Consider the following 104,010-nt stretch of genomic DNA (forward strand, 5'->3'; position numbering starts at 1 on the left):
GCAATACTGGGGAAGGTCTCCCAGCATCCTGCAGCTACCACCGCATATTTGTTTTTGAAGTCCGAGCTCCCAGTCTGACAACCAGCACAGCATACCAACCAGCCAGGGTCATGGCTGAGGAAGGGATGTGGCAGCTGATGGGGAGACAGGCAGCCTGCAGCGGATCAAAGACATCCAGCGCCAGGCAGCCCTTGGTTCTCAGCTCTGCTGCCTGCAGGGCTGCTCTCATGCCATGGGCAGAGGTTGGCTGTACTGCCTGTCAGGATCGATTGCCCCCAGCAGGCAATGTCCTGATTTTGGAAGGGGAAACTAAGCTTATCCTTTTTGGAATTAATTCAGTCCTCTTAATCAGAGCCCCAAAGAGTGTTTCTCACTACTAAAATGTGATAGTAGGAGTTTTGTAGATTAAGGTTCTTTTTCAGATTAAGTTGCATTCAGTGGCCTGTTTTAAAATAATATTACCAATAAATTGAATATTTGTTTTATAACTAAGCATACATCTTCCCCACCCAACACACTATCATGCCATTTCCAAAAAAAAAAAAAAAGGAGTCAAAATCACCATTTTATAAAAACACCTGTGTACACATGCATACCCAGGGGTCTGATCCTATTCAGCTCCCCTTGGACTTAGTTAGATTTCCTGCTCTCCAGTCCCATCCCCAGCATTAACAAAAGCCATTTGACAGGTGGTTTCTCTGTTTGGGAACTCCTGGAAATGAACATTTGCTCACACTGCAATCTTCTTTTTCTTGTTTCTTCTACTTAATGGAAGTATAAGTAATGACAGGGGCAAACAAATTAGAAAACATAACTGGTTTACTTATTTCCTTCTGAAAAGATGCGTTCTTCTTTGGCTTGTGGCTCATTAGCTGACTTTAAAACTGCCAGAAAAGTAATCTATTTCATTCAAGCCAATTGTTGTTTTATAGTTCTTTCATTTCTGACTCAGTTATTCCTGACTAATTATGAGTACAGTCTAATAAACTAATCTTTTTCTACCAGGAAAATAAGGAAACACTGTCATAGAGAGTTCTTACTTGTTTTGACAGAAGAACAAACCAAACTGAAATCTTCCATTTGAAAAGGATCATGTTTGAACATTCTTTCCCATTTCTATTCTGGGAAACTATCAGATATGTTTTCTAATTTTCCATACAGTTAACCACTTGTTTTCTACTTCACTAATATCAAAGATACATTTTCTCCAACCTCATAGAGAAATTCACTTCATTTTATTCCATTCCTCCCCCTTTTTCTCTTTAATGGTCAAGAGAAATTGTCAGCACCTGTAGTTTTAAAAAATACACCTATTTCGTATGAAAAGGTCTGAGAGCATACATGATCCAGTCTAGCCTCTTTCTCTAGAAATGTGCCTGATTCCTCACGTGCTTTTTTTTTGTCTTAATTAAGCTAAAATCTATTATGACTTGGGTCATCCATATTTTCCCTCCCCTGCACCATCATAATGTACAAAATAATCCATTAACTGAACAGTCCTAGGAAAATGTGGGTGATTCACACACCATCCACAGAAAGAACATGTGGCAAAGAAAGAAAACCGCTTAATACAGTAATAATAAACTCTAGAGCAACAGAAAATCAAGAATAATCTATGCAACCTGCCTTTATGCTTCCTATTCTAGTTCAGCAAAATATTTAGATGCTTTTGCACTTAATTTCTTTGAGGAATCATCATTCTACTGTGTTTCACAGACTGTATTATCAACAATACATTGTACAGGCAGAAATATATTTTGCATATATTTTAATATAATGGTATAATGCTCATTTTTCTGTTTGTATTGTTATTTTATTATTGCAGTGTTTAAAGCATGTAAACTAATTCATTTCAATATCTACAATCACAACATTTTAATTTGCTGAGTTTTGCCTTTTTAAACACTGAAATAAATGAAATATCTGAAATGATGAAGTTTTCTTCACTGAAGTTGGCTCAGCTTTTATTTGGAGAATAATCTAGCCCTGCATCTGTACCATTCTGTGATTTCACACATATTACCTTTTTAATATAAATATTTTACCACAGTAAAAGAGTAATTATGAACAGATAGCAACCTCTTCATTCCATACCTTTTATTAAAACAAATAAAACTTGTAAAAACAAACTGCTGAAGGTGGGATGTCTGCCAACACAGCCTTAGTACACACTTTTAGGTTTCTATCGTATCTGTCTTGTGTTGAATGCAACTTGGTCTAAGAAAGAAGAAAGCACTTGAAACAAACTTTGAAAACATTCATAAACATGTTCTATTTTGGGTTTGTTTGGGTTGAGGTTTTTTTTCCATCAGGAAAAAACTATGTTCAATGCTGCATGAAACAAACCTTAAAAAAAGATTGCAAGTCAGTGGGTCAAAAATCACTTGAGAGTTGTTCATGTCAAATTACTTCTTTATATTTTTGTTTATTTATTTGCTTTGGTTAAATGGACAAAGGTATCAGTACTCTTTCAAAAGTAAAGCAGATTCAGAGAACATTAATAGTGAGCCAGGAAGTCATATTCCTCAAAGAACATCATTAGAAACCCCTTATTCTACTCCCTGTTGTCTCTGTTGGCTTAACATGCAAAACAATAATTAAGCTTTGCTAGCTACCAACTTCATGTGAAAACCTGCTTCCTCTGAAATAATTTGGACAGCTTTGCCGGTGGCTTCTGCTGTGGAACTGGAACTTCACTGTTGGTGCAATGGCTGGTCATGGGCAGCAGGATACGGACTGACGAGCGCAGAAGATTTTAACTGTCCTCACAGACATTAAGAAATCACCTCACAATCACAAAATACAGCCAAATATGCAAACTTATTTTATGACTGGCACCTTCAGAGATTATTTCTTAAAGTTATGAATGTACTGTCTGGGTTTAGTGGACCTAATTTTGTAATGCAAGATATTTAACTTGCAAAATAAGGTAAAATATGCTTTTTATAGTATTTATTAATTTAGACCAACAAAATAGGTTTTCTTATTTAGTAATAACTCAAGCAGGAAAAAAGTGCCCATAGAGCCAGCAAAACACAAACTGAAACTACTTGTACTCTCATAAAGGATTAGAAAATTATTACATCCTTTTCTACCCTCTAAATTCCCAACCAACATACCATGCCTAAAAATATTTACATTTCAATCTTAACTTTGAAATTATGGTTCTTTCCTAAGTTTAAGTCTATATAATTTAATATTAGCTTTTTCCCTAAATTCCATTTATTAAATTTTATCCCAAAAGAACAACATTTCATTATAAAACAGGTAAGGAAATCTGTTTTAATCCAAGTGTCCACAGGAGCATAAGGATATACGATTTGCTATATCTCCTCAAATAACTTATTTTGCAAAAGCTTAGGTGTTTTTTGATTTTTCACTACCAAGTCACTGGGAAATGATTCTTCAGAAGTAAGTGAAATAAAAGCAACCTGTAATGCTTTGAATCCCTAGCCAAACACCAAAGTTATCACACTTACTTGAAAGTCTCATTTTTCTTAAAATAGTGTGCTCAGGTTTTGTGAGCTTGCTATCATTTGCTGAGATACTGTAGAAAGTCCACAAATGGTCAGACATAAATAGGCACATCTTTTTTACACATCCATACAAAATATATAATTGGAAGAGACAACTAAAACCACAGAGCCATGTTTGTGTGTGCTGTTAAAACAGATTTATTGTTCAAGTTTCTTTTTAAAAAAATCATTTATTTTAACAACACTCAGAAAGGGTGATAGACAAGAAGCTTTTATGATTAAGATTAGTTCTGGACACCTCATCATTGCTTTTCTGAAAATAAAGACTTTAGTAATTCTGCTATTTTCTGTAGCAGGTAAGCATTCTAAAATAACTTTTCATTAGCTCAGAAGAACTGCCACTCATTTGGAGTATGGATTAATGCCCAAGGAACACAGCAGCCAGAAAAAAACTTTTCAAGGCATCATGGGCAGGGACAACATGCTATTTTACCAAATGTATCTACACCAGGTGCATGACTGGGCTCTGTGAAAGACCCTTTGCTGAAAACACAGTTTTTTGTTTTGGCATGAGAGCAGACTAAGGAAACAACAGAATAAAAAGTTAAAAACAAAATACTCTTGCTCCAAAATGGTGATAGTCCCCTGTCTAGCTTCCAGCTAACTGTCTTGAAGCTGAAGTCCCTTATGAGTAAAAATGCAGAGACATCCCAGTTTGCAAAAGGAAAAGCAGCAGGACAACCCCCACTTCATTTCATTCCTGTGACTCAAAGATAAAGCACAAGGAATGTCACTGAAGCTGCCATTTATTAGCAAGCACTTCCCAAAACTAACCTCAAGTGTCCCATGCCTTCAATACCTACAATGAAACTGCAGGGCTATACTTGTTCACGTACTACCTATCATTTTTATAACTTCAGTATTATGCTGCCCAGGGATTTTCTGTTTGCTGTCTCTAGGCTGCTGGGTTTACTTGATCCATTCAACTAAGTCTCCCTATTGAAACACTAAAAATCAGCCCAAATTAGCGTCTGTAGCATAGGGAACAGAAGTAAATATCTGCTTTCTACAAATATCTAGCAGGTAGGGAGGCACAGAAGAAAAGTTTACTTTGTTCTGTCTCCTTACAAAATGTGTGTGTCAGTGAAGAAGCTGTATGTTTCTTTGGGAGTGTTCCTCTGGTGCCCTTGCCATTTCTTTGAGGCAGACACAGGGGAAGTAGTGGTGCTGATGAGAGTGAATCAACCCTTCGAGACGTGTAATGATTTCATAGTCAGGAAGAGCCAGGCTGGCAATGTTGAGGCCCAGCATCCGCGAGACCACCTCTCGAAAATCTGTCAGCTGCAAGATCAAACAGAAAGGAATTACTAAAACATTAAATACCAAGCAAAGGGGATGCCTAGAAGAACATATACATATATGCATAAATACAAACACAAGCATTTGTATTAGCAGGAACAGCAGGAATTATCAGGAATTACAGGAATTTCTGCTGTTGCTCAATACAGAGAGCTGAAGAGGGTGGAAACAGTCTTTTGGGACGTATATCAAGTAACAAAACACGTAAACAACTGAGGTGCTAACAGACAACTGGAAACTCCAGTGGGCACATCCCACAGCACAGGCTGAAGTGCTGCTTCTGACCTCAGGCTCCTGACCACAGCCCCTCACCATTCTCCTCCACTCTGCACTTTTTTGTGAAAACCACAACAGAAAGGAGGAAGTTAGAAGAAAGGTGGAGGTTTGGCACATCCTTTGGTCTGACTCTGACTTGGAATAAGGATGCAGCCAAATTCAAGATGCAGCCTGGGAAATGTTCATTTTTCTGCTGCTGAAAACATGTCATATGAAGGGTATTTGGCAAAGTAATTCAAGAAACCAGCTTTTTCTCCAGTTCCAAACGGACAGATACCCACAAGTAATAGTCATCGGACTCATTCAGCAACTAAATTAAAAGCTTAAGGTCAGATGAACATGAATGCTGATTTATTCTTTTCAATTCACAATATGGATCATAATAAATCAAACTTCAATGCCTCTTCAATGGACAATGACTTAATACCTCATATCATCAATACACAATTGGAAGAGGAAAATGTTCCTATTTGAGGAAATATGCTTGTCTTGCTGTCTATTTGAGTGTCAAGTTCCCCATTCCCCAACAACAAGAGAGGCTCAAAATGTCACAGAAGCATCAAAACCACCAAGAAGCCAGGCTAGAGCTCTGGTATGGCAGCACCCTCACTCCACCAATCATGCTGACAGTTAATGGCAAGGAGGAGATACATACACTCCTGAAAGGGAGATAAAAGTACTCCTAAAATATATGCTCAACCTCAAGAATACCATGCAGAACTCTAAGGCAGTTGCAACATCTGTGAGGCAATCCCCTGAAAACAAGGTCTCAGTTTCAAGATATTGACAAAGACTTTTTCAATCACAGTACAAACCCTGAGTAGCTATCATCAGTTCAGAAAAACATACTGAAACCCAGACAGGACAGAAGGATTTGAGAATTCAGGCCCAGCTATCTGGCTTACCAAAGCAGTGCGATGTCTTGGATGAACTGTTGGAACAATGTAACATCAGAAACCCCCAAGCTCCCATATATTCTCTTCAAAACGCAGTCAGGAGATCACTGATAAGGTAAGTACAATTTGGCAGAAGCTAAAGATTTTTTTAAACATCTGGATCACAGGCAGAATGAGCAGGCAGCAAAGCTGGATTTTTTTTCCATAGAGACTTATTGTTAAAAGATCAAGGCAGCCCTCTGCAAAGAACCAGTCTTTGGATGAATTAGAAGCCCACAAGACCTTTATACAGCAAATCTAACTGATCCCATGGGAGCACATTAGGGCCTGTGCTTTGCACCAAATTTCTTGCTCTAGTATCTGTTCAACTTAATTAGCAACTGTGAGCAAACCCAACTGCACTACAACCATGTATCATCAAATGCAGTCAAATTAAACTTGGTGCACTGACACAGTTCATTGATCTGAAAGGATTTTGCCAGAGGGAATAGATACAAATTAAGCCTACACACAATCATCTCACACTTTATTTTTGATGGGAAAAGCAGGTCATAGCTATGCTGAATAAACAATATACATGTTAAGAATTCAATCACTTTCATCAGCAAATAACCTAAACTGGAAAACACAAAGAGCCCTTAAAGAAATCCTTAAAATTGCTCATTTATTTCAATTTTAAATTCTGGATTATTTTTTCGCATTTTAATGGAATAACAGACAAAAATCTTTTCTAACTGTTATATTGTAGTATATAAAGTCCAGTACAGGCAACGCTGTGTTTCAGTGAAAATGCAGATAAAGAATTCACAACAAAGATAAATTCTTCCCCATAACCTGACAAAGACAGCCATCACTCCTGGATGCAAAAAATGCCCCACTAGCAGACATCAAGATGAATTTTAAAACTCCAAACAAAAGCAACAGACAATACACACTGCAAGATGCCTTTGCATGTCTCACATGGAGCAAAATGCTCCATGCATGATTAGACTCCTAAGTGTGGATATAGTACTGCAAGCACATAGAGTCATAGAATCACGGAATAATTAGGGTTGGAAAGGACCTTAAGATCATCTAGTTCCAACCTGCCTGCCATGGGCAGGGACACGTCACACTAAACCGTGTCACCCAAGGCTCTGTCTGACCTGACCTAGAACACTGACAGAGATGGAGCATTCACAACTTCCTTGGGCAACCAATGCCAGTGCCTCACCACAACAACTTTTTAAAATCTTGCACTAAAACATATAATATGTAAGAAAAAAATAGATGAAAAATGTATTTCAGCTTTAAAAACAATGCAGCATAGGTATTAAGAACACAACAGTTCTGTTGAAATACTAGAAGCTAATACAAATACCATCTAACTCTCTATATAAGACTTTCTTCAATAAAAGTTAATACTTCCCAAGATAGGCACAACTCGAAGCAAACGAGAAAAGTAATAAAAGATAAACATCAGTAAAGATTCAAAAACAGAGGTTTGCTGTGGCAGTAAGCACTCCATTTTCTTTGCACCTTCCATCCAGTGAGCAAAACTATATGAAGTAAAATTGGAAATTAATGCAATTTAAAGCATTAACCCAATACATTAGGAGGTGGAGCAGAAGCCAAAACCACACACTACATTTTGTTTTCATGCTGCACCTACAGGAAAACAGAAAGGGTCTCATTCCACTAGAAAGAAATAAAAAATAAGGGAGGGTGGGACTAGGAATGGAAGAAGTCTTTATAACAAAACCATTAAAACTCAACCAAAACATTAACATTGATATTCCAAGTGCTACTGAAAATAAGGACTTGAGTTAATTTCATATAAACAAAATATATTCAGATTTTAATCTGTAGTTGACTGTGGTGGTCATATACTGATGTTGCCAATCTCTGTGAACATCCTTTTGTCATAAGTCATTATATATGCTCTTTATCTAGGTCTATTAAAATGAATGCAGGTTATGCTGATAATTATTTATATCCAGAAATATGCAACAAGGATATATGAAATCAGGAAAGTTTTCTGTTCACCCCACAGACAGAGGAAATCCAGTATGAATATCTGTAAACTTACAGTTACTCTTGTAAAATTTCGATATATCCAACTATTTCCCCGCCATATATCCCTTCTAGCTATCTCTACTTTTTTGACTCTTCATGTATAGCTTCACTTTTCTGTTTTTTACTCTGTAGTATGATTTAATAATGCTTTGAACACAGGGGTTTTATTGATTTTATATGTCTGCTCAAGAATATTCACACTTGGCTGCTATTCACTACAGCCACCAGAGCTAACCATTAGTCCTAAAGCAGGCTGTCATTCTGGCTCATAAGTATGAGCTAAAAATTCCTTAACAAAAGTTTTCAGCACAGCTGGATAGCTGCTCCACCTATACCACCACATTCTTATATTCTATGACAGCTAGCACTTGTCAAATACTTACACACCTACCTGTCTCTCCCTTTTTGCTAGTTCTGCAAGGGCTGTTTTAAGCACCTTTGTCTCACTGGTAACCGCTTCTAAAATCTTTTTGTTTTTTTCTTTATCTTCAGTGGCTTTACGCTCCTTTAAAAGAAGTTCTGATTTGACAGAGGTGAGTTGTTTCTCAGCCTTTTCTTTCATTCTTTCCAATTTGCCTTGAGATTTATTGAGTTCTTCTATTGTTCTGTTCTGCTCCAGAGTTTTAATCTGCAGTAACATAAAGTACTGTCAAATTTGTCAAACTTTTCCACCTAACACAAGCATATAATAAAAACTTCAGGAGTAGTTATGAATAAGCCTTTTAATGTAGTTTCTTATGGGTTCTTGTTGAAATCACATGTATGTGTGTACTGAAAAGCTGTTAAAGGAGACCGGTCAATTTTAACTCAACAGATTTTCAATTCAAAGACAGTTAGTTCTCTGAAGGTTTTGTGAAAAGGGGTAACTAGACAGACAACAACCCACAGTGTGAGTTCACACTCTGCTAGTATGAAAAAGAGCTGCCAAATGTTTTGCTGGTAAAAATTGTTGGAACGTGCACCTAATTATCCATTTCATTCCATCAGCCACAATACACAAACTCACACAAAATCAATATTCCTTTCTTCCAGCAGTGGCAAGCTACCAATGATGGCAAATTATTTGTACTCACCTGAACACAGGAACAATGAAAATTTAGTACCTTGTTTTGTGCAGGAAAACCTCTTCCCCCTTCCCTCCATACCTATCAGAGTAGATCTTCTGTGAGCAATGTATGGGAAAATGTGGGATTATAGTCATATCAACAGGGAAGAAAGGGATGAATGTAATGTATTTTTCTTATGCAAGCCCAAAAATTGACATTGTGCTTTATAGATTCTACTTAGTATAACAAGACAAATTGCGAAATAACAAAAAATATTAAAAATATTAATATTTAATATTGTATTTGCTTTCTCCACCTACATGGATTTGAGCAGTGTTCCATGAACAAATTTACTTTAAATGAGTTCCAGCTGTATCCAACTGGAATAGAAAAATGAATTGAAGCACAAAAGTAATCTTTTAACTCACCTTAAGTTCATTGGTTTCAGAGAGCTTGGCTTTGAGATCAGTGTTTGCTTCCCTTGCCAGATCAAGCTGCTTCTGTAACTTCTCTATCATCTTATGTAACTTTCTGACAGTGATATTGGCCTCATCCCTCTCTACAGCTAAGGCTGTCCTTACTTGCTTCTCCTCTTCCAACTGGGTTATTTTCTGCCGCAGAAGGTTCATGTGCAGCTCTTTGCTTTCAAGTTTTTCTTTCTGAGTCTTCAACTAATTTTCCAAACGCAAGGATATTTGAAAAGATAGATGTGAAAGACAATGGTACTACACAGATCACTTTGTAAATTTAATCCCTTTCTTGTACATTTAACTTGAACTCCTATTCCTCTCTTGAAAACTCTGTAAAGCAGTATAAACACATATACAAAACTTGATAGCTTTTATACTACCAATTCATTATGCATCTCCATCCCTCAGTTTGTGCACTACCCTTTAGAATGAATTTAGGAACTGCATCCTATTCGAACATTGTACATCATTTATAACATCTGAGATGGCCTGAAGTATAGGATGCTGTAAGAGAGACTGATTAAGGAAATAGTGGTTTCAGTGGTGCCAGTTTAAGATATTTCCATCTTTAATCACTTAATTAATGCTAGTGTGCAAGAAGGAGAATCAACATACAGAAATAGAAAATCTCTAATCTATTGCTGTCATCCACTGCTGGATACTACACAAGGTCCAGCAGCTTAATTTTGTAATTACAGTGCTCAGGGAGCTACCCATTTTCAAAAAAGCCTGAGCTGAGCTGTTGGGCTTACCCTAGAACTTCTGAGGAGTATTAACATACATACTATACTCCCTTCTAAAGAGGCAGTTGCATCCAGAGAAAACACAGTGTTGTTTTAAACCTTAAACAGACCTAATTCTAAGCTCTAAAACAATCTGATAAGCCTAAAACCTGAAGATTTCACTTTTTCATGACAGAGGGGTATCTGTGACCCTAAAGGGGCACAGTCTTGTTGAAAATGTTGACATTCCTGGTGAAGTACAACCTACCAGTTTTTAGAGAAGTTTGTGTAAGATGCCCCCCTTCCCAGATAATCCTTTTAGATTTCAATGTCAGTGGTAGTTGTTTAAAGAAATATATTATCTGTATTAAAAAGTAGACATATATATACATGTGAACATGAGTAAATTCATACATTTATATAAGTTGTGAAAAAGAGTATTATGTATTTAACTGACTTGTGGTTTTAGTTGGTTTAATATCCTCTCTGCACATTTTGCAAATGTTTTGGTTTTTTTTAATGTAATGGACATCTGTGAAATTCCTTGTACATACATGAAGCTCCAATCTGCTTCCTCTAGCAAGCCACCATAAAAAAATAACCGTAACAATGCTTATCTTTGAAACAAACAGTAATAACATGCCTTTTTTGCTTACCTTCCTTCTTAGGCTATATGCCATAGTCTTGTTTTCAATCACTGCATCACCTTCCAGTTTCACTAACTGTTCTACCCGGGCTAGAATTGCATCCACATTCATATCAAATCCAACTTCTGCTGCTAGGCTATCCAGCTTCATCTTCTCATTAAGTTGTTCCAGAAATTTCAGGTACTAAGATAAGATGTGGAAAAGCGGGTAAAAGAATAACTTCATTAAAAGTCCTGAAGTACAGTTTAAAAGCAATTCCCCTTACACCAGCAACCAACTATAGCTAAGTCTACTATCCACAAGAAATAGGATGCTGAAATGGTATGTTTATAGTACACACCCCTGACACAACTGCAAATTCTCCATTTTTCCTTTTTTAGTCAACAATTATTTTGTTCATAAATCCCTGGACCTACTGTATTTATCTTGTTAACAGGACCAGATTCTTTTTTTTTCCTCCTCTGCAGTAAGAGCACTAGGTATGTGTGTCTGCTTTTGGTTCCACTTCCTGTCTGTGGCTCTGCTGCTGTACATGGCTATTGGCAGGGAGAAGTTTTTAAGGACAGGTACAACCTAACCAGTTGCAAGTGTTGACTGCTCACTGCTGTGAGCATTAAAACAGATAAAACTGGCACCAGGGATGCCATGGGTGAGATACAGTGGAGTCTGAGGAGACACAGGAATGTCAACATGGTCAGTCTTTTGCCCTTCTTTGGAACATCAAGTTTTAAAGGTAACAGTTAATGGTTTACAAATTGCTTTAGAGATTATTTTAATTGCATCTCCATTTGGTTTACTGATGTGAACACATACAGATATAAAATACTATTTAATCTGTTTTTTTCCTTATTTTGTCCTGCTCTATTAGCTCTTTAAAAATTATATTAGTTCCCTGGTCTCAATTAGCCTCTTTTGCAAAACCCAAAGCTGTTTTTCTCACTAAGAATTACATTTGCCTTTGTTTTCTCCTACTTCTGTTACAGCCCATAATCAAAAAAAAACAACACTACAAACCATTTCCATAATTGTTGCTAGAGCCCAAGACAAAAAAAAACATAGCAAGAACCTCTTTCTGTTTCATTATGCTTCTGGTTCAAAAAGTTAAAAACAGCATCAGAATAAGAAAGCACTGAGGTTGTTCATTAACAGAAAAAAAAAAAAAATCACAACAAAAAATTCTCTATTGCAGCAAAATCTAGTGAGAAATTAGGAAGCCAGGACCACACTTTCTGTACAGAGGAAGCAGAGGGGAAGGAACTGCTCCATTTTCTGTTTTGCTTCCGATGCTTCATTCATAAAATTAATTGTATTATAGACAAATGCAAAACAGGCAGCACCAAATTATTGGTTCTTTGCAAATTCAACTTTCTAAACATTGATCTTGGCCTGGTAACATGCTACAACTTTGTCTTTCTTCGCTATATAGGATTGCTGGTTTAGCTTTCCAGGTACTATGTCATTTTCACAGTCATTTCACACCACTTGGTATGTGGATATGTTACAGGCTAACAGTGTGTTCATTCTTACAGTTAGCAAAAAAAGTCCTGGTAGTCTTAACAGTCTAAGGATATAAAAGAATCAAGGATTGAAATACTTTGAAAGACTGCAGGCCAGATGATATATTAGACGAAACTGAGACGTCAGAAAAAGCTTTGAGATCAGAGGAACTTTGCAGGACCTCTGATATCTTTACAGAAACTTCTTTTAATCCAGTTGGGATTTTTTTCACATTAAGTGAACTTTGAACTCAGAAGCTTAGCTACTTTTCTAACTAAAACTGTTGGTTAAAAAACAGATATTATACACACTACATGATGCCTGACTTTGCTAATTCATATTACTTGCAGTACTTCGAGTAATATTCCTGCAGATCAATGTAATGCAATTAGCTGTGTCTCTGTCTTTAGTGACTTCTGTGCCAAAGAAAATAATGCATGCAACTACTTTTTGTTTCTCAAGCTTCAAGCCATCCTGCATCAGATCTACAGAGAGTAATTCCTCTTCCAAGTGTTTCAGTTGATCCTGGAAAGTCTCAGAACGTTTTTCAGCTTTCCGGCTCCGCTCCGTAGCTTCTTGGTACAATCTGGTCTGATTTTCCAGAGCTTCAGTCAATTTAGCTATTTGGGTTTCAAGCTGAGACACCACCTAGGGAGTAAGCAAACCAACAAAATATATGCAGCTAGGTGAGTATGGAAAGATTAGAAAGATATGAAAGATGCATCTTTAAATTATTAAAAAGAGGGTAAAATACCTGTCTTTAAAATACAAGCATTTAAAATGCAAGCTTTTAAATCTGCTGTAACAGCAAGGATAAAATGGCAGAAGTGATAACATGTGAGACACCCAAAAGTGAACCTCAAAAAACATATTTAAGATGAGCCAACTGACTAAAAGGGTCTAATACCCATAAAAAGATAATACAAGCTAATTTATACACAAACTTTCCAGAGATGCTAGCAAAACAGACACACCTGGCAGTCAACTAACACTCTTCAAAATAAGCCAATACAATCACTAGTCTATCTAGGAGCTGAGTGGAAAAAACAGTTAAGTGGTTTAGAAAATATATGCAGTATGTAGGTAGGCTGTAGATGTGGACAACTAAGTCTCAGAGGAGTCATTAACTGTTAAAGGATGCTTAACTGAAAGGTTTTGCCAGAAAAAAAAACCACATTAATATTCATTTCTGTAATCTAGCCAGAGCCCAAGGCTAAAGGATAAAATCCCACAACACAAAACTAGATTCACAGCTAGTGTCTGAAAACACTTCTAGCTCTACACTGTTAACTTTGCAACACCTACACATAATGCCGTGGTTTTTAAATCGTAAACTATTTCTAAATTAAATGCTTGAAAGCATATGATTAGTGGCAAATACTGAAAGACAATTATATCAAAAAGTTGCTTGCTTCCTTCCTTCTTTCCCCTTTCTCCTTTTCTTACTGTCACATAATTTTTTGGTTATGCAATTAATTATGTTGCATTTGTAACTCAGTGTTCAAACACTCATCTCCATGTAGGCTCTTCATTTTACACATCTGTTTGCCTCCTGTTAATAAAATAAACAGCAAGCATACAAAACTGCCATTAATTTTAATGGCAAAAAAACGTTTCCCACTTAGACTGCAATTAAATATAAACAATAGTTTGCACCCAGCCCGCCTAAGAAACCACTGAGAGATTACTGCTGCTCACACAGTGGTAGAAACACTGAACAATAACAATGTTGCAAGAACACACATATTTTATGTTTTTCTGCATCATACATCTCTCAGCAGGGGAGAAAAAAAAAAAAGACATAAAAAACCTTCAGTAACCCACAAGTCTTGTGCTGCTGCCAGGGAACCCAGAGGCCCTTTTACCAGGCTGCAAAGCAGCTCTGGGAACAGCCCAGCCGCATGGGTCTTTGACAGGCTTAAAGATCCATAAGCATGAGAACGTGAGGCATCCTACCACAGGAGGTGAGACCACAAAACCACCAGACTGTCAGTTTATCTTCCAGAGCATCCTGGAATATCCTTGATCCTTGGCTAAGGGACAATCAACAGCTTATGGATTTCCTAAAACAAAGTTGCACCGTTATTACCCATCCATACCTGTACTCAAAGACTTGCAAAGGCTGCATTTTCGGTCTTGCAGTACTCACCCCCACGATATTCTGTGCCTATGACTTGTGCAGTTTGATCAGCCAGCCTGCAAACAAACACTGCCTGCTTTTTGTTTTAATATGGCTAGCAGATGAACTAACACCTTTTATTTCTTGTATTATAAGAAGCTGCAAATGCTCCTTTCCAGAGGCAGGTCCTCCCTTCAACACTACCCTGCTGCAACTAAATAACCCTCTCTAAAATCTTGCTGACCTTTTTCTCATAATAAGCTTTTAGTAGTATAGCCTAGTCGATTTTGCATTTAGAGTCTGTATATCGATATGCAATGGCAAAACCTGATAAAATTAAGGCAATATACAATCAGCTGCAGGTAGTTAAGAGAAACACTTTAAGCCATATGAATTTTAGTTGCTGCCACAGATCTGCAACAAAACTTCTCAGACAGAAAGGACCTGAACCTGACTGTCATAACCAGGACCATGCTGTGTATGAACTGAGAACATTTGCTTGCCTTGGACTCCAGGTGCCTGTGAATCCCTCCAGTATGTTTCAAATGATAAATGACCAACGTACCCAAGAGCTGTCCAAACATATTCCAATGATACACGTCTTACAATAACTGCTGAAAAGACCATTAGGACACTGATTCAAAGCATTTACTCAACCCTGAAGTAGAATACCTATCACTGGATATTGTCAGAGTATATGTGATTTATTCTTTTAATATTCACGCTAAGGGCTAGTGTACAGACTACAACTAACTCAAATGCCCTTCAGATACCAAAATCATTATTATTAGCAGACATAATCTTCAAGAGCATTTCAGATTTGAAATATTAATTTTTCACAGCTCATTCTGACAGGTGCATGTGCAGAGGTGAACCAGACATATCTGCCCAGGCCTGGATGTAAAGATGAGCATTTTGTCAGTTCATCTAGTATACGGTCCTCTGCACAAAATTCCCAGAGGAGATGAAATGATGATTTAAAAATTATAAACCAAAACCTGTTTAGAGAATACATCAAAACACTCGGAGAGGATTCTCTTTCTCCCATACTCTTGCATTGTCTTTTCCAGATCCCACAGATCTAGATTGCAAAGGCAAGCTGTGTGCAGAATGTGCTGACAGAAACCATACAATCTTTACTCAGGGAAGGAAAAGACCTAAGGCAGACAGCTGCTGGATTCATAACCCTAGCTGTCCTGGTGTTGATGCTGGATTTCAACCACAAAGGGACTGTTTTGAAACAAGCTGGCTTGGGCACCAGCAATACTACAGGCTAATTAACCCTGCCAAGACGTTTTTCGACTCACTTGTGTATGTCTTTTACTTAAGGTTGCTCAGTTTTCTGAAATGTCTATCTAAGAAAGAAATCCTATCTGAAGACGATCTTTTTCTAGACTGACTGATAGTAAACCATACATATCCTAACACTGATGTTGCAACCAAATCCGGGGGGGGGGGGGGAACCCAGAGATGCAATAGGAATCTGATTTACAAATATATACTAGCATGTATATTCCTTACAAATAGTACCTTAGAAAATGTTGATGTAGGTTTGTGTTTTTTTAGTTCTGATTAGCAGAAGGGAAATTAGGTCAATGTAAAACAGCTTTTTGATGACAAAGTCTATGCTCTACTAGAAACAGATTCACAGATGTGTAATACCAGCATTTTAGTTTAGATATTTCAAAGCCCCTAATCTTAATACAGAAACTCTTATGAGAATAGATGCTAACACTGCTTTAGTAACAAAATTCCCTTTGGAGCCATGCAAATATTTTTCCAAATGGGAGAGAGCAGTAAAAGATTAAAGCTTCATCACTTAACATACTTAGCAAATTCAGTGATCAACAAAGTTTCACCATTCAGCTTCAATGAACAAAATCATCAAACAATATTAAGTTTAAAGCTAACATTTATCATTCAGGAAACTGAGATACGATTTTTTATTGGTTTTTTTTAAGGAAGAATTAGTATTTTGGGTTAGCATTGCTAGAAGCATAGCAGGCAATTGCTGTATTTGCTAGCAGAGGCAGAATGCTATGCTAGAAATACCTGACATAGCTCCTCTATTATATAAAAATAAATCAACAAAGGGTGGCAACTGTTAGACCAGCATCTTTGTTCCAAAGCACAGATTTAAGCAGCAGCAGATTGTAGTTGATAATTGCCATCTTAGTAATAAAGACATTCTTTTAGCACATATATTTAATTTTGATAGCACTATACTGAAAACTAAGTCTATCTTCATCCTCAGACACATACACTCACACCCAAAAAAACCTATTATTTTCCATTGCAAAACTTAACAGGTCTTTCAGTGGAAGGGGAAGCAGGTTATAGCAAATAAATGAATTTTAATATGGCTATGGAGGAATACCTGGTTTTCTGAACACCAGTTTCTTTACCTCTAAAATAAGAATAATCACAGCTGTTTAGAAAAGGATCCATTGATCAGGGTATGTTTTACAGTAGCTCTCTCACAGAATACAACTTTCTAAATCAATGCTATTACTTGGAGAACCAGACATGTTCTCAAGCAGCTGAGAAAGTCCATAACTGCAACAAAATAAAGACCAAGTTTAAATCCTCCCAATACTACCAGTCTGCAGGATGGGCAACCCGGAATATAAAGCTAATATTAAGGAACAAAATCAGGAACAATAAGAACTGAACTAAGTACCACACAGTATGCATGTACTGCAGTATATCCATAAAAAGACTAACAGCTGCTCAATGTGGTATGCAAACAGACTTAGCTGCAACTGAATCTTACAAAAGCAGCAGGTCACCTGAAAGTGTTTCCAGAAGCAAAACCTTTTTAGTCAATTGCTACTTAAATTTCCCCTTCTCAGCACTCCTCAGCAGTCTTTAACATCTTAACAGAGTGTACTATATGCCAAAACACCAAACAGTACAAACACAAATGCACATAAAATTCTTATTAGATTTAAATTTGACAGCATTTTGCTTATGTAAACAACAGTCCCTGACATATAGCAAAACCCTATGTAAAGAGCTTCCGTATTAAAAAGTTCCTGCCACACTTCTACTTCAGTGGATCTCTTTCAAACATCAAGAAATTTCACAAAGCTTGCTTTCATTGAAATGTGGCATACTGACTCTTAAACTAAGGTATAGGGGAGCTGGTCTGCATTCTTTAATAAAATATCAAATTGCACAGGGATATTTTCAAGAGTTATTTCCACTCTTGGACAGAAAACAAAAACATTTGCTAACATAAAAAACTATCACATCAGTAGGAGATGCTAGAATCTTAAAATCTGTTAAGGAGACAGAAATTGTTTTTCGGTTACTCAGTGAAAACAACTTTTGATTTAGTGAGTGACTTTTAATTGTATAATAGGGTTTCCTGACAAAATTAATATATACCCATTTGAGAAAGTGTAGTGCAGTGTCAGAATTCTGACATTGGTCAGACTGCATTTTGTCCTGCCTTCCTCGTGAGCTGTATGTTCTCTACCTGTATACACAAACGCATCTTTGCAAAGACTACAAGCCCAAATGCCTAGAGCCAAAGCATTAGAATACCCACCTGCCTTCTTTTTGCCTTTCTCCTGTATGGTTAACAGCTATGGTTTCAACAATGTTTAATTATAAGTGTAAAAGTACTTTTTTCTTTTTAGGTGCAGGTTTTAAGGATTGAAGGGAAAGGAGATGCCTGGGGCAACTCATCAATTATGTCCAATTTGAGAAACAAGTCGGTTCTTGAAGTCACTATTGTGTCTCTTCTTGTTAGCAGTATCTATTATTCATCTCATTTCATTTCTGACCCCTTTCTACCTAATAAAACATAGATGTTTTTCACCTGTTATCTCAAATCAACGAACAGCAAAAATTAAAGATTTCTGTATTTCAAAAACCTGCACTGAAGGAACCAACATTTGAACAGATTAATAAAATAAAATAGGATCCAAACAGAATAAATACACATGTTGGATGAGTCCAGCAGTTGCTAACTTACTATTTCTTTGCTCTCCTCTTTGCAATTTATTTCTTGGATCCTCTCCAAAATGGACTTCTCTGAAGGTTTAACTGTTGCAGATCCACTACTGAGTAAGGTAGCAATTTGCTCTTTGAAAGACATTAAAGAGCTCTGAGCAGTCCTGGCCTCTTCTCTGCTGCTCTTCAAGATTCCATTCAGCTCATTAGAAGATTTCTTCAGATTGTGCAATTCCCACTTTGAGGCATCTAAGGCTTTCTGGTTAGCAGTCAGTTTATCTTGGAGGTTTCTGATCTCCTTCTCCAAACTCTGTCTCCCTGTTATAGCACTGTCAAGATCCTAAAATACATGAAAGGTTAAACCAGTGTTTTAAAATTTGTTATAACCCCCTGCACAAAAGCAGGGAATAACTCAGAAGCAGGTACTGTAGACAGAGAAATTTGGACCCATGCTGGTCATATGGGTCAGCATCAGGGCTTCATAGGAGAACTCCCACTGAAAGCCCAATGCCTACTGTAATCACATTATAGACTAACCCCTTGCTGTGGCCTGCAAGAATGAATACATAAGTAAAATTTTCAGGTAAACACAAAAGTTTTTATTGTAAAACTACTACTATCTTATTTTTTCATTCAGATAATATGACTTAGAAAACAAATGGTGAACAAGATGTAATGCAAATAAAGAACAACAACTCAGAAGGGGTAAGATAGGATAGGATAGGATAGGATAGGATAGGATAGGATAGGATAGGATAGGATAGGATAGGATAGGATAGGACTGGATTTTTCAGTTGGAATGGGCCTACAATGATCACCTAGTCCAACTGCCTGACCAATTCATAGCTGACCAAAAGAACACAAATGAACTTGCTGACTATAGTATTAACAGAAGAATTAGAGCTGATCTCAGAGATTAGTTTACCGGAATGTGACAAAAAATCCTGAGATTATTTATACACAGAAATGGAGACTGAGAGGCCAAACAAAAAAACAATCATGATGTTAAAGACAGCATAAAAGAGGGTGTAAGTGCTCAAACATCAATTTCACCTCAAAGAAGATATCCTTAAATTGTGAAACACTTGGAAAAACTTTCAAAAACAGAATTATTCAGAGCTACGTCATCTCCTGAAGAAAGCAAAATCCCTATTATCATAAGGTTGAATTTGCCTGAGTTGAATAGAAGAAAGTCAGTGAAGAGCTACGTGTTGTCCTACAGAGCCTACAACATCCCCCATCAGCTGGTCAGCTAGACTGTCAGCGTGCAGAAGCACAACTGGGGAAGGACTAATGGGATGGTGTCTCTTGTAAGTTGGTGGTTTTTTTAAGTCAGTCTCTTGCATTTCAGAAATAATACACTCAAAGGCAATATGGTCCTCAGCAGGAAAACACCTGACACCCATGATCCTCTTTTCCTAAACTCAGAGGTTTTAAAACCTTCTGATGAATCAAGACTCCATTTGGAAAGAAAAAAAAATAGCCAGCACATATATATCTACATCAGTTGCATATGAAATGTTGACCAAACAGGGCAGAGCAGAAAGACAGAATTGTGTACCCTAGCACATGACACAAAAGCAAATGATGGTAGAAAAGTTAAAGAAAAATAACTCATGTAAACATAAAAAAAAAATCTCTCATTCAGTCAACTCGTGAACTTCTTTCCTTTCCCCACAAACCCAATAATAAGAGTGCTTACACATTCATACGCAAGAATAAAATTTGCAGTGAAAGCAACTAATACTACAGCAAAGACTGTCTTCATTCCTCAGGCTATTACCTGATTGCTAGGAACAAATGGGAAAGAATATTACCTCACACAAGACACAAAATTATGCCAGAGGAGCTCATATTTATAAAGAGAGATTGAATTTCTCTGAAAGCTGCAGTTGTTTAGCAGTGGCTCAGTAAGTGGATTGGTAAGAAATGAGGTTGAGTACACTGGAGTTAAAGAATTGTTCCCAGGGCAACTGTGAATATGGTGACCAACTGGCGATCTCTCAGGGTCTACATGTGCTTGCTGTGTGGCATAGCGAGGGATTTGTATTGATGGCATACGTGGCAATCAAGTAGTAAATCTGGGAGTATTCATGTAGGTCAACAGTGAGGGTGGACAAAAAAGGAGTTTGGGTGGTACACTTGGAAATGAAATATAAATATACGATACTAAAAATACTAGATTTTTAAAATAGCTTGAAAAAGGCAAACATGCAAACACATAAGTGAAAATGAACCAAAACAAACCCTGCCATTTAGGAAATTATTTGTTACTAACCCTTTCTAAAGTAATTGCAGAACTCTTTTGGAAACAAATTTTGGCATGATTCCTCGCCATTTTCTCCTTTTTAATTCTAAACAGCTCCTATTAATAGCAATTTCCCACCTGTGCTCAGAATTACATTATGGTAATTACAGCAAAGAATAAAGAGTCATTTATTTCAATTACAGTTTTCAGCAGTGTGTACTTTTCCTTTCAAAAAGGCAGTGCAAAAGTAGTTGCAAGTACCAGGGAGTTTACCTAATTATACAACGTTGTTTCAAATTATGAACATCTGCAAACAAACACAGTTGGATCAAAAGAGCTAGACCCCCATCACTGAACAGTTTCCAGAAATGTAGAGACTGTGACATGTAAAGATGGTGTCCCAACAAAAAGCAAACCCCTAAGAGTTTAAGTGATCAGTGCAGGCAAATAAACAACTTCCACCACAGAAGACTGAGAGGGTGAAACCATGACAGTGCATGTTTTCTCCTTGATTCTTCAACATTTATGGCAAAAGTCCCATGGCTCTGAATTATATGAAGGTTTTGGTATGCATCTTGTACAATCACCTGCTGGCACCCTACCTGCTCTAGACTAGAGAAGATGTAAAAGTAACCAGAACATTACACAGGGTGTTGGCAAGGCCTCCTTCATGAGAAATTATGTGTTCAATATTAGGTCAGCTGTGTTAACAGAAAATGTGTTTAAGCTGTAACAGGTGAGGAAAATTACTTCTGTCTTTTAAGCACAGAGGAGTCTTTAATAAGGGATGGCTGAGAGCTGTATTTAACACTGCAAAACAAAATGACAGAGATGACCACATTAAATAGGCAAGCAAATGAAAGAGACAAAAAAAGAAGTGATAAGATCTTTTATATAATAATACATACAATCATAGAATAGTTTGGGTTGGAAGGGACATTAAAGATCACCTAGTTGCAACCGCCTTGCCATGGGCAGGGACATCTTCTGATAGACCAGGTTGCTCAAAGCCCCATCCAGCCTGGCCTTGAACACTGACAGGGATGGGGTATCCACAGCTTCTCTTGGGCAAACTGTTCCAGTGTCTCACCATCCTCATAGGGAATAATTTTTTCCTAATATCTAACCTAAATCCGCTTTCTTTTAGGTTAAAGCCATTCCCTCTTATCCCATACCTACATGCCCTTGTAAAAAGTTCCTCTCCAGATTTCTTGTAGACCTCCTTTAGGTACTAGGAGGCAGCTCTAAGGTTTCCCTGGAGCCTTCTCCAGGCTGATCAACCCCAGCTCTCTCAGCCTGCCTCCATAGCAGAGGTGCTCCACCCCTCTCATCATTTGTGGCCCTCCTCTGCACTCTCTCCAGCAGGTCTAGGTCCCACTTATGTTGGGGGCCTGAGCTGGATGCAGTACTCCAGGTGGGGTCTCATGAGAGCAGAGTAGAAGTGGAAAATCACCTCCCTTGACTTGCTGGACATGCTTCTTTCAATGCAGCCCAGGATACAGTTGGCTTTCTGGGCTGCAAGTGCATATGCTGGGTCATGTTGAGCTTCTCCTCAACCAGAAATAGTGTGTCTGTTCAGCACTAGAGAAGTGATTGTCCTCCTGTGCTCAGTACTGGTGAGGCTGCACCTCAAATACTATGTTGTTTTGGGCCCCTCACAACAAGAACTGGGGTGCTGGAAAACGTCCAAAGAAGAGTAATTAAGTCATGAAAGGTCTTGAGCACAAGTCTTATGAGGAGTAGCTGGGGAAACTGGGTTGTTTAGCCTGGAGAAAAGGAAGCTCAGGAGAGACTTTATCACTCACTGCCACTACCTGAACGGAGGTTGTAGTGAGGTGGGAGTCAGTCTCCCAAGTAACAAGCAATAAAAAAAGGAAATGGCCTCAAGTTGCACCTCAAAAGGTTTAGACTGGCTATGAGTTAGGAATACTAGAAAGAAACTTGGCTAGAGCAAATAAATACAATGTTTTTTAAGGACCTGCTTTCTCAAAGGTGGCAGGGAACGTTGTGGTGACTGAGGCTTGCTGAAGACTGCCAGAACAGTGTGATGGCCTCTACACACTTAAAGAATGCTTTAATTCTGTAATTATGATTATCATAGTAATCACTGTCTGGACATGCAGAAAGAAAGAACAGGTATTCTGATTCTCAGCCTAGAAAACTGAGCTGCATTCAAAGTTATTTTATATCAAATGCAAATTTGATATCCAGTACTGCCAGAATAAAGGCATGCAAAATATTTGCAGAATTCCAGAAGCAAGCTCTTGCAATAATTGGTCAGAAAGCTGAGACATTTAGATTTCTAACAGAAAATATATTACAATGAAACAGCTTGGTGGCTTGCTTTTGATATTTATATTAGTTTTGAGACTGCATTGGTTTCTGTTCTTTGCTGTTCATTACTGTGATGCAGTGAGGCTGAGAGGGGAACAGGTGAGACTATCATTCACTTGTCAATGTTCTTCAAATGAAAACCAGCTAACTGCAACAAATACTCAAGCATCAAACACACTAAAGGACACTGTGAATTACCCTCACTTACTAATCCTAAAACATAACCGATTGGCTTTCATTTTCTTCATCGAGAATTTCAGAATCTACAATCTGTTTAAGAGACCTTTAGACAGCTGCCTTCACCTTAGACATAAAGAAAGGCATGTGGTCAAGAAAGAGAGTTCACAGAAATCCCAAGTAGCAGGAGTGAAGAGCTACCTGGCCAGAAAAATATGATTCAGAGGTAGCAGGGAACAGTGTGGTGACCGAGGCTTGCTGGAGAAGGCTGACAGAATGGTGTGATGGCCTCTATACTTATGAAAAATTTTGAGAGAAAACTGGGGAAACAGGCTGCCATCTCAATCTGTAATACAGAAGATAGCCAACAGGTTTGTCCCTGGAAGCTTCAGGCAAGAGTCACTTGTACTCGGTCTGTGCTGGGTAAACTCTGCTACAGGCAATTCTATTAATTAAAGCCCAGAAAACAGTCCAGAAACACACTTCTGCATCTGTTTCTTCTGGTACAGGAATAGTACAGATCTCTGCTTTTTACCTTTACAGATGAACATGTCACAACAGTTCATGTGCTAAAACTGTGCAGCGAAGTATACGACAAAGTCAAACCGACTTTATCCCACTGATGCCATTCCTGTAACGTAATAATAAATCCAACAGGGTAACAGGGGATGCCTGTTTAATTCCTCTGTGGAATTAAAGCATTTTCTGTTTTTTTTTTACTTACTTTTACAATACTGAATTTCTTAATATGCTTCTATGAATACAAAATCTTCACAAGAGATTTACTCAGTATCTGTAAATTTAAGTAGCTGAAACAGCAACAGAGAAATCTACAGCCTCTAGATAGGCACTGATGGCACACACTTCATTTGAAAGGCAGTACTAATAATTTAGTATGACATTTCTGTAAAATGGTGTTAAACAAATTATGTATTTGGCATATGCACATGATAGGAAATTATTTTTCATAAGACTAGCTCAACTTTGGAAATGTTTTGGCAGTCAGAGCTAACTTGCAAAACAAGTCACAGTTGAAGCTCTCGTCTTGGTTTAAAACATCTCCTTGATTCCAGCTTACTTAGTGAGCAAAATACTCTCTGTTCTTACTCACACACCTGTGTCTGAAGTGAAGTATGAGAAGAAAATGTTCTCAAAAATGACTTGTTTAACTTTTTGGTGCAGGTTCTCACTTACTCCCCACTGAATCTGAGAAATTTTTGCACAGCTTGGTAAGAAGTATTTTCAGCAGTAAGTAAAATTTATGACCCTTGTGGTACTTAACATTTATCTTCTCCACAACAAATTCGTTCTTCTCCAGAGCACACTCTCAGCTGTTCCTCATTTCCTAAGTATTTTGCCTACAACCAAATCAGAACACTGCATCCCAAGTGTATGGTGGTGGTGGTCTGTTCAGGAAAAAAGTAATGCCAGGGGTGGGGAGAATGTTGCATTACATTTGAAAACTTATTTGCACAAGGTTGCCTTTATGTTAAAAAATTCTACAGTCAGTCACACACAACTCAGCTACATATTTGGCAGTCTACGTTTCTCATTTTCTTAAAGTTCTGGCCATTAGATTTAACTCCCCTGGCTCTAGTACCTGTGGGAAATTTTCATTATGTTTTTATTAAACTGCTCATTTCCCATAGCTATCACCCAAAGTAAAAAGTTACAAGGAAAACTGCAACAGAACTTTATTCATCCATCCTCTGCAGTATACAAAACTCCTTAATGACTAGCATTTCTGGAGCAATTAAATCCTTAAATCATATCCTTTTCCTTTCCAAATCATATCTAGGTGAATTTGCTGAATACTTGACTTACAACTTAACTTAGAATTCTAATTTCAGCATCATTCCTGCTGCACAGATTTCCTTTATGGATTCCCCACAGAAAAACTGTGCTTATCTGCAACAGCCATGCTACTGCCTGCAACATTTTGAGTACAAGCCAACTGAGTATTTACAGTTCTGAAATACAACTTCATAATAATGAAAAGATAATCTAGGGTTTCTGGAAGTCAAGACACTTTACTTCCAGTTGCTTAAGAGGAAGAATAAAATTGTGTCCTGTCAATTCCTTTCAATTTGTCATTAGAATTTTTTAGAGAGACTGAATAAAAGAATCCACAGAAAACCTGAAATATCACATAAATATATTTAAAAGAGCATTTTTTCATTTTTCCATGTTCATGACTCAGATATACTCACTCATTAACTCTATAAACATGTGTTTATTTACATGTTTGTGCAAGCACAGAAAAGGTTACAGTAATATGAAAGAAGCAAAACTAGAAATTTGCCAGCATCGTTGGATGACATCAAATCTACAACAGATCTATTTTACACAATGTTATTGCTTAATCTCCATATATTTTGAAGCTTTAAAAAAGCTGAGAATAACTGTTGAAAAATGTCCTTTTTAGGGAAGACCATAATCACCAGAAGTCTCTCAGAAGCTTTTTCTCTCATGCAACCCTTACTGAAAATCAATTTGAAATTTTGAGAAAACATTTGAAAACCAAACATACACATCATGCAATTATGTACCTTACTAAGTTTTTCCATGTTTTGATAGCATCCTGCTGCTTTTTTATGTTCCTTAGCCACTTCTGAAGCAAGCCTCATGATAGTTTCTCTATTAGCTTTGGACTCTATCTCATGGATGTTGATAGCTTCTTGAAGAGCAGCAACCTGGTCTTTTAGGGTCAGATTTTCCTTACATATTTCAGAGACCTAGGGAAATAATTCAAATATTAGTAAGTTTTTTAAAGCACCTAAAGCTACATATATTCATCACAGTACACATGCTTCTCATCATATCAAAAAATCCATGGTGTTATTGGTGACCCCTAGGTCAGATTTATAATTGCACTCTATTATTCCTTTCTAAAAAGTGTAGAAAGACATTTAAAAAGAAAAATATATTTCCACCAGAAACCCACAACTTAGTGTAATGTAGTTCAGACTTACTCCCACACAACCTGCATAATCTATTAAACAGGTGGAAAGTTACTGTCATTACATATCTGCACTTGACATGAAGCAGATCAGAAAATGAAAACAGATCATGTAGCTAACTTCATGTGAAAAGCAGACAGTTTCAGTTTGGATTGTTAAGATTTATGCCTCTCATTTGGAATGATGAAATGAAAGCTGCATTTTATGCTTGGAACTTTTTAGGCATGGGGAGATTTGAGTTAGTAACACCTATCTCATAAGCATATTCAAGGACAGGGCCAAATACATGGTGGGTTGCTGTTCTAAGCAGCCGACCCCTTGGAAAAAAGTCAATTCCAGGAGGATTATAGGTCTGTTTTCATACATTACACTATTTCTAAGTGGAATAAATGAATGTGGGCACTTCAGAGAGTGCATAAAGTAAAAAATGCACCCTGACTCCTACTGGCAAGATGTTTGTTAAGACTAAGATCAATTCAGTCTTAAACAAAACCATGATGTGGAAAAAATAGAAGTGCCACAACCCCAAACAAACGAGTGGCTATGGTTTCCTAATGCACAGAGTTTTCAGCACAAATTAGATTTCCCAACTAGATTTATTACTATATTGTTAAAATAAGACATCAACATATACTTTTATCTTTTAAACTCCAGTTATTTCCTTAACTTGAAGGACGTAAGAGTTACAGCTTACAAACATTTTGGCTTCTAATGACAACTAGCCAAGTTTTATTAGAGCATCTAATACGATTTCAATGTGCCTGTAATATTATAAGGGCAAGTACTCAAAGAAATAGCTATGATATGTACTTAGAAAATCTTAGTATATTAAGGAATTCCTTATAGACAGAACTCTTATAATAATATTAATATAATGAAACAGAATTTCCCAAAATACCTAGTATGCTCTCAAATGCAGAAAAATAGGGACAGCAAAGACTAGCAGAATATGAGGGGGGAAAAAAGCATAAAATTGGGATAAATTGCCCTTCAGAAACATTGATAAATGTTAAAAGAGCATACAAATAATTTTCCATTCCTTTCTGGAAGCTTAGCTTTTGGAACTTCAGAAGTATTCTGAAGCTAGATAAATAATAAAGTTTTATGATTAAGTCTCAAAAACACCACACAGTAATTTACAGCTTTTTGTTACAGGTCACAGTTAAGATTGTTTTAGGGTATGCCATTTCAGATGTTTCCATTTATGGTATGTTGGCTTGAGACAAGTGTTAAGATCTAGTGGTGGAGTTTGCACATCACCTAGAGACTCTCAGTGTTAATGTTTTCAGGAAAGCTTTCAAACAAGTATCTAACCAGGGCTGTACTTGGGAACCACAGGCTGAGAAAATATTTATACAAATAAGAGCAGACTTAGTTCATTGAGCTCTATTAGTGTTCAGCACCTTTGAAAATCAGCTCAATGTGAAAAAAAGATCTGTCTTAAAGATAGCATTGCCTGCAGATCATTATTTAATACAAAGATTCCTGTCTTCACTTTATTTCTTTGACAACCAAATATTCTTCTATTATATTGATATCCCGAAACCCTTGTCTACACATAATCACCCTTGACATTAAATGTTCCTGTGGTTTCTCTTTTTCTTTGATGTCTGTGTCCAACAATCCAGAAAGCTCTGTAAGAAGCTCTTCATACTTTCTGCTGATTTTAGAAGCTTGAGTCATGCTTTCTTCACACGCTTTCAAATATTTACTGGACAGAAGAAAAAAAAAATACAGACATCAGTATAAATGTTCTCTGAAACAAAATTCTAGTCAAAAGACATTATCCCAGGTTTATTGCTAGCTTCTGCATACTACAAAAAGAATTTTAAAAGTTGAGTATAATTCTCTATATCTGTTATTTAAAGACATAAAACTTTATTTGTTACTTTATGTGCAAACATTTCTTCGTTTTGGATTTTGATTAACATTTTAAAGAATATTCTGTGATCCCAACCTAATTCTCAGCACAGGATTCCAATAAATCACAAGAACCAGGAGACATCAATAAAAGTGCTTTCAATATATTAGAAATTAGGGCTACGAGTGAAAGCTTAGGAAAAAGTAGGGGAGAAAAGAGTGATCAAATTATAATAAAAACATGCTAACAGCACTTCTCATCCCCTCTCTAAAGAAGCTGATAGTGCTGATCAACAAACTCTGGGGAAGAAGAAGCCCCTCTAAATACACTAATGGAATTGTTGGACATCCAGAGTACCTGCAAAGGGAAGTTTACCACCAGAAGCAGAGATGGGAGAGACTGTTTCACTGTACATACAAACTTTTGCAGCATAACACTGCCCATGAAAGGGATGGATCAAAACAGAAAATATCAAGGGACTATGACAAAAGTATGAAGAAGAAGCAGTTCTTTGTCATCAATTTCATCACTTTTTAAATGGTGCCTATCATGGGGATACACATCCCACATGAAATAATGTTATCATCCTTAACTGCAAGTATCAGGTTATAGAGGCTCTGTAAGAAGGAACAACCAAATAACAGAGCAGTCAGTTTAACTCATTGGCAAAACATGGTTACATCCCTCCTGTTACCAAAGACAAGCCCAGCAAACAAGCATTACCATAGTCTGCATGAGTAGCAAACATATAAATTAAAATCTTGTTCATGATGCTAAAACACTGAGCATCACTTCAAGCTGCACCAGGAGAGGTTTAGACTGGATATCAGGAAAAATTTCTTCACTGAAAAGGTAATCAGGCATGGGAACAGGCTGCCCAGGGAAGTGGTGAGATCACTATCCCTGGAAGCATTCAAACACCACACAGATGAGACCCTCAGTAACATGGTTTAGTGGTGGACTTGGTAATCCTGGGGTAAAGGTTGGATTTATGATCTTAAAGGTCTTTTCCAATATAGTTGACTCTATGATTCTCTGATTCTGAAAAACTACAGAGAAACACATTAATAAAAAAGGCTAAACAAAGCTCAAAGTGACTATTAGGATAATCCAGATATCAACTCCAATACCTCTGAGATAATACGCATGAGAGAGGTAATCAGTGGTAGAGTGCAAGAGACAAAACTACTGAGCTTCTAGTTGAGAAACAAGGTACTTTCTACAGCAAGTTCTTCACAAAGAGTTGACCACTAAAATAAAAAGAGATGTGAGATATCACCAAACACATGAAGCAAATATTTCATCGAAACTCATCTGCTTATCAAGAACATAGCATTATTGTCAGTTTTTAAGGTGGGTGTGCTTGTCATTTCTGTACTAATTCTTTTCCATTTCTGATTTTTTCCTCTCTAGGTTGGCAATCAAACAGGCAACAGAGCATCACTCCATAATCAAAAAGCAGCATGAGACTCCTATAGAAAATGCACATTGAGTGTATACATAGTACTTTTAATAGTTATAGAACAGTGAGCAAAAGAGATGGTCCATGAAAAAAATTAAGATATTGCCTTAAGAGGGAGATCAGCACAGTTGTTGCCAATGCTGCCAAGTGGAGGAAGGTGAAATAATAACAGAGAGGAATGGAAAACATCAATTACTGCTCCTGACAGGACAAAGAGTTCCATGTGCTACTGCACGGCACACATGGTGAGCCAAAAGAGCTCTGACTTCTGTAGCAGGCACTGGCCCTCAGAAAACAAGAGCCTCACAGCTTCCTCACCTCTGAGCACCTTCCTCTCCTGTGTAGTCCCAGCCAAACTAAGCTGTGACATGCCACTTAACTGCTGTCCTGGTGAGGGATATGTCAGAAATTAAAAGCTATAAGGTTCCAAGAACATACAACATGCATGCCTGTATGTTAGAATATTGTACAAGATTGTCCACCAACCCTGCAAACTGTTATGTGGCTCTGAAAAACTGAGGCACACCACACACAGAACCATGCCTGCTTCTAAAAATAAACAATCTGAAGTACAAAGGACATACTTGACAACTCTACAAATAACCTAATTATCTCCAGTAGGACCATAAAGATGTGAGCACCTAGAAAATAGGGAATCAGGTACAAAAAAGTAGAAAGGCAGGACTTTCACAGTTTTGCTAGCTCTTCAGAACTAATGAGCACAGACAAAAGGAGGAAAGGGAGAGAAAAAGAAAAAGCTTTTCACAGTTCAGGCTCTAAAAATACCTTGGCAATAGACCTGTTGAGTAAAAAAGCACTATTTTCAACAGGAGAGGTGTACCTCCTGGAAACCCATCACAGAATTCATTAAACATTTTTTTTTTTGCTATGTCTCTAGGTATAGGATGTAAACGCGCATTTCATGCCTACTGGCTTGCTCTTTCCTTTTATTAATGGTTTTCAGTGAAAGTCTTTCTTGAATACTTAATCAGGACTAGGCATGTGCCATGTACTATTAAGTTTGCCAGACGAAGCGACTAAAGCTCATTAAGTCATGTATTGACTAGCATTAAGTGGCACATGTAACCATTAGCTGATGATGAGAAAAACCTTTGAAAGCATACACTGTGGATTTACGTCCAGCACAACATGTTTGTTCCTTCCAACAGAGTGCATTCACCCTCTCTTTCCCTTTTGCTAGTACTCTTTGCCAGGTGCACAGTGAATTGGACCTGGGATTTGTAGAGCTGGAAATTTAGCTATTTATTTTACTCCAAGAAGTAGCACTTTAAAAAATCTTAACCATATGTCAGAGACTGTGATATTCTCTATGTTGCTAGGATGCATAATACACTTCTTGGCTTAACTATCTCCTCACTTATATTTGGGTCATACCTAAAATCTTTGGTGATCAACATCCTTACTCTCCATGCAGGGCATTTGTCAAATCAGCTGGTAATAGACAAGTGCACTGCAATGGATTTCTCTAGATTTTAAAATAACTTAATTATCCACTTCTAATGTAAAAAGCCTGGAAGAGTGGTGCGGAGTACTGAGTTGGGAAATGCAGACATCTGGTAAACACTCACCTTGCTGTTAAATAGACAGTATCAAGAGAGAAATGGATATTAGCCTTGTAATGGTGGAAAAAATCCATTATAGAAGTCTACAAGGTGTCAATATAATATGACTGACACTGATTTTGGAATTTGAGAGCTCAGAATATTTTTATACCACTCAGTTCTCTTTGTGACTAACATTGCTATCAGTATCCATCCCACGGACCTGAAATATTAGTATTTATACAGAACTGACATATCAGTGCTCTGACACACTATGCTAACAGCATAGTTAAGGATACCATTTTTTAATAAAAGTTTTATGCAATCAGTATATGTTTAAAAGGTAAAAAATGCACACAATATCCAGAAGTAAGCAGAAGTCGTTACTGAAAGCTGCACAGCCATTAAACAAACATTAACATGCTCCCTTCAGAATGCTAACAACTAGGAATTACACCATGTTTTCTTTATTACTCTGCTCCTAATGGACAGGTTTACATTAAGGAAGAAATACACTTGACACTGTTCTGGTTCCAGCTGTGATGCAGAAGAGGAGAAAATAGACCAGAGGGATGTAGCAGCACAGTCACTCACCACTGCACAGCCCACGCAGCATGTCAAGTGACAAGTAAACATCTGCAAAAGATGTCATATGATAAAGCTGGACCAGGGCACTACACAATATTTCCAGGTACTGCTCATCATGAGTGTGCTATGAAAGGCAAAAGGTCTGCCTCAATGCAGAACCCCACTTATGGGCTAACAACTCAAACTAAAATTCAAGTTCCAATACCTTCCACACTTTCAGGTACAATGGTCGTGCAAGACATTGTAACTGAATTCAGATCTGCCATAAAGCCTGTCTAGCAACGTATTTTTCTGTCATGGCAACAGCACCATTCTGTCATCCCAAACACAAATTGTTTCTTATCTCACATGAATCTTACTTAAGTTTGGCATTTTGCTCATGAAGCTCCTCCTTCAGCTCCAAGCTTTCCTTTAATGCCACCTGAGCTTTCAGCTCAGCCTTGTTTTTAGAACTGGCAAGCACATACACTTCTTCTTCCATCTCCTGAATTCGGGCTTGCAAAGACAGGAGGCGAGACATCTGTCTAGCATTGTTTTCCTTGTGGCTTTCAGCTTCAGACTTCAGCTCTTGGAAAGAGGCTTCTTTAGAGACCATTTTGGACCTGAGTTTAAGAAACTACAGATAAAAAAGAAGAAATTTTATTTAAAAAAAGAAAGAAAAGAATTTTGCTGATTTTGAAATATGTGACTGAACTACAAGTTTAATAATACGACAAGAAGCACATTTTGGAATGAAAGACTCAGAGTCTTCTCTCCCTACAGGATTGAGTGGAGGTACACAACTTTATTTTCATATATCTAAGAGAAAAGCAATAGGAGAGGTTTGTATAAGCAAGTGTTGCTGTTGTGTAATACAAAATTTCAAGGTAATCTCTTGCAGATAAATTTATTTACAAATTCAAAATTTAAAACAGTCCACCTTAACTCACCTCCCTTATTGACACCACTATTCCCTCTTTTCTGCCTGCCTCCTCCCAGTTCTCACACACAATTCCACAGATAATCTGTACCTGGAGGGAGCTGTAACAGCACAGTATCCTGTTGTATGAGGGTGGAGCCTGTTGATGACTTGCAGTATATTCAAACACATTTTTGGAGATCCGTGCTGTAGACACATGGTAGGCTTATCTTTGGCACACGGCTATTTTTTGATCTAATATCCAATCAAATGCAGAAACACCAAGAGAGCCTTTTTAAGGAAGGGTAGGAGGAGGAACATCACCACCAAATGTCAAGGACCTCTTGCAGAGATGATGCTAGAACTTCCCAACAGTTTGTGGAGTTTTTTACTTTCCTCTCTCTCTTTAGGTAAAAATACCAATTTTCTGCCTTATTTCTGCTATAAGCTTTTCTGAAAGACTGAGCTTGAGGCAGACACATTAGGGACACAAAATTTCAGTGTGTTTTATTTTGCTTAAATGAACAAGTCATTTTAAATGGATTTTGATTTTTTTTTTCACAAGAAGTGTTAATGCATGTTTCAGCTTTCCTAAATGCTTCAGATTGCAGATAAAAGCAGCAAGATGCAATATGAAACATTAATCTCCCACTAGGTAAAATTTATAGACAAATAATTAAGCCACATTAACTGTTCTTTATGACGTGTGCTAGGGCTTTTAACTCATGGCAAATATTTTAAGGCAATAAATATTTAAGATATTAAGATGCAATTCAGGATGTCAGGAAATTCATGGCTCTGCCAGAGGCTTCCAATGTGACCAAACCAAAGCTACTTAGAGAAATTCCAGGAAGCCAGTGAGCCAAGTGCCTTGGAAAAGAGAATTCCTGCTCCTCCTGCTTCCAGCCCACACGTTTGTCCTCTCCCTCGCACCAGCTCTGGTATTTGTCTGACTCCTTCACAAACAAAACATAGCTGACAGAAAAGGATTCATTTTCCACAGAGGAAGAAGAGGAAGGGGAGCTGGCCACACCACAGGGAAAAGGCTAGCATCAAGGAGTCAAGCAGGAGGACCACTCTTGCAGCAGCAACATAGTCTCCGAAAAGCTTCACCTGCAAGAATTGGTTCAAGAGACACTTTGGAGCTGACATAAAGGAGCACTGACTTCAAGAAAAGCAGTTCTGCCTTTTCCCAGGCTGATGGGCTTTGTTTCTATACTTCACCCTCTTTGTGCTAGCAGAGGTATTTATATGACTATAAGGTGAAATAAGATTGGGAAACTGGTCTGGGTAAAAAAACAACCCATAAGGAAGACTTTATTTTTCAGTTGCATCAGTTCCTCAACAAAAAAGTGCACTGTAAAACTACACATATATCTGTGCCAGCACTAGGGATGGGGCAGTGTAGGGAAGGAAATGAGCAGTTAAAGGAACAAAAGGACTGCTTTGCTTGGCAGCTGGACCAAGCTATGGTAGCTTAAAGTGTCCATAACTTTAAAATTTCTCTGTGGTTCAACTCCCCATCTGCAAAATGTGATATTTTTTCCTCTGTCCATCGTCCTTGTGGTCAGTTCCAACTGCAGAAAAAGCAAGAATAATCCCATATCATGAGTTTTACAGAGCACTCAGCAGAACAAGGCTCTGACCTCAGCTGGGTCACGAAGGTCTTTATTAACAAGAGCATGAAGCTGCTTTCTTAACTATCCTTTTGCAAGCACAGTGCTGGAAAAATCTATAAATCAATCAGTCATGCTGGCAAAAACGCCATTCAGCATTTCCAGTAATGCATTCTTTCTATGAGAACACAAGATTCTGTATGGCTTTATAAAATTGAAATTTAAAGTACTGGTCCTGTGTAACTATTATATGGAGGGGAACTCTGCAGTAATTCCAGGATCAACTGCTCCAATTCCAGCTCAGTCAATGGACACTTATCCCCATAGTCCTGGCTGAATACAGTAGTAACTATTCATTCTCCTACAATATTACATGTTCTTGCTGTTTCCCATATTCAGCTACCCAAAATTAAAGAAATTTTGTTTCATTGATAGGGCCTTTTTAAATTTTGAATATGAGCTCATAATCGGTTTATTAACATAGAAGCCAGGAGAGTGAATATCACACTGAAATTCTAAAAAGAGTGTTATGAGAAACAAGATATTCCATATCGAAACAAAGGTTTCTGTTCTGTGCAGAAAGTGATCATAAAGAATCCTTAGGTTTGGAGAACAATTTGGAAGTATTTTTAAATGTACCTCTGACTGGGCACAACCATACTTCACTGAAAGTGCTGCAAGTTCACTTTGAGCAGTTTCAGCTGCAGCTTGGTAGTGATTCATCTGCTCTCCAGTGACAGGAATATCCAATAGAACGTGATCATCAGATCCCTGGGAAGACAGCGTGAAAACAAAACCATTAGACATTGTATTTTTATTTTTTTTTGGAACATTTTTCCTTCAGTGCTTTTTCACTTATTAAGGTGCTCAAGGGCACTTGTTCCAAACCTGTTATACCCAGAGTAACTTTCTTCCAGATCCTTACTGAAAAGTAGGATAAACAGTCACTTTTATACCAGTCACCAGTTTCATCTGCAAGTTCAGCCACCAACATCAGTGCTAAAGCATATCAGCACACAAGACATACCCTTCTCAACAATCTCTTGGCCTCCCAAGCTCAGGTTATTTCCAGTAATTTCTATGTCGTTTAGCAAAATTCAAAAGGCCCCACTTCTACAAACTTATCCTGTCACTCCTTCAATTGATGTAAACTTTAAGCAAAAGAGAGTGCTCAGGTGCTCCTTATGCAAACAACAGCTTTGGCTTTTAGACTTCAATATAATGGTTTGTGTTGAAGGGACCTTAAAGACCATCTAGTTCCATCCCCCCCTGCCACAGGCAGAGACACCTTCCAGTACAGCAAGTTGCTCAAAGCCACATCGAACCTGGCCTTCAGTTACATTTACATGCCTCCTCATTTTCATTTTGGATGAAACGGTTCTCAATCTTCCCTGTGCCACTTATGGTTTTTCAGATTTCTGTCATATCTCACCTCCACAGTCTCCCTACCAGATTAGAGTCTGACACTCCTACCCACTCCTAAGGTAGCTTTCTACCTTGCCCATTTGCGCTTTTACTTATAACTTGCCAAGGCTAAAGGTCTTTTTAAACTCCTTCACTTGGACATAACTTCAGCTTTCTGAATGATGCTTCCTTATCCCCAGCAATCACCATACTGACTCTTTTCACCCTTTTTCAAGCCCTTCTGAACAATGGCGAGAACTGGTTCTATGCTTCTAGCACAGTTTCCTTCACACTACTTGTACAACTCTTTTAGCTGTGCCTTTTAGACTCTTCATAGTAAGCTTTCTCTTTTATTTTGTGGTTTTGCTCTTCTATAGTAGAGCAGAAATGCATTGAATTTCTTGGTCTTTGTTACTTAAATCTTTCAGTATGGAAATTCAGACCTCAGGTCTTTGTAGAAGTTTTATTAAAACCTTTTTTGGTTTTTTTTTTTGCACAATCAATAGTGGCTACAGAATGATGAAATTTAACATCTTCAGAACAGAATTGTGTTTAGGTGATGCTGGACACACACACTGCAGTGGACAGAACATGAGATTAATATTCCATCAGCTCCCATACAGGACTGAAACAAAACCTCAACTATTGAGGTGTGTATTATAAAATGCAAATCTCCCCCAGATAATGACTGCTGTTGAAACAGAGACAAGATGTCTTCACTTCATACTATTCTACACCAGCACTGGTTTCCAGGCTGAGATGAATGACAAGTTCAGCTCCTACCCATTCTAAATAAAAAAATAAAAAAAAACCACAAACCAAAAAAACACAAAGACCTCTCTAAATAAGTGAACATCCAGTAAAATAAGCCTTTACCAAGAAACACACACAGAAATCCCTGGGGAATAAGGCAAAACTACTAGTGTAGACTGCAGATTGTAGCAGAAAACAGATTACCTTGGATTAGTTTCTATAATACTGTCAACACTTTTCTTTAATCTTTCTTCAAGTACACACTGGATTAGACCCATCAAGTGTAATTGCATTCATCTCCCTCAAAGACACTCAGCTGTGCTCCTTCACGAAGGAGTTGCCCCTCATCAAGCCAAACTGATACATGTAGTACAGCTCACAGCCACATACAACATAGCGCACAGCCTCACAGATAAAAGGGCTGCTAATTTTTTCAGCACTTTATCACCATTCTGAGGGAGTGAGGGAAGGCATGTGCCATCTCTTTGCTACTTTGTCTTACTTTGTGCTTTATCCCACTTCTTTCACATTGTACAACCACATGAAATTCTTTGATGGGTTTGTTGTTTGTTTTTTTTCATTCTGGAATACACCAGGGCTTTTCAAAGCCATGGATAGAGCTTGCAAAGTTAACACTGTGTATATTATTTACATATGTTGTTATATTTATATTACTGTATTGATGTATGCTTTCTTCCCTAAACAAACACAACCACTTATGATTTTACAGAAAGAAGGAATACATTTCAAAAATGATGAAATAAAAATACTTCAGATTATAGCTGAAGAAAAAAGCTGAAACTTCCAAAACCTACATTTGTCATACAAATTTAGATTTTAAAATGATGAGCACTTTAAAGATGCAGAAACATACCTAGAAACATTTAAAAGAGGTTTAAATGAAGCCAGGTTCAACAGTCAATGGGAATTACCATTTCACTCGTTTACTATCTTAGTGAGATTCACAGAAGCAGATACAAGGGAAGTTGCTATGATTATCATACTTTTGTCAGGGAATGTGCACGATTTAATATTTAAGAAAGTAGTTTTCTATGTTTTGCCAGCAGCCATTTACAAGTCTGATCATTAATCACAGCAATGCAGTTAATTTGGCATGATTCTGCTATAGGGGTAAAATTTTTAATGCAGATGTGGCACTTTTATATCTCCAGAAAAATTCAGATTTGTAATGTTTCATGAGTACTATGTAGTTCATAAGAGGCAGTACACAGGAGAAGCCTTATTATATTATCACTTAATCAGCTCTAAATAATAAGTGTTTGAGTGTTGACGTTGTTAACTTCATGATCGCTTTCCACTTACTTGCAAGAAGATGAAGTTTCTATTTCACTTCAAATGCGTTTAGCTAAAATCTAAAGAAACTAAATCTATATTTTAGCTATAAAGAAGCAAAATATGTATTTTCATACTTAAGAGTAATATCTATTTGGACCTTTGTCTTTATTAGCAATAAGAGTTCTTTAGAATATTAACAACAGAAAGCAAATCTATATTTTAGATATAAAGAAGCTAAATATATATTTTCATACTTAACAGTAGTATGTATTTGGACCTTTGGCTTTATTAGCAGTAAGAGTTCTTTAGAAGATTAACAACATAAGATCTATGTTGTTATTGCGGGGGATTTTGTTCTGAGCTTTTACCAAGTAACTACTTTCATCTCCCTGTAATCTGGCCTATAGTTGGCAAACTTTACCTGATTCGGAAACAACAGAACTTCAACAACATTCAGTAGTTTTGTACCTCATCGTGTACTTTGAAACTGGCCAACTGTTAAGTCACTCGCTCCCATTCTGCTCTTGAGAGCTTTACTTTTATTTCCTGCCTACGTTTCTTATTTCAACCCTGACAAACGCTGCTACTACTGCCTCCCTTTCCCAACATATATATTAAAAAGAAAATCTCTAATGAAACAAAAAGCTGTCAGTAAGCATTTAAACACTGAGCACTATCCTGAGTAACTTGTCAATGCATTGCCTCTTGTCCATAGCAGAGGGACACTACTTCTTTCCATTTGCGAAGTGTCTAAGTTCATTAGTGTTAGCGTACCAAAAATGATTCATGAACCTTTGTAGATTCCATTCTCCCTTTGCTTCTACAAAACAAATGGGGGAAGAGGGAAAGAGAGGTATGAAATTGAACAGTATGATGCAGTATGATGACACATGACAGTAATTTTTCACAGAACTGCTTTACTAAACTATGTCATAGGCTACCATCAGCAAAGAAAGGCATAAAAGCAGAATACTATGCCTTTCAGGACAACAGGGATGAAGAGGAATTTGTGTATGAGCTGAACTGCTGAAAAAGGGAGCTTAAACATAATGTTTTGTTTGTAACTATTTTAACTAGGGCTAGAAATTTGATGTTAAAAGTGTGTTGCCATCCACAGCCTAACTAGCTTAATCTGATTAAACAATCAAGACATGTTCTTACAAGGCCATTTGAAAAACTACCTTGTGCAAATAGATTTTAAAAGGAAATTCTATTCAGCATGCAGAGGATATTAAATTTTTATTTTATTTTGCAAAATAATCTATTCTAGTATAACAAAATACAACTTTTAGAATGTATTGCTTTTCATAAAATCAACAGGTTAAAAAGCAAATACTATAAAAATACCTATAAGTTACATGAAAATCAGGTGCTAAACAGTTTTCAGAGATACTTTCTGAGTCAAAGAGAGGGAAGGCAGGTAGCACCTGGCTATTGCAGATTTTTCTTGGTAGCAGCAGCTAGCCAGCCAGTGTGCATATCACTTTCAGAATAGCCACAGCAGCTGCACATACCAGTGAGTGTGAGAAGGGTGAGCCACTGTTACACAGTAAGTCAGGTTTTGTTAAGTGTGTGAAAGCAGACTAAAGTGGATCAGAGTCACTTTGGAGGGAAAAAACTTGTTCACATATTAACCATCCTGCATGTATATTTTTGGTAAAGTTATCTTCTTTCTACATAATACTTTGCCCAATTTGTCTGTCAGAGACCTCAGAATGTATTGGCAGTGCTTTATTAACATAAATCAAAATTTGCAAGTAACACTTCAAAACCATTTCAGTTCTGACAGTTCCCCTTCCACATTTTAAAATGCCAGAAATACCCAGTTGCTTTTGATAACTTCTCACTCACTGAATTCCTCTTTCCCAATACCCAATTATTTTTGATCACTTCTTGCCCAGTGAATTCCTCTTTCCCCTCTCTGATTTCTGCTGGTTACTATGCCCAACTCATTGCCTGCAGCTTGTGCGTGTAACTCTGAAGTTATTTTTCTGTTGTTGTTGCATGACTGTGGAGGTTTTTATGCATTAGTATTTCTGGAACAGTGCACCAAGTGTTCCAAACAGCCCAAATAAATCACCAAAGGGATTTTCTGAATTCCTTTCAGAAGGGTACTGCTTAGCTCTACCCTCCCTCCTTTTGCAGTAATCATTGAAAGGTATTACTGAAAGATAAAAACCACTCTCTGGTGCTGTTCGTCTACTGAAGAAGCCAATTTCAAGCTTGATTAGTAGGCCCGAATGAAAATTTCATGACAATCATAATGTTAGTCTTACCCTCTACTACTATAAGCTGCAGTTGAAGCATTTTCATCTTTCATTTTCCTCTCTGTTATAATGAGGTGACTTTGCATCTAAATACAATGAATGCATTTAATATAATGAAAGACAGCAGCCATCTCAAGGCAATTATGGAGACACAACACCTCCTGTAAATATTACTTAGCATGTCATTTATTTTACTTCATCCTTTGGCTGTATGACAAAATTATGGAACTTGGATCTCCCCTGACACTTTGTCTCACAGCTTTTCCAAAATGAATAATAAAAAAGTGCTGCTGTGTTTAATCTCAAAATAATAACAAGGCTAAGGCAAAATTTAGGGGGGAAATGTAACAAAATTAAGTGATTATTCAGGGATTTTTGCAAAGTACTCATTGTTCTACTGGTTTTATCAGTGCTGAATAGAGTTAAATAACTTTTGTAAGAGAACAGATTAAATGAGAGCCTTAAAAAAAACAACCAATAAAGTAATGCCAATACTCTTGCTATTTGCCTACAATGACTACTATACTACCGTCAGTGAAAGACAAATATTTCAGATATATTTAAGTCTGTTGGTATACAGATAATTCAGACTGACTAGTGCTGTAGTTTGAGTTAACATTTGTAACCCACATTTGATAAATACATACTTTATAATGTGATTCTGAGTCCAAAAGTAACATTCACATACTGTTTGACTTCAGGTCACTAGGACAAGGAACAGGTTGCTGTCAACTCTGTAGCTAAGCACTGCTAACAAACTTTTTAATGGGTCAAGAAAGTTGTATTTAATATAATGGTATTGATTTTGCCATGACAAACTAACAAAATTCTGTGGTAACTACAAATTAGCATAATGACAAAATTGATGTTCATCTGTTAAGAAGATAACAAGCTGTTCACACGTTAATGAATTATTTACCCTTGGGAATACAAAACTGCTACAAGTTTTCTACAATATCTATGGTACAAAATAGTTTGATCCTTCTGAGCAATATCCTCAAGCACCTCCTTTAAATTCCTATCAAAGCCAGCAAACCAGTTTCAAAGGAAGAAGTGCAAAGAAGAAATTCTTAGATAACTATAAATTCCTACTCCATGAAAGATAACTCCCTTCTGCAGCACTTAAGTAAAAACTTTTGTCCTTGAATTTGTACAGATAAGCTATAATGATCAGCTGAAACTCACTGAGCTGCAACTGAAGCACATGCCTACCATCAGGTACAGCTCTGCAGCTGCAGGAGGTGTGGGGTGTTTTGAAAAGGTGAAATTAAATTTAAAATGGAAAAGATAACTTGCAAGGGGGGTTACAGCCAGCCTCAATGGCAGTCAGCCTCCACAGAAACACCCTACAGGCAGCTACTGAAGGCCAAGAGTAGGGACGGGGGTATTTTGGCAAAGTCAGGGCTTTATTCCCTAGTAGGAGAACTGCAAAAAAACCCCAACCCTAACCAAAACTCTAGACCCTTTCTGTCTCCTGCGCCGCACCCGTGTAAGTGCCCAGGTCTGCCGTATGCCGGGCAGCGGGGCCGCAAGCCCCACGTCTCTCATGGGAGACCGCGGGCGCCCTGAAGCGGCTCGGCCGCCGGGGCCACCCCTTTCTCCTTGTCCGGGCTGCCTTCCTCTTCTTTCTTTCCCGGGGACGAGGGGCCGGGGCTGCAGCCTCCCGCCCACAGAAACCTCCGTTGTCTCCACTGCCGCGGTACCTTTGCCGCCGCCGCGCCGCTGCCCCCTTCAGCCAGAGACGCCGCGCTGGGGCCGCCCCTGCCCGCCTGCCCTGGTGCCGCTCATGGCAGCGGCCGCGGTGCCGCCGTTCCCCTGGCAACGAGAAGCGAACAGCGCGACCTGCGGCCTCCTCAGCCCAGGGTTCGCAGTGGGGAGCCTTGTTAGGGGTGGAGAAACAGTGCTTAGAGCCCGAAGTTGAACTGTCTTTACAACAATCAAAACAGAGGCAAGCAGAGCAGAATAGGTTTGGACAGCAGCATGCTCTAACCCCTGCAGGGTTTTCTTCTCTCCTCACAGCACTTGTGAAACCAGCACCTCCCACAGCCCGGGAAAGCAGCTTTCCTTGATTGCTGCTGAAACACCTCCAGCTGAACCAGGACTGCTTCCTCCTCTACGCTGAGAGGGGATGAGAGGAACTAGCGGTAAAAGGAAATGAAACCTTCATGTGTGTCGGTGCTGCACATCACTTGCTTTGAAAACTCCATATGAGATGCTTAATCAGGCCATGCCCAAGGCCTCTGGGGATGGTACAATCTTGCACCATTTCTGTACTCACTCACAAGTCAAGAAGTATCCTGCCTTTCCTAGGAACACTGACCTATTCATGGTTTTTCAGTGAAGAAAATGGAAACGCTAGGGATACTACTAACTGCTTAGGGGGACTTTGTCCTCCTCTCTGTGTACATGATGCCATTTCACTGCTGCTGCCACGGACAGAGAAGACCTCTGCCCAAGCAGAGGGGTTCAAGTGTGGATCATCACTCATTTTAAAATGCTGCATCGCTTAAAGCACGGAGCTAGAGAATGCTGTGCCTCACCTGGAATCTGCCATGAAACTCATAAAAGAAAGGTGAAAATGTCTTGACATGCAGAAGCAGTACTAGGAACGGATCAGGGGAAATGGAGACCAGCATGAGGCTAAGGCTGTGCAGTGCAGATGGCAGCAGTGGTAGGAGCCAGTGGCCTCCATCTCGCAGAGAGACTGGAGAAAGACGTAACTGCAATAGGAGTGTGAGGTTCTGCAGTTCAAATCTATTAAGTACTCTTGACAGGTTAAATTTGTACTGGCAGTCTTACATAAAATCAGCATAAATCTGGCACAAGTTTTAATTTCCTTTGCAAACTGGGACGAAAATATCATCCTGCATTTTTCCAGCATCTGACTACAGCCTAATCTGTCCTGCTATCAGAACAGTGTGCAGATGCAGGGTTAAATGCTTGTGAAACTTTATCCTAACTTTCTTCAGCAAATGCTTGAGCGCACCTTCCCATCATTAGTCCTGCAGTGCCACAGCTGGTTCAAGAGCTATACTTCAGCCACTTCTACACCCGTGGTGATGGGGAAAGAATGCTTATACAGCTGTTTCTTACAGGAGATTTATAAAGTTATTTGGCCATTAAAAAAAAACAGAAACACACACACACACAAAAGCAACCCAAACCCAAAAGAATCCACTGAATCTGATGAACTGAAGGGAGAGTAACAACAAGAGAGACAAGAAAAAAAGAGGTGAAGAAAAGCAGTATAACGTATAGTACTGATACGTCATTAACCACTGATGCATGTTATATCATATAACACTGAAAAAGAATGGGGCAGTTTGAGGGGGTGCAATACCCACTCTTGAAACCATTTGCCTAAGAAAAAAAGTATCTTATTGCAGGATGCTCACACTTAAAATTGCTTTAAGCTTGTTTGCTAAATACTACAGGTAAAGTTCTCAAAAGGACTCCATTGTTCTTTTTATTTAACGGGGCAGGAAACAAGAACTTAGGAAGGGTTCCTTTGGGATTTTTGCTTAAAAATAATTTCAAGGAGTCATTTTTGTGAATAAGATTTTCATGCTGTGTTACAGAAAATACATGGACAGCTCAGCCTTTCTGAGCAAAGAATGATGTGGACTCTCTTGAATGTATGTACCAAATTAAGTCATTCTAATTTTTAGAACAGGATAATAAAAAAAAGTTACTACTGCCTTCCCCTTCTGTAACAGAAGTGAGAGGTGCGATCTTTTTATAATTTGAATTGCTTTTGATTTTCAATAATTAAAAAGAGGAAAAAACAACCAAAAGCACTAAGGAAAAATGCATCTTTTGGTTTTGTATTTTTAAACTGATTTCAAAAGAACCGAGTGCATTCACAGTCTTTAAGCATGCAGGCATCTACTTTAAGAATTTTTTTTCCAAGTCCCTGACAAATCTCAAGCACAGATTAAGTCAGAATGATGCTTAATTTCCTGCAAATATTGTGAAACACAGACAGCAAAGCACAGAATGGATTGGATGGCTGCATGCAGAGAGTTGTGGTCAAGGGCTCAATGTCCGGCTGGAGGCCAGTAACGAGTGGTGTCCCTCAGGGATCAGTGTTGGGACCAGTCTTGTTTAACATCTTTATCACTGACATGGAGAGTGGGATTGAGTGCGCCCTCAGCAAGTTTGCTGATGACACCAAGTTGTGTGATTCGGTTGATACGCTGGAGGGAAGGAATGCCATCCAGAGGGACCTTGACATGCTTGTGAGGTGGGCTGATGCCAACCTCATGAAGTTTAACCATGCCAAGTGCAAGGTCCTACACCTGGGTCAGAGCAATCCCAGGCACAGCTACAGGTTGGGCAGAGAAGAGATTCAGAGCAGCCCTGCAGAGAAGGACCTGGGGGTGCTGGTCAATGAGAAAATGAACATGAGCTGGCTGCAGTGTGCGCTTGCAGCCCAGAAAGCCAACCGTATCCTGGGCTGCATCAAAAGGAGTGTAACCAGCAGGTCAAAGGAGGTGATCCTGCCCCTCTGCTCTCGTGAGACCTCACTTGGAGTACTGTGCGCAGTTATGGTATCCTCAACATAAAAAGGACATGAAACTGCTGGAACAAGTCCAGAGGAGGGCCACGAGGATGATCAGGGGACTGAAGCACCTCTCACATAGGCTGAGAACGTTGAGGCTGTTCAGCCTGGAGAAGAGAAGGTTGCATGGAGACCTCATAGCTGCTTTCCTGTATCTGAAGTGGGCCTATAGGGATGCTGGGGAGGGACTCTTCATTAGGGACTGTAGTGATAGGACAAGGGGTAACAGGTTAAAACTTAAACGGGAAGTTTAGATTGGATATAAGGAGGAAGTTCTTTACTGTTAGGGTGGTGAGGCACTGGAATGTGTTGCCCAAGGAAGTTGTGAATGCTCCATCCCTGGCGGTGTTCAAGGCCAGGTTGAACAGAGCCTTGGATGACATGGTTTAGTGTGAGGTGTCCCTGCACATGGCAGGGGGGGTGGAACTAGATGATCTTAAGGTCCTTTCCAACCCTAACTATTCTATGATTCTATGAATGAACACTGAAATGCCCTAACTGTATGGAAAGCCTGCAGTACACTTCTGTCTATTACTACAATCTGTCCTGAAGTTTGTCTGTTGGTTTGGGGCTTTGTTCTGGTTTTTCAAATGCTCCATGAGGAAATGAGAAAACTACCAGGTCTTCAGGTACCCATGGGACAGAACCTGGGGTCAGGAGGAAAGTTTTGCTTCATTAATACTACCGTTCAGAGATCTCATAATTCAAATATGCCATAACAAGTGATTAAAAGACTGAATCAAAATATTTAATATTAGTTTTGAAAACAAAGTTTATTTATTTACTAATACTATAAAAAAAAAAGCTTTGCTATTAATCTCAAGCCACTGACATCAACCATATTGAGAAGGATTTGTGTCTTATCACGCACATGAATTCCAAATGTTTTCCTGAATGTATACACACAGATACTCATTATCTAAAAACAGCTGTAGCTGAGGTAGAATAGCATACTAGCAACATTAAAAAAATATTAAATGTATTTATCCAAAAGAGATTCAGGGGGAATTTAGTCTACAGGACTTCATTATCTACAAATTTAGTTAAACCAGCCACATTCCTAAAAATACTTGACATGACAGTCATGGGCACAACTTGCCAAGGTTCTCATCTGCTTGCCTTCCAAAAGGTATCAACTCCAGAAGCACCGTATGTCCCAACACCAAGTTGTGCTCCTCCTCTACCCTGTCAAATCACAAGTATCACATCCTGTAGTAATGTTTTCTTGACAGGTGCCTTATCCTCAGCTTTGACCTACCTCAAAAAATAATGAATAAAAAAGGTTGGAACTTAATCCCATTTCTTTTTAGTCAGCTGATGCAGAGGTCTAGCTCATGACCAGTGGCAGATGATTTGATGTAGAGATCCTGAACGTATCTTTGAAAATACAACTTCAGCTAACAAAGGGAGATACTGCCTTCCTGGAAGTAATTCCCTGACACATTTGCAGATTTCTAGGTGGAAAAAATATTAATGTAATTATCAGGAAAAAATAGGCTCGTATGGGAAAGTGGAGAGACAATATCGCTAATTCATATCGTTAAGATGTATGTGTAAGTTGTGTGTAAGTTTCTCCCCCTCTACTCAGCTTTCATGAGTCCCCACCTGCAGCACTGCGTTCAGCTCAACTAACCGTAACCCAAGAGAGATGTGGACCTGTTGGACTGAGTGCAGAGGAGGGCCACAAAGATGATCAGAGGGCTGGAGCACCTCTCCTGTGGAGACAGTTAAGAAAGCTGGGCTTGTTCAGTCTGGAGAACAGAAGGCTCCAGGGAGAACATAAAGCAACCTTTCAGTACCTGAAGGGGGCATGCAAGAAGTCTGGAGAGGGACTTTTTACAAGGGCAAGGATAGGAAAAGGGGGACGGCTTTATACTGAAAGAAGGTAGATTTAGATTAAATAATCCTTACTATGAGGATGGTGAGGCACTGATGCAGGCTGCCCAGAGAAGCTGTGACTGCCTCATTCTCTGGAAGTGTTAAAGGCTAAGCTGGACAGGGCTTTGAGCAACCTGGTCTAGTGGAGGTGCTCCTGCCCATGGCACGGGGGTTGAAACTAAATGATCTTTAAAGTTCCCTTCCAATGCAAACTATTCAGTGATTCTACCAAATTGTGTCTGATACCAGTTACTATTGTAAAGCTGACAGTGGACAAGCTTGAGAAAGATTAGGTGGTCTGATTAAGTCTAGCTGTTACTTTGCCTGAACAAAATGGGAGTCCTTGTTTTTCCCCCAAACTTTTCCCAAAAATATTTAACACTGTCTTCATCCCATATTAATTTGCACCGCTCAACCAAAATGATGGAGATACCTTCTGAAGGAAATAAGCCAGCTGGTTTCACAACCCTGGACTCCCACACTGGAGCAAAGCCTGGTAGTGAAAATGAATTATGCTCATGGGGGAACTAAAAAGACTTGGGAAAGAAGCGAGATTTTAACACAGAAAGTGTTTAAACATGACCTCTCCCCCATGCAACATTTCAGGTTTGTGCAAGTGTTCCCAGAACCATCAGGTAAAAAGAATCACTTCTGGGGAGGTTTTCCTGAAGATCTCCTATGTGGCAGTAAAACAGTTTAGCCTGCCTATAAGCAAATAGTAAATATCTTTGGATGACAAAACAGTAACTAAACATTTTTTTTATGCTAGCATTATTAGATGCCTTCTTATCTTGCAAGGGCAGAATAACCATGGACTGAAAACAAAGTTAATTCTGAAACACAAGGGGAACAGTAATGATGAAGACACAAAGCCTTGTGGTATAATAAACACTGTGCTTATTTACAATTATTTACACTTCCCAAAGAATATACTCTGAAGTTCTGGAAATGACAGCTGAACTTTTCTACTTGTAAATTCAAGCATTGTATCTAAAATACATGCTATGTTTTAGTGAGGCAGAAATAAGAGGAGTACTAAGATAATGCCCATGTAAGCAAATATAGTTAAAAACTGGTTAAAATTGGTTTAAATTAAAATATGGTTAAATTTGGTTAAACAGACTTCATGCACAGACTAACGTACTTCTCAATACAATATGGAGACATCTGAGAGAGGACTCAGAACAACATTTTGCACAGCTGCTTTCCAGCTCAGAACATCAGCATAAAGTGTACAATGGTAAATGAAAACAGAGAATTCATTAGATACTTGCAGCTGTTGGAAAAAAAAAAAATACGGTAAAAACCCTAAAAAGTCAGGACAATTTATATGGAATTATTTTCCTTGAAAATCTAGGAGTTCCTTTTTTGAAAGCTGCTGCTGACATATTAGGTCATTTTCAGTTTGGGGAACTTAAAGCAGATATAAAATCTTTGAAAGTCTAAATTCAATTCATGCAGTTATCTTGGAAATTCTCTGTACATGAATGCTAATTCAAATGCTAATCTAAAATTACACGCCCTACAGTTTCACTAGTTTGGTCTGGGATAGAGTTAATTTTCTTCCCAGTAGCTGATATGGGGCTATGTTTTGGATTCGCACTAGAAATAGTGCTGATAGCACAGGGATGTTTTAATTACTGCTGAGCAGAGCTCATACAGAGCCAAAGCCTTTTGTGCATCTCATACCACTCCAGCAGTGAGCAGGCTGAGGGTACACAAGAAGTTGGAGGTGACACAGCCAGGGCAGCTGACCCCAACTGACCAAGCAGGTGTCCAACACCACATGGTGTCATGCTCAGCATTTAAAAGCTGGGAGAAGGAGGAACAGGGGAAGTTCAGAGTGATGGCATCTGCCTTCCCAAGTAACCATTGCACTGATGGAGCCCTGCTGTCCTGGAGATGACTGAACACCTAACTGACAATGCAAAATGGTGAATGAATTCCTGGTTTTGCTCTGCTTGTGTGTGCAGCTTTTGCTTTACCTATGAAACTCTTTACCTCAACCCATGCGTTTTCTCACTTTCACTCTTCTGATTCTCTTCCCCACCCCATTGAACGGGAGTGAGCGAGCAGCTGTGTGGGGCTTGTTCCTGGCTGGGTTAAAACCCTGGTACTGATAGTACTGATGAAATCACCATCCTGCTTCCTCACAAACATCAATGCAACAATCTCCAAGATAATACCAAGTGAATACTGCTGCATCTCCTAGGTGATTTAGCATTTTGTAGGATGCCCAAAAGTTGTTGCTTTAAAGTGCATTTGAAACAAGTTAACAGCATTTTAAAGACGGAAAACTGAGGCTCCAGTGACCCGATTCATCACATCATTTATGTATTTGATAGAAGCTCCAAAGCTGAGTCCCCCTGAGCTCTCTCCAGTAAGAGAGACCTTCAGCAGTCTGCCTTTCAGCTCTCTTGGCTGGATTTCTAATTATTCCAGCTTAATCAGGTGCCTAAGGATAAGCATGATTTCATTCTTTAGGAGTACTAACACAGAGGTACAAAGGAGATAAGAACCCAGGTCTCAAAAAAGTAGAACCCTACCTACAGTATAACATTGCCTCCTGAAATTCCTAGCATCTTAGATTTCGAACACTTGCAAGTTTACTTTCAGATGTAAGAACAAAGTCATCAGAAGCTCAAGCATATTTACCCACTTTATAGATCTTCACTGTATGAAGACAAGAAGCAGCAGCCAATTCACTTCAGATGTGCTTTGCCAGTATTTCACTGGTCAGAAGGGGAATCCAACTTCCATTTTCAACGCCAAATAGGTACAAAATACTGCCCCACCTTCCCACGCACACTTCTTCAGCCCTGCCAACGCTTACCCTTGTTTTTGAGTAACCATTAAGCGCAAGAATCTCTAAATCCACTTTCTACCACACAGTCATACCAATTTCCTTGCCATAGCACCACTTCCAGAACATACTCAATTAAGGCCACTTCTCTGGGCTCCTCCTCACTGTGTAAGACACATGTAAAATGGAAGTTGCTCTACTCTTGTTCTCTATGCCATAGCCACCATAGCCACCAGGGGCAAGTTACTTCATTTCAGCAGCTCTAGACAAGAGCATAACCCAGTCAGACTCCATGGGTAATTCTGCCACCATCTTGTAACAAACATGTGGTTATCATGGGCATTTCCTCAGTCCCCTATTTCAAACCGTGGAAGTACTTTAAGACTTGACAGAACCTATTTTTATTTTTTCACTAAGCTACCTCTGTCTTAAAAAAAAATAAAATTGAGCAATTTGAGACCAGGCTAGAAGAGAAGAAATGGACATCTAACAACTCCAACTAGCAGCAAACATCTCAGCAAACCCCTATGGCGTATGCTTCTCTAGCATATACTTCTCAGTGTAAATGGGATTGTAGTACTCCCATGAAAATGATGGCATCCTTCTTAAAAACAAAACATTTAACAAATAAAGAGAATTATCACAATACAAGAATACTGCCGACAGGCCACCTTTAATTCAAATCTTTATTAAACCTAAAATTAACGTAACTGGTTGAGTATGTTGGTTGGTTCTTGGTAGAAGTTCTTAGATGAACTGTAACTTCCGTATGCTTAAAATGAGATGGTCCTTTCTCCCATTCATCTGCCTACCAGATGGGACAACTCCCCTCCTGGCAACATCCACTTGCATTTTAAAATTAAAATTCAAGCTTCAAATTCTAGATTAATATTTACAAGGCATCATCCAAGGACTCTTCTCTTAACATACAGCAAATTACACCGAAAACATCAAAAGCTGTTTGTCCGCGGACACAAGCAGCAAGTAAAACTTATGGAATAAAAACTTGACAGAAGTCAACTCAGTTCTCAATTTTAAAACACAACCCTGTAATGGCTTGCAAAGAATTTAGCTGGAATTAATTTGTGCATCCTCCAGAATATTAACTTTCATGCAATGCATGGCATGTGGACCACAAATTATCCTGAAATAAGTGCAAACATGCTAATGTGGGATTGCAGAAATGGTTTCTGAAGCAGATTTTTCACTTCTTAGCCATAAACTCTCATACTCACTGATGAAGAAAAAGGTATTATTGGCAACTAAGTGTTCATCTTAAACATCTGCTGACACTGGACGCTAGGAAAGCAAAATACATTGAAATGCAGATTGATTTATGTCTGAAAGACAGTTTGTAAATTTCTGCACCACATTAAAGTCTTGTGGAACAAAAACAACAAATCACTTGGGAGCAAAAAATGCTAACAAAAAAGAATCTTTGCTGAACCCAAGCACAGAACAAAGTAGTTAAAACTCAGACTGAATCTCTTTTTCAGAATGTTAGGAACCATTTAACTAGGGAGCAGCATCAATCTGAACTACCCCGTATTTTCCAGTTACCATCCATTCAGGTTCAGACGCCTGAATTTCTTCCCCCTGGCCAGGTTTTAGGCCAACCTGAGTATCAGATTTCAGTGTTCTCAAACTACAGAGAGGCGCAGGATGAAACTTGTTCAAGGCTTGATGGAACGGAACAGTATACTCCCATTTTCTATCTCCTGTTAATTTTCTATAGTTTAGATCACCTTTGAAAAAAATCAAGTTTGATTTCTGTAGATCAGCATACAAGTCAGGAGCAACTCCAGCCATACTCGAAAAGTCATGTGGCAAAGTCCAAAACATGTGATCATGGTAAACCCAAACTCCCTTTTTCAAATTGCCCTCCCAGTTTATCCCACATCTAGACATCCACATATGATTAGCTGACTGCAGTTGTTTAACAGTCCAGTTAAAATCATGCTTTGTGGTATCTGAAACATACCATGGAATACTTTTTCCATGAAAATGGACTTCATCAGCTAGCTTTGACGATAACAGGAAGTCAGCCAACACAAAATCACTTACAAGTTCAAATCCTGCATTATCCAGGACTATGTCAACTCTAACATTACTTTTTTCTGTATTTCTTTTTCTGGCATTTACAAATAGTGACCAAATTTTTTCCATATCATTCACCACAATGTAAGGTAACAGGTTTTCCAGGGACTGTAAAGGACTAGATTTCTGAGAGCTGCCTTCACCAGCTGAAAATGAAAGGTCGCACTTATTGCCCCACAATGACACCTGGAAGGAGGAAAAACCAAAAACATTTGTTAAGTCTCGCTGTAGTTACATTCTAAACTACGCATACAGCAAAGATTTTGTTTGTTTTCATTTCAGGGTCATGAAGGCTCTAACCCTACGTTTTTCTCCAAGCTTTAATAAAATCCAACTTCTGATACTGAAGTCTTACTATAGACAAGATTCTGTGGAAGAAACCAAACAACGCACTGTATTTATGCAGGCATCAGAAACATGCATCAGCAATGACAAATATGGAAAATTTAGATCAACATCAAAAGGGAGATCATAATGCTTAAAAGACAAATATTCTCCATACTGTAATTCCAGAAAATATCAGTGAGAATACAGAAAAAGGAGTAATAAAAGCAGGGTTGCTTCTTTATTGCATGCTGCCAAGTATTTTAAATACACACTGATGAGGTCATAATAAAGATTCACCAAATACTTATTGTGCACTGTTGCCAGATAATGGATTTACTTGCAATCCTACACTATTTCATATTCTACCCAAAGCATTATTTTCCAAGAATAATACAGTTACAAAGCTTTTACCCTACTTCTGGTCCTGACTGACTTCTAACTTTATTTTCCAAAGAACTTTAAAAATTTTTAGTGTCAATAAAATGAACTGGCTTAAAATTTTACAGTTAACAAATAAGTGACCTTGAACTTGATTTAAAGCATTTTAGAGGGAGTGTTAAGGACTGGGTTTTCAAATACACAATGAAGAACAGCAGTATAATGAAAATGTCACATTTAATAAAAGTAACTAAAACTTACAAAATTCCAGAGTAGCAGCAATACAGTATGGCTGCCATGATTTCACTACATTTTACACACAAAAGAGCCATATTTTAAGTGCCTTATGACATTCAGATTCTTTACAGCCTCAAGTTTTTGTTTCATACATAGAAGAGATACTTCAAATTCTTAGGCTAAACACTACTACTTTACCTGCAATAGCTTAAAAAGTTCCTCCTGAAGCTGCTTTTCATCTAGATCCTTGATGTTTTTAAGAAGTTCCTGAAAGTAAGTGCATAAGGCAATAACAGCCTCTTGAGATTCAAAGAAATTTTGAGCCTTTCCTTCCTTAAAAACGTCGAAGTTCTCAATAGGTGGGCTAAAAAGAACAAATATATTAACATACTTGCAACATTTTCCAATAGCATGCGAAATACATTTAAAAATGCAAGCCTGAAGCTCAGCTTTTTCAGGCCATACTATGAGCTCTATCTAGATTTTCCACATCTAATTTGTCATACTAGATTTTCACACATCTCAATTACAGCCTGATACCATGTCTCACTGAAACAGACAGTATATGAGACATCCTTATATTTCTAGCAACATATTCTTTAAGTGAACAAGCGTTCAGTCACAACAATTCCGGGAACTGCACATATACAGGGAAAATTCTGAACTCTAGTCTTCAGACATAGTGAATTGCTGGCCCATTTTAAGGTGTGCTGAAATGTACTTCCCATACCAAGGTCTCTTACAGTGATATGAAGTTACTCTTACAGAAGTTTTTAACTAGGACTAGAAAATTAACATGATAAAGATTACAAAACAATTCCATTCTTGTAATATATAAGAAATACACTCATTTATTGTGAGACATATTTGCACATACACCTTTTTACACTTGACTGAACTTACTTCCAAGCATATGCTTATGAGAAGCTAAGTAATGGAGATGAAGCAACTTAGAGCTTACTAATGAAAAGTATCTGCCGAGTTCTTCAACTGCAATCCAGAAGATCCATCTCATATTTGAAGCTTTTGGTACAAGAGTTCAAATTACGCAACACACCAGTGGAAACAGGATCCCATAACTGTGTTTGCAACTCTGTAATACTAAGGGCAAATACAGTACACATGGAGCTTTCAATTATTTTTTTTCTTGACAGCCATGGGAACTTAAAACTGCTCGTTCCTCCCCCATTCCATTGTACTGGCACCTCTCCACAGTACCAGCACAGCAAGTTATTTTTAACCAGGATGAGCTCCCAAATTTCGATGCAACACATGGTCTGCAAACACTGCTGTAATTAAGAAGATGGTGTAAAACGAACAGGAGCTGCTTACGGTGGGGCTACTGCTATAAGAGACAGTTCTCAAACAGTAATTTCAGGTTTTGAGCAGCAAAACAAATGAGAATGAGTGACTCTCGTAGTGAGCAGATGAGTGGCTCTCACATTCTGTGTTTCAGGCTAACATTATGTCGTAAGAAACAATTTTAGAAACCTTTTAGAAATGCTAAATAACTTTCTTATGTCAATGCACATTAATCTGCAAGAAGGTCCAGCTATATAGTTAAGCTTAAGAGTTTTCATGTAGACCAAGTCACAGATGCTGAAGCATAAAAAAAACCCCAACTAATAAGCTTCAAATTCTGCTGCACGGAAGAAGAAAAAAGTATTCATTTTATATCTGAGGTGCAAGATAAGGGACAAGGAATACTGTAAAAGCTTAAGATTTTCTTTCATCTTATTCCTAGCTGTCTTCCTTTCTCCTCAAATAAAAATGGGAAAGAATTATTTTTTTTAAGAGTAATATACCAAGCTAGTAAATACTTACTTCTGTGCTAATGCTGCATGAATTCTTCGATACATGTAACACTCTACAAACAACCAAGGGGACTGAAACCAACTCAGTTCTCCACTCCCATTTGCTAAATTTCGTTGGTAGTCTAGGTACTGGTTCCACAGAGCAGCATCAGGCAGCTCATCTTCTAAAGGGGTCACTGGTTTGTCTGTTTGCAGTTCATTCCGCAGTTTGGAGAGGAAAGAGATAGCTCTTTTCTCTGCTTCCACACCCTTCTGAAATAAGTGGAGAAGAAAAATTCCTATTCTCAGTATTTATTCCTGCAGAGACACAGATCAATTTTTCCTGAAAGATATAAGTGATAAGTTTTAAGTGCCAAATACAAACACACTTTGGTGAATGAAGCTCATTTTACATCCAATATCCTAAAATGAATCCCATATGGGACTTCTTTTTAGAGTTAGCTTTTGGCTTATTAGAGGGGAAGAGAGAATTCTAGAGCGACCCTTACCTCACCATGTTCTTCAAAAAATTCATTTTTATGTCGATGCAGAGTATCAATAACTCTTGTGAGGATCTGGGGCAGTCTGTCTTTAACTGTAAAATATGCAAAGGATCTAAAAAAGAGATGATCAAAATTTGATTATAAAGAAGAAATGATGAAATATATTCTTTAAAAATAAATGCAAGGTCTTTATGCTGTGCTGAGCTGGGGCACAGTTAATTTTCTTCACAGTAACTGATACAGGGCTAAGTTTTGTATTTGTGCTGAACACAGTGACTGATAATACAGGGATGATTTAAGTTATTTCTGAGCAGAGCTCACACAGTCAAGGGATTTTCTGCCTCTCACCACCCTGCCAGTGAGCAGGCTGGGGGTACACAAGAAGACAGCACAGTTGGCCCCAGCTGACTCCAGGAATATCCCACACCACAAGGCATTGTGCTCAGCAATAAACAAGGGGACCCACTGGGCATCAGTCAGTTGGTGGTGAGCAACTGTTGATTTATTTCCATCACTTGTTTTTCTTAGGCTCTATTTCTGTTATTTTCCTTTTCATTAAAATGTATTAGTATTTTATTTCAATTATGAAACAAACTGTCATTAACTCACGAGTTTTCTCACTTCTACCCTTCCAATTCTCTTCCCCCACATTCCCGCCGCAGGGGGGAAGAAGTGAGCAGCTGCGCGGTGCTTGGTTACCGGCTGCGGTTAAACCGCGACAGTCTTAAGTAAGCTTATGTGCCTTTAAAGCAGCAGACACCAATAAAAACCAACCAAATTGGTCAGGTTCTTAGGTCCACCATTTAAGAGATAAACGCAAGTGTTTTCAGCTAAGGAAATGCTAAATGACTAGGCGTGTAAAAGAGTGAAAATTAGAGTTAATTCTAGGATAAAATGCATTCTCTAATTGCTCTGTTACCAAGATATGAAGTCAAGGAAATTTAAAATTAAAAGCATAGATGCTTGTTCAAAGTTTAAGTGTACCAGCATTACTTGCTCTCCACTGTATACGTGACTTTTAGCATTCCCCACATGCAGCTCACACGTGAGGATCACAGCGAGCAAAACGTGACCAGCCCAACCGACAGCTGCAACCCCGCCCGCAGAATAATTTTTTACTTGAAGATTTCTGCTCGGGCCGGACAGCTACCCGCAGCTGAACAGCGTACCGAAGGAAACTGACACAAGCGGAAGCACCACAGGCGCCCTCCCGGCCGCTAACACAGGAAAGCGGCGGCGCTGAGCGGAATCGGGACCTAGGCCAAGCCGGCGGAGAAGGCGCCTGCCCCTGCACCACGGCGCCACCTACCGCCCGCACAAGTACGCTGAGAACCAGCACCCACCGCTAGGCTAGAGGTCCCAGCCGATGGGCCCGGGACCCTGCCCCCTTAGGCTGTAGCCGCCCCCCGACTAGGGGAGCTCCAGCCGGCCCCTCAGCTCCCTCCTGACCCGCCACCCCACAGGCCATAACGGACCCCTTAAACCTGGCCGAGAGGGAGACCGGTAACATCGTTACCCCCGCCATCTTGCTCCGCCCCCGCTTACTGCTGGACCACCCCCCGGAAGTGGGGCGAGGCAGCCGGACGTTATTGGTGAGCCAGCCGCGCCCGCCGCGCGGCACGGCGACGGACGGGCGGGCGGGGCCTGGCGGCCCGCGCGCCCTGGCGGAGCTCGGCGGGCGGTGGGCGGAGCCGCGGGCTCGCGCGGCGGAGAGCGGCTCGCCCCCTCCCCCAGGTCAGTGCTGGCGCGCGGCGGGAACCGCCTCGCCCCTCCCGCGGCGGCGGCGGGCGGGCGGGAGCGCGCCGCGGGGAGACAGACAGGGGGAGGGGGAAGGGCGGGACGGCGGCGGCGCGGCTGCCTTTGACGGGTGCCCGCCGCCGGTCGCAGCCGCCATGGGGCCCTGGGCAGGAGGAGGACCCTCTGTGGCCCCTACTGAGACACTACCCCCCTGCCCCCGCCGGTGGCGGCGGCACGGCCGCTCGGGGCTAGGCCTGCCGCAGCCCCTGCGGGAGAAATGTGGGCAACTCGGCCCGGCCTCAGCCGCCCTGCCCACGGCCCCGATCGTGCCGCGAGTGGGGGGCTCTGCCTCCCCTCGAGGGCACGATCGTGGACCGAGGGAGGGGAGGCAGGTACGGAAGACAGAAAGAGCCCTACCCGTGGTAGGAGTAGTGGTGGGGGGAGATTTCCTGCCCAGTCCCTTCCTCCAGCCCGGGCTGCTGCTGCCAGTGTAGGCAGGATGCCGGGCCGGTCGTTGCCCCCCCTCGTTTGGTACTGCGGGGCCGCACGGATGCACTTCTCAGCGATGGCGCGGCTGCAGGGGCAGCCGAGTGTTGTGGAACAGGGGGCCGGGCCCCCTCTTGGAGACTCTCGGCCTGGCTGCGGTACCTCCCTTTGCCCCCTAGGGGCGCCCGTCAGCCGCCCGGGGGCCTGGCTGACGCCTAGGGCGGAGGCGGTGCCGGCCTCGCTCTTCCTGCGGAGGCGGGGCGTCTCCTCCTTCTCCTGATTGGCTTCCTGACGGCCTGCTTCCCGCCCAGGCAGGCAGCCAATGGGAGAGCGCCGCTCCCCTCCCCCCGCGCATACCGGAGGGGGCGTTGCCGGCGGTGGGGGCAGGGCGGCAGTTGCGGCCGTTGATCACCGGGGGTGATGGGGGCTGGGAAGGAGCAGGGTGCGGCGGCAGCGAGGGACGGGATGAGGCCTGGGCGTACTGCTGTTGCGGAGCCGCCAGCGCCGCAGCTGGACCGGGCCGGTCTGCGCTGGTTTGCGTCTTTCAGTCAGCGGAGCAGGCTCGACTTCTCCATACGTCTTGCAGGCTTCTGGCTGGCAAGGCAACGGGCGTGAATAAAGTGTGTTCTGTGTAGGAGAGACGTTGGAAAATAAAGTGCGGGTGTTCTCCTGCTGCTTGGAGAGAGCTGTCTTGCTCTGGTAGCTCTTTGACCCGGATATTTTATGGATTGCTTTATCCTGCACTTCCCGGCTAGGTATCTCAGCTGCTACAAATCTGGTGGTCAGACTCCCCAGTGGAATTTAGTCCAGATGATCAATGCTTCCCTGTAACTTACCATAAGCTTGTGCGGTTGAAAAGTCGCCCCTGGAATCACTGTGATTCAGCCCAAGGTGGTGTTGGCTAGGAAAGCATGGGCTCACCTGGTATGTGTGAGTCTTCATTAGGTACTCCTGAGACTTATCCTCTTGTCCTGGCTTTCCACCACCCTGGGTTGCAGTTGCTGAGTTTTTCAGCTCTCCTGATTATCCGGAGGTAACAGGCCTATAGAAACAACGAAGTGCCTTCTGGACAGAGTCTTCTGGGTCCCCTTTTCAATACAGAACAAGTTTGAAATGAAAATTATGATTAGTTTACTCTAGTAAGGATGCAAATAATAGGTTCAGAAACCGTGTAAAAAACTGTTACTTATTCTGTGGTAACCTAAAGGTGTTTTCTGTGGTCCCACCCCCACGGCTTTTTTTTTTCTTTTGAAGAATTGTGCCTCTTTCACCATAATGTGAGTAGTCTCATTAAATTATGTCAGCGTGGGGTTTGGTTTTGTTTTTTTTCACGTTGTGTGTGTACTGTGCTAGTATTTAGGTATCCGTATCAGGATGGAGGGTATGTTGCAGTCCAAACACAACGATTCATTCTTAAAAGAAAATGCTTGATTGAACTATTATGGTAAATGTATTGGTGGTATTAAAGATCCTTCTTTACACAGTTTTTGGAAAATAATCCAAAATTGGCGTTTTCTTCAAACTATATAACTTAATTTCTTATATAAATTGCTAAAGACAGATTTTGTGTTGCAAGGGGAATGTTCTTAGTTAATAAAAGCAGATGGGGCAGGGACTTGACGGTGCAATTTTTTCAGCAAGTGAGACACACACACTGAGGTGAATACTTGTGAAGTTTATTTGATCAACTCTTGCAACACGGCTTAACTATAAGCTTCCTTAGTCTGGAATAACAGAATAAGGACTCTGTTGTGTTTCCATCAGCACGGGTAGAGCTGAAAGTACCAGGGGCACCAATGAGTACCTGCAGGATCAAACTGTAACCTCTTGCTGTAGTCGAGAGAGACAAACGGAGCTGGATCCATGCTTGGCTGTTTGTGATACGGCAGATTGAGCTGGTGGAGATCAGTGTATGTGTGTTCACAGGTGACATTCCCATGCAACTGCATAGTAATCTAATTGTTTTTATTATGTGTAAAATCATGATTCACAGAGTCTGATGTCCTCTTCAAGGTGTGTGCTTGATCATGAGTAATTTCATCAGTGGGGTTACTGAGGGTGCAGACTGCTACACAGAATGAGCAACAGAAGGAAAAGATGCATGCTTACATACTGACATAGCAACCCATTCTACTTTTTCACCATGTGCTGTGAGCACACAGATCAGTAATGTGTTTTGGTCTTAATTGCAGTATTTCCATAGCATTGAAAAAAAGGATGTTTAATCCCAGCAGTGTTTATGTGCTTGTGAATACTAACACATGCAGTATGAGCAGAGGGATGTTACCTTTTAGGTAAGGGGAAAATAGTATTATTTCTTTACAAAGGACTGATGGATGATTTTGTTTCTTTGTTTTAAATACAGTTCTGAGGGAAGCAATGAGACTGAAAATTCCAAATCTTCAAACTAGATCTTTCCACACTTTAACAACAGTACACCAATGCCGAAGCTTCAGTAAAACTGGACGTCTGCTGTTAAAGCTGAATAATGAAGTTGACAGAACATCTGACAGAAGAGCAAAGTCTTGGGATTCGTATGCCCTGAAAACTGCATTCCCTTGTTTGACAAGTCAATATGTGCAAGTCAAGAATTGGCAGCTGCTCCGGGGAAATGTATCGGCTTTGGGAAAAAATGCTTGCTTTCGGAGTGGGGAGGGTTTTTTTCCATGGAAACATTTTGGTGTGGCAATGATGGAAAACTACAAGCTCAGTACGGAGCATATTATAAAGCTAAGGAACATATCATCAAGATTTTACACAGTTGTATCAGCTGGCAAAATTATTCCAAAACCCAGTAGCCAGCCAGTTAAGAGGCCACCGAAGGCACCAAGGACTAAGCAGCCATCCAGAACTAACCAGCCACTACTGTCAGACATGCAGGTAAGAGATAAAGTTTAGAGTCTTGTATAACGTTAAGGGAACTTCATCAGTTTAATTTAGATGCAGATTTGGGTTTAGATTAACATGTTAATGAAGTGAACATGTTTGGGAGGAGGATTTCATTATTTACCCTGTCTGAAAACACAAACATGCTTGGTACAAGTTAATGTGTCTGGTATTTTGAAGATAAAATGGAGATTATTAGCAATGTGTAAACAGAAGTGGGGGGAAGACAAGTGGTTATTAATGTGGAAATGTGAAATCCATTAAAAATAATTTTAACCAGTGCTCTCACATTACATTCAATATTGAGAAACAAAGTCTATCTTTCAGAATAATATAACTTTCCCTAGGTATGCTTGCTTGTCCAGTTCTATCCAGTTTTAAGGCCTCACTCAAACAGAATGTAAGATGAAAATGAATAGTATAAGGTTTATATTCAGATTAAGTTTCAGATAGGAAATGGAATGGCAAATGTAGCCAGTGTTACTTGAGGAAGATTATTCCATGTGGAGAAATAATGCCTTGATCTCCAGGCTCCAAGGTCTGTAGAGTAACTGCAGCAACAAAATGTCTTGGATAAAGTGAGATATGATTAAGTGGAACAGTGCATACTTGTGGCTGTTTTTCCTTAAGATAGTTCTTTACAAGCCTCAATATTAACCAAGGCAGGCCTTAAGCATACTTGAATATAAGATGTGCAAGGAAAATCCTGGTATCAGAAGTGTTACTGTTCTCTTCAAGCTACAACTGAGTTCCAGGACATTGTTAATAAAATTTTGTTACAGATGAAACTGAAACAAGTCTTGTGCTTTCAGAAATAGCTTCAGCGATGCAGATGTGTCCATTACATGATGTGCTCCACTGAATCTGAGCACAGAAGTTTTAATGCTTGCTTTCTTGTCATCTAAGCTTCTGTTTAATATTTTGTATGGTGAGCAGGAGTATGCTTTAATGTAAGATAAAGACTCCATTCAAGACAAGTCAGCTCCTGTTTGTGTTTTCCCATTGCTGTGAAAAAAAGACAGTGAAGAGTATTAGTCCTGAAATACCATGTAATGTTTCAAGCTTGCTATTCATGCTGTGATGCTACATTCAGGCATTGCTGCTTTTTGTTGTTGGGTGAAAAACTTTTTTTTTAGCTTCGTGAGGCTTTTAAATGGCAGTACAAAATGCAAACAGTTTCTTTGTTTGATGTTTTCATACACTTTGTATGCAAGTAATACACAGTGCTATTTTTACTTTCTTCCAAAGTGAAGAAATGGAGAAAATACTGCCTGACATACTGAAATAATAATATATATTCTAAGAAAGCTTCCACATGGCAAAATGCTGTGCCAGAAATGACATAAACTCAGACCTAACAAAAATATTTGCTGTTTTTTAATAAACCCCGTGTGGTTTTGTCAGATACACAGCCCCATCTGGAAGAGTCCATGCTGTCACCTCGATTGCAGGCTGATGGTGATTTGGAATAAGCATGGGTTTTTACCTGTTTGTGTATAGAAAAACAGCTGAAAGATGTGGCTGGTTTCTGTAAGATGACTAGTGCAAATGGAGAATCCTTAAGGGGATTTTCAGTGCACTGTCGGTTTTCTCTAAATCCTAGTGTCACAAAACATAGTGCTGCCTTCCTGCACCTGTGTGGAGGGAACCAAGGGCCCTTGGGTAACACGGGCCCTATTACCAAGGCTGTTACCTCAGGGCAAGCTGCTGCCTCTTCTCTTTTCTGCTCTGCCTCTTGAGACACTAGCTCTGGGCCCACTCCTAAGGTTCTCAGTTGACCCCGAGGATCTCTAGTGATTTTTGCCTGTGACGGTGTTGCAGGTGACGCCTTTCTTTTGCAGAACACTTGTGAATGAGCTCCTTCCCACCCCTCCCCAGCACTGGTCTTCATGTGGTGTTTACAGGCAGAGTGCTGAGCAACAGCGGTGGTAAATGGTTGTAAGACCAGTTTTTCAGGATAGATGGAGGACTTACTTGAAAGCAGTTAAGTGATTTAGTGGTACCTCTCACTGATCAGTCCATCAGTGAGTGGTACTACTACTCAGTTTAGTTAATTTCTTAAAGTCTGATGGCGTGAAAAGCCTCTGAGCTATTTTTTGATGCTATAGCCACATAGTATATAGAAAAAGCTTGAAATTAAACTAAAGATGTAGTTTTTACTACACTTAGGATAAAGATTGATTCCTATGGTGATAGGAAGATTTAATTTCATCCTACAGGTTTTCTTTCTTAAAAATTTCTGTATGCTTCAATTGGAAGGGATGGGCTGAGGAGAATTATTACAGTTGTTGGTGATGTGGAAAATGAGTTGTTGAGGTACTTAAGGATGGCTGCTCCTAGGGGTAGCTGTTGTGGTGCTCTGAATAGAATCTCAGTGAAGCCCCAGCTGTTGGCAGATTGGAGGAGGATGGTGAGTAGCTGGAGTTTCTTTCTAGCAGCAGTTCAGATTTTGTGCTTTGGGCTTGTTTCGGTTGTTTGATTTTATTTTTTTTTTAAGTTTGCAGGTGAAAGTGACATAGCAGAAGGGATGGCATTGATTGGCCAGTTAACATGCCTGGTTTAGGAGTAGCCAAATCACTCATTGTAGACTTTTTGGCTGTATCTCCACCGGCTATCATGGGAACTTAGACATTTAGAGTGCCTGTGGACACATATATTTTAGGCATCTTAATCTCAGATTACATGCAATCCAAATATTCTCCATCAAACAAGATTTTAGTAAAAACTTAGGTGAAACAGTACATTGTTAGAAGAACCAAACTAGTGCATAACCAAAATGCTATTTCAAGTATGTAGTCTTAGTGGGAAACTTCTGGTTCTAACTAAATGTAGTCTTTACATCTAAACTAAATTGCAGCAGTAAGGCAGAAAGTCTGTCCTGTAGTGCATCTGCCCTGAAATGAACGGTAGCACAAGTAGTAAACTGTGGGAAGCATGGAGCAGGATAGAGGTTTTCAGCTGATGTCTTAGCTAGAAGAGTTTGCTCCCTTAACTCCTGAGTTTCATGGCAGAGCATGTGTACTTCTAAAAACCAGAGCTTTCTGGGAGAATTTGAAATACATAATTTGCCTTGCCAGTTTAGGGGTTGAGAATGGATTTATACAGATGAAATTGTGATAATGCAACTTTAAAAGGTACAGCACCAAAGGAATTGGAAACAGAGTTCTGTTAATTCAGCCTCATAGCACAGTCACAGAAATAGGCCTGCAAAATTGCTCACTGAATATTGTAATTACTTTTAAAGTTTATTTTCTATTATTGATCAGTGAATTAAGATGATGTGTAAGGAAAGCTTTGGAAGTGGTAACAGAATGTTAACATTGAAGAACAGAAGTTAAGAAGGCAGTCATGATTCTGATGACTGGCAATGGGCCTTCCAAGGAGGGCCTTGCTGTTTGATAATGTATGATTGCTGTGAGAATATAATTTGGATTTTAAGTTGAAGTGTATTATAGTTATAAATGCTTGCAGATGGGTACAGTTCTTTTGTTCATTTGTTGTTAGTTATGTCCCGATTTGTATTAGTTACAAAAAGCTGGGAAATGACTGATCCACAGTGAGACACACTGCTTTCTGGATATCTTATACTGCATTGCACTAAAAAACATCATGGGTTGCACATGCTATCAGAACAAAGGAATCCACTTAAAAAGAGCAGTAGAGTTTGTGAATTGTTTTATTGTGACCTGTTTGATTAATCAAGAAAATCTTTGTACAGCTGACTTTCTTACTCTTCACCATGCATGAGTCAGTCTCGTTGCAAGTCATTTTTGCAGTCATTGTTTTAAATATGGCATTTTAGTTGCTTAAGATTGTGGATATTGAGACAAACTGGCTGTTGTGTCTGGTTTGACTGTGGTGTCAGTTGAAGCCATGTTGTTTAGCACAAGATTCAGCTCGGGGTGAGACTGTAGACCTATAGCCCCTACAACTGGCCCAGAAGATCTGTTACTTTCTGGCTACAGTGTCGCAGTGGCTCATTATCTTGACAGCGAGCTTTGTGCCTGGAATCATAGAAACATAGAATCATAGAATAGTTAGGGTTGGAAGAGACCTTAAGATCATCTAGTTCCAACCCCCCTGCCATGGCCAGGGACATCTCACACTAAACCATGTCACCCAAGGCTCTGTCCAACCTGGCCTTGAACACCGCCAGGGATGGAACAGTCACAGCTTCCTTGGGCAACCCATTCCAGTGCCTCACCACCCTTACAGTAAAGAACGCGATGTTTGCTTGATAAGCAGGCTGGGATAGTTAACTCCATTTATCTTTAAAATATAGATGCTAAAGCTGGTACTGAGGGTGTCTTGCTTTTGATTTCAGCGGTCAGACGAGTATGTCATAAACTGTAGGATGGGAGAGCAGTAGCAAGTCTATCTCTACTGTTGAAGCATTTGATTGGCATTCAGGGAGGAAGGGTTCACTTTGTGGCTCTATCACAAAGTTCTTTGGTGCTACTTTCTCATGTCACCTGGTTTGATCTTGGTCTGTGATTTGCTTTTCCACTTAACAGGGAGTGAGTAATCTTGTTAGTGCTTCTGCACCAGATGGACAACATGGCAATGATGTTATAGAAAAGAGTGAATGAATGAAAAATGTCACTTTCATGATAAATTTGAGGCAAAGAGTTGTCTTTATGAACATCTTGCTTCAGCCTTGCCCTAACTCAAGTCTCTGTTCCTTTGGCACAGAATCTGATGCAGTGCACAGCCTTTGCAACAGCAGATGAATATCATCTTGGTAATCTGTGTCATGACCTGACTTCACATGGATATGTTGAAATAACAAGTTTGCCTAGAGGTAGATTTTTGAAACATATTAAAGCAATGTTTTACCTTGGGAAATGAAACACGGGTGAGGTAGAGAATTTTTATAACTTGATGTACAGTTATTCTGTTAGTCCCCTGGAATATATCATATTACCTGTAAAATACTGCTTTGCTTAAACATTCCATTTGCCTAAAAAAAGGCCCTGCAACTAAACTTTTCAGAATAGAATATAACATGCACTTGCTGTTACCCTGTGATAAATTTACAATAAAAGTACTGAAATATTAGATGCATGCAGGAAAAAATAAATTTGGAAATTCTCTGATACAAAGAATTTCTATATAAATTCAGTAACTGAAAGAATTCTGAAAGTTTTCTTTATTTTAATTAATCTTTCAGTAATGTGCTTCAGCTGTCAAAATGATTTTGTGATTTGAAGTGTTGCATCTTCTTTCCATACCCACACTTCTCTTAATGTAAAAATCACTGAGGGGTGGAGAGGAAGGCATGCAAGAAAGAGTCTTGCTGACTTAAGTGAAAAGAAAAAGATATGTACATAAATGCTTAATTCTAGTAGAGAAAATGCAGTTATTATTTGGCCAAATATATCCTAGCAGTTGTTGAATGCTGCTTCACTTAGCTGCGTTTCAGGAAAAAAATTGGATCCTGTTTCCATACAGGGTATCTCTGAAGACTTGGGAAAGTATGTCTTAGAAATAGCTGAAGTATACTACAAGAGAAAAACAAATGGAGGTTTTTATAGCTGAAGGAACCTTATGCCCTAGAGCAGCTGTGGTTTTCATATGATGGCAGTAGAGTGCCTTTTTTTTTTTTTTTTCTTAGAATGAACAGTGGATGAAGCTAAGGGAATTACAGTGTTTATGGGCATTTCAGTAGAGGTTATCAAATATCTGGCTGCCTCTCGAACACTTAATAATCCAAGTGCAGTAATTCTCCAGTGGGTCTTGCTCAAAATCAGGATTTACTCCTGATCATCTGCTCAGAAAGGCAAGGTGGTTTAGATTCTGGGCTTTGTCTTTCTTTGTAGTTTCATTGTATTAAAACCAGCACTAGTTCCACAGCTTTGGGATAGAAACTTTGTATGATCCCAGCAAGACTGGGAATTAACCATAAGGCTGTTGCTGGTATTTTACCCTGAGAGTGGGGGCTTTGCCAGTTCTTCGATTTTCTTTATGGTGTGTTTCTGACTCCTTACAATGGATACCTCATTTATCAAAAGTTTGGAGGAAGTAATGATGACAGGATGGTGGATTGTGCCAGCAGATTGGTTATGTTGTGGTGGTTAACTTGTGCATGTAGTAGTGGTTGATTAACCACCTCAAACCCTGAATCTTGGAAAATCAAAAAACACTAGCACATAGAAATCTAAATCAGCAATTATGGTGTGGATTTGTTGCTTTGCAGTGTTCTTCCTAAGCATGAGTATTGTTTTTAAGTTTTTTAAATATATTTTAGAGGCAGGTTCTCTATCTCCACTTAACAATGGACCAAATTTTCTCCAATTGTGTATGTTTTGTCTGGGGTGGATAAAGAAAGATAAGGGTGCTATTTGAAAAGTCAGATAAGAAAATACAGAGAAATGTTTCTTCCATGGTGAACTCAGACTTCACAGGCAAAACCTGCTCTAGTGATTCATCAAATCACGTGTTTCTAAACTGGAATAGCAAGTGAAAGGAAAGTTACAGAGTTCGTACAGACCAATTGTGTGATCTCAATTCAGGTATTAGCAAAAAGTATATCCGATATGTAGTCAACTCTTTCTGCTGCCTTAGTCTGCATGGCCTCTGTGGCAGTAAGTCAGAATGTGGAATTTGTAAACAGGTTGAACTTAATGCCTTGTTGCTTGTCTTGTGATCTTTCTGCAGAGGATTTGAACTTACTAAAGCTTAGCTGTTAGGCCCTGCAAATTTCTCTTTATCTATATAAGCTAGTGGAGCAGATATATAGAGGGGAAAAAAAAAGAAGACCCCGTTCTGAAAACCTAGCATCCACAGTTTGTAAGTTTTGGGGCATTCTACTTACACTAGCTGAAGTCTAGTACTTTGTAAGAAATGCCTGTTGGCAGTTGGAGTACCACAGGTGCGTATTTTGGAGCTTCTTTTTCAGTTTAATTTAATGCAACAAAAAAAATCCAGTTTTGTACTCTGTCACTGTTCTGCAATGCACGTCAGAAGTGTTGTAAATGAGGGTGGCTAGAAGGTTTGTTTCAAAAGCATGCTTCTGAACTGAAGGAAGATGCAGGTGTACCCTCTCCTGGCCTCGGGGTATGTTCTTTCAAGTTTCTGACTGTCAAAGCAGAGTCAGCACAGTTTGAGTGCAGATTAGTCCCTTACTGTATAGAAAAAAGAAAGATCTTCCGGGTAAGCAGATTTGAATGGTAATTTATCTGCAGCTGTGGGCAACTTCGATAGCTGTATGTCCGCTTCTGTATTCTGGTACTGGTTATTTACTATGCCCTGCATCAGTTTTCCCTTAAGTCTTGCTCTTCAGAACTGTTGCATTTCATTAACTAAAGATTCCAGTAACCTTTAGCATAGCAGCTGAGTCTTTCTGGAGCATGGCAGTTCAGAGCAGCAGTGTAGTTTAATACTGTAGTTTGCTGGCAAGCATTTACATCAGAAAAATAAAATATGGGACTGACTGACTGTTGTGTTGGCATGTAACTGTTAAACTGGAATTACATGCTTATAGCTATCCTATTTAGAAGTTTGACCAATTCATTTTTTTTTCCATTTATTTCAAACTAGATGCTTCAAACGTTTTGGTGATGGGTACTGAGAAATGCGCAAAAGATTATGATCCCGGCACGATTTTTTTCTTCAGGTAAGCTATACATCACACCCAAAACTTTTATTAAATTTTTATTAATAGCAGTGGTGTGAAAGAAGTAGCATAGCTTGCTGGATCATTGCATTATAGTACCTCATGAAACTCAAGGAATAACTGTCCAATCAGAATGATTTAAAAAAAAAAAAATCAGAATTAGCTAACTGGTTGAAAGATGACTTACCTCTTCATGCGATTTGTTAAAGTGTGATTCAAAAGCAATTATTAGGTAGTTTCTGTGAAGGTAGTATTAAGTCTCTTGATCCACAGTGTCAAAAATTGCCAACTGTACAACTTGAGTGTTGCACTGAAATACATTTAAAACAGCATAATTACAGCTCATTTTTTCCTTGAATTCACAGGGAAGGGGCTGTTGTGTTTTGGAATGTGGAAGAGAAAAGTGTAAGTAAAGCAAAACTGTTTGTTAAAACACCATAAGCAGAAGTTTTGTCAGTCCCACCAAGGTCAGCAAGGTTGGGCTTTGTTTGGGAGCTTGGATCTCTCCATGAAGGACAGAGTCTCCTCCTGTTGAGTGCAGGTACTTGCCTGCTGCTGCCTCATCTTGCCGGTTGCTGATACATCACCTTTGAAACTTGACTTTATGCACAAAATGAGCAAATACGTGTTACTCACTTTCTATGTTACACATTTTCTACTCAAGGCAAAAAATCTGAAACTTTAATCTGGTGAGATTGACAAAAAGAAAATTCTTGCAGCTGTACACCTCAAAGAAGTTGATGAGAAAAATCAACCTGTGAATGGTTGTTTGAGACACGGTAATGTAACAGAAGATGTCTTAGAAGAAAAAGATCATTATATTTTGTTTGGTTTAACTCAGAAGTATTCAAAACTTATATTTGGATAACTTTGAAAGAGTCAGAATTTGTAAGGAACTTCTTAATATTGTTCTTACCAGTTAGCAATTTTCCTGAAGGAGGATTTGTATTGTTTGATGTAGTTGTTAAAATATGTTGATACTGAAATGACATACCCCTTACGATAATCTGGCACTCTTTGCTGAGCAAGGGGGGGGGATATGCCACAGGCATATCTATTCTTATATTTATGGTCAGTTGCTTTTTTTTTAATACATTGATTTTTATTACTGTGGTTAAATAAAACTGGATTCTAGATGTAGAGTATGTGAAATTAAATGGTGTATTAAACAGAGGATGCTGAGATGTATAGAAGTTCACAGGAGGATTTTCATTAAGGTAAATGAAAATACAGAGCAGTTCCAGATGCAAACTATTTCTGGAGTCAAGTTCACTTTTTTCTGTTTCAGACCTGAGATGTTCCTGGTTGCCTGTCTGGTTTGGGGGGGTTTCAGTGTATCAGCTGCCCTACCAAAACGACTAGCTCTCCCTTCAAACCTTACCTGTAGCACTCTTAGGATGCAGGTATTACTGAAGACTAGCTGACTAACTCCTGTAGTTTTTATAACTTGGGCACCTCTACCCGCAGAGTACTCTAAAATCTGTTTGCTGTACGTGCTTAAGTACCTTTGACAATTTGATACCATGTTTTTCTTGTCAGTACTAGTAACTTTAGTTGGTCCTTTGCCGTCTTTATTTAGAAAAGAATTGCCTCTCTCTGCTTATGAAATCCTAGTCAAAACTTGAACTTCCAAACAGCTTGCTCAGATAGAGCCAGGTATATGTGTTTTAATGAACTGAAACAAACGAAAAAACCCTACCAGCACCAAACCAAACTGGTCTGGTCTGTAGAACAGAAACCGAAAGTAATTCGGTAAAACAGGACGTAAACAATCACTGTAAATGGACAAAACTGCTTTTTAAAAGATACTTCAGAATTGCTATTAAGAGAAGAAAATTTTTGAAACAGACACTGAACAGGAGTAGTAAATGCAGACTGATCATAAATATAAATTTAAAATGTAAAACACTGTTTTCACATACCTGAGGAGGGACGCTGTGCAACAGCTTCTCAGGAAAAAATACCAAGGGTAAAAGCAAGACTAGCTTTGAGGTGCAGTTTCATCTGTTTTCTTTTAACAGGGAATTCTGTGATGTGATTGCCTGTAATAGCAAGAGTTTGCATTTAGTAAGTCCTGAAATTCTCATTAAATGTACTGTGTCATAGCTAGTCCCTTCTATAAAATAAGGCTGGGCCTCACATCACTTAGAATCGTAGAATCATAGAATAGTTAGGGTTGGAAAGGACCTTAAGATCATCAAGTTCCAACCCCCCTGCCATGGGCAGGGACACCTTGCACTAAACCGTATTACCCAAGGCCTTGTCCAGCCTGGCCTTGAACAGTGCCAGGGATGGAGCATTCACAACCTCCCTGGACAACCTATTCCAGTGCCTCACCACCCTAACAGGAAAGAATTTCCTCCTTATATCCAATCTAAACTTCCCCTGTTTAAGTTTTAACCCGTTACACCTTATCCTGTCACTACAGTCCCTAATGAAGAGTCCCTCCCCAGCATCCCTGTAGGCCCCCTTCAGATACTGGAAGGCTGCTATGAGTTCTCTTCTTCAGGCTGAACAGCCCCAACTTTCCTTTGTATTGCTCCATCTAGCTAAAAGAAAGCTGCCACTGAAATACAATTTCTCATTATCCAGAGCAATGGAAGAACTTCGGAAGTGTGCATGTTACAAGACGTATGAATTTCAGAGAGTCAGTTATGGTCTGAAAAGCTTTGTTAAATCTTGCTGTGTACTGGCCCTGGGAAACCTGAGCTGATTGTAGTTCTGAAGCCTATTAGTAGCATAATTATTTCTGTATTAGTAATGACTTCACAAAGCTGGATCCAAATGAACACACTTGTGGAGCCTGGCGTGCTGCATTATGGATTGGCTGTTAACTCTGGCATTGTTTCAGTTTGTGTTGCTGAACTGTCCCTGGACACAGCATAGCTGGTTGGCTGAGCTGACTGGCTGAACAGCACACACTTCTTGCTTAAAAAATGACAATAATTTTTCATACCTTTTTTTTGCCACAAGATTCAGAATAGATGGCAGTACTGGTCATGCTAATGCTAAATTCAGGATTATGGAACGAGCAGTTAGAGCTGTAGGGTTGGAATTTTTTAGTGAAAAATGTTATGTCTTGCATAGATTAAGAAAAAAGAAAATCTCTCTTGCATGTGATCCAACAGATTTTTTTAGAGTAGTTAGCCTGAAGACCAGCTTTCATGAACAGTTCACTAGCATACAGTTCTGCACTAACAGAATCACTATTATCTGTTATTTTGAAGAGAGTGGTTTAAGTATGACTTAGTAGAAGATTCACCTCTTTATTTAGATATCAAAAGTTTGTGGTGGTTTTGTTTGGGGTTTGTGGGGGTTTTTTTGTTGGCTGTTGTGTAGCTAAATGCCTTTTAAGGCGAGTGCTTTTTTAGTTCAGAATTTGTTCTAATTGAAGAATGATTTTTATGAGCGGAGCCTTGTAGCTCATAAAAGGAAGAAGGATGAGGGTTCCTAAGTCAAATATTGGAGAAGAAAGCTTTGTGAGAGAAAATGACTCTTTCTTCCTGCATCAGATTTTAGTGTGCTTGAGAATAAAATGACAGTGAGATTATTTATGCAAGTAAAGCTGTGTATTTAACTGTTTACAGGGTAAAATGGGGGCAGCTGAAACAGTTCTTACAGATTTCTGTATGGGTAAAGGATATCTGTAGTATTTCTGTTGTTTCAGCAACCTCTGGTAGTTGAAACAAAACTGTTGACTTTAGCAACAAACTAGTAATTTTGACAGAAATAGCCACCTGAAGTACTTATCCTAAAGATTCATTCCCACACTCAGACACATTCCAGAATCTTGTACAGCTTATTGTTACAATACACACATTGTCTTTACTGCTGCTGTGGTTAATCCTTACCCTGTTTATATATGTGGACATTAAATGACAGTTTAATCTTCACAGATTCCTTGCAGTTGCTCATAGCCACAAATTCTTCCATGTGGCTACTGATAGCTTCAGAGGTGAATGGTGTTAATAATCACTTTGTTACTTAGCAAACCTGTGCATTATTATTTAAATAACTTCAGTGTGAAAGTCGTATTCATGAACCTATTATATGTGAGATCTTTGTAGAGTGATAGTATCCTGCATGATGACTGTTCGTCTGTGTGTGCAATTGTCTTTTGCTTAGATGAAGAGCGTCATGCAAGTGCTAGAACAGCATGAAATTCAGCCATATGAAGTTGCACTGGTCCACTGGGAGAACGAAGAGATCAACTATAGAAAAGGAGAGTGAGTAATCTTCAGGTACTCTATACAGAAGCTGATAGACACCTGAAACAAAATCAGATGGAAGCAGCTGGTAAAAATAAACTTGTCCTTACTCTTTTTTCTAATTAGTGAAATAAGGAAAGGAGAAAACAGTAAATCTAAATTGACATTTTTTCTGTACTGCTAAAATCGCCGTAGTGAGCGTGTTCTTCAGCAATCCCAAACAGAAACTGCGTACCTCACATTAAAAAACAAATACACGTTATTGAGACAAGTCTGATTTTAAGGAGGATTCCCTACATAAGTTTTGTTAGGCCCTGTAGGTTCCTATACAAAAATGTAATTACGCGCATACGTCACTGCCTAGGAAAGCTATAACTTGAATACCGTGGAACAATAACCTGGCAAGTTGTCTTGCCTTGTTAAATAGTATTTTTTCATCTTGGGGAGCAAATGATCTCTACAGAAATATTTCTCAATGTAAATTATTATATAAATCATCTGTAACTTTTCAACAGCACCAAAACCCAACTCCTAGACAGGACACTAATGCTAGGAGCCGAGCTAATGAGGTTGAGCTTATTTAAGGTAACCTGATAAGAGGACAATTTTTTGTTTGGCTTGCTTTTTATTTTTCCTGGTCATTCAAAAACTGAAGGTGCTACCCAGCTGTGTCATTTGTGATTCCTGGCATATCCCCTTGTGGTTTTGCAAGTTTCATAGTGAGATTGACATGATAAATCAAATGACTTCTACACTCTTTTCGTTGCTCCTGACTCCACTGTACAATAGAGGCTTCAGGGAAAGTAACATCGTAGCAGGGAGGGAGGGAGGCTGGTAAAAGTGACAGAAGGAAAGAAAAACGAACACAGAGATAATACAGGGGATGGAGAATAGGAGAGAGGCCAGCATATCCTGCTTACTCTGATTTGTGTGTATGTGTAATACTGTAATCATAGCTTGCTGCAGTTGAATTTAACCTAGAAAATTTGGTCATAATATTAGTCTTAGAGGAACTAATTTTCAGTGATTAGTTTGTGTTACTGTCAGGTTGAACATGAGTAAAACGCAAGGATTGGGATGATATACATATAGAAGTAGCATGCTTTATATAAATAACCAACCAAGTTTTCTTGCATTGACTGTTCTTAAAATGCTCCTTTGCTGGTGGCTTAGTCAATAAAGGTACTTCAATCCTGTTTTAACAGAGGGCAGTCAAAGCTTCATAAGGGAGAGATCTTGTTAAATTCTGAGTTGGATAGCGATGAAGTTGTTCTGCAGAAATTCGCTTTTTCAAATGCCCTTTGTCTTTCTGGTAAGTTAATGCTGTTTGTTGTGTTAGTCTATGCTGTGGATTTTGTGAAATGTCATAAGTGGGACTTGTACAGAGGCTGGTGTCTGGTTTAGGCAAATTGTAAAGGTTGATTGAGCTAAGTGGAAGGATTCATTTTCAAAGCCTTTTTTTCAGAGCTTTACCTTGTCTTCTGTAAATTGGAATGCATTCATTCAGTGTTAATTGTCTTCAAGTTGAACAAAGCACATTAAGAAACATACATTGCAAAAGAGACACATTCTACTGAGCATCCTGTTCCCCACCCTTGGCTGCTAATTCCAGGATAGCAACAAGTGCAGAGTCCAGTATTAGAAAGATATCAGTAAACTTTGGTAATTCATCCTGACAACATTTCCTCTAGCAGAAAAAGATAGATGCCAGCTAAAGAAGTCATGTAGAGCAGTGATACCCAGCTGGGAGGTGTACCAGTACCAGGGCTGTGGAGCAGTCACAGGTGTTTTCCAGGCATGCTGGCCATGGCAGGAGGCAGCTGGAGGCACTGGGAAGGAGTCAGGCTCAGCAGTGGGCCTGCTGCTTGAGGAAGTACACCTCTCTGCTGCTTCAGACCTCAGATGAGGTAGGATGTCAGAGTAGAAGCTGACAGCAGGAAGCCTGTCCTCAAAAAGACCTTTAAAGGAAGCCTGGTCTGTCTACCCCTAACTTTAAGGTCAGTTACAGGACTCCTGTAGTACTGGGGGAAGTGCACCTTTAAACAGAAGAGATATCAAGAAAGAGAAAATGTGCTTTTGAAGCGATGCACTGTTTGATCAAGGAGTACAGCGTAACTACATAGCTCTTGACTGTCAAAGGAAGAGCTGTTGAGAAAAAAAGCCTTTTGTTCGCTATAGTTTTCCTGTTCATAAAGCACTGCGTAAAATAGTAGTGCCACATATAACGGAGCAAGCAATTTATTCCCAGGAGGTAATTGGTACCGATTTATGTTAGATACATGCACATCATAAAGGAAAACAGTTCAATAATGTTCAATAAAATGAAGGATGCGAGTATAGTCCAGGTCAGATTTATGACACAGCAGGAATCAACCTCTGTGAAATAACCAGTGATAGCTGAAATGCCTGTTGGCTTTTTTTCAGGGGCTAAATTAGATGTCATTTAAGTCACTCACTTGGAGTAGGCCTCTGTATTCAGAAGATGAGTGTGAAAAATGTTTGGCATTGGATTTACTGTCAGTGTCCTGACTAGATGACACCATTGATTACTACCATGAAAGAGTTCATTTTGACAGTTAAATCTTCCCTGGCTAATTTCTGCTGAGTGAGTAGGGTTAATTTTTTATCTGTTTCCACTTCATTCTTGTTGGGAAATCTGCGGACTAAAGAACAAAGGCCTGAGCTATATCATCTTCCTGTAGAAACATCTTTCCAGACTCAAGCTGGAGCTTGAGGTAGAATTTGTGTTGCCATTGCCTGTGCTGAACAGCTTCCACAGAAGGGAAGTTGCATCTTCACTGAACAGTATATTCACCTAAAACCAAAACGGGAGATTGCTTAAGTTGGAATTTAGCTTTAACAAGTACAGGTGGTGTGTCTGTACAACCTAACTGTGGTTTGAGTATGCTGCACCAAGTACTGGACACATGGAGCATGAGAATTCTGCAGGACACTAGAAAAGCAGTGATTTTGCATTTCTGCAGATTGGAAACTTGCAGACTCTGGAGTGGCACATCAAGCCAGCTGGGCTCCAGCAGGACTCATTATCTTGAACCTCCTGTGAATGTAGTTTGCAAAGACTTCCTACATACGGTGGAGCACTTAAACACACAACTTTCGAGCTGGAGATGAAACTCCCCAGGATCTGAACTGATGGTTTGGAGAAGAGACTTGCTCAGGGTGGTTCCGTGTGCAGAGCTGTATCAGTGCCCAGCCCAGACTTGTCCATAGGCTTATGAACATCGATCATATTATACTAATGGTAGCTTGTTGCAAATGCATTGATACATATAAACAGTGCCTGGAGCAGCACATTGGCAGATTTAAGGTTATGATTACTTGAAGGCATATATACCACTCACAGTGTTCTTATTTGTCACCTCTGTGTTGCAGTAAAGCTGGCTATTTGGGAATCATTATTGGATAACTTTGTGGAATCCATCCAGTCAATTCCTGAGGTGAGGTCTTGTTTGTACCCCTCCCCTCCTTTTCTCCTGTGCTTTTTAAAAGATCAGTCCAGATGCAGCTGAGGATATGGAAAAAGCAACTGAACGCTGAACATGTTTGATGGTAAAGCCATCAACGTGGAAGAGCTCAGAACCCCTCCAGAGTGGTGGGACACAAAACCGTCAGTCTTCGAAGGGCTGGGAGTGGGGTTCTGCATTGGAATAATGTTTCCCATGTTGTCCCACTGTTGAATGTATGTAACAGGACAAGTGGCATTTAAAAACCTGGCCAAACACCATGTGTGGCAGTTTTGGCTAAAAATAACATGCTTTAACTGGAATATAATAGAGAGTTTGAGTGAATTACATAAATCACAGCTTTTTATGAGAACAACTGAAGTACAAAGCATGTAGAAATAAGTGTAAGGTTCAACAGAGAAAACAGCATCTTTTTTATTATTTGAAGGAAATAAATGGTAATACGTTGTTGTAAGGAAAAAGTCTATTAAAAAGGCTAAAGGTGAAATAATGCTGTCATTAATTAAAAATAACAGTAGTAGGAAGAAAAAAACAAATTATTTCTTGTTCAGGAAATCATTCATAGAAAATGCTTCAGGATTTTGTTATAGATACTGATGACACACTCAGTGGTGTCTCCATGCAGCCTTCTCTTCTGTTCAGCCTGGAGAAGAGAAGGCTGCGGTGGAGACCCCATAGCAGCCTTCCAGTATCTGAAGGGGGCCTACAGGGATGCTGGGGAGGGACTCTTCATTAGGGACTGCAGTGATAGGACAAGGGGTAATGGGTTAAAACTTAAACAGGGGAAGTTTAGATTGGATATAAGGAGGAAATTCTTTCCTGTTAGGGTGGTGAGGCACTGGAATGGGTTGCCCAGGGAGGTTGTGAATGCTCCATCCCTGGCAGTGTTCAAGGCCAGGCTGGACAAGGCCTTGGGTGACATGGTTTAGTGTGAGGTGTCCTGCCCATGGCAGGGGGGTTGGAACTTGATGATCTTGAGGTCCTTCCCAACCCTAACTATTCTATGATTCTATATATTGGAAAACCTGGATGAACAGTTGTATGGTGATATGCTTACACAGCTAGGTTAGCAAAGTACAAAGCAAACAAAACTTAGATGTTAATAAGTACAATATACATTTGGATTCTAACTCGTGTACATACTTCAGGCTGTAAAACACCAGACCAGTTAACTACTAGTACATGCTACTTGATCAGGCAGTGAAACACTTGTTACTTTGCAGATACTGAAGTCACGACGGAAGGTAAAGCTCTCTCATGCAGATGTAATGCAGAAAATTGGAGAACTTTTTGCTTTAAGGTAACTTTTTTTGTTACCCCAAGATATTGGCTTACACAGAACTTAATTTTTAACTTGTGCATGATACAAAGATCAGAATACACACTAAACACAGGGTGTGGGAGTGGATTCCTTCAACCCTGTTTTGGCTAGAGACCTATGTGCTGTTCTTGTTAAGAGGACCCCCTATACTACAGCATCTCAGCTGTAGATGGGCAGTACTAAGTGTATTGTAAATGTCCAAATTCCACACCCTTTTCCCCCCTGGGTCCAGCAGCACCTGGCTCATCACCAGTAACTTTAGTGGATACTAGAGTATGCAAAGGATACCAGGAGATAGAACTGTTAACTACAGCCCTGAGTTAGTAAAACTCTTCTGTGAGTTCTGTTCTTCCTTTGACTTTATCAGAAACCACGGCTACCTTGTAAGAATTTAAAGGTTGAGATTCTTCCCCTCCCCTCAGGTGACATTTGGCCATTGAGAATACAGAGCATTACATGCTGTTTTACAAAAAAAACCTCTAAACTTGGTGAAGAAATATTACCTATTAAAAAGCAATTCCTATTTTAAACATTGGAGTTTATATCCTTACTTGAAGGATTAGTGAAATAATGAGCAATGACATTCTAAGTGTCCAAAGATTTACGTGAGCAGTAGGTTGAGGGTGGGAGGCTTTAGCTCTTGGCCTTCATAATGTTGAGACACTAGCCTGGTTCTGAAGGGTGAGCCATGAGCACCCACGTGTCCAGCATGCAGCACCAGTCACACTTAAAAGTTCTGAGGTACGGACAAGTTGTTAAGGAGCTCACCAGTATAATACACATTCGTATAATACCTCAGCTTCAACACAGTCAAGGACTTCTCTGCAGATACCAGAAGTTAAGGAAGGTGACCAGCTGAGGACGTAGTGTTGCCATAAGGCAAAAGTAATTTGTGCTCAGAACTGTTTATCCAGTACAGTGTTCTCAGAAATTTTAAACCGTGACAACAATTGTATTTTTTATTATGAAAGGACATTCTTTTCACAATTTACTTAAAATTACAGGAAATTTTTCCTGTTTCTTTTAACTGTTATGTAGATATTTGCTCCTGTACTTACCAAAGGGAAGTTTGAACTACAGTAGTACCCATTTTTTTTTTAGGCACCGTATAAATCTGAGTTCAGACCTACTAATAACACCCGACTTCTACTGGGACAGAGAAAAACTTGAAGAACTTTATGACAAGACGTGCCAGTTCCTCAACATTAATCGCAGAGTTAAGGTAGGTGTCTTACTGGTGTAAGAATCTTCCATGCTCAGATCAGCTGTCTCTGGCTCAGCAGGGTTACGTACTGCTCCTGAATGTCTGTTTTAATTGCAGAAATTGGATAAAGAAAAATAGGATCCTGTGCACTGTCCCTTTTTCCATGTGTTCATAAACTACTCATATCTTTTACCCACTTAAGGTTAACAGTACTGCCTCATGTGAATTGATTGCCTATTTCCTGAGCCACTAAATTAGGCTTTAAATATTTATGAGATTTAATTCCTCTTCTGAAATGTGTGCAACAAAACAAGTAAAAAAACTTGAGATGTGACGTGTTCTTTTTACTGACGTGATCATCCAGGTCAGTTTGATGGGTGACAAGATGCTTACTGCTGAACCAGAATAAGCAACACAAAAACTACCACTTCTGCTGGTTCAGCAGTTTTAAATATTTAGTTACGTTTGAGGCATTCCAGTAGCTACATCTTCTTTTGCTTGTGCCTGTTCTCTGAGCAGGTATCACCTAGACGCAGTTTAATTCCTGCGATGCATATCTAAATTGCTGTTATTTTTGTGAACCTATAGAAACAGACTTGTTCATATTGAAACATCTGTTGCTTGTGCACGTTGCCTTCAGGGCTTTCTGTTATTTCACAGAAGTGTCAAAATCCTTACAGTTCTGTTCAGTGAGCCCTTCTGTGGACTGTGTTCCCCTATTCAGTGATCTCATTGTAGTTACAGAATCCAGGTTTGCCATGTATTTGCAATCTCTTGATGCAGGTAATGAATGAGAAGCTTCAGCACTGCATGGAGCTGACAGACCTGATGAGAAATCATCTGAATGAAAAGCACGCTCTGCGCCTCGAGTGGATGATAGTGATACTCATCACCATAGAGGTTGGTGGGGCTCTTTCCACTGTCACACTGAATCCGTAATAACAAGTGCAATTTGTGTACTGTGAGAATGAATATTATTTTACTGATGTAATGCACTATACTGTACAATAGGATTGGTCTTCAGCTCTTTGCAGGGCACTTTTGAATTGCAGCTATAGCTGTTTTTCAGATTATCTTGTTTCCTGTATAAGCCGTTTTAAGAATTATTAAATAAAAACTCATATTCTTGTGTTTGCTATTCCACAGGTTCTGTTTGAACTCGCAAGGGTAGTTTTCTGATGACAGAAGAAACTCAGGAAGAAGAAAAACTGACAAATTCATATGGCCCAGAAAATTGCTGTCTGTGGTATGCTTCTGGAAAAGAGCAGAATCATGGCTCTTGATAGATACATACATCTTCTACTCAAATAAAAAAAACATAATAGAAATAAGTCAGTTTGTGAATGTTATTCCCAGCTGCCGTACTAGCGCTGTTAGAGAAGTCTGAATGTGTGAGTATTCCCAGATGCATGCACAGCTGGCACAGGGGGAGATTTAGCTTTGTGTTCTTAATAAGCAAGGACAGAAGGATGGATCCCTTCTGTGCTGACTGTACTGATCTGGTGAAGGACTCTATTGCCTTGTCCCTGGACAGTTAAAAAGATGGTCAGTACTTTGCTACTTCATGCATTTCTGGCTAAGTTTTCCCCAGCTCCTCCTTCAGTAGCCATGACTGCCCCAAGCTTGTTCTCCTTAAGTTATGTGGCATGATTTTAATATACCTGGCAGTTGATTATAATGTTACATTCTACCCATCACAGCAAGGTATTTACATACTTGTATGCCTTCTAAATAAACTTAGTCCCATACTTGGCTGAACTTTCATCTGAGGTCACACGAAGCTGCAGCAAAATGATAAACTAAAATTCACAAAGTTTCTCCATCATTAGGCTGTCTACCTGATCACATTTCCTGATTCTTACCAGTACAAGCTGCAAGGAGTGTAGTATATGGTGGGATCGAGTGCACTCTCCCAAGTCTGTCAGCAACACCCAGCTGTGTGGTGCAGTTGACATGCTTGGAGGGGATGGCATCCAAGGGCCCTGGCCAGGGTTGGCAAGTAGGCCAGTGCAAACCTCATGAAGTTTAACCAAGCCAAGTGCAAGGTCCTACACCTGGGTCAGGGCAATCCCAGGCACAGCTACAGGTTGGGCAGAGAACAGTGTGAGAATAGCCCTGAGGAGGACTTGGGGCTGTTGGTTGACCCAGCAGTGTGTGCTCGCAGCCCAGAAAGCCAACTATGTCCTGGGCTGCATCAAAACAAGTATGACCAGCAGGTCGAAGGAGGTGATCCTGCCCCTCTACTCCTGAGACCCCTCCCACAGTACCGCATTCAGCTCGAGCCCACAACACAGGAGAGACGTGGACTTGCTTGAGAGAGTCCAGACAAGGGCCATGAAGATCCTCAGATGGCTGGAGCACCTCCCATATGAAGACAGGCAGAGAGCATTGACCTTGTTCAGCCTGCAGAAGAAAAAGCTCAGGGGAGACCTTAGAGTAGCCTTCCAGTACCTAAAGGGGCCCACAACAAATCTGGAGAGGGACTTTTTATGAGGGTGTGCAGTGATTGAATAAAGGGGAATGGCTTTAAGCTGAAAGAGGGTAGATTTAGTCTTTAGGAAAAAATTCTTCCCTATGAAAGTGGTGAGACACTGGCACAGGTTGCCCAGAGAAGCTGTGACTGTCCCATCTCTGGCAATGTTCAAAGCCAGGTTGGATGGGGCTTTGAGCAACCTGGTCTCATGGAAGGTGTCCCTGCCCAGGACAGGCGGTTGGAACTAGGTGATCTTTAAGGTCTGTTCCAACCCAAACTGTTCTATGAAAATGTCATTTAATTATCTTGTAAGGTAGCTCTTGTTCGGGTTGGGGTTTTTAACCTGTTCCTAGTTTACAGGTCTGCAGACTGACATCTCCAGGATGTTATCACTCACAAGAGGATGAGGGGACATTTTTCCCCAGCAGCTTCTCTTTCTAAACACGTTTTCAGGAATCGCTCACAGCTGCCCTTTCAAAATCAGGTTAGTGCACAGTGTATTGCTTCAGCAACATAACCTAGGAAGTTTGTTAAAAGCTCCTGAAGCCATCCATGATCACTAAATCAAGGCTAGAAGTGCAACCACATTTGCCATAGCTTACTGTTGTATCTTCACGTGAAAACAGCATTTCTGAATGTGATACTAGACTGTTGATTACATCAAACACGTGCATGATGGGGAAGAGAATAAAGTCAGGTAGAGCTAGGAAAAACACCTGACTACAAACCCATCCTTTTGCTGTATGTTACATTACCAATGGCATGGGAACCTCTTAAGAAGCATCAGTTTCTCTTAGAAGTAGGCTTTCTCCCCAGAACCAGAACAGGTCACACCCAGAGATGTTGGTTCTGGAACAGGTCACCCACCACTTCCCCACACTGCTGAGAAGGTCAGAACCATAAGACCCACTCACAGAAGTGAACTGGTCAGCAGAACAGCCTGGTGACAGGGTCTTGGAGTATGGTGTAGAACAGCTCCTCAGTGATGACTGACCCAGGGCTATTGCAGAAACAGTACATTACATCCTTCATGCAGCAGAAAACCTTACCAAGCATCACCTAATTCCAGTAAGTTAGGTTACATTTTAATCGTAACTTTCCTAGCAAACATTTTTCACCCCTTTAGACAAATTGGGGGGTTCCCCCCCCCCATTTGAGTGTAACACGTAAGAACATCAGCTTCCTATCCATCTCACACTTAATGTTTCAGTGTTTCAGTTAAATTGCTAAATGTAAATTTACAGGCCAAATGCATGCATCAGGAAAAGTGGTTTTAACAAAGTCATTTGAGGACTCTTGGATGCTCTTCAAAAGCATGAAGTGTTGGTGTGATTACCTCAAATGTTCTGTCTTGGGACTGTATTTAAGAGTTACCAGCCAAACACCTCAAAACCAGAGAAACATGGTTACTTTTGAAACCTTATGTCTGTTTACATGGGCACATAACCTGTAGCCATAAAACCATGCTCTCTTCCTCCCATCAAGTCTCCAGTGCCATTTACAGTGTCCAGTGGCTATTAAAGAGTTCTGCAGCTTCAGTTAAGCCTTAACTGTGCATCAGAACTCTGTATCCATCTTTTTCACACTGTATCCATGGGCACCTGCATCAAAGTATGAGGGGTTTGTTTCAGCAACAGCTGTACAGTCTTACAAAGTGAGTGTTCTCACTGGAGATGCCATGGGGACCCTGTGCCAAGTGTATTGTGGCCTGACCAGGAGGAGGTTTTATGGCAGAGGCAAGATGAGACTCCAGAGCAATACAGCCTTAGCTGCTGAACACACACATCTGTCATTTGCCTCATCCACCATGTGCCTTCACAGAGTAACCGGAAAGAACCATCTTTGTCACTACACAGTTTGCACAGTCCAAGTCTTCAAAATGTGCCTGTTCTAAGCAATAAGGGTCACCTGGGGAAAGAAACAGAAAATGCCACAGCAATCAATACAGAATATAGACGGAAAACCAGGAATCCTGGTCTATCCAGAACTCCGAAAATTTAACCTTTTTAACAACATGAGGACTGACTGGTAAAATTCTGTTCGCATAGGACTCCATCATACCATCCTTTATGAGGATCCCAACTGTGCAGACTGCTTCTACCTGTGTTTTTTCTCCATTAGATGAGGTAAAGGACAGCTTAGAGATGATTTTTGGCAGATCTGTTAGGAAGTGCTCATGAGACTGGGTACTTGTAAAATAGCAGAATGCTCAGAGCTGGGACTGCTGACTTCCAGTCCCACCTTGTGGGGTAACAGCTCTCCTGGCCGCAGAGCCTGTCCCTGCTCAGCACATCAGCTCTGCTGGCTGGATGAGCAACAGGATATACGTGACACCTCCCTGGAGCTCTCTGCAAACAACACGTGTTCAATTCAGCCAGCACATGCCAACTGCAAGCACCGGCCTGAAACAAAACACAGGAACATTAAAACATGTAAGGAAGGGTCTGTCCTTCCCCATCCTACCTCAGTCCTAGGAACTGAACAAGCTTCAGCTCAGTTTCAAAAGGAGGGGAAAAGTCAGATTGTGTGTGCCCATCTACATGAGTTTATTTACCGATACAGGAGTGCACCAGACATAAAGACCAGACGCAGATGGATGTCCTTGGTGCTGGTAACAGTTGCGGTGAACCTTTCCCAATTTATGGGCTCTTCACGTGCGGACCAATTCAGAAACTGCATTGAGTTTGTCAGCTTATTTCTCTCAGTCACTCTCCATGGACCATCAAGGTTCTGTCCAAGGAAAGTCTACAGGGTGGAAACTACCGATCTGTGATGTACTCACCTTCCTTCACTGGATGGCATTTAACATCTGCCAGGAGTCTCATTATCATAGAATCATATAATGATTAGTGTTTGAAACGACCTTAAGATCATCTAGTTCCAACCCCCCTGCCGTGTGTACAGACTGGTTTATGATATTAGTGAGGCAACTACCAAGAAGACATGCAGAATCCGAGGTAGCCATATACAGTAAGTGATACGCATGGGGGTTAAAAAAAACCACAGCCCAAAGCATTTGTTGTCTGGGGGGAATAAAGCGTAACTGTCTGTCTTAGCTACCCAGGAGGGCAAAAGTGTCTGGAAATGTCTATAGCTGCAGCTGATAAAAGGATTTCTAAGGGACTGTAATTCTTTACAGTAAGCAGGAAAGCAAAGATCTGTCAGCCTTAGAGAATGATTGTGCCATAGCTGAACAGTGTATGAGGTAGCCCATTTCTCCTGATCCCCTGCATGCCTGTCAGTGACACACTTCTGGACACCACCTGTGTTCTCTGCACCACACAAATGCCAGGTGGCTGGATCTCAGAAAACCAAGCAATTCCAGCAGTGCAGGGTGCTCCTCAGTGCACACAGCAGGAGTCGGGCAGACCCAGCCACACTGGGGAACAGGACAAAATGTCTCCTCTCCTCACACACGCAGCATAACAGCCGCCCTATTCCTGGTTCTTTAAACAAACTTTATTAAACAAACTGGAAACATGGTCAAGCATGTCTTCTACTTCACTCTATCAAGGCCAGGTTGGACAAGGCCTTGGGTGATACGGTTTAGTGTGAGGTGTCCCTGCCCATGGCAGGGGGGATAGAACTTGATGATCTTAAGGTCCTTTCCAACCCTAACTATTCTATGATTCTAAGCATTGCAGCTATGGCTGGTATCACTGTTTCTCCATTAGTGCTCATTCATTTGCGTCTTTGTGTCAGTCTTCAAGCTCCAGCCATTCAAGAAACACATTTGCCAAACTGGTGAAATATAACTATTAAATGATGGTAGCCACCAATTCTATTGCTCCCCAAATACTTAACACTTTCCTGAGTCAATCCTGACAAACTCTCTATTTAGTTATATCTGTTTATTAAGTATCTCATGAGCTCAAAGTGACCATTTAGATATTACTCAGCAATGCAAACACAGCATCAACTAATACTTCACTTCCACCTTCCTCCTCCTCAGAATACCTCACTTGCATGGGCTTTTAAAATGAACTCAGAACAGTTGCAGTTTGAATCCCTTTCTCTAAGGAAAACAAAACATGTGAGAACATACATTGCTGTAATTTTATAGTCACACTCCACTAAAAATGCCATTCCAGACAAGAATGCAGTTTGAATTTTTCCATTTAAAAGTGGGCAGGGCCCATGGCTGATGTGGGCCTTAGGCAAAGCCAGAAAGCAGGGGGCTAATCTACACTGCAGAAGCTGTGTCACTTTGGCCACACTAACGATTCCTGACAGAGATGAGGCTCCTAACCAGAAAACCCAACTCTGTGCATGCTATTAAACCATTTCCTCGGCTTACATGCGTTGCACTAACACAAAGACAAATAATTATTGTTAGTGTTATTTGTTCCTCTGGTGTAAATGGCAGCTTAACCGCTAGCTGTTGATAAAGCTTTGTTTGCCGGCAATTCCCAGTTAACATACTGATACCAGAAACATTGTTTAGTCTACAGAATGGCAAAGACCTTTTTCTTCATTTTTTCACCTCATACACCCTACACAAACATGTTTCACGCACCATGGCTCTCCTGCACCTCCAGGACAGCCAGGCCTGCTCGCACAAGAATGTGAAAGCTCAGTTCCACTCGGGGCTGACCACTATCACAAGGGTACCCCAACAGTCTCCCCATGGCAGGGAGGCCAAGGTGAGGAAAGCAGAGCCCTTCCACAACAGCTGCTGTACCCTCGCATCCGCAGTTTTCCTGGGGTCACTTTTACGTGCTGCCAGTGTGGTGTGAAACACAAGCAAGATTCAGACTGTGTGTGTGAGAAACCCTAACAGGGAGGGAGGACACAGCCCTGGATGGAAAGGCTGGAGACTACCAGAGGTACAACAGTAACTGCCCTAGAGAGCAGCTACTGCAGCTGTTGCACTTCACCAACACAAATCAGAAGTGGAAGTGTTAGAAATGGCAGCTGAGCTAATAAAGCAGATTTACAGCACTGACACAAACTCATGTTCTATGACAGTTGCACCGAGGTGGAAGCAGTTCCCATTGCCTGGCACATTCAACTCCCAGATCCCCATAGCTCCAGAAGAGGCAGCAATGGTCCCGTGGGAGTGGGTCAGGGATGCTGCAAAGAGCTCTTCAGAACAGGGACTCTGCTCTCTTTTCTTTGAAAATGTGAGGAATTTGAAAACTCACTGAAATCTAAGCATTTTAAGGCTAATTATCATCACTAGAGCTGTTAAGGTTTTGACTATAATGATACAAGTATCTGCTGTACCAGTCCAGATTTCAACTGAACTCTACCATTAAAAGACATGCTCACAGGACTTGAGCCAGCCACTGCTCAAGTGAATTTTCACTCAGATTAGCAGACACTTTCATCATCCTATTAACACTTAAATAATCAGCAGTGTGCTCATTTACAATGCAAAATGTGATCTTACCAGACAAAACTCTGCCTTTAATCTGGGTACTCGCAGACCAAAGCGGAACCAAAAACTAAAGGACTGATGCTATCATCAACAACAGCACAACTGGGAAGGCTCTCAGGTATGTAGCACTATCTGAATCAGCCTGAACAGTCCTTTCAAGAAATCATAAAGGTAGGAAGGAAATCCTACACTAGTACTTGGGGAAAAAAATGAGCATATAAAAGCTAAAAGCACAATAATGCCACTTTATAAGACAAGAATAAACTTTGAATGCAATTTCAGTTGCAGGGATTGTAACTGTTTAAAATATACCTCAAAAGACAAAATAGAAGCAAAATTCTAGGTTCGTGTCTTGAGCTGAATGTCCAAAAGGAGTTTATCAACACTGATGACATCTCAGCTGCAGGCCAGTACTGAGGGTGTGAAGTTCAGAAGCATTAAACTCAACACAGCAATCTTCCTACAGCTTCCAGCAGGCCTTGTTTCAGAGAGAATACTTCTAAATTAAGAAATGCATTACTGCTGGATTAAAGTACTGTGGTCCAAATGAAGTTGCTTTAAAGCTGAATTATGAGCTATTAATTAAAAAAACATAACTAAATTGACTTTCCTCCAGTTTCAGAGGCAGCACAGAGGAGAATCCCACACAAATGCCAGCACAGAAGTACTTGAGTATAGTACGGAAGAGAAAAAACAGACCACAAAGCCTGGCAGGTACCTGCCAGAAACACACTGGTTTTCCTAAGTATCCCACTCAATTTAATTAAAAATTATATCACTTTCACCATCTTCCACAAGAATGAGACAAATCATCTGCTACTGACTTGAATTCAAGCGTCCATCCACTCTCTCTACTTTGCATTTAATCTGCAGGGCTGAAACACAAGGGACATGTAAAGTTCGCCAAGCAGGCTGGTTAAACACACTCCATCAGTTTTGGCCATGGACTCACACAGCAGGAGAGCTGCTAAGAAGGCAGCCCTTGTAGGTCAGCACACCCATCACAGGTACTCGAAGCAGATTCTACAGTCACAGGTCTGTCCAGGTGCTTCATTCAAAGTACTGCAACAGGCACAAACGACCAGCTTTCAGCTCCACCAGAATTAAAGTAAGCCGTTGGGTCTTGGGGTTGGTGGTTTCTTTAGGACCCAAGTAGTTAGTTTTCAGGGGCAGCTTAACTTGGATAAATAAATTAACATTCATGGGATATATAAACCAAACAGACTCAAGCTGTGTCTATCCAACCTTCCATTAACATCACTGGGAGATGGCAGTGAGACTCACATAAACTGGTCTAGTCCTTGATCAATTTAAATCCTGTACAAACAATACTTAGCCTGGGATGGCTGCAACCCTGTTGATCTATGAACCAAACAAGAAACCACTCATCCTCCTCCTGCCAGCACACTTGCTATCAAGGCCCTAAATTACCGGAGTTTGAGCCTTTTTTCCATAGAACATCTTATTTAACAACTGTGGAAACATCATCCCAGCTACAGTTAGCAACCTCAAATGTTGCTTAGATAAGGACCTTTGCAAAGGTAATAACCATCTCAGCCTAACCCAAATCATTGGCACTGTAGCCTATGCTGTTCCTAAGGAAGCACAGAAGGCATGCTTGAGGACAGCAGGAGCAGGCCCCATGCGCAGCAGTGCAAAAGATGCCTCTTCATTCCAAGCCAAGTATCTCCCCAGAACACAGTTTCTCTCTGAAAACAGTCTGGTCCGCTCCACCACTCCAGGCCATACCCAGACTGAGTCTGTGATGTAGAGGAATCACCCCAAGCCTAGCGCAGAGCTCACCCTTCCACTTCTGGGACTTCCTTGCCGGCCTCTCGCAGAAGACAGCCTCCCTGCTCCACACCAACAACTCTGACTTTTGAAAGACTGACAGTTTGTCATGTATCATGGTGTCCATTGGTGCACAAGCACCCGTGAATTCCACAGCACACCTTGACTTTGGGTCCTTGAGGCCTGGCTACAGCTGCATTCCCAAACTGTGCCTGAACCCAATGCTGCACAAAGCTGCAGCTGTGATATTTACGGAAGGCTGCTACACCCCTGCCTGACAGAGCCAAGCTAAAAACACTCGTTTCAAATCATGAGTCCACCTGAACAGACAAAAGCAATCCCAACCTTCCCACTTTTGCACTCCGAGTCACTCTTTTGACAAGCGAACTTGTAACCAACCTCTCATCTGACAGCTCAACCACAACAGCCGGGGCAGTTTTATCGGGCCCAGGCCCTGAAGCCCCCACCTCCCCTTGGCCTAAGCACCCACCGAGGACCTGCACTTGAGATGACAAAAGCGAGAAGCCGCGGATAAAACCGGAGCGGAGTTCGTGCCCGAGAGCCCCCGGACATCGCACCCCCGGCTCCACGCCCTCAGCCGGTTCTTCCCCGCTAGCTCCAGGGAAGGGGAAACACACATCACTCTTCACCGGGACAGCGAGGGGAGAACCGGAGGACACACACTCCCGCCGCCCCGCCCGGCAGTAACCACCCACCCGGTGCCCACCGGCGTCGCGGCCGGGTGCCCCCGGGCACGCTGGCGGCGGGCAGCCTCTACCGCCGCGGCGAGGCCGGCAGGGCGCCGGGAAGGCATCGGCGGCGGCGGCAGCGAGAACAGCACAGCGCCGCCGCGGCCCCGCACGCTGCCACGGTCCCGAGCCAGGCCCGCCGGTAAGCCGGCCCGGCCCGTTATTCCGCAGCCCGGGCAGCAGAGGGGCGCTGGCAGCAGCAGAGCCGCCTCCGCCGCACTCGAGCGGCGCAGAGTAGGGGGAGCCGCACCGGCCCCCACCCCCGGGAGTTTTAAAGGGGCAGCGCCCCGGAGCGGCAGCAGTCCCGGAGGTGCCCGGCAGGGAGGCGGCGAAGGGGCCGGTCCCGCCGGTGCGGCCCGCGCGGCTGTCGGGGGAGGGAGGGGCGGTCGGGGGCTGGGTGTCTCCTGCTGCTGCTGCTGCTGCCGCCACAGCGCTCGCCGCCTCCCCTCCCCCCCGGCGGGGGCTCCTCGCTGCAGCCTCTGTGCTCCGCTCTCGGTCATGTGACCCTAACGTAACCGGACAGGAAAAGCCGCCGCCGCCGCCGCCGCGCTGACTCCGTTGTTGCTGCTGCTGCTGGGCGCGGAGACGGCGGCGGCCCGAGCGACACGAGGCGCCTCGGCGGTCCGCGCCCTTCAGGTGAGCACCGGCCGCGCCGTGCCTCGCTGGGGGATCCCGGCGCCGCCCGCACGTGCGCCCAGCCCCGCCGCACCGGCCGCGGCCCGCGCTGAGGCGGCGGCGGGCGCGGCGGGGCCTGCTCGGCCCTACCTCCTCATTGTGTGCGAGGGGCGGCGGGTGCGGGGTCCGGCCACGCCGCGGCGGGCCGAGGGGAGAGCGGAGGCGGCGGAGGACCGCGCCTGGCGCCGCCGGGGCTGCCTGCCCTGCTGACAAGCCCCCGCCGGGCCGGGCCGGGCGGCTCCATCCGGGACACAGCCCGGGGGGGTGGGGGCAGTATGGGCCCGCGCTGAGGGGAGAGGAGGGCCGGGGATTTGAGGGGGGGAAGGGAAAGACAGAAGGGATGGGGTAGGAAAGGAGGGGGTGTCGCCCGGCCCGGTCGGTTGGGGCCCGCGCGGCCTCCCGCCCGCAGCGGGGCGGCCCCCCCGTCCGGCGGCATCCGGCGCAGGGGCGGGCGGGGCGGCGCGGAGGGGGCGGCCCCGCCTGTCTGTCCCCGGCAGGCTGGGCGGCCCTCCCGGCGGCGGCGGCAGCAGCGGCGGTTCCCGTCTCGCGCGCCCTGGCGGCTTCTCTCGCGCTGCGTCTCGCGCTGTCTCCGTCCGTCCGTGCGCGCGTGGCGTGCGCGGGGGGTGGGGACGGGGGGGGGAAGGCGGGCAGAGAGCGAGGGGAGGAGGGGCGGGCGCAGCCAGTGAGAGCGGCGCGCGGGCACCCGGCCTTCCGCCCCGGCGGCCAATGGGAGGGCTCCGTCACCTCTGCCACTGAGGCCGAGCGTGACTCCGGGGACGAGAGGGGCGGGGGAGCGGGCGGGCTCATGGCCACGCCCCCGCCGCGCGCTACGGCGCCGGCAGGCGGCGGGAGCTCCCGAGCGCCGCGCTCGCCTCCTGCTCCTCGCTGCCGGCGCGCGCGCGCGCGGTCCCGCCGCGGCGGGCGCGGCTGCTTCGTGCCCCAGCGCGGGTCTCCGCCCGGGGTTGGTAGCGCAGCTCGCCGAGTACCGAGCGGCTGCCCTTGTCCCGGAGGAGCAGGCACTGCCGGGCGGTGGGGCGCTTTCGTGAGCGGCCGCGGCTGGTGCCCTCAGCCGCTGAAGCGGAAGGGACGCCGGGCGCTCGGTGGGAGGTGTGCGAGTGGATATCGGAAAGCTGCGGGCCGGGTAGCACCGGGCCAGCAGGTGTTTGCTGCGCTCCGGCCCCGGTGCTCCCCTCTTTCCCCGGCGGCCGCAGCGCTGTTCTCCCGGGCCTGCCTCGCCCCTTCTGCGGGGCGGCACCGGCGCTTTCTTCGTTTCGTCCTTGAACCGTGCCCACCGCTTTTCCCCCCGTTTCTCCGAAATAAACGCAGCTTTCAGACAGGGCTCGGCCTCGCGTGGTTTTTCACCTGCCGTCGAGCGAGCTGGGTGATGTGAAAAGTGACAAGGCTGAGCCGGCCCGCATGTCAGCCGTGCGGCCTGAAGGGCTGTTCCCAAGCCATTTCGGGGCACAAGAAGTATGTTAGGCAGCTCTTGAACCTATCAACACTAAAGCAGAATGTGCTGATGTTGATCACTGTTGTTTTTTTTAGCTAAGGGTAAAACTGAACACACACACACATACCTAGAATCACAGAATGGTTTGGGTTGGACGGGATCTTAAAAGATCATCTAGTTCCAACCCCATCTTGTTTCAATGGGCAGGGAAACCTTCCGCTACACCAGGTTGCTCCAAGCCCCATCCAACCTGGCCTTGAACACTTTCAGGTATGGGGCAGCCTCAGCTTCTCTGGGCAACCTCTGCCAGCACATCACCACCCTCATAGGGAAGAACTTTTTCCTAATGTCTAATCTAAATCTCCCCTCTGACAGCTTAAAGCCATTACCTTTTGTCTTGCCCCTCCAGGCCCTTATAAAAAGTCCCTCTCCAGATTTATGTAGGCCCCCCTTCAGGTATTAGAAGACTGCTATATAATGTACAGAGTGCTTTCCTTATTCTTTTCCTCTGCTGTGTAATCCTTCTAGTGCTTTTGGTTCAAAGCATTTAAATATCTTTTGAATATACACAAAAACTTAGTGTTGTGCCTGCACATGAACCGTGTCATTTCATGCAAAGAGATTAATTCAGGTCTCTGACAAAACACAACAGCTTCGAGTGCCACAGTGACTGCTGTCACTATGAGCAAAACAAACTCAAGGTGATAGTAACTAAAAAAAAATGCCTTTCTGGCTTGGAGTTCCCTCCCACTGATGGTTTGCTCTGCCTGACAAATTTTGCTGTCCAAGTACAAACTGGACTTAGCACTGATGAATTAAAATACGTGGCAAGCAGAACAATCTAAATTATAGCTAAAAAAAACCACAAACAAAACAAACAAAAAAGACAGAAGAAGGTGTGTTTTCCGTAGCATGGCAAAGTCTACCTGCATGGAGCATTTTGCAGGATTAAATAATGATTAATAGGGTTTTAGCTACTGCTGATAGTGTTACCCCTTTTGGAAAGGAGAGGATTACTGTCTGTACAAACATGCAGTAACTTAGGGAGGAGAGGATGGACCTGAAGAGAACTGAAACTTGATTTTTTTAGGTATTTTTTTTTTAGTGTAAGAAAATAATCAACTGTATCTTAAATTGTATTTCTTTGCCCTTTCACCCCTGACTTAAGCAAGTTCTGATCTCTTGTGAATGCAAAGGAATGCACTTGGTCAGCCTGGTTGCTGGTCTAAATAAGAACGCATTCTTCACTGTCCAGTAAGTAGAAATACTTGTTTTTTTCAATGATAAATGTATTGGTAACACATGGAATACACTTTTGTTCCCTGTCCCAAAATAGCCACACTCTGGTTTTCACTGAATTTACACTGTATGTATGTTCTATTATATAAGTATTTACTGTGTGTCTTACTGAAATGAATTCTTTGTACCTTACCTAACATTTCAGTAACTTCCTATTACATTTGGAGGAGAGGGGAAACAACAAACAAGACTATTCCATTCTTGGCAGTGTTCAAGGCCAGGTTGGACAGGGCCTTGGGTGATAGGGTTTAGTGTGAGGTGTCCCTGCCCACAGCAGGGGCTTGGAACTAGAGGATCTTAAGGTCCTTTCCAACCGAAACCATTCTGTGATAAATTTACATTTTGAGCCACATTTACTTTTGAGCCACTTCCCCTAGTTTTACCTTCTCTTTCTTTTCTTTTCATAGAGCATCTGCACTGACATGGCTCTATGCTCTATAAAAAGAAAAGAAAGAGAAAATAACAGATACACAGAGACACTGAAAATTGAGGTTAAAAGTATCTAAACTTGTCTTTTAGTGGATTCTGCTTCTGTCTCTTCCACACAGTTAGGTGAACATAGCTGATACCAGAAGGGAGATTTATTTTTCCTGTTTGAACAGTCAAGTAATAATCAAATACTTTGTCCTTCCCATTACAAATAGTTGTTTTAACTACTTAACGTTTCTTCCTCTCTTTCAGCTACTTGTAGTTCTGTATCCAAGCCCCCACATACCTTTTCAGCACTCTTTAGTCCTGGCTCTTCTTTGCTCTTTAAGCCTCGGCAAACTGCTTGCACCTTTGTGAATCACACTGGTCAGAATGAAACCTGCCTGCGTGTATGATATCATTTATACAGTAGCTTGGGATAGAGCATGACATACGGATATTAGCAGAAAATACCTGTTAAGGGACAGCTACTGTTGCATCTGTGCATCTGCTGGTTTTACATGGAAGTCATTTGCTTTTCAGAGTGAAAAAAAATGGATCTGGCCAACCATGGACTTATTCTGCTGCAGCAGCTAAATGCTCAGAGAGAGTTTGGTTTCCTGTGTGACTGCACAGTGGCCATTGGTGATGTCTACTTCAAGGCACACAAATCGGTCCTTGCCTCTTTCTCCAACTACTTCAAGATGTTGTTTGTTCATCAAACCAGGTAACTGTAAAAAGGTTCACTGTTCAAAGGGTGTTAAGTTAGCTAAGCTAAGGAGGTCTAACAGCATTTTCAAACCTAAAAATATTCTTTTTGCTTCTTGCAATGACATGAGGAATAGGGAATCCAGACTTATCTGCAAAATAGAATCTCACTTTAAAATGTGTTAAACTGTGATACATTAACACTACTGTTACAGTTTAGCACAAGTTCTTTATCCTTAAAAAAAACCCCCTAGAATTCCTAGAATTTAAAGGATCTTGTCTTCAGTCTTACACTTTCATTCCCCCACTCTCTATCCTCTAGTCTGTCTTGGCACTATTCTTGGCATTTCTGTAACGAAAGCGTAAGACTGTTTTAAAGATTATTTGGTCTTTTTCACAAATATTTGAACTATCTCAAAAAGTTTGAGTGAAACTCTTAACTCTTTTGCTTGGTAACCTACTGTGGATAAGAGTATTCGGACCACAGCATGGAGTCATGACCATTCCTGAATTTCTGTCCTTTCCTTAATGTTTGTGTAATACAAGAGCTGCAAATAACTCTGAAAACCAGCAAGAATCCCAGCTCCTCTCTTGTTAGTCAAGTGGCCTAATCAAGGTGTTCCTGATCTTCTTTCTTCTGTGAACCTTGCCTCTCTTTCTGCACAGAGATCCAGCTTCAGCTGGAGGGATGGTGGGTGTTTCAAAAGGTTGATGCACAGGGAATGCTCTCAGCTGGAGGATGTTGGTGCTTTCAGTCCTGTTAGGCTGCCATGGCAGCCAAAGCATCTCCCTTTGCTGAGCACTGTAACCAGGAGACTGTAACCTGACCAGGTGTACCAATGGTGCTGCCATTTCTTCTTCCCTGATCAAGGGAAGAAGCTACTGTTCTGCTTTGCAAGGAGTGTGGCATCCACAGGTTGGATGTGCTCAGGCTGTACCTACTGCACCGGATCCTCAGGGGATTCACATCCTGTTCTGTGTGGCTTCTGGATCATAATGCAGTTGAGACAAGGTGATACACGCATTTGCAGAACTCTAACTGTAAACACTTAGTAAGACATAGAAGCCAAACAGGCAAGTTTTAGGTGTTTCCAGGGCTAAGTACTGAAAAAAGCTTAGTAGATTGTGAATTCAGGGTCCAGTGCTAGCAGATTTTAATTTAGCTAGTGATGCATTTGAATCCAACTAAAATAAGGAGAAAAATATCATCACAATTTACAAAATATGTTAACGTGTGGCAACAAATCTGTAATACAACAGCAATTTAGAAAGGAGCAAACTGCAATGGGGCAGCTTTGCCTTTCAAGCCAATTGCTCTTCTGAGGAAAAAAAAAGTCATCTTTCAAGTGGCCAGTAAGATGAGCTTTTTTACATTAAAGCATTTCTCTGTATTTATAGCAGCTTCTGCCTTTTGAATTCAAGTAGATGTCTCTGATTTTTACCAATGCTGGAATAACCTAGATCTGGTTAAAAAAAAAAAGTTTTTCTTATCTCCTATTGATCATTCTGTTTCTCCCTTCAGTGAATGTGTCCGCTTGAAAGCAACTGACATACAGCCAGATATCTTCAGTTATCTCTTGCATTTGATGTACACGGGGAAGATGGCACCGCAACTTATTGACCCAGTTCGACTAGAACAGGGAATAAAGTTTCTGCATGCATATCCACTAATTCAAGAGGCCAGCCTTGCAAGTCAGGGAACTTTTTCTCACCCGGATCAAGTTTTTCCATTAGCATCTTCATTATATGGCATTCAGATTGCAGATCACCAGATAAGACATCCCACTAAAGTTTCATCAGCGACTGACAAACTCGGGCGAGAACCAAGGCCACAGACGTCGCGAATGAATCAGGAGCAGGTTTCTGAAGGCTCACAGCTCTCGCAGTTAGCTACAAATCTGCCACAAGTGAACCGGACAAATATGTCTGCTTCCGACCCGTTGCCATCTTCTTTATCTCCAGAATTGGTGTCTGCTGCTGGTAATAATTCACCTTCAGGTGAAGAGGCCAACATGGAAGCATCTTCTTCAGATGAGCAGCCTGCCTCACTCACAATAGCACATGTCAAGCCAAGCATTATGAAAAGGAACGGAAGCTTCCCAAAATACTATGCCTGCCATCTCTGTGGCCGCCGGTTTAATCTGCGAAGTAGTTTGCGTGAGCACCTGCAGATTCACACAGGAGTTCCCTTCACATCTAACCAGCAGGGAGAAAGTAATATGTCTTTGTCTCTCTGTAATAACACAGGTGATAAAGATGCTGTGGAAGTGCCTGAAGCAGGGATGATCAGTGACAGTGAGCTGCAGCAGATCTCAGACTCCCCAATAATTGATGGGCAGCAGCAGTCAGAGACACCGCCCCCCTCTGATATTGCAGACATAGACAACTTGGAGCAGGCAGATCAAGAGAGGGAAGTAAAAAGACGGAAATACGAATGTTCCATTTGTGGTCGCAAATTTATTCAGAAAAGCCACTGGAGGGAGCACATGTACATACACACTGGCAAGCCCTTCAAATGCAGCACTTGTGACAAAAGCTTTTGTAGGGCTAACCAGGCTGCCAGACACGTGTGCCTAAACCAGAGCATGGACACGTACACCATGGTGGACAAACAGACTCTGGAACTCTGTACTTTTGAGGAAGGCAGTCAAATGGACAACATGCTAGTACAGACCAACAAGCCCTACAAATGTAACTTGTGTGACAAAACATTTTCCACTCCCAATGAAGTAGTCAAACATTCGTGCCAAAATCAAAACTCTGTCTTTACACTAGAAGAAGATCGCTCCATTCTGCTAGGTGGTGGGGACACAGAAGCTACAGAGACTGATAATGCAGTGTTAGCCTCCATCAAAAAGGAGCAGGAAGCAGTGTTGTTAGACTGAATGTGAAACCTATATCAATTTTTTAAAGTTTCTTATTTTTTATTAAATCAATCTTTTCCTCCCTCCACCTCTTACCTCACGTACCCCTGCCATCTTTTCCACCAGCCTCCTTCCCACCCTTTGTCTTCAGCAATGAGAACTGTACTGGCACATTAGGAAATTGGACTTGCCTCTCCCACCAAAACAAGAAAAAAGCTATTGTGTCAAACCACAACATAATTGATTTTAATACAAAGGAATGTGTGAAAAAATAATCCAGCTAACTATGCTGATAGTATTAGTTAATCCGAATTTAATAGATTTTAAACAAAATTTAGATTGCTTAAAAGTGTATTTAGATACAATGATGAGCATAATGAGAAATGAGTATCAGTTTGGTAAACAAAGAAAAAAAGATACATTTATGTTAGTTTCCCTGGTAAAAGGCATTTTGACAAGATCTGGCAGATTAAAACACCATGCTTTTTAGAAGACCATGTGCAAGTTGGTTACGGTTATAACTTAAAACCCTCAGAACTTTTCTCAGTGAATGTAAAAATGTCTGTTCATCGAGTTAAAAAGAGGTGATGGTGTTGGGTTTCTATTACCCATGTTTTCCTTCGAGTATGCCTTTGGGTATCTGTTTCAGATAGCATCATTGAGTCAAACAAAGTACTTACTTGGTCAAATTTTGACTTAAGTAGCTATAATAATAATGTGATGGCAATCTTTATATATATATATAAATACTGTATATGTATAAAGATTTATATATATATATATAGAAAGTGTGTGTATATTGGGTACAGGCAAATAAACACACATGTCCTTTTTAAGTAACTGGCCCTCTAATCTCAGATTCAGCCCAGAATGTCTTTTAGTTGTTTGTCAAAACTAGTCATGGCACGGTTATTTTTAATCAAATGTAAAGCATTCCAAGCTGTCTGTTGAGGAGAAGCTAATAGGTAACTGAGGTCACCCAAGCTACAAAGGAAACTAGAGAATTCCATACTGGTGAGCATAGTGCCATTGTTAGTGCGGCACAAGTATGGATTGTTAGCTGTAGGTTTTGGTCATTCTGGATGGATGGAGGGAGACAAGCTTTTTACCCAGGCAAGGAATGTCCACAATTTCATTTGGTTTAATGGCATGAGTTAAGAGGAAAAAGTGGTGCAGAGACATTGTAGTAGTAGGGGATCATGGTTATTTTAAAGTGAATCTGTAGTGCTGGCAAATTTTGCTTTGTGAGCAACCCATTATTTTCAAAGCCAAGACAAAGTCTGCAAAACCTGAAAGGGTGAATTCTGTAGTTTTAGTTACTGCTAATGGTAGCACTGCATCTTTGTGTTCAAAATCAAGTTGTTGATTCTTACTATTTTATACAGATGCCCAGACTTCTTGCTGGTAGTCTAAAACCCTAAACTGACAGCAGCAATGAAGCCCACGGAGCAATTACTGGGCCAATAGAAGGCATAAGCAGACAGAATAAATGCCCCATCGTAAATGGAGACGGTGTGTGGTTTTGGGGAGGGGTGGGAGGGCAAGTCACAAACTACAGCTCTTCTCTGCATATACATTTAAACTGAGTATCATCTTTTTGTGTATAGTTAAGTTCTCAGATTTGTAAGTTTTTATACATCATTTCATTGAATAAAAACTGAATTAAATGGGATATGATTTATTTAGTTGAAGGTGAAAGGTTGTTGGCTTTCAATCTTTCTGAAAGAGCTCCTACAGAATTGGTTTAAAACCTGAGCAATATATTCTGTTTATCAGACTGAAACCTGAATCATACATATGAAAAAATAGCTTACTGAAAGTTAAAGCAGTGGATTTAGGAAAAAAAAAAACAACTGCATACTTATTTTTTCCCATTTTACTATGTGACAATTATTGTAAGTGGTGTTGAGCTTATTATTTGTTGTATTACAGTAATAATTTAAAATCAATTTATTTTAAAGTATGAAAGTGTTTTGAGGTAAAAAGAAATCACATCTTACACAATTATTTTAGTGTTGCCCATTTTAAAACTGGTTTAGGATCTTCATCTACCAGTATAATTTCTTTAGAAGTTTTTAATTTCATCTCACTTAGCCTGAAATTCTTTCATAGTAGGAAACCGAAAGAACACATCTTTCCTGATTCAGGGTAAGGTTGGCTTTTGAGGTAGCTGTGGTTTAGGGGACAGTCACAAGTTCATTTCCAAAATGACTACAACTGCCAAAGGTGCTGCTGCCTCATCTGCCAGCTACTGCTTAGTCAGATGCTCATGTTTTTACAGAGCTCCAGCTCTGCTCCAGTGCAGAGTACAACAGCTCAAAGCCCCAGGTAGCTGGCTGTATCAGAAGGGGACACATGGATGGCCACACCATTTTTTGTGAGACATTCAGTAGCACCAGGTTTACCTTATTCCTACTCTCACCTCTCCTTCTCCACTGTTTGGAGAACATGCTGAATGGGCTCAAGTGTTGAAAAACAACCAGTATTTAAAAGTGCTATTTTTCTGTAAAATCTGTTCCCCGTTTCAGCTCTGCAGAGGGTTTTAAGCAACTCATGGATTGCGCAAGGGCAGAAACAAGCAGGGAGGAGGGAGGAGGCTTACTGGAGAGCGTTGCTGCTGGCAAAATCCAGGCTGAAGAGGGTGGGAAGTGGTGACTCTCACATGGGTAGACCCCCATCTGCTGGCCAGCATAGCCTCCCAGCTGCTGAGGGAATGGGCAGTGTAGAGCAGGACACAGACAGGGAAGAAGTTGGTTATGGCAGCACTGCTATGGCCAGAAGCATGAAACTGCAGGCCCAGAAAAAATACTTTCAACTGTTCATATTTATTCTTAAGAAATAACACTGTTAGGTAAAGAGAAAAAAAAAAGTCATAATAAAGAGATTATTTTTATATGTGTTCATCTATGATAATGTTTTATTTTAAATACCTGTTATTGTCTGATGTTCCAGAGTAATGTTTAAATCATTGCCTTTCCCTGCTCGAGCAGTTTTGTTCCTCTAGAATGAATCAGGAACAGTATGTTATGGTTATTAACAGCTGCATCAAGAAGAGTTTTGTTCAAGATTCTTCATTAAATCCTGCCTGAATTATTATTACAGTTAAAGATAACTTTAGGTTTTAACTTTAAACTTCTGACACAGAAATTTGTGACCCAGTTGCTCATTACTCAGTCAATATGCTCACCTCCTGAAGTTGTGAATTTTCTACTAAAGAAGACAGCTTTGCAGGAGCTACTGACTAACCAGTGAAAATCAGCCATCGTTCAAGGCTGACACACTAGCAGTGGTGATAAATCCTGGCTGTTCAAAAAGCCTAGCTGTTGTCCTACCTGAGCTTGTATGTTTCCATTTCTACAGTTCAATCTTATTCCTTGATATGCATTTTAAATCTGCATTCTTGCACAAATTTAAAAAAAAAAGAGTCATTTTGAGGCATACAGACGACATCTTTGGCAATACTAACAGTGGAAAGAGACCCAGGGCAAGTTCTGATTTGCGTGTAAGAACTGCAAAATAACCTTCAGAGAAACCTCACTCCTGTTCACCGAGTTTATTAAAGTTCAGTTTCCCTGCCCTGCTTACCATTTTCCAGTAAAGCTGCGGTACCATCTGCATTTACGAACCCCCTACCGCGGGTATGCCTTGAAGGGTCACCGCTCTCTCACACGCGAGGCCTGTGTAACAAATACGTTCCCTCTCCCCACAACATCCCTCAGAAGCACCAACCGGCCCAACGCCTCAGCCCTCCGGGTTCACCCCAAGTAAAGGGGCACTAAGGCGGCGTGTCCCACCGCACGGCACTGCCCTCCCGAAGGCAGGGCAGAGTAGCGAGAACCGCTGCCGGGGACCGCGGGGCGGGAAGGCGGAGGTTAACACTCACGGCTCATCGGCGCTTGGTCCTTGACAGGCCGGAAAGGGGCGTAGAGCCGGCACTACAACTGCGGAGATCGGGTAGGGCAAGGCTGTGGGAAGCAGTAACGGCCGGCAGCACGCATGCGCAGGGCGGCTGTTGGCCGGTGGCGGTTATCCGCGTCCTCCTCAGGCTGCTGTACGCTCCCCCCCCACCCTCCTGCCGGGTCACAGCTGGTGTGAGCGGAAGGACAGGGCGTCCTGGTGCTGGGTGCCTGAGGGGCGGAGTGGGCTCCTTCCGCCCGATACCCTCTGCCGGCGTGGAGTAGCGGGAATTGGATCCTCGCAGTTGGTTTAGTCCTGAAAACTGACGGACTGGGGAAGTCTGTTACCTTTCCCACGGGCCAGGGTGATACTGAGGCCTGGGGAGTCTCCCTGAGTAAATGTGTGTCTTGGAGCAAAGGGCCACCAGTGTCTGGCTGAAATCTGTAATGAGCTCGTATCTGTGTGCAGAGCTATGCTATGAGAGCTGACCTGCAGTGAAAGCAGCTCACGCTAAACAGGCAGTCGGAAAGACAGCTAGGCAGTTACTCAGGAAGCAGCCACCTAAACTCTAAAATTGTGGCCGTGCCCCTAAGGACAACACCTTTCCTGTTCTGGGGTGGAGTTTGGGGTTGTTTTGGGTTGGTGTGTTTGGCTTTAACATTCTATTTCCTCTTAAGAGAGTGGGAACATTCAAGGCACAGAAGTAGCACTGAGGTGTTTTACATTTCGTAGCATAGTTTGGGTTGGAAGGGACCTCCAAAGCTCCAAACTCCCCTGCAACGAGCAGGGACACCTTCAACTAGATCAGGTTGCTCAGAACAACATCCAGCCTGGCTGTGAATGTCTCCAGGGATGGTGCATCTGCCCCGTTTCTGGGCAGCCTGTTGCAGTGTTTTACCATGAGAAGTCACCTAGTGTTGCAACACCATATAAAACATTTTCCTGCCTCTGATACTCCTGCAAGTGAGTGTGAGGTGACAGCTTCCTCTGCGCCTGGCCATGCCCTACAGAGTGCATACAGGAGCTGAGGTTTTTGCATGGTGAGAGGAAGCAACTGCAGCTGCTGCTGCCAAGAGGATTTATTTGCTCTGGCAAGTAGCTGCTGGTAGCAGCACTCGCAGTACCACTCCTTAGTGGTGGCTGTTATGTGGGAAATGAGCACATTTATTTCCTATTGCTGTCAAGGAATTACATTAAACATGGTTATAGGAAACGAGAAATAGGGATATGATACCACTGGCGCTTAGCACTGATGTCTCTGCCACTGAGCATAAAGGGGAGAGGTCATTTGCAAAAGAGTAACACTCTGAGCTTCACACGATCTTCTGGGTAGCCTTGAATTGTTCTGACTAAAGGAAAGCTGGTGGGTTTTAAGACCCACTAGCTTGCAAGCACTGTAGAGGGGGGCAGTTCCTCAGTTTAAGACCTACTAGCTAAGTGGCAAAGTCATTCTTCAGTGTCTGCTCTCCAAGGGAGTTTGTTGGTATCATCCTGCAGTAACAAATGTATTAAGATTACACAGGTGAGTTGCTCCAGCTACTCAGAAACCCAGGAGAAACTCCAGGGTATAACTGGAGCAATTCAAGTTCGGTCTAGGAATGGCCAGCCTCTCCAGGTGAGAGGGACATTTGTGGCAAAGGCTTATGCTGCAGCCAGCCACACTGGCCCTGTCAAGAAGGCCACAACCCCAGTGCTCCCTGAGACTGCTGTTTTGATGTAGGCAATGCCACAATCCAGCTCAAGTCATCTACACATGACTGAGGGACCACACTCTACCCACCCAATGGGTTTTTCACCTTGCGCCAGGCCTGGGGATTTTGGACAAGGCTCCAAAAGGGGAAGGCTGCAAAAAGTCTGTATAATAACTGGTGGAGAGTGAGAGCAGAGAACACTGTTGAGCTGGAATGACAACAAGCAAGTGTTTCAAGCATGGAAGCACTAAAGAGAATGTGGTTTTCTCCCCTTCTTTCTTGGTCTTGTCTTCCCTCATCTCAGCTTTAGTTTTCCCGTTTGCCTGAGAGCATGTGCAGGAGATGCTACCGTTTCTGTCCCCATCTCTCATAGGAAAGGGGAGAAGGAGGCAGGGGACCCCGTGCTACCCCAGGTGAGGGGAGTGGGTTGAGATATCTGCTGGTACCTTGGGTCAGTTGTGCACACCTTTGCATGGAACACACGTGTAGCCACACTGAGCATTAAAGGCATTGCTTTTCAATGACCATGACAAAGATATGAAGTCTTTCAAAAGACTCCAAAAAAGCAAGCCTCATTGATAAAGCTCCTGGTTCTGCCACAGCCTTACCAGGTTTTCTCCAAGACTGGCATCTCTCCAAATCACATGTGAATGCTTTACACATCTGACAGAAAGAAGACAATTAGAAATGCTTTATTAATGACTAGTTACTCTCTCAAGACCACCTTATTTTGCCAAGCAGTTTTCAGAGGTGGAGGTAAAGAAGGTCTCAAGTTAAGCAGGGGTAGTAAAATAGTCTAGGGAGAGACTTTACCTGTCATCTTTTCTGATTCAAATTTCATTGAAGTACAAAACACTTTGGGAGCAAGACACTCCATGAAAAACAGCACTCATACTCTTATGGCTTTTCAGAGCTTTACTAGAGGGGGAAGTGTATTTGACTTCATGATGACCCACTTCCCAGTCTCACACTCTTCCCGGAAAGGCATAATCTCTGGTTCCCTATTCAAAACCAGTTTGTTGGGGGTTTTTTTAATAACTTTATAATAGTAGTCTTATTGTTATATATGACTGCACTCTTACACAAACTTCTGCTGTGATTTGGAGCCCGAAGTGATAACAATGTTGCATGGATCCAGGCAGCCACTATTGCTCTAGTCCTCATTAACATCCCTTCTCTCCACCTGGACATGTAGTGAGAGGGGACACATAGGGTGGATGAGTCCCAGTGACATAAATGTTTATAGTTAACAGGTCTGGGGGCCTTGTTATTTTATAGGGTCCATTCCCAGATGGCACTTTTCTGTAGTAAGCTATGGAGTGGTCAGACTTTTATACTAAATCCTGGAATATGTGCTCTCCAAGATCCGAACATCTCTAGCACAGCGCATAATTCGATTCTTACTATGAGGCAGAGGTCACCATTGGATTTCTTGTAGGACTCCATCGAGGGCTGGTTTTCTCCCACCTATCCATCTAACTCCTCAAAAAATGAATTCGTGGCAAGGCCTATGTTTCTCTTGTTCTGGTACCTCTACCCCAGCTAACCGTGTGTACGTTGTAGGAAGCGTTCACGGCTCGTTCACAGGTTCAGCACAGCCGCCACCTCTTAAGATATCACCGATGCTCTGCCCCACAGTGACCTCTTGTGGAAATAGTAACGTTTCCAGCTTTTCAGCCAATGGAGCGTATGCTACACGAGTGCTGGAACTATGGTTTAAGACTTGAGATAGAAAACTTGTAATGGAGTCCCTGTCAGATGAAAGCAAACCTCATCCTATCTGCCTCCGGTGCTGGGATCATAAAAGCTGAAGACACTGTGAGGTCCTAAGAGTAATGTCAGGTAGAGTGCTGGTCCATTAGACAGAAACAATATAGCCATGTGGCCAGTGAGTGGGTAGTGACTTGCCTATTGACACCTACAGTTGTGACTAATTTTTTGCTAAGTGAAGGCTGTCCTTGGCAAGTGCCCTTACCTACCAACTACGTTTGGGCTCCTGTGTCAATGTTGTAAAGCAGTAGTCGTTAACTGCCACCATCACTTTGGTACTTCAGTCCCCAGGAGGGCAAGCAGCAGCTGCTTGGACTGGCACAGGATCAAGGTCCTACCTTGGTTTCCGGCATATTCATGGTGTAGGGTCGGTGTTGATAGATGTGGGTCTCCCAGAGCTCACATGGTCCATGACCCTGCCTTAGTCACTACTTCATTAAGTCATACTCTGCCACTGTCACCCCCTGATATGGATCCCAGAGGACTGTAATGAAGAGTCGATGAGGCAAACTCAGCCTGTTGCTGTAAGTCAGGCTTTTTTGTAAATCAAATGTATTGTTAGCACATTTAACTGACTTGGAGATTGCTCTGTATCTAAATGTATTTTCCATAATGACTTATGCTCAGTATTAATGCACATGATCCTCTATTTCCCCATTTTGCTTTCTCCTTTTTGCATAGCGACAGGGTAGCACTTTTCCATTACATTCACTTTAGCTGAGGTTCTCCTCTGGTTTTTATAATTTGTGGTATATACCGGTATATCTGCGAACATACACTGGAGGACCTCTTAGAAGATATTACCACCTAACCCTGGCTAAGGCTAAGAATTCCAGTGTTCCCTTTGCTTCCATCATGCTGAAGGTGTCCCCTGTACCACCCCAGGAAGCAGAACAGCATCAGCAGCCCAGCTCCTGGTGGATACATTTCTGACAGCTTTTTGGGATAACCTTGTGTATTCCTCCCTTCCAGCTCAGAAGGCTGGTCTGTAACTTTCATGTGCCTTGTTGCAAGTAGTTCTGGAGGCTTTCATGCCTATCAGAAGCTACCAGTTACTTCTGCACAGGTGTAGAGGTGTAGAGGCAGCAGGCCTTCCCTCTTTCTGGTCTCTGTACGCAGTGCACACTCTCTTCCTTCTGCATCCGAAAGGTGCTACTCCTAGCTCACATCAGGCCCTTGCAGCAGCTCTGCCTCAGGGCAGAGCCTGGGCAGCAGTTTAGCAAGCCACCTCTGTGAGTCTGGGCCCCATTTCTGTTGCTGTCTTATTGTTTCCTGACTTGATTCAGCCTGGCACTGATTACAGGTGACAATCTAGAACTAAATCTGCATTTCCCTGCAAAGCCCACTGGGGCAGCTCATTATTTCACAGGTGTATCTTGTGCTCACA

At 41.2% G+C, this 104,010-nt stretch overlaps 3 protein-coding genes across 6 annotated transcripts; 2 read left to right on the plus strand and 1 right to left on the minus strand.

The window, feature by feature from the left end:
* Window positions 1–3,264: 3,264 nt before the first annotated feature.
* Window positions 3,265–56,135, minus strand: LOC133225823 (coiled-coil domain-containing protein 170-like). 2 transcript variants are annotated; one of them, XM_061378671.1, is made up of 15 exons: window positions 56,002–56,135; window positions 54,533–54,638; window positions 54,055–54,296; window positions 52,429–52,594; window positions 50,752–51,474; window positions 34,869–35,000; window positions 32,075–32,331; window positions 27,809–27,953; window positions 25,832–26,017; window positions 18,546–18,863; window positions 12,892–13,092; window positions 10,957–11,130; window positions 9,537–9,779; window positions 8,454–8,690; window positions 3,265–4,817 (listed from the first exon to the last, which is right to left on the minus strand). In XM_061378671.1, exons 1-15 carry the CDS (start codon window positions 56,049–56,051, stop codon window positions 4,617–4,619), a joined length of 3,381 nt encoding a protein of 1,126 aa, XP_061234655.1. In that variant the 5' UTR covers window positions 56,052–56,135; the 3' UTR covers window positions 3,265–4,616. The 2 variants fall into 2 exon arrangements, with proteins under 2 accessions (XP_061234655.1, XP_061234656.1); XM_061378672.1 differs by lacking the exons at window positions 50,752–51,474; window positions 52,429–52,594; window positions 54,055–54,296; window positions 54,533–54,638; window positions 56,002–56,135 and adding exons at window positions 38,475–38,502; window positions 39,959–40,420.
* Window positions 56,136–59,114: 2,979 nt separating this feature from the next.
* RMND1 (required for meiotic nuclear division 1 homolog) lies at window positions 59,115–90,764 on the plus strand. Of its 2 annotated transcripts, XM_061378669.1 has the most exons (12): window positions 59,115–59,629; window positions 64,328–64,436; window positions 67,175–67,250; window positions 67,616–67,655; window positions 71,376–71,476; window positions 72,664–72,770; window positions 74,852–74,916; window positions 76,167–76,243; window positions 77,366–77,486; window positions 78,252–78,368; window positions 78,615–78,675; window positions 90,754–90,764. In XM_061378669.1, exons 1-11 carry the CDS (start codon window positions 59,129–59,131, stop codon window positions 78,645–78,647), a joined length of 1,347 nt encoding a protein of 448 aa, XP_061234653.1. In that variant the 5' UTR covers window positions 59,115–59,128; the 3' UTR covers window positions 78,648–78,675; window positions 90,754–90,764. The 2 variants fall into 2 exon arrangements, with proteins under 2 accessions (XP_061234653.1, XP_061234654.1); XM_061378670.1 differs by lacking the exons at window positions 67,616–67,655; window positions 71,376–71,476; window positions 90,754–90,764 and having other exon boundaries at window positions 78,615–78,769.
* Window positions 88,373–96,946, plus strand: ZBTB2 (zinc finger and BTB domain containing 2). 2 transcript variants are annotated; one of them, XM_061378668.1, is made up of 3 exons: window positions 88,373–88,497; window positions 92,237–92,420; window positions 93,924–96,946. In XM_061378668.1, exons 2-3 carry the CDS (start codon window positions 92,248–92,250, stop codon window positions 95,284–95,286), a joined length of 1,536 nt encoding a protein of 511 aa, XP_061234652.1. In that variant the 5' UTR covers window positions 88,373–88,497; window positions 92,237–92,247; the 3' UTR covers window positions 95,287–96,946. The 2 variants fall into 2 exon arrangements, with proteins under 2 accessions (XP_061234652.1, XP_061234651.1); XM_061378667.1 differs by lacking the exon at window positions 88,373–88,497 and having other exon boundaries at window positions 92,225–92,420.
* The last annotated feature ends 7,064 nt before the right edge of the window (window positions 96,947–104,010 follow it).

The sequence above is a fragment of the Neopsephotus bourkii genome, unplaced genomic scaffold, assembly GCF_033783945.1.
Source record: "Neopsephotus bourkii isolate Nb327-2 ecotype Australia unplaced genomic scaffold, CSIRO-AGI_Nbou_v1 NB_1767, whole genome shotgun sequence".
Lineage (NCBI taxonomy): Eukaryota > Metazoa > Chordata > Aves > Psittaciformes > Psittacidae > Neopsephotus > Neopsephotus bourkii.

Coding starts and splice junctions, on each gene's coding strand:
- LOC133225823 (XM_061378671.1), bottom strand. CDS start 56,051: ATGGCGGGGGTAACGATGTTACCGGTCTCCCTCTCGGCCAGGTTTAAG. Junction 54,297..54,532: donor TTTTTGAAGAACATGGTGAG/GTAAGGGTCGCT, acceptor CACTTATTTCAG/AAGGGTGTGGAAGCAGAGAA. Junction 51,475..52,428: donor AACTTTTTAAGCTATTGCAG/GTAAAGTAGTAG, acceptor TCCTCCTTCCAG/GTGTCATTGTGGGGCAATAA.
- RMND1 (XM_061378669.1), top strand. CDS start 59,129: ATGAGACTGAAAATTCCAAATCTTCAAACTAGATCTTTCCACACTTTA. Junction 67,656..71,375: donor GGAATGTGGAAGAGAAAAGT/GTAAGTAAAGCA, acceptor TCTTTTGCTTAG/ATGAAGAGCGTCATGCAAGT. Junction 77,487..78,251: donor ACATTAATCGCAGAGTTAAG/GTAGGTGTCTTA, acceptor CTCTTGATGCAG/GTAATGAATGAGAAGCTTCA.
- ZBTB2 (XM_061378668.1), top strand. CDS start 92,248: ATGGATCTGGCCAACCATGGACTTATTCTGCTGCAGCAGCTAAATGCT. Junction 92,421..93,923: donor TTGTTTGTTCATCAAACCAG/GTAACTGTAAAA, acceptor TTCTCCCTTCAG/TGAATGTGTCCGCTTGAAAG.